The sequence below is a fragment of the Microtus pennsylvanicus genome, chromosome 8 (genome assembly GCF_037038515.1).
Source record: "Microtus pennsylvanicus isolate mMicPen1 chromosome 8, mMicPen1.hap1, whole genome shotgun sequence".
NCBI lineage: Eukaryota > Metazoa > Chordata > Mammalia > Rodentia > Cricetidae > Microtus > Microtus pennsylvanicus.
This window is the reverse complement of record NC_134586.1, coordinates 104212127-104356305: the sequence shown is the minus strand read 5'-3', so window position 1 is coordinate 104356305 and position 144179 is coordinate 104212127. Positions and strand designations below refer to the sequence as shown.

At 39.0% G+C, this 144179-nt stretch overlaps 2 protein-coding genes and 1 long non-coding RNA gene across 3 annotated transcripts in view; 2 read left to right on the top strand and 1 right to left on the bottom strand.

The window, feature by feature from the left end:
* Positions 1–45293: 45293 nt before the first annotated feature.
* On the top strand, positions 45294–98499 carry LOC142855380 (uncharacterized). Its single transcript, XM_075981883.1, has 9 exons — positions 45294–45545; positions 51326–51452; positions 51650–51707; positions 55296–56946; positions 82085–82307; positions 82362–82579; positions 93409–93535; positions 93748–93805; positions 95158–98499. The coding sequence occupies exons 1-9, from the start codon at positions 45543–45545 to the stop codon at positions 96566–96568; spliced, it is 3876 nt and encodes a 1291-aa protein (XP_075837998.1). The 5' UTR covers positions 45294–45542; the 3' UTR covers positions 96569–98499.
* On the top strand, positions 45558–46951 carry LOC142856578 (uncharacterized). Its single transcript, XR_012911659.1, has 3 exons — positions 45558–46157; positions 46262–46336; positions 46808–46951. It is a non-coding gene; the product is annotated as an uncharacterized LOC142856578 (long non-coding RNA).
* Positions 98500–134221: 35722 nt separating the features above from the next.
* Positions 134222–144179, bottom strand: part of LOC142856576 (uncharacterized) — a 14321-nt gene continuing 4363 nt past the window's right edge. The window contains exons 2-4 of the mRNA XM_075984196.1: positions 138130–138256; positions 137862–137910; positions 134222–136917 (exon numbers count right to left, since the gene is read on the bottom strand). Of these exons, the coding sequence (XP_075840311.1) occupies positions 135669–136917; positions 137862–137910; positions 138130–138256 (1425 nt within the window). The 3' untranslated portion in view covers positions 134222–135668. The remainder of the gene's footprint in view (positions 136918–137861; positions 137911–138129; positions 138257–144179) is intronic.

Sequence of the window (144179 nt, the reverse complement as noted above, 5' to 3'; positions counted from 1 at the left end):
GATTTTGCTGCACTGGCGGATTGGTGATGCTGAGTCCAGGCTGTACTGTGTAGGGTCGTGTGTTTTTTATAGGTTCGTTCTCCTCTCGTGCCTGGGTTTGGGCTGATTTAAGTTTTCGGGTTATCACACTGGAGTTCTTTCCTCTCTCCTTCACTCCCCTCCCTAGTCTGCCTCAGAATTGATCCCCATGCCTCCCCTTGTGAATGAAGTTTGCCATAAAGCTGTGTCTAACTCCCTATCACCATATCGGTGATTTTGCATGTTTCTTTTTTTTTCTGATAATATTGTAGGAGTGTTTTTTTTTCTTGTTTTTCAGTTTCTTCTGACTGCAATTTTTCAAAATTATTGGTCTGAAGGCAGAGAAATTTAAATTTTCTTCACGTTTTATTTGTTTGCAGCTTTTTTTTTTAGCCTCAAATTAGAATTTTGTAAAGCTGCAGAATGGAAAGGTCGGCGGGACTTGAGAGTTTCATGGTAGTGGCATGGTATTTTTGCTGCTGCTGCTTGTTTGGATGTAGGCTGATTTAGATAGAAGGGATTGGGAGTGTCAATCCTGTAACAAGTGACTTAGAGTGTTGCAGCCTTGGGGAAAATATTAGGATTCTCTTTCCTTTAGCCTTTAGTTAGCTGGGTTTGGTAGATACTGTAATATCTGTCTACTGGGGAAACTTTAGAATGTTCATCTCAGAGAGAAAGAGTGCTTTCTACCCAATGGAAAATTTTTTTTGAACATCTACTTTAGTAAGGAATGATTTATAATATATTTATTACTCTTGTGTGTGTAATTCCTTTTCTTTTCATTTTGCTAATTTATAGTTATCACTATTTCTTTTTTTGATTTTTGTTGTTGTTGTTCGTTTTTGGTGACAGGGTTTCTTTGTGTAATCCTGGAGCTCATATATATACTGTATAATTACATTTCCAGTAATATCCATTCACCTGCAAACGTCCTTTCAGTTTTTTTCATTCCTGCGTGGGATTCAAATGAGGACATGAGCCACACATCCATGGTCATGCTGATGGACATCCAGGCTGATTCCATCTTAACTATTGGCTCCAGAGCATTTTGCTCTCAATTCGTATTCTGTTTCTCTCTTGGTTTACCGAGACAAGGTTTCTCTGTGGCTTTAGAGCCTGTCCTGGAACTAACTCTTGTAGACCATGCTTGCCTCAAACTCACAGAGATCCACTTGCCTCTGCCTCTTGAGTGCAGAAATTAAAGGTGTGCACAACCCCGGCCTGACACAATTCCCATTTTCTAAGTGGGTATGTCCTTAAATATCTTCTGTATTGATAATAAATTTCATTTTGAAATATTTTGGTTCTTGAGTTTCTTTTTAGCTAAGGCTGGCCTTGAAGATGCCCCGTGCTTCAGCCTTTAGAGTGCAACTGTATAAGCAGTCAGGGTGCGATGATAATTCTCAGGATGTCTTAGAACTTTGTGTCTTGGGAAGTAAGTTCATGAGGACACTGCAGAAGGATGAACTTACCAAGAACATGAGTGTGGAGCTGGAAAACTAGTTCAGCAATTAAGAGCTCTTCTTATGTTCTTACAGAGAAACCAAGTTCTTTTCCCAGCACCCATGTTGGTATCTCTCAGTCACATCTCTACCTTAAGAGAATCACACACACACACACACACAGAATAATAATAATAATAATAATAATATATTAATATTATCAATATTACTATTTAAAAAGAATGGCAGCCTAATTCCTATGCCTTCTTTATGGTAGAAAGTTCCATTAGTACTTTTTGTTTTGTTTTGTTTTTGAGAGAAGTTTTTGCTGTAGTTTTAGAGCCTGGCCTAGAACTAGCTCTTGTAGACCAGGCCGGGTCTGCCTGCCTCTGCCTCCCAAGTGCTGGTATTAAAGGCATGCACCACCTTTATTGATATCCTTTGTGCTGCAGGGTTCACAGTAAAGGCAAGTGAACACGTGTGAGAGGAAATGACCAAGAGACTCTGGCTCTTGCAGACAACTGTAGGGATAATTCACTTCTTTCCTTCCATGTTGTGAGAGGTGAAGGAAGGGGAGGAGGAGGGCGAGAGGACAAGAATGCATGTCAATGTAATTTATGCCCGGGTGTCCCATAGCATGTATATGGAGATCACAGGACAACTGATTGTCACTCAGGAGACATGTACTTTAGTTCAGTCTCTGGCAGTGAAAGCATGGTGGAAATGAGTAGTAAACTTGTTAGCTTTATAAAGTGTTTTTTATAACTTGTCTTTAGGGTGTCAAAAGTAAATGGTTGCAAACTCTGATTTCAAAACTTAGACCAGAGAATAAATGGGTTTGGTGTCAGAGTGTACTGGTAAATTTTTATTGGCAACCTGACAAAATCTTGCATCATCTTGGAGAAGGGAGCTTCATTTTAGGCCTGTATTGATCAGAGGAACCTATGGCTAAGTCCATGAGGGCTCTTTTGATTGACGGGGGGAGGGGCTAGTACACAGTGGGCAGCACCATCCCTTTCCAGGTTGTCCTGGACTAAATAAGAAAGTTATCTGATCCAGTCAACGGGAGACCTCTACTCAGCCTCTTTCATAGTTTCTGCTTATCTTCCTGCCTTGGCTTTTCTAGTGTTGGATTGTGACCTGGAAGTGTAAGCCAAATTAACCATTTCTTAGACTGTTACTTTTGACCGTGACATTTATCACAGCAACCAGAAGCAAGCTGAATCCCATAGTAAATTCAGAAAACTCTACCACAGGACATAATCTTCAAAGATATTGTGCGACTATTTTATAAGTAACCAAATTTCAGTTGTTTGAAGTTGATAGAACCCATTAGTTTTGGTAGCTGTGGTATAAGAAGACAAATTTGCACAGCCTTCTGTCATTCTTTCCTTTTGCCTTTTGAAGAGAGGAGGATGTAGGTGTTTTATACTTTGTGTCCTTACAGTGATAGAATCAATGAATAAAGGTTGTATCTCCTCACCCTCAGTCTCAATTACTGCTCACCCCATGTTTTCTCCAGAACTCTTGGGTGAGGTCTTGCCAGTGAACCTGTGCTACACAGATTTTGCATGGCTGGCGGGTTGGTAATTCTGAGTCTAGAGGATTCTGTGTAGGGACTTGGGTGGGCTGTGCCGTTTTCCTTCTCTTGTGCTTCTCTTTGTGCTGACTTGGATTTTCCCTCCATCACCTTGGAGTTCTTTCTTCTCTTCTTCCCTCCCCTCCTTCACCTGATCATCCCAGAGTGTGTCCCCCATTCCCCCATGTTAGAGAAGGTTCCACAAAGAGGAGAATCTAGTCCTTTGAAGAAATTGTTCCAACAGTGGTTGCAATGTTAGGCATTTCCTTGGGATGGTCTGTTCTTGGATGGTGCTCAGGTACTCTTAGTTTATGGTCCTTCCAGCAACCAGGTACTGCTTCAGGGTAAACTGATGAGACTCTGGCCCCATTAAATTTATCAATTGCTGAGCCCTACTCCGGCAGGTGATAATGATTGGAAGGAAAGAACTTCCTTTGGGTGACTGTTCATGGCTTATCATGACTGGCTCCTACAGAAATCCTCTATGGTGTTTTCATTTTCCTTCCCCACCTTCTCCCTGCCTTTTTAAAACAATATTGTAGGAGATTTTTTTATTTTCTCGTGACTGCAGTTTTTCAAGTTTATGGGACTGAAGAAAGGGAGACATTTAAATCTACTTTACATTTTACTTGTTTGCAGTGAGACCCAAAATAGAATTTTCAAAATTTGCAATATGTCAAATGCCATGGACAATGGCCGAGAGTGGAATCAAATTGGCATTGCATTTCTGTAGCTGCTTCGTTGTTTTGTGCAGGCTGTTTTAAACAGAAGGGGTTGGGAGTGTCAATTCTATAAACAAGTCATTTACAGTTTTGCAGTACCTGCGAAAAGTACTAATATTCCCTCTCGTTCTGTTAACCTCAGAGAGTTGATTTTCGCAGAGAATGTAATTTCTATCCAGTCCGGAATATTTAGAATGTTCATCTGAGAGAAAGATAAGTGTGCTTTCTAAGTAATGAAAAAATGTTTTTTTTTCTTTGAAAGTTAACTTGAGTGTGGATTATATTTATAGTGTATTTATTACTTTTATGTGTGTAGTTATGTTGACTTTCATTATATTTTTAATTCATTATTTTTTTCCTTGTTTTCTTTGTTTTTCACACTGTAGTCCTGGAACTCTTTGTTTTGACCAGCCTAGCTTTAAACTCAGAACTCACCCTCCTCTGCCTCAGGCATTCTGGGAGTAAAGACTTTATTCTGCCTGTTTAGTGTTCTGTATATTATGTGGGGTGGGACTTTTCTTTTTTACTCACTCTGTTTGGTGTTCTGCAAGCTTCTTGTGTCTTCCTATGTGTATCTTTCTTAAGGTTGCCAAAGTTTCCTTTTATGATTTTGTTGAAAAAATTGTCTGTGCTTTTGAGTTGGACTTCTCCTATCCCTGTTATTCTGAAGTTTTTTTAATGCTATCCCATATTATCTGGATGTTTTGTGTTAAACTTTTGTTACATTTCATGTTTTCTTTGACCAATAAATCTGTTTCCTCTTTTGTATCTTCAGCCCTTGAAATTCTCTCTTCCATTCCCTGTGTTCTGCTATTTGTACTTGTATTTGTGGTTGCTGATCATTTTCTCATAGTTTTCATTTCCAGAATTCCCTTGGTTTGTGTTTCTTTATTGTCTCCATTTCTTTTTTCATGTCTTGAATTGTTTCTTTCACCAGTTTGGTTGCTTTTTCTTGGTTTTCCTTAAGGGTTTGCGGATTTCTTGTAATTTTTTGCTTGTCTTCTCCATTTCTTTGAGGGAATATTTCATTTTCTCTTTAAGGGCCTCAAACATTCTCCTAAAGTTATTTTTTAGGTCATTTTCTCCTTCTTCAACTATGTTTGGTGTTCAGGTCTTGCTGTTTGATAGCCACTAGTTTTTGTTTGTGTCGTGACGCTCTTTGTGTTGTGGAGTGTGTTCTTACCCTGTGTTCCCATCGTTTCCTCTGATTGTTGTAGCTGCAGCCGTGTATCTGGTGATCAATCTTCCAGGTGTCAGTGGATTCATCAGATGGTTGATCCTCATGGTGCAGTCAGGGCTACAGGTGCCAGTTGTTGGGTCCAGTGGGGTTGTTCAAAGATGAGAACACCAATAAGTCTAGGAAACCTAAAGCAAACTTTATTCCAGAAACCAGATTCCAGGAAAACCAGGAGCAAACTTAATAAAAATAAAAAATAAAAAAATAAAATACCGCAGGGCAAAGAAGCTTATCAGCTAGCTGAGAGCACAGACAGTTCAGGCTTCTGACACTGTGGCATAGACTAGTTTCTGAACCTACCGTTGTACTAAGGGCACCAAACATTAGGTCTGGACAAGGCATTTTTCAACCTTACCCTGACCAGTGAGTTATTCAAGGGAGACTCTAAAGAGGGGAGTGAATTCTTATGTCAATTGGTAACTAGGCAGCTATCATGAAATATGTTTCAGTTGAGATTACAGAGAAAGCACTAAATGCAGGAAAACAGATGTCTTTAGCAATTAGCCAGAAGCTTGGTGTTGGTGGCACACGCCTTTAATCCCAGCACTCGGGGAGGCAGAGGCAGGCGGATCTCTGTGAGTTTCATCCCGGCCTGGTCTGCAAGAGCTAGTTCCAGGATAGTCACCAAAGCTACAGAGAAACCTTGTCTCAGAAAAAAAACAAACAAACGAAAAACCAACAAATAAACAAACAAAAAAGGCAATTAGTCAGGAAAGGAACTGCTAGTAATATTAGAAGGTTAATAAATTAGGGTTAATTGGTTTTTTGGCTGAGAACTTAGAAGATAGCAGACAGTTTTTCACACTATCTCAAGGTTAAACTCAGATACTGACTGCCTTACTTTACAACCTCAATTATCAGAGCTCATTAATTAAACCAGTGTTTGTACTTGTCCACTTTCTGTCTGGGTACCTCCAGGCAGTGTGTACCGGAGTCCCATGCCTCCCCTTTGATGGCACCAGTTTCCCATAATAGAGACCATTCCTAACCCAGACATCATGTATCTCTGTCTCCTAAAATTTAACTCAGTTCACATCTGTAGTTTATCAAGGATGACCAGGACACGACTCATAGTTTGCAGGGAGAAGCTCTGGCCTTGTAAGTAGAACAGCTAGTTGGAAAATGAAATGACCTAAGGTGATGGAGGCTTCCCAAGCATCTGAGAAAATAGCTCCCTGTGAATGATTTATCCTTGATCTGCTGAGAAAGTTGTTGATCTGCTGAGAAAATTGTTGGTAGTTTACTTTGGTTTACAACTTTGTATGTCTTCCTACATTCTAAGCTTCTATATTATAATCTATATTTGTATTTCTTTATTTTCATTCTTGTGTCCAGACCCTTCACAGTCACCCAGAGATCATTTGGTGTTCCCAAAGATTGTTTAGGCCTGCTCCTATGGAGATTGCTTGCTTGGGGCTGCTCCCACTGAGGTAGCTGACTCAGGCCTGCTCTGGAGGTGGTTGCTGGCTCAGGCCTGGTCCTTTGCAGGTCCTTGCCTCTCACGTGGTCCTGCAAAGGTCTCTGGCATAAGTCTGTTTGCTTGGTGGTCCCTCCCTTTTACCTGCTCCTGTGGAGGTCATGCCTTAAGCCTGGTTAGGGGCACTCACTGGCTCAGTCCTGTTCCTGAAGATGTCCCTGGCTTGTTGGGAGTAAAGTCTTGAACCACCATGCCTTATATTGATTAAAGTGGCTCTTCATAGTTACATGTCTAGTTAAGTCAATTTGTCTGCAGATTTCATTTCAGGTTCTTCCTTACTAAGTGGGAATCTAATGTGTACATGAGCCACATCTTCATTAGCAACAGCAGCTGACAAACATCCAGGCTGATTTTCTTCTAGCTACTGGGACCAGAGCAGCAATGACCATGAGTGCATGTATCTGCTCTAGTGTGTGGACTCTTTTCCTTATATGCAGAGAAATGTATGACGAGTGAAGTAGTGTTTGTCTTTCCTACTTTTGAGGCAAGTTCACCCTGATTTTCTTCCTACTTGCAGCATGTTAAATTCCAAGCAATGGTGGGGAAGTATTCAGTTTTTCCACTCTTCTACCTTCAAGTATGAGATGGTCAGGCATGCCTCATAAATTTTCACCTGTTTACCTGCATCCTAGTCCTGTATACCTCTGTTTTATTGTTTTATCATTAGAAGGTCCAACAAAACTTCTTAAGTATATGTTTATTATGGGGAATTAAGTACAATGAACTTATTTTAATTTTATCTAGTCCTTACACTCCCAGCACACCTGACTCATAATTTCTTTTCCTTTGTTTCCTTCCTTCCTTCCTCCCTTCCTCTCTTCCTTCCTCCCTCCCTCCCTCCCTCCTTTCCTTCCTTCCTTCCTTCCTTCCTTCCTTCCTTCCTTCCTTCCTTCCTTCCTTCCTTCCTTTTGTTTTCCTTCTTCCTTCTTTCCTTCTTCCTTCTTTTCTTTTTACTTCTTTTCTTTTTTATAACTGAGTTCATTTAATGCTGTCTAAATGTGTGTGGCCATCCACAGGGGCATGGACATCCTACTTATGGCTGCCTTACTGAAGAAAAATGACTTTCTTTTCTTCTCCAGCCCCCACTTCCTAAGCCACCAGTTGCTAATATCTTCTTAACTAAGGGTGACTTTCTTGAGTCCAGTCCCGTTCTGCCTAAATTTTTGACTGACAGGACCTAACATGTTTGATGCATTTTAGAATTTGATATACAAATTTTAGAATATTTTGTGAAATTGAGCTCCTTCTCAATAAGGGCACTTATCCCTTTGTGTCTTTGTCCATTTACTTTCTACAAAACTACAATGATCTTATTTGTCATAGACAATTATTATTTTTGTAACTGATGGAGTATTCGGTCAGACAGAAATGTGATGTTTCCAACTGGATAAAATTAACTATGCTATTATGTATTAACATAACAACAATTAGTATTGCTATGATAAATTTCAACTAACCACATTAAAAAGTAAGAATAATTGCTCGTCTATGCATGCCAACCTCTTTATTAACAAGTTTTTCATAGTTCTGATCTTGTCCAATTTAAAATAAAAGGAAGAAGTCATTGAAATACCAAGCTTGTGATGTCTACTCAGCTTGCTTAATGTCTGCTCAATAATCAGATTAAGCTCTATGTCTTTGCTTCCACGATTTTCTTCTTAGATTAAATTCATATTTTCTAAAGGATAGGCTTTAGATTTATTTAGTATGGCAAATATTAGCAAAATATGATCTAAGAGCCTACTTTAAAATGGGAAACTGGTACAATGTCTTGGTCTTTAAAATGGTCTTCATTTTACCTAAGTAAATTTGTATTGTCTACATGTGCTTTTTTCTCATTGGTTCCATAGTACTTTTTGTCTGATAATTAAGTGATTATATTAAATTTAATTTAATTCAAATTTCTAGGTTGACCTTAATTTCTTCTAGATAATAGTGTAATTAAATCTTCTTTTTATGAAAGTTATATAAACCATTGATCATTATGTTTTTGATTAATCATCTCAGCTCTGAGTCTATAAAGAGTATTAGATCCCTATTTCTCTCAGGACACAACAACTTGATGCAAGGGTACAATTTCATTATGGTGAACAAGGCCCTCATCTCAGAGATGATCCTTTAATCTTTGCAATTGCTAAAATGCAAATATTGAGAAAATAAATTTGCCCTATTACTTCAGATTCCCTGTAGTAATTAATATCCTTAAAACATTCTGCCAAGTGTTATGTCTCATCAAATATTTCCTCCTAGTTTCCACTAAGTATGTCAGATTGCTAATTGACAAATTGAGTCTTAAATTAGGTTTATTTAAAAATCTTTCTAATTCAAGATTTTAAGAAGTTTTTATATTCAAGTTTATTTATTTCTCTCATATAAGACAGTATGAAATTATGTTCTTGATGATGAACATAACTAGAGTAAGAGTCATCCCCTTACTGACAGAGTTCTTATTCCCAATGAACCTCTTTGATCTATATCTGTAATATAGACTATAGCATTTCTGTTGTTGGAACATCTACTATCTTTTTCTCTCTTTCCCAAGCCTGTGCAAATATTTTAAACACACATTGTGTCTTGTTTAGAGGTCTTTTATGTCTGAGTCTGTCCTATTGTGTATCTGAATTCCTTTTCCGACTAGTAGCGTGTTGGCAGAAATCATATAATTCCACACTGGTTCAGAATTATGAATAATAAAGGGTTATTTATTTAGGGGTGACTTGCTGATCACTGTCCTAGATCCTAGTTCTGTGCACACATAGGAAACAGGAACAGAGTCTAGCAGCCAGAAGCTATATTTGGAAGCAAGAGGGCAAGCACAGGCTTTACAGCTGCATTTATAGTATAAGAGACCATGCCCAAGTTGGCTGGTATCTTAAAGGCTCTTGGCTGAAGGAGCTCACACAGAACCTCTCCCTTTTGTTTAAATAAGAGAGTTCCAAGCCCAATACAAAACTATATACACTAGGAAGAGATATCATGTATAATATTAGAATTACAACCAGCATAAACAATATTAAGCAAGGAATGTATGCTAAATGTTTTAATAAACATTGTATTCTAAGGAATCTAAGTCTTGTATTGGAAATTGCTTGGGTAGTCATAAGAGGGTAGTAACTATTACTATCTAATCTTCAACCTCATCAAAGACTTGAGAAGGGAGATTACATTACTGGAGTAGGCAGGAAGTGCAATCAAGCAGCTTGCAAAATGTGCAGTAGACAACTGGCTACCTTTACAAATTACCCAAAATCTCATTTGCAACGTTGAAGCCACCAACTTTGGCTAAGGCCTAGAGTAACTGACAGATCATTTTCAGAGGCAGGAAATTTATCAAAACTGTCTTACCCTGTCTTGACAAGATTTGACAGTCTTTTTTTCTTGTATCCTGGTTGTCCAGTCTGGACATCGTGCACTGTCAGTGGTCGAGGCATGGGCAGTTCCTTGCCCAAAGGCTAGTTGAGCCAAGAAAAAGACAAAATTCCAAGTAGAGTGTCTTTGTTGCTCAACACTCTCTTGGGGATAGATTGGTGCTGCCAGGAGCAATCATGCTTCATGTCAACAGAATCCTAAGTTATTTAAATGACATTCTACAGAACATTCAGGTGGTTGAAGGTTACCTGTATGCAGAATAGAATCTCTATATATCTTAAGAACCTAATTAGTCTGACTAAAAGAATAACAAATATGACCTAGGACCAATGATACTTACCAACTATAAAACTTAAATGTTAAGACTTCATATCAGAATATTAAAAATCTTTAAACTGTGCAGTAAGGGACGATAATGACATCATATGTAAATGATATATAAATATCTTAATCAGAGGTAGAAATACATAATGCAATATGATAAACATATCCTAAAATTGTATCAATATACAGAAAATCTCAGACAGGTAGAAACATGCATGCATACAATTACAATATGACAAAATAACTTTGTATAGTGTGCAAATATTGTAAACAGAACTAACAAATATAATTTGATGTTGTATCAATATACAAGAAACTATACCAGTGTAAACTTCACATAAATAATAGCTCACAAGTATTTATTACTCACTTTTTTACTATTATTAGTGTGAGTAAGTATACACTAAACTACCTATTACCATTATTTCTAGGCGTACATAATTTCCACTCCAACCTTAACCCTATATGAGTTATATTCAACGCCTTAATGGTGTCTTTACCCATGTGGACAAACTTTGTTGTGAGAAGGGTTGTTTCTTTATAGAATTGCTTCCTGCTGTCATGGGGGAGATTTTTTTTCTATGAGATCTTGTAAAAGTAAAATGATGTTTAAGTTTCAACATTGCTGTTTTGTATGATTACAGATGGTCTTTAGTAGATAGGTTGTTTTGTTTTCTTAAGACAAGGTTTCTCTGTAGCTTTGGAGCCTGTCCTGAAACTAGCTCTTGTAGACATGGCTGGCCACATACTTACAGAGATCTGCCTGCCCCTGCCTCCCAAGTGCTGGCATTAGGGGTGTGCACCACCACTGCCCAGTTACTCTCTTTTTTTTTTCTTATTTTATTTTAAAGACTTTTTCCTTTTCTCTCCCAAGACTACATATATTTTTAAACACACAGTAAATGGTTTTGTGGTTATCTTGGTCTTCAAATCTGTCTTTACTGTATACCTCTCTTTTTCTGAACACATTTGTCTTTAATTTGCTAAGCGATATGGCTAGGATGAAAGTCTGGGATTTGATGACTGGATCCAGGCCATTACTAAGGTTTCTGAGATTCAGCCTCCTGGAGGAGATCCCAGCACCAGTCATGTTTGTTGCCACAACTCTAGGACATTTCAAGGTCTTTGCCACCACCACAAAACATGTGGTCAGCTTTTCCTCAACACAATTTAAGTGTTTCCCGGCAGGACCTCTTAAAAGGGCTGCAAAGTTTTCAAGCTAAAGCTGAATCAAGAGGCTTCTATTAAATGGCACACATTTGCCTCTAGCAAACAGAGCCCACCTGAGCGATTGCTGCTACCAAGAAGCCATGCTTAACTCTATTCCCAAGCTCTCTCAGGTTTTCTGTGGATGCAGTTTCCCCATGTTCGGCACTGTTTGTTGGCAGAAGTCACAAAATAATCCCACACTAGTTCAGAATCTGAATAATAAAGAGTTATTTATTTAGGGGAGACTTACAGAACACTGTCCTAAGTCACTCTGCTTAAATGGGAAACAGATACATAGCCTTTCAGCTGGAAGCAATAGCTGGAAGTAAGAGAGCAAGCACAGGCTTTATGGCTGCATTTATAGTATGAGACCACGCCCATGTCTGCTGGTATCTTAAATGCTATTGGCTAAAGGAGTTCCCACAGCAGGAGTGTTTTGTATTGTTTTGTTTTCTTTTATGGTAAGGAGTGTGGTTGCTGAAGCCCTGGATGTTAACTCCCCTCTCTCAGCCTTTCAATATGGTGGAGACAAATTTACCACTATCTCTGCAAACCATGTTCACCACCACAGCTCCAGCAAGCACTTGCTGCAAGCTCCTCACAAACCCCATAATGCTCCACACTAGCACTTGCCAAAAGGGCCAGAGCCATTCCTGACATCAGCATGATCCAGGACGCCATATAGTAAAGGAGAAGTGTCTCTGATAGCCACCCGCAAGCAGAGGCTCTCTGAAACATCTTGCTTACCAAGAAGCTCCAGTTGACTCCTGAATTTGTGGCTCTAGAAGCCCTTTTTTAAAGCTTTCTTAGGCTTTACGTAGATGTATGTGGACAAAGATTGTGCATCATTATGTAGCTACAAATAATCTCCATTCCTCTGGTCCTCCTGGACCAGTTTCTCTCCACCCAACAGGTCCCACTCAGTAACTCCTACAACTGCTTAAGAAATAACCACTCTGAGGCTTAATGTTATTATGTACTCCTTGGCCTATTTGCTCAGACTTCTTATTAGATTACTCGGTATTTTAAACTAATCTATTTCTATTAATCTGTGTATCCCATGAAGGTGTGGTTTATTGGAAAAGTTTTGGCATCTTTCTCCTTCAGCAGCTTCATGGCACCTCCCTGATTCTGCCTTCTTTCCTCCTCTATCTCTGCTTGGATTTCCTGCCTTGCTATTCCTTATATCAGGCTTTTCCTCTGGCTGTCATAAATTATTATGAGAAAAGTTACTTAGGGAAGAAGCAGTATTTCATATCACAATTGAAGAGTCCAGTTCATAGAATTCAGAAGTGTGAAGCTGCTAGTGAGTGACACGCTAATAAATAGTAAATGAGACAGTGGGTCATCAAGTAATCAAGATAGCATCCCATGATATTCTTCAGTAAATCCTATTTATATAATAATTTAGAGGTTTCTTCAGAAACATACATGCAAGATGATTATGTATCCTGTTAGTCTGTCAGTGAAAATTAACCATCCTAATTAATGTGTGTACTCATAGGATCCAGTAAAATTTGAGGATGTGGCAGTGAACTTCACCTCAGAAGAGTGGGCGGTGCTGGATTCTAGTCAAAAGAAGCTCTACAGAGATGTGATGAAGGAAACATTTTTGAACCTGATCTCCATAGGTAAAAAGTACTGTAAACTCCCATTGCTTATTCGGTCATTGAACAACTGTGTCCTTGATGTGGGCGTCCCCTCTATGTGCTGTGATACCATTACTAAGTAAAGAAACTGCCTTCACCTATTGACCGGGCAGAACTTGGTAGGCAGTGAGGACTGGACTGCATACTGTGAGAAAGGAGGGCGGAGTCAGGGGGACTCCATAGATCTGCTGCTGTACATACACGTGCTAAAACTTTGCTGATAGGCCATGACCTCATGGTGATATACATATTAATAGAAATAGCTTAAATTAAGATGTAATAATTAGCCAATCAGAATCTAGAGCTAATGGGCTAAGCAGTGATTTAATTAGTATAGTTTGTGTATGATAATTTTGGTTCTTGGCGGTCTGGATGAACAAGCAGCTCACTGCATGCAACATGTTCTGCTTATGCATGTTATGTTTGTATTGAATTCTTAAATTAAAAATGTTGTTTTTTAGTGTGCATATTATAAGAACTAGGTTGCAATTTTGGTTGCAATAATTTTTATGTTGAATATGAATGTGTCTTAATGTATTCTCTGGATTTTGTTGTAGAAAAAGCACTAGAAGAAAATATTGAAGAGGACTATAAAAATCTCAGCAGGAATATGGGGTAATTTATATTCACTAGAAAATAAATCATATTATACATTTGGGACTCAGGGGACAACTGATAACATGCCAAGTGCGGCAAATATAACTAAGTGAAAAATGATCTTACACAAATTCCTCTAATGGAGCATTGAATTTTAATATTTAATATTTGAGTATTTTATGTTTGTTATCTATTATTATCGCAAATATGTCATGTGATAATGAGGCTGAAAAAAGATTTTCACTGGATTATTACACAAAACATCTTGTCATGTGCAAAAGGCTTTACTTTCTGTTCATACTTATGAGGCTTTGAGCATTAGTACTGTGCTTTGTTTGCTTACTTTTGCTGTGACAAAAAAAGAATTCAGGGGTAGAGGACATTTTCAAACTTCCTTGTCAGAATACCATCATATTGGGAAGCCAGGGCAGGAACCAAGTATGACAGGAATCTGGAAACAGGCACTGAATCAGAATTGATGGGGAAATCCTGTTTACTGGAGTGATCTTTATGCCTTAATCAGCTACCTGCCCTCTAAGGGATACCACCCATAGTGAACTGGGCCACTCCACCTCATACATTGATCAAGACAAAGCGGCCAGAGACATGTCCAAATGTCTATCTGATAAAGTCATTTTTTGCTGTCTATTTCATTCCCAAATGGGGGTTCTAGTTTGTGTCAAAACTAATTAGCAGATATATTTCATACACAGAGCCTGAAATCCTGCCCATTGGCACACTACACAACATCCTAAGCCCCCCTAAATTGGGAATGTGAAAATGGCTTCACAGACTTGTTTCCAGGCCAGTCTGATTGAGTCATTTATCAATTGACAGACGCTATGCCCCATGATCATTTCCCCTCCTGCTCACTCGTTTTGCACGATTATTTTATTTATCTTTGTATCTGAGTTGTGTTTTTATACAAAAACTTTTGTGGAAGGCAGAAAATGCAAGAAATTCTTTATATCAAGTATATCAGAATTTGTGAACTCTTCACATGAATCTGTGTCATTAAATCTGGTTTGCTGAAAGATTGAGAATTGTTCTTAACCTCTAAGCCTGTGATACAGCTCCTTTTAATTCTTACAGAAGTAACATTAGTCCTCTACTTCTTTACACAGAAAGAATTCTCACCATGAAATACATCTTGTCTTGACATTGATACCATTATTTTATTCCCTCTGAGATTCTATAGTTATGTTCCAGATAGGCTAACCTACAATATTTCTCTTGTCTAAAGTATTGCTTTTTTCATTCTTTGCAGAATTCAGAGGATTAAGAAATACCATGGAAATGAATGTCATAATGAGTGTGATAAAAACCAGCAAGCTAGTCCAGAGAGTATGATCAATAAAGATGTGCCTTCCAGAGTAAGAGCTCATAAGCCTCCATTGCTTGTAACAAATATCATTGGTGATTTATCCTTACATGGGTATCTCAGAGAAAAAGATAGAGGGAAACCAACACTGTATAAGGTAGCTGTGGCAATAGCTTTTAAACATCAGAAACATTAGAAAGTTGATGGAGGTAGGTCATTGGTTAATTATAATAAAGAAACTGCTTGGCTCTCATAGGTTAAAACATAGGTGGGTGGAGTAAACAGAACAGAATGCTGGGAGGAAAAGGAAGTGAGCTCAGACTCGACAGCTCTGCTCTCTGGAGCAGAGAGATGCCATGCTCCCCTCTCCTGGGCAGACGCATATCTCTGCTCTCTGAGGCACACGCGATGAAGCTCCGACCCAGGATGGACATAGGCTAGAATCCCCCTGGTAAGCCACCTCGTGGGCTACAAAATTATTAGAAATGGGCTAGTCCAGGTGCGAAAATTAGCCTAGAAGAGGCTAGATAGAAATGGGCCAAGCAGTGTTTAAAAGAATACAGTTTGTGTGTTGTTATTTCGGAGCATAAGCTAGCCAGGGGGCCAGAATGCTGGGGATGCAGCCCTGCAGCTCCTGTTACAACAGAATGGCACCCAACGTGGGGCGCCAATTGAAGCCGTAAGTCACAAACAATGCCTCACCAGTTTGGAATTATGATTAATAGGGTGGTATTTATTTAAAGGGGAAAAAACTTATAAGTCACCGTCCCAGACAACAGCCCTCTGCGCAACCAGGAAGGGAGTCTAGTCGCGGGCGGAGCAGGAAGTGAAGAGAGCGAGGAGAGGGAAGTGGCCGCTTTTTGAAAGGGAGAGAGACCACGCCCCAATGGGCTGGTATCTCAGCGGCTATAGGCTGGAGCGGAAGGACCTCCCACAACAGAAAGTAATCAGTTATTCTAAATCTTTTCAGGTACTTGAAACTTCTCCTGAAGAGAAACTCAGGAAAAAACAATGTAAAGAAGCCTGTAGAAGTCTGTGTTTAGATCAGCCTCAGGAGAGAACTTATACTGGAGATAAACTCAATGAGGATGTGTTCATGAGATACACACGTGGACAGAATGATGAACAAAACCATAAAGAAGTGGGACAATTTGTATGTAGTTTCTGTGAAGAATCCTTCATTGATTCCAGTGAGCTTTTCAACCATGAAAAAAGTCATATTGAAGAGGAAAGGTACATTTATAGGCAATGTGGCCAAACATTTAAATATAAAACATGTTTTGAGAAACAAAAAGTAACTCACAAAGGAGAGAAACCATATGCTTCTATACATTATGGAAAAGCCTTCACCCAATTCAATCATCATAACAGTCATGAAGGCAATTACACTGGACAAAAGCATTATGCCTGCAAGCATTGTGGAAAAAACTTCACCAGTTCTTCTTATCGAAACATTCATGAAAGAATTCACACTGGAGAAAAACTTTATACATGTAAGCATTGTGGAAAAGCCTTCAACAACCGCAGTACTCATAACATACATGAGAGGAGCCACACTGGAGAGAAACCTTATGCATGTAAGCATTGTGGAAAACACTTCACCAGTTCATCTTATCGAAACCTTCATGAAAGAATTCACACTGGAGAGAAACTTTATACATGTAAGCATTGTGGAAAAGCCTTCAACAACCGCAGTACTCATAATATACATGAGAGGAGCCACACTGGAGAGAAACCTTATGCATGTAAGCATTGTGGAAAAAATTTCACCAGTTCCTCTTATCGAAACCTTCATGAAAGAATTCACACTAGAGAGAAAACTTATGCATGTAAGCATTGTGGAAAAGCCTTCAACAACCGCAGTAGTCATAACACACATGAGAGGAGACACACTGCAGAGAAACCTTATGCATGTAAGCATTGTGGAAAAAACTTCACCAGTTCTTCTTATCTAAACATTCATGAAAGAATTCACACGGGAGAGAAACCTTATGCATGTAAGTATTGTGGAAAAGCATACAGCACTTCCAGTGCTTGTCATTTTCATGAAAGAATGCACACGGCAAAGAGAAATCATACATGCAAGCATTGCGGAAAAGCCTTTTTCTGCCTCAAGCATCTGAAAAGGCATGAAATAATTCACACTGGAAAAACGCCTTATGCATGTAAGCATTGTGGAAAAGCCTTCAACCACTCCAGTAATTGTAACAGACATGAGAGGAACCACACTGCAGAGAAACCTTATGCATGTAAGCATTGTGGAAAAAAGTTTGCCAGTTCTTTTTCTCGAAACATTCATGAAAATATTCACACTGGAGAGAAACCTTATGCATGTAAGCATTGTGGAAAAGCCTTCAACAGTCCCAATAGTCGTAAGAAACATGAACGTATGCACACTGCAGAGAAACCTTCTGCATGAGCATTGTGCAAAAGCCTTCAACCAATCCAGTAGGTGTAACAGACATTAAAGGAGCCACACTATAAAGAAACTGAAGACTTATACATGCAAACACTGTGGAAAAACTGTTTCTGGTGTAGACATCTGAACATTCATGAAATAATTCACACTGACAGAAGCCTTATTATGTAAGCATTGTGGAATATCATTCAACAACCCCAGTAGTTTTAATAGACGTGGAAGAAGTTACACTGCAGAGAAACCTTTTTCATGTAGGCATTGTGAAAACTCCTATACCAGTTTCAGTTCTTGTAAGACTCATGAAAAGAGTTCTCATTAAAGAGAATTTGTATACATTTAAGCAGTGTGAAAAAGTGTTTACCTGCTCCAATCACCTGAACATTCATGAAAAGATTCACATGGGGGGAAAAGTCTTGAGCATGTAAACATACAAGAAAAGCCTTCAGTGACATCAGTCGTCATAACATACATGAATGAAATCACACTTTAGAGAAGCCTTATTCATGTAAGTATTGTGCAAAACCCTTCACCAATTTCTATTCATGAAGGTTCAGGAAAGGGATCATACTGAAGAGAAGTGCTATGCATGTATGCATTGTGGAAAAGCATTTACTCACTCCAGTCAGCTTAAGATCCAGGAAAGGGTTCATACTGGAGAGATGGCTTTTGCATGTATACATTACAGGAAACCTTTTAACACTTCAATTTGTCCTGATTTCATGAAAAACAATCATACTGGAGAGGAACTCTTTATGTGTAAAAGATGTAGAAACTGTTCATTCTGTAGACTTAAACAGGCATAAAAGAGTTCACTTGATAGTAAAGCCTTATGCACATAAGAACTGTGGGAAAGCCTTCAGCTGCTCTTGGGATCATAACAGATCTGAAACTCTTCACACTAGTCAGTAGCCTAATGTGTGTAACCATTGTCAGAAAGCCTTTACAAGATTCACTTGCTCCAAGAGTGAAAACATTCACACCAGATAGAAACCTTTTGTATGTACATGGAAAAAAACTATTTCTTTGTTCTTGTGATTCTTTAACAAGCATAAAGTACTCACACAGTGTCTGTAATGTGGGAAAGTCTTCAGCACATCCAGTTTCTGTAATCCTCATGCACAGTTTGAAGATAGATTTACATGTACATCCATGTGGAAATTTTTTTTAGCAATCACAGTTCCTGCTATACTCAATTACTTTTTCAGTTTTGAGAATCTGTTTAGAATAAATGTGGGAAAATATCGAAAGTGTTTAAAATGAATAAAACGTAAAAGGTTTTTTTTGGTAGTGTTTTCTGTAATTTCTGTGTTTTACATCTCTGCTCAAGTCCATAGTGATCTCACAGTGCGAGGAAGTACAGTGTGTAGAACAAATACCAGTAATAACTCTGTAATGCTGTGTTGGTAAAATCGCTTCTGTTGTGAGTAATGGAAGAAGAATGTGGTAGGACCATGAGATGTATCAGCCAGTCATGATTCGTCCCAGTAAATGTGAAGATCTGCCTCCCTGGATCTTATGTGGTGGAAATAATGTCTCAGTTCCCGAAGCTGTCTTCTAAGAATCACATGTACACTTCCTAATGAACACAGAGATAGAAAGAGAAAAAGGATGAGAGAAAGGAGTCTGGAGTTAACTTTCTTTATGCCAAAAACATTGGGAAAAAACTGCCCTTAATTGCTGGCAATATACTGTCCAGACTGGATTAGTAGGATACAAATAAAAGCAACTGCCAAACTTTCCCAAGATATTACAGCCATTCAAAATGCCCTGCTTCACAAAAATTTCTGTCATTTATACTAGCCTATAGGCCAAAGATGGATGCCCCTTCATTACAGAAGAACTTTGAATGCCTGTTTTGGTAGCCTGATGTCCCTGTTTTTAGGCAGATTTTTACCCTTTTGGGATCTTAACTGAGTTAAAGTTTCATAATTAGAATTAATTTTTCCAATGGTAAAAGTAAATTAAATATAAAACTTTATACTCCCAAAGATAGATAATTAAATACATTCTCTAATTTTGTCAAATGCAAATGGAGTGGACATTGTAAATGTAATTTTTGCATAATAACTTTTTGTTGTATATGGTATTACTATGCTAACGTTAAAACCTTCCTTTTATATGAGACAAAAAAAAAAAGAGAGAGATGCTGTACACTGTGATGATTTTTCACTCAGATTGGTTTAGTAGAAACTTGATTGGCCAGTAGCCAGGTAGGAAATGTAGGCATAACAACCAAACTAAGGACACTGGGTAGAAAGGTGGAGACAAGCTGAAGGAGAGATAAAGCCACGCGCCATATGGCAATATGTAAATAAATAGAAATGTTTTGGAACCTAATGGAGTCCTGGCCTTCCTACTTACCTCGCCTATAGACGACCTTTCTTGCCCTTGTTCTTCTGGGTTTCTGAGAAACTTGCAAGTTTCCTGCTCTGAGAGTTGCTTAACAACTCTGCTTCCTGAGTACACATTTTCTTGGCCCTAATCAGAGGATCTGGCAATAAGTTCTCCATCCTGTTGGCCTATCTGTCTGGGTTAGGTATAACCCCCCTTTGGTGATGTACAATAAAGGCTTCTAGTTCTGCAATATCCAAAGTGTCTTTTCTTTAATCCTGACGTCCTTCCCTAGGATTTCGCACTAGCTGCACTGGTGCGGCAGAAATGGGTTGTAAGAGCTAGCTACTAATAAGCCTGAGCTATAAACCAAGAATTTAAAATTTAAACGTGTCTGTGGTTATTTAGGATTGGGCTTATTGGAAACAAAAACCCTGTCTACATTATAATCATGTAATGTGTACACACTTATAAATTTATACATACGTAGGTATGTGTGTATATGTATGAAGTTATGCCATTTGGCATGACAGTTCCTAAACCAAAGAACCCCACATTCATAAACAAACCACCAATATCAGGCAGAATAAATCTTCATTTGAGTTGTCCATGATAGTTATTTAATTCCCTCAGAAATTTAGGGTAATTTTTCTTCTTTTGGTCATCTCTCTGAGGCTGAATGTGAGACATATTAACTGAAACCATTGCACATTTTGAATCCAGGGTGGAACAATTGAACTCGAGATAAAACTAAATTCACCCTTATTCAAAGTTTCATAGAAAGTTTCTCAGTGAGAGAAGCAGTCAAAATCCCTTGTCAATTTTTAACTCTTTTTGTGGTTTGATTAAGAATGGCCCCGAAGGCTCATGGTGGCACATAAATCTCTTTGATTGAAGGTCAAAGGCATTCCGTGTTTCCTCTAGACTCCAGAAAACACAATCTGTTAGCTCTGATCATGTACTGATACATTTTTATTTTCAACTTGATTCAAAGTCATATCACCTTGGAAGAAGGAGCTTTAATTTAGGAACTATATTGCACAGATGGGCCTGTGGTCATGTCCATGAGGGATACTTTTAATTGATCTTGGAGTGCCTAGTCCAGAATGGTCAACACCATCACTACAAAGGTGGATCTGGCTTATATAAGAATATTAACGAACACTTCTATACTTCCTGCCCTGGCTTCCGTCAATGACAGTTTGTGACCTGAAACAATAAGTTAAATGAATACTTCCTTGCACTCAGTTGCTTTTATTCATGATACTTATTACAGGAACAAAAAACAAAAAAAGTAGTAATTTATAGACGTATACTACATCACAGAATATTCAACAATATTGTCGGAGCATTTAAAATCATCAAATACCAGTTTAATTGAGAAAAACCAAAATGAGAGGTTTGGTATAAGAAGGAACATTTGTAAAGCTCCTGTTCATTCTTTTTTTGCTTACAGTTTGAGGAGGGGGGATGTACATTCAGAGACTTTCTAAATTTAGAGTAATTTAATTGATGGATAAATGTATCTGTTCCTCCTCAATCTTTTTAAGTGTTTTTTTATGTTACACATTTCCAGTGCCCACTTCCTCCCTTTTTCCACCATCGACCTCTGCCCATCCCATTCCCCATCCACTCCTCAGAGTTTGTAAGCCTCCCTTTGGGAGAAAACAATGTCTGATATACCAATTTGAGACAGGACCAAGACCCACCCTCTATATAAGTCTGAGCAAGTTGTTCCACCATAGGGAATGGGTTACAAAGGCCCACTCATATACCCAGGGTCAGTCTTGGTCCCACAATCATGGGTTCCCCAAACAGAACAAGACACAACTGTCACACACATTTAGCAGATTTAGTTTAGTCCCGTGTAGAATCCCTAACTGTCAATCTTGGGCAAATGAGTTACGACTAGTTGGGTCACTTGTCTTTGTGCTTTTCTCAGTGATGATCTTGTTGTCCCTTGCTCAGATGACCCCTCCTCCTTCTCTTCAACTAATTTCCAGGAGCTCAGCCCAGTGCTCCACTCTGGGTCTGTGCTTCTGTTTCTATCGTTAGTGGATGCAGGTTCAATGATGACAATTATTGTAGTCACCAATTGGATTATAGGAGAAATTCAGTTCAAGTACACTCCACTAATTCTAGGAGTCTTAGCTGGGGTCATTTTTGTGAATTCCTGGCAATTTCCCTAACACCTGGTAGAGAGAGAACATGCAAATTAACAAGATCAGAAATGAAAAGGGGGACATAACCACAGACACAGAAGAAATTCAGAGAATCATTAGATCTTACTATAAAAGCCTGTATGCCACAAAAATGGAGAATGTGAAAGAAATGGACACTTTTAGATAAGTACCATATACCAAAATTAAATCAAGACCAGGTGAACAGTTTAAATAGACCTGTAAGTCACGGGGAATTAGAAGTTGTCATCAGAAACCTCCCTACCAAAAAAGCACAAAACCAGATGGTTTCAATGCAGAATTCTACCAGAACTTCCAAGAAGAGCTAATACCTATACTCCTTAATGTGTTTCACAAAATAAAAACAGAAGAGTCATTGCCAAACTCCTTTTATGAAGCTACAGTCGCCCTGATACCAAAACCACAGGAAGACTTTACCAGAAAAGAAAATTACAGATCAATCTCACTCATGAACATCGATGCAAAAATTCTCAATAAAATTCTGGCAAACTGAATCGAAGAACACATTAGAAAAATTATCCATTATGATCAAGTAGGCTTCTTCCCAGAGATGCAGGGCTGGTTCAACATATGACAATCTATCAATGTAATCCATCATATAAATAAAGTGAAGAAAAAAACATATGATCATTTCATTAGATGCTGAAAAAGCATTTGACAAAATTCAACACCCCTTTATGATAAAGGTCTTGGAGAGACTAGGGATACAAGGTTTCTTCTAAATATAATAAAAGCAATATACAGCAAGCTGACAGCTAACATTAAATTAAACGGAGAGAAACTCAAAGCCATCCCACTAAAATCAGGAACAAGACAAGGCTGTCCACTCTCTCCATACCTTTTCAATATAGTGCTTGAAGTTCTAGCAATAGCAATAAGACAGCATAAGGAGATCAAGGGGATTCGAATTGGAAACAAAGAAGTCAAACTTTCATTATTTGCAGATGATATGATACCGTACATAAGCGACCCCAAAAACTCTACACAAAGGATAAAGAAGCAGAGAAGGAAATCAGAGAAGCATCACCTTTTACAATAGCCACAAATAGCATAAAATATCTTGGGGTAACTCTAAACAAGGAAGTGAAAGATTTATTTGGCAAGAACTTTAAGTCTTTGAAGAAAGAAATGGAAGAGGATACCAGAAAATGGAAGGATCTCCCTTGCTCTTGGATTGGGAGGATCAACATAGTAAAAATGGCAATTTTACCAAAAGCAATCTATGGATGGATTCAATACAATCCCCATCAAAATCCCAACAAAAATTTTCACAGACATTGAGAGAACAATAATCAACTTTATATGGAAAAACAAAAAACCCAGGATAGCCAAAACAATCCTATACAATACAGGGAGGCATTATTATCCCTGACGTCAAATTCTATTACAGAGCTACAGTAATGAAAACAGCTTGGTATTGGCACAAAAACAGAGATGTTGACCAATGGAATAAAATAGAAGATCCGGATTTTAACCCACAAACCTATGAACACCTGATTTTCGACAAAGGAGCTAAAAGTATATAATGGAAGAAAGAATGCATCTTCAACAAATGTTGCTGGCATAACTGTATATGTCAACCTGTAAAAGAATGAAAATAGATCCATATCTATCACCAGGCACAAAACTCAAGTCCAAATGGATTAAAGACCTCAATACCAGTCTGAACACACTGAACCTGATAGAAGAGAAAGTGGGAAGTAATCTACAGCACATGGGCACAGGAGACCACTTCCTACATATAACCCCAGCAGCACAGACAATAAGGGCAACACTGAATAAATGGGACCTCCTAAAACTGAGAAGCTTCTGTAAAGCAAAGGACACTATCATTAAGACAAAAAGGCAACCTACTTACTGGGAGAAGATATTCACCAACCTTTCAACAGACAAAGGTCTGATTTCCGAAATATATGAAGAACTCAAAAAACTAGACATTAAAATGCTAACCAACCCAATTAAAAAAAATGGGGCACTGAACTGAACAGAGAATTCCCAACAGACAAACTTCAAATGGCCAAAAGACACTTAAGGTCATGCTCAACCTCCTTAGTGATCAGGGAAATGCAAATCAAACAACTTTGAGATACCATCTTACACCTGTCAGAATGGCTAAAATCAAAACCACCAATGATAGCCTTTGCTGGAGAGAATATGAAGTAAGGGGAACAGGGAAGAAGATATCTTAATTAAGGGAGCCAATTTAGGTTTGGCAAGACACTTGACTCTAGAGGTGTCCCCAGGTGTCCATAGAGATGTCCCCAGCTAGACCCTTAGGCAGCTGAGGAGAGGCAGCCTGAAATGGCCCTATCCTATAGCCATACTGTTGAATATCTTGCATATCACCATAGAACCTTCATCTGGCAATGGATAGACATAGCAACAGAGACCCACATTGGAGCACCGGACTGAGCTCCCAAGGTCCAAATGAGGAGCAGAAGGAGGGAGAACATGATCAAGGAAGTCAGGACTGCGAGGGGTGTGCCCACCCACTGAGACAGTGGAGCTGATCTAATGGGAACTCACCAAAATCAGCTGGACTGGGACTGATGGAGCATGTAATCAAACTGGACTCTCTGAATGTGTCGGACAAGGAGGGCTGACTGAGAAGCCAAGGACAATGGCACTGGGTTTTGATCCTACTCCATGTACTGGCTTTGTGGGAGCCTAGTCTGTTTGGATGCTCACCTTCCCAGACCTGGATGGAAGTGGGAGGACCTTGGACTTCCCACAGGGCAGGGAACCATGACTGCTCTTTGGACTAGAGAGGGAGGGGAAGGGGTAGGGGAAAGGAAATGGGAGGAGGGGAGAAGGTAGAAAATTTTAATTATAAATAAATATATAAATAAATAAGAGATAAATGGGTTAACCAAGTTGTGAGAATTAGCCAGTAAGAAGCTAGAGCTAATGGGCCAGGCAGTGTTTAAATGAATACAATTTGTGTGTTGTTATTTCGGGTGTAAAGCTAACCGTGCGGGAGCTGGGCAGGACAAAAAGCAGGCCTGCTCGCCTCATCACTACAAGGTTTCATGTCCTGGATAGTTTCTTTTATATGCTTGATTTCTTTTTCTTGGTTTTCTTGGTCTTATTTAAGTGATTTGTTGTTATCTGCCAATTTATTTTTTGTTTTTTCCTCCATTTCTTTAAGGGAATTTCTCATTTCATCTTTAAGAATTTCAAAAATTCTTTTGAGGTTATTTTTTAGATCATTTTCTTCTGGTTCATCCATATTTGGTTGTTCAGGTCTTGCTTTTGTAGGGTATCTAGATTTTACTGGTGTTGTGTTGTTCTTTGTGACCTTTTCGACTCATTTTTTCTTCTAATAGGTGTGGTTGGGGCTGTCTGAGATTCTGTTCAATAATCTTCTAGGTGCTAGTGAATCCAAAGCTAAGATGGTGTTCCTCATGGTACAGTCAGTGTCACAGTTCTAGTTACCTCGTTGGTTACTCCTGTTCCTGGAGATAGCTCAGTGCTTCTATGCTTTGGTCTGCTCCCTTGGAGTTTGCTGTCTCAGGGCTACTTTGGCATAGGTTGCTGGCTTTGCTGTTTCTGTAAATCTGGGTCTGAATCTTCTGCATAAGTCTAGCTTGGAGTTGGACCTGTTCTGGTGGAGATAGCTGACTCAATCCTGATCTTCCAGTGTTCCAGGACTGGGTTAGCTCCCAGTATCTGTTCCTGGCTTCTGCTCCTTCTGGAGCTTGTTTCCTCAGGTCCTCTTCGTCCTGGGTGTCTCTTTCAGTTCCACTCGCATGGAATTTGTTGCCCAAGGTGGAGTTTCTTGCCTCAGGGCAACTTTGGCCTAGGTTACCAGCTTTGACCTGTATCTGTAAATCCTTGTCTGGATTCCCTCCTACAGAAGTCCCTGGCTTGGAGTTGGACCTGGAAAGGTTTCTGGTTCCTGTCTACTGCCTTGGAGGTCCCAGGCTTGGGTGTGCCCGAAACTGCAGAGGATTTGCTAACTTCCTCAGAGGTCCCAGACCTGCAGGGGTTCCAGGTTTCTGCCTATTCCCTTTGATGTCTCAGACCAAAGTCCAAACCCACAGAGGTCCTGGCTCAGGCCTACTTTCTCTAAGGTCCCAGACTTACCCCTGGTCCTGCCGAGATCTCTGGTTCCTGCCTATTCTCTCTGAGGACCCAGGCTCATTCATGCACAAACTGGCAGAGGTCCTGGTTCAGGCCTAGTTGCTGAGAGGTCCTAGACTCTTGCCCAGACTCACTGGGTGTTGGCTTAGGTCTGCTCCCTTGAAGGTCCCGGATTCATGTTTGGACCTTCAGCAGCCTTTGGCTCTGGCTCACTTGCTCAGTGATTTACTCCCTTGTACCTGTTTCGGTGGAGATTGTTGACTCTGGATCTGGTCGGTGGCTCAATCCTGATCCACCCATGTCCTGGGACTGGGTTTGCTCCTGGCTTCTGCTCCTTGTGGAGCTTGTTCTCTCTCTGTCCTAGGTTTGGTCCCACTTCTAGAAAGCTGTTTCTTAAACAGGGCACTCTCTTTTGTTCTTTTGGCTTTGTGATACAGGGTTTCTCTGTAGCTTTGGAGCCTGTCCTGGAACTCATTCTTTAGACCAGGCTGGCCTCAAACTCACAGAGATCCACCTCCTTCTGTCTCGCGAGTGCTAGGATTAAAGGAATGCACCTAATTTCTGGGTTTTAAAACTTATCTTTATGCTCACAGAAAGATAGCCTATGCCTTTAAATAGGGCACATAGACAATTCCATTAACCCATATCTATTCATAATGTAGAGATTAACTGATAAACAGGATCTCTGTTCCACTTAACACATCTATAAGAAAATGCCTGTACCTGAGTCTCAGGCAATATCCTCAAACAGTGAAAGGATGGTAAGAATTAGACTACCAAGATGTCTTGTGTGAGGTTCTCTTAAATAAAACAGAGAAAGTACATGTGTAATATGGCTGCAAAAACAAGAAAGATGGCAATACTAACAGACAGGGAAGTAGGAGATCTCATGGGATACTATGCCAAGAAAAGAAGCATAGGCATCTAATAGAAGAGGGAGAAATAGCATCCTATTCTGATACACTCATCAGAGTTTGTAAGGCCTCCCTTTGTGAGAAAATAAAGTTTGGCATACCAATTTGAGGCAGGACCAATATCCTCCCCCTGTATAAGGCTGAGCAAGTTTTTCTGTTGAACTCTGAAGTCCAATCATTGAGGAGTCTCCCCAAGAGACCACTCTCACACCACAGTTGATATAAAAAACATGAGGATTTTAATTCTATCATGACAGGGTCATTCAGCATTCAAGCCAAGGACCCCGAATAGGTGGTATAGGCTACTTTTAAAGCAAAAAACCATAGAAACAAGGGGGAACTCAGAGGTTGTTGCTGTGGTGATTGCTGGGTTGGTTGAACAAGAAGAAACACCTGCAGGTCATCTACAGGTCATTTTGCCCTAGTTCCAGGGCCTGATTCTATTGAAGAAAAACTACAAAGGGGATGGAGAATTCCTGGGAAAGTACCCAAAGCTCCAGTGGAGGCATGGGTGATTATCAGGTTCCTGGTTCCCAGGGGAGGGGGAAGCAGTAATGCTGAGAGGCCTCAGAAATGGCTTCAAAGTTGTCCTAGAGTTTTTCAGTTCCACTATAGGAAATGGGCTCCAAAATCCCATTTATGTACCCAGGGTAAGTCTTGGTCCCACTGCTATGGGTTCCCCAAACAGAACAAGACACAACTGTTACACACCTTCAGAGGACTTAGTTTGGTCCCATGTAGAATCCCTAACAGTCAATCTTGGGTAAAGGAGCTACTGTAGTAATATGGGCGGCGGCTGGGCTGCGTCCCCAAATCCCCAGCCGCCTGGCTCGGCTAGCTTATGCCCCAAATAATTACACGGACACTGTATTCTTTTAAACACTGCTCTGGCCCATTTCTAATCATCTGTGTAGTGCCCCTAGGTGCGCTTACCGGGAAGATTCTAGCCTAAGTCCATCCTGGGTCGGAGCTGGGGCATGGTGTGCGTCTTCCCTGGAGCAGGTAGCATGGCGTCTCTCTGAAGGCGTCTGCTCCCGAGAGGAGAGCTGCGGAGTCTGACCTCACTTCCTCTTCCTCCTGGCATTTTGTTCTGTCTACTCCTCCCACCTATCTTCTAACCAATGAAATGGGCCGAGGCAGTTCCTTTATTGCTTAGCCAATAAAATCAACAGATTGATATATGACACTCCCACATCACTTCCCCTTTTTCTGTTTAAACAAAAAAAGGAAGGCTTTAACCTTAACATAGCAAAATTACATATAACAAAACAGTTATCAAGTAAAAGTTACATCAGAAACATTTATACATATAACAAAATTGACCGTAAATCTCTATCAATAAAGCAAAATCTATACTAATGCAAATTATTCATGTCTATATCATATCCCCCTTTAAATGTAAAAGAACATTTATAAACCATATTTGGGAACATGGGCGCAGTTTTTTCTCTCCAAACTGCTTCCTGCTGAATGGGGGCGTCGTTAATTAGGTCTTTCATGGTATAACCTGTGTGCTAGTTTCATCTCAGTTGGCAGTTGAGCAAAGCAATTTTCTGAAGATGTTCACAGCAACCCTTCAGGAGGACGTGGTCCATCATACCAAATCGGAATAGAAGAAATCCATAGAGTCTCATCCTCTGTGAAAACAAAAGAAGACTCTCTCCAAAGCATCATATCCTTAGGCCCAAATTCTGAAATCGTAATACCCTTATATCCATTCTGGTTTAGCTTGGCAGCCCATGTAATGAAATGTCTCTCTGTACTTAGCTCCTTCACAGTCAAAAATTTTAAAGAAAACACAATGTACATAATCCAGACTCTCTGTGAATTTTCCATCTTTACGCGGCTTATTTTTATTTATATCTATAACTATCTGTACTCTGTCTCTTTAAAGACTTTACTTTTACTTTTTTTTTTAAATCATCAACTTTATTCTCTATATTCTTTTTCTTCTCTCTCTCTCTCAAGCCTACGTACATTCATCCAACAGTGTGACTCATTTAGTGGTCTGAATCTGTCCTATTGTGAATCTGCAATTTTTTACTATCCAGGAGCACTTTTGATTTGCACCTTTAAATCACTAGGCGCTTAAGAATCTAAGCTGTGACATTCCTAGGTTAACTTTTTGCTTTTCGAGCGTGTATCTGTAGACCAGGCTGTCTTTGAACTCTCGGAGATCCGCCTGTCTCTGCCTCCCAGGCATTGGGATTAAAGGCGTACACTACTATACCTTGAACTCACAGAGATCTGTTTGTCTCTGCCTTCTAGGCACTGGGATTAAAGGCGTGTGCTACCACACCTTGAAGTCACAGAGGTTTACTTTAAGAATTTTAACTTTTAGTCTGCATATATTTTTAACACTGTAAATCATTTAAAATTTTTCTTTGTCTTTGAATCTCTCTTTACTGTGTATCTCTCTTTTTCTGACCACAAGAGCCTTTAATTTGCCAAGCAATATCAGTAGGACTAAAGGCGTGGCTTTGCCAGCTAGATCCAGTCCATTCCTTAGCTTTCCAGCCTCATGGCGGAAATACAGGCTGCAGCCATGTTTATAGCATTTCAAGGTCCCTGCCAGCCAGCGAGCTACAACAGACAACATTCAAGTCCTCTCTCGGTAGCCGGCCCTCCTGCCTCAAACAGTCAGAGTTTGCCCTGGCAGGATGGCCCAGAAAGCCGGCATTTTAAAACGGCGCAGCTTTTTTCCTGCTACGGCTGAAAACCGAAAAGCATGCGTTCAGCTTTTCGTCAACACCGTTTAAGTGTTTCGTGGCAGAACCTCTTAATGAGCTGCAGGGTTTTGCAGCTGAAGCTGAGTCAGGAAGCCTCTTGGGGCTACCAGGTAGGAGCGGCACTCAGCACTTTAATTCTGAGACTGAGCGTGCAGCACAGAAATTCTTTTCATCCAAGTAACATCCAAATCTGACAGGCAGAGCACTGCGCAGTCTAAAAACACGTCTCTGTATGGCAGCAGGAATCCGCCATGCTCTTCCGCCTGCCTAAGCCTGATTCTGCCTTCTGCCCAGGAGTAGGCGGGGAGCTCTGAGTCATCGTCAAGGACTCAGAGCACTCTCCTTCCGATCCCAAGCGGGAACACAAACATAAAGCCAGAGTTTGCACTGGCGGCACAGCCCCAGGAAGCCACGCTTTGAAATGACACAGCGTTTTTTCTGCTGCTGTTGCCGAATCAGGAAATCTCTCTACAGCACGCCACCAACAAACAGCAAAAATCTGTGTTAAACTCTCTCTCCCTTATTTTTAAGCCTTCTCAGGTTTTTTAAGTGGGTTTAGTTAGCCACACGTCTGGGCGTCATTTGTAGTAATATGGGCGGCGGCTGGGCTGCGTCCCCAAATCCCCAGCCGCCTGGCTCGGCTAGCTTATGCCCCAAATAATTACACGGACACTGTATTCTTTTAAACACTGCTCTGGCCCATTTCTAATCATCTGTGTAGTGCCCCTAGGTGCGCTTACCGGGAAGATTCTAGCCTAAGTCCATCCTGGGTCGGAGCTGGGGCATGGTGTGCGTCTTCCCTGGAGCAGGTAGCATGGCGTCTCTCTGAAGGCGTCTGCTCCCGAGAGGAGAGCTGCGGAGTCTGACCTCACTTCCTCTTCCTCCTGGCATTTTGTTCTGTCTACTCCTCCCACCTATCTTCTAACCAATGAAATGGGCCGAGGCAGTTCCTTTATTGCTTAGCCAATAAAATCAACAGATTGATATATGACACTCCCACATCAAGCTACCACTAGTTGGGTCACTTGTCTTTGTGGTTTGATCAGTGATGATCTTATTGTCCCTTGCTCAGATGATCTCTCCTCCTTCTCTTCAACTAATCTCCAAGAGCTAAAATCCATCCTCAGCTCTAGGTCTGTGCTTCTGCTTCCATCAATTACCGGATGCAGATTCAATGATAACAATTATGGTAGTCACCAATTGGATTATAGGAGAAGGTCAGTTCAGGTACCCTCTCTACTATTTCTAGGAGTCTTAGCTTGGGTCATCCTTGTGAATTCCTGGCAATTTCCCTAACACCTGGTTTCTCCCTCACCTCATAATGGCTTGCTCTATCAAGATAACTCTTTCATTGCTCCCTCTCTCCATTGCTCCCCCAACTCAGCCATCTCAAGTCTTCATATGGCCATCCCACATTTCTTCCCTTCTTCTCCCCTTCCATGTCCAGTAAGTAGATCTTAACTATTTTTCTTTCCTGGGAACCTCCATGTATATCCCTCTTTTGATTCTTTTTATCCAATTTCTTGGGGTTGTGAATTGTAGCCTGCTCATCCTTTACCTTATGTTTAATATCAACATACACCATGTTTGTCTTTATGAGGCTGGCTTACCTCACTCAGGATGGTTTTGTGTACCTCCATCCATTTGCCTGCAAATTGCAAGATGTCCTTTACTGCTGAGTATTACTACATTGTGTAAATGTGCCACATTTTCATTATTCATTCTTTTAGGGGCATCTAAGTTGTTTCTAGTTTTGGGTTATTACAAATAATACTTCTATGAACATAGTTGAGCAAATACCCTTGTGGTATGAATGTGCATCCTTTGGCTATATGCCCAAAAGTTATATTGTGGGAATCTTGAGGTATATTGATTTCCAATTTTCTGAAAAACCACCATACTGATTTCCAAAGTGCTGTACAAGTTTGCACTCTCATCAGCAGTGGAGGAGTGATCCTCTTACTTTACATTCTCTCCAGCGTGAACTGTTATCAGTGTTTATGATCTTAGCCATTCTGACAGATGTAAGATAGTATCTCAGATTCATTTTGATTTGCCTTTCTCTAATGGCAAAGGATGTTGAATAATTCCACAACTCTTTTGGTCATTTGGAATTCTTCTTTTGAAAATTCTCTGTTTAGATCTGCATCCTATATTTAATTGGATTATTTGGCATTTTGATGTATAGTGTCTTGAGTTCTTTACATATTTTTGAGATCAACCCTTTATCATGTACAGGGTTGGTAAAGATATTTTCTCATTCTGTACACTGTCCTTTTGTCTTATTCACCATGGCCTTTGCCTTACAGAAGCTTCCCAGTTCCAGGCAGTACCATTTATTAATTGTTGTTCTCAGTGTCTGTGCTAATAGTGTAACATTAAGGAAGGGAATCTCCTGTTTTCATGTATACAAGGCTACTCCTGACTTTCTCTTCTATCATGTTCAGTGTAAATGAATTTATGTTGATGTCTTTTACTAATTTGGATATTAGTTTTGTTCATGGGATTGATATGGATCTACTTGCATTCTGCTACATATTGATATCCAGTTATGCCAGTACCATTTGTTGAAGATGCTTTCTTTTATCTATTCTATACTTTTTTGGCCTCCATGTCAAATATCGGGTGTTTATAAAGCATAGTGATATTTTATTTCTGTTTTAATAAATAAAGCTTGCCTGAAGATCAGGGTGTAAAGCTATGTTGCTAGAGGCCAGAAAGTAGTGCCACACACCTTTAATCCAATGACTCAAGACCACCCTGGCTAAACAAGACTGAGTTAGTGTAAAAGAGAATTAAAATTCACATAATGGTGCTCCCAGCACTTGGGACTCACTTTTATTCCCAGCACTAGGGAGGCGGATACAGGAGTGGTGTGGCTGGATAGAGAGAGGCATATAAGGCTGGAGAAGACAAGAGCTCATTGCAGTCTGAGGTTTGGAGGGGAGCATTGCAGTCTACAGTCATGCTGAGAGTAGGTTCACCCCCTTGTTTGTCTGAGCCTTGATAGATGTAAAAACTCTTTAGTATCTTGACTGCTTTTCTGATCTTCAGCTTGAACCCCAATATTGTTTCTGGGTTTTTATTATTCATGTGACATCTGGTGTCCAACTTTTGAAGGTATGAATTAATGAAAAGCCCACTTGCCTGTGGCTTTGCACCACTGGTATAAGCCAGAGCTACATGTTGCTGGAGTCACCACACTATCGGTTAGCTTTTCCTTTCTTCTGTCCTGGTGGACTTTCCAGGAAGCTCCTTGTTGGGCTGCTGCCAAGCTAGGTAGCTGCCTTGAAGTTCTGTCAAGATATTACTGCTCTGTGGATCAACAATAAGCCTCACATCTTCATCATCATCAGTAGATTTAGTGAGAAAATTGGAAATTTTTAAGGGAGGAATTAGTTAAAAGGGAGAGTTTTTCCCATGTTAAAATATAAGAGGCAAAATTACAGCACAGAAAGTTATGTCTCTGTATGATTATGTAATATATGTTTTGAAAATGGAACAATTAAATAAAGGGATAATCAACTTAACTTGGATAGACATACTGCTATTTATCATTTTGATAATCCTTGATGTTGTTTTGATAAATCTTGGTTTTCTCTTAAAAAGTTGTTTGGTCTGACTGCCAAGATACAAGCATTGGAAAAACTTAATAAAACAGACCGTTGAGATATTCATGTACAGATGAGGAATTTAATGGAGAACCAATTTCACCGTTGAAATCTAAGGTTAGAGAATAACAGCCTAAGGTTCTCAAAACCCAATTTTAATATATCCAGTAACCTTACAGGAATTTCCAAATGATAGAGGCTCTAAAAGAGCTAATTGGATGCCTGTGCTAATGTTAGACTTAACGAGATTCAAGGAAGCGATATGGCATGATTTCACCTTTTGTGAAATCAATGTTAAACTCATGGTCAGTTTGTAATAGAATTATTCCTAAGGATGAGATAGACTTGGATAAAGCTGCTTTATACCTTGTCCACAAACCAACTGTTTGACTAACATTTCCCTAGTGGGGCCCAGGTCTACTCTCCACTCTACTTCCTCATTGACACGTGTGAGGAAATCAATAAAAAGTTCTACTGGCTTTTGAATAAGATTGCAGAAGTATGCTAAAGAGTCCCACAGCCTATATATGTTAAGACCTCTGAAGGCCAGGTTGAAAACCTGGTTGTAATAGACTTGAGGGCCAAGCCATGACTAATGGACAGGTCTTTTCTCAATGGATAATGCAACTGCAGACTATCTTTGGGTGCTATATTCTGCTCAATGCTTTGCAGGAACTAGTCACCTTTCTTAGTTTGCAATCAGCTTACAAGCATCAAGAGAAAGCTCATGTTCTTAATTAATGTTCCAGTGACCCTTGACATGCTCACTGGATGAGGACTTTGTTCATCCCATCCATCAGTCATGGTTTGGGAATGTCCAGCCCATAATGCAGTCACAGTGGTCTGCAATAAGGACTTTCACAAGTGGGTATTGCCACAAGAGATCTTGACTCCTGGAGTGTTCCGATCACTGCCCTCACCACTTCCCTGGATACCCTCCTTGCAGACAGTCAGCATTTCCACGACACATCCAAGGCTTTTCAAGTAGATTTATCTTGCTGGGGATGCAGCAAACCAGGCTATCTATGGCATGACTGCACCGGGGCAAAACCTAGCACCTGAAGCAATAGATACAATAAGGGTTTTCATTGGGCCAAGGATTGCACATCACAATCTGCTGGAGTACCTGCCCCTTTAAACTCTAGGCAGGGCACTCCTCAGCTGCACCAGTAAGAGGAGGAGCTGGTAATCTAAAAAAAAACTTGGACATTGCCCATTTTTCCATGATACCCAATGTTGATCGACTATCTTGTTGTACAAGCTCTTGGAGGCTTGGTGAACATGGGTGTGATGTCACCGTATTAACAGAAATGGAAGCACTCCACTTCCTCCATTGGAAATTTATACCTGTACCTCCCATTAGAGGAGTAGGAGGCCAACAAGATTCAACAGTTTCCACCCATTCCATCCATTGGAAAGACCTTGATGCCAACAAGGAAGCCATTCACTCTATTATTTCTGTGGTACCTAGAAACCTCTGGGGCAGAGACATCCTGGAGAATATGGGTGCTGTCCTAACTACTGATGACAAAGTTTTCTTTGATAACCTTGAGATCCATGATGGCCCTGCCTGTGACTCTCAATAATTCAATGACTTTCTGGGCTCTTGGAAGTTTTCCCATACCACTGGCATCACCTGCAATCCACATGGATAAGCCATTGTGCGTCTCTACCATCCGGCTTTTAATATGACTTTTCATGGTTGCTGGTTTCACTGCAATCAAGAAAGGCTCCTACAGGATGCTTACACACAAATGATTTGATTCTTGTATGGATTCCTACATCTAGCTGGCCATTTGTGAATCTTTATAAGATGGTCTCATTGAGTTTATCTCCAGTTGTAAGTTCTTTCATGAGGCTGATCAGAAAAATGATTCTACAGGCTTCATTCCATTATTGATTTTTTAATATGGTTTCTCTCTAGTAGATGTTTCAAGTATCTAATATGATTCAGAATGATTGATATCTTTCCAATGTTTCTGATGCTTAAAGGTTTTTGCACAGTGTCTCTGTATTCAGAGTTTTCCTCTAGCTTGATCTCTGAGGTACACATGTGAAAATGCATGTATGACTAATTATGTTTCTTATACACAATCTGCTTTCATATACTGTTATTTCAGCAGCACGGATTTCTTAGCTACATTCTCTGGAATCTGATGCTGATTTTCATCACACTGACAATCACATTCATATCCACAGTCTTTCTCAACTTTTGCTGGTAATTCACGCCTTCACTCTTATTAGAGCCTACTTTGGGATTCTGGCATGTATTGAAGACCAGCTGAGACACCAGTTCCATGAACTGGAGAACTACTAGATTCCTAGACTTTCCTAGACTTTCCACTGGTCGACAGGCATTGTTGAACTGGCAGGACTATAGCTTATAATTGGTGACTCTAATAAACCCTCTTCTCTCTCTCTCTCTCTCTCTCTCTCTCTCTCTCTCTCTCTCTCTCTCTCTCTCTCTCTCTCTCTCTCAGTTCTTTTCTAAAGAATGTTGGCTAGCACTAATAGTGAGTATTTTGCCCGTTTGTATGTATGTGCACCATGTTTCTGCTTGGTGCTGCTGAGTTCAGAGGAGGACATAAGATACCCTGGATCAAATTGTTATTTGTAACAGGAGGAGTGGGCTGCTTGTTGTCCCAGCCACCCAGCTAGATTATACACAGAAACTGTATTAATCAAAACACTGTTTGGCCATTAGCTCTAACTTCTTATATACTAATTCTTACATCTTAATTTAACCCATTTCTATTAATCTGTGTATCGCTGTGTGAGTGTGGCTAACCAGCAAGATTCTAACCAGTGTCCACATCAGGCAGGAGATCCATGGTGTCTCTCACCCTGCTTTCTTCCCCCCAGCATTCAGTTCTGTTCCCCCCCCACCTATGTAAGTTCTGCCCTATCAAAAGGCCAAGGAAGTTTCTTTATTAACCAATGAAAGCAACACAAAGAGAGAAGGACCTCCTATACCATTTCCCCTTTTCTGTTTAAACAAAAAGGAAGACTTTAACATAGTAAAATTACATATAACAGGTATCAAGCAAGAATTACAGTTGCAATATTTATATCTATTTTATCTTTTATCATAGCAAAGGAAAACTATAACTGTAACTATCTATCTATTCTTTAACTCCATTAAGGACTACAGCAGGATATGATATTACCTAAGTAAACAGGAAGTGCATTGTAAACAACTTCCAAAACTCTAGAAATGACAGAGACATCTCACTGCTTATACAGTTACCCAAAGTTCTTCTGTATCATTGGGGCATCCATGTTTATGTGGCTTTACTTTTTTTTTTTTTTAGTTTTTTGAGACAGGGTTTCTCTGTAGCTTTGGAGCCTGTTTTGACACTAGCTCTTGTAGACCAGGCTGGCCTCGAACTCACAGAGATCCACCTGCCTCTGCCTCCCAAGTGCTGGGATTAAAGGCGTGCGCCACCACTGCCTGGCTTATGTGGCTTTACTCTAACCTCTATTTCTTTTATTTTTACCTTTTGAGACAGGTTCTCTGTATATCTTTGGCTGTCCTGGAACTCCCTCTGTAGACCAGGCTGTCTTTGAACCTACAGAGATTCACCTGTCTTTGCCTCCCAAGTGCTGGTGTTAAAGGTGTGCACCACCACACCCTGAATTCACACAGGTCTGTTTGCTTCCATCTCCCAAGCTTTGGGATTAAAGGCATGTGCCATCACACCTTGAACTCACAAAGGTCTGTCTACTTCTGCCTTCCAAGTGTTGGGATTAAAGGTGTGTGCCACCACACCTTGAACACACAGAAGTCTGTCTGCCTCTGTCTTCCAAGTGTTGGGATTAAAGGTGTGTACCACCACACCACACTCAACTACTCTCTTTCCTTTTTATTTTAAGAACTTTAACCTTTACCCTGCATATATTCTTAACACAATGTGAACCATTTAGAGGTTTTCTTCATCTTTGAATCTCTCTTTACTCTATATATCTCCTTTTTAGACCACATGAGTCTTCAATTTGCTAAGCAATATGGGTAGGATTAAAGCAATGACTTTGATGGCTTGATCTAGCCCATTCCTTAGGTTTCTGAGATGCCAGCCTCATGGCCAAGGTACCATCTGTGTAGCCATGTGTTTATTGCCACAACTCTATGGTGTTTCAAGGGGGGAGTGGTGTGGGATAATTGTCTGTATTCTGTCAATTATATTTTAAATAAACAATGTTTGGTCAGTAGCCAGGCAGGAAGCATAGGCAGGGCAAACAAAGTGACCCTCTCCCTGCAACAGTTAAGTATTGTGAACCATCTGATGTGGGTGCTGGGAATTTAACCCAGGTCCTCTGCAAGAGCAACAAGTACTCTCAACCACTTAGCCAACTGTACAGCTCTAGTTCTATATATTTTAAATAGATCTCACATTGTATTTGTCTTCACCTTAGAAATTTGCACCATCATTGCAGAACAAGTCTCTGTTGAACGTCCACTCTGTGTTAGTATCTAAAGTCTAACTCCCTTCCTGGCCTTCATTCTGTCTATTTCTTTTACAGTTTTCTACAGTCAGTTTCTTTTCTTATAGGTCATGTGACCATTCTGGCTGATATTTATAATTTCTGCACTTATGAAAAAGAGGAAAGGAAATATGACTGCCATAAATTTATGTTTATCCTTGGCTAGACTGAGTCCATGTCTAAAAACACTAAACAAAAGAAGAATCAAAAACAGGAGTGGTATATTATTGTGGGTCATTGCACTACTACTAGCTAAGACATCAAGTACTACTTCCGGTTGTAGTGGGTCTTTGTAGTGAAACTCTATTTCTGATCCTAACAGAAGTGCTTTGCGATTTTTTTTAATTAGCAGAAAGTTTGTTATATTCTTGTCATATAGCTTTACCAAGTTAAAATATATTGAACTTGTTTCTATCCCTTGTCTCTCCAGGGCATTTTTCAGGAAGGGAAGCTGGAATTTTGTAGAAAAAAAAAGAAAATGAAAAGAAAAAGAAAATAAAACGCTTATATGCAGTTCTTGACAACTGTGTAACGTCTGTCTCTGACACACATGTTTAAGTGAGGAATTATACTTATTCCTTTATTACGTAGAGCCATCTCTGCAGCTTCTAATGAAGGCAACTTGAACAATGAGATTGATTGGTCTGATCAGTTCTTGAATTCTGTTAGGAAGTCAGGATTTTATAGAGGACTTTGGCATATATGTTGACCAAAGAGATTGGACTGCAATTCTTTTTCTTTCTGTGTCTGTGTTTGAAGTCAGGATAACAATGACTTCATACAAAAGTCTTCCTTTTCTATGTTCCAGAATAATTCACTAAGTATTGGGTTATTGCCTCTTTGAAGGCCTGCTAAAGTGCTTCACTGAATCCTTCGGGACATGTTTGCTTGTTTTTATACCATTACAGTTTGTGTGATACAGCTCTGTTGAAATTATTATTATTATTTAAAGAGTTATTTATTTTATACATATGAGTGCTCTATCTGCCAGAAGAGGGCATCAGACCCCACTACAGATGGTTGTGAGCCATCATGTGGTGGCTGGGGATTGAACTCAGGACCTCTGAAAGAACAGCCAGTGCTCTTAATTGCTGACCCATTTTTCTAGCTCTGTTGAAATTATTTATTTCAGTTGGTTTAACTCTGGTAGATCATATGTTTCTATAAATTCATACATTTCTTGTAGATTCTCCTGTGTCTCCTTTCCTGTAGGATTCTCTAAATTTCTTAGTTGTCTAGTGAAATCTCTCCCATTTCAGCTCTAATTTAAATTAATTTAAATCTGTTTTCCTGGAAAATTAGGCTAAGGTTTTGTAGTCATGTTCATCATTCAAAGAACCATCAGTTTCCCAGGTTTTTGCATAGTAGAAAATTTATATTTTGTTTCTTTATGTCTTATTCTTCTTTATTCCCCTCTGGTGAAAATGGTGTTGGAACTCTCAGAGCTGGAACTATATGGAACTATGGTCCACTAGACATGGGTTTTGGAACCAAACTTAGGTTCTCTGGAAGGACTCTTAACAACTGAGCCCTCTTCTATCCCCTGTTTATATTTTTACTATGGGCATATAAAGCTACAAATTTCTCTGTTAACTCTACCTTCATTGTAATTCATAGGGTTTTGAAGGTTGTGTGCTAATTTTCTTTCAGGTGACATAACCTCTTTGTTTCTTTGAAGTCCTATCCACCACTCAATAGTGTGTTATTTATCCCTCATTAGTGTGTATGTTTTCTGAAATTTACATTCTTCTTTTCAGTCTTTATCCACAAAGAACAATAGAATATAAAGATTTGTTTCAGTTTATGGTATTGTTGAGACTTTATTTGTGTCCTCATATATGACCTATTTTAGGCTAATTTCTACTGGCTACTGAAAAATAGGTGTATTCTGTGTTTGGGCAGAATGTTCTGAATATCTGATTATGTCCACTCAATCTCTGGTGTCACTTAATCCTCTCCCCCCCTCTCTCTTTGTGTGTGTGTGTGTGTGTGTGTGTGTGTGTGTGTGTAGTTATTCCATCTAAAGATAAGAGTGCCATATTGAATTCACTACTATTACTGCATTGAAAGAACAAGTTTGGCATCTAATAGTATCTGCTTTGTGAAATAGGGTGAGTTAGTGTTTGATGCATATATATTTAAGATGGTAATTATGTTTTGATGAATAGTTCTTATTAAAGTATGAAGTAACCTTTTATTTAAAAATTTCTTCTAACTATATTTTATTTTACAACTATTTTGTTGGACATTGGAAAAGTGAACCTTGCTTGATTTTTGTTCTGAGTTGCTTTAAAGATCTTTCTCCACTCTTTTACCCTAAAATTATCTAGATATGTCTTTAGGAGGTAGTAAAAGGAGGGATCTTATTTTCTAAACTAGTCTGCTAGTCTGTATCTTTTTAAAGGTGAATTGAGACAGTGCCAGAACATGGTCTAAGAATGGAGTGCTGTGAGGAGAATTCTGAGGGCTTGTGAGAAACCTTCAAGAAACCAAGATAAAACGTCTTGTTGTTGGAGGCTGCTTGTTCATTTCCTAGCCACCAACACTCAAAATAATCACACAGAAACTATATTATTTATGATACTGTTTGGCCAATAGCTTAAGCATATTGCTACCTAGCTCTTACATCTAGAATTAACCCTTTCCATTATTCTATTTTATCATGAGGCTCATGGCCTACCAGCAAGGTTCCAGCTGGCAGCTCACATCTTTCCCCTCTGGCAGCTAAATGGCATCTCACTACTCTGCCTTCTTTTCCCCAGCATTCAGTCTAGTTTTCCCCCCTAGCTCTACTCTGCCCTGTCATAGGCCAAGCTAACTTCTTTATTCATTAACCAATAAAAGCAACACATATACAGAAGGACTTCCCACACCATCTTGTGACCTCAGTTACTTCAAAAACACAGAATTGTTCTTGGAATATGTTTTCATGCCCCTTCCAGGTATAATGGGTAGAAGTGAATTTACTTCAGATTATTCATTGTAACTGCTTATAGTTGTTTCTATGTTTCTATAGGAAAACATTATCTTTCCATGTGATTGTATGGTTTTCTTGTGATTGTATACTTTACTAATGTGACTCTACTTAACCCTTAGGGTATAAATTGATGCTCTGAGTATTATTATAATTATGTTATATTATAATAATCTCTTGTATTAGAATTTAGTCTGCCTCATTTTTAGGCTCTATTCTCCCAGGTTCTACCACCAATTACAGTGATAAACAAGTGGCCCCATGAGAAGCTACCTGAAGTTGGCAAGAGATAAGAGAGTAGTGTGCTGGTTTGAATTGAGCTGGCCCTCACAAGCTCACAGGGAGTAGCATTATTGTAAGGTGTCGCCTTGTTGGAGTAGGTGTGGCCTTGTTGGTGGAAATGTGTCCCTGGGTGCACACTTTGAGGTCTCAGATTCTTTTTTTTTTTTTAGTTTTTCGAGACAGGGTTTCTCTGTAGCTTTGGAGCCTGTCCTGGCACTAGCTCTTGTAGACCAGGCTGGCCTCAAACTCCCAGAGATCCGCCTGCCTCTGCCTCCCGAGTGCTGGGATTAAAGGCGTGCGCCACCACCGCCCGGCCGAGGTCTCAGATTCTTAAGCCATAGCCAGTGTAGCATTCTCTTTCTTCTGCCTGCTGATCTGGGTTTCGAACTCTCATCTTTTTTTCTAGCACCATGTCTTGCTTGCACACTGTCATACTTCCCACCTGGATGATATGGTAAGCCGCCCCAATTAAATGTTTCTCCTTATAAGAGTTGCCATGGTTATGGTGTCTTTTCAAAGCAACAGAAAATCTAAGTAAGACAAGTTGCAATCCTCATTGAAAAGGTGATTGAGAATAATGGGGTAGAAACCAGAGATGGCTTTGCCTTATGTTGAGCTTATGCATTATTTCTTAAAGAAAAGGGGAGCTCAAGTATCAAAATCATAGGTATTAGATTGCTTGTGATTATTTTTCTTCATAATTCCTGGATTCTTGAAGAAAGAACTTTAGATAAAGAAATACGGGACTGAGTCCAAAAGAATATTGAAAAAACACATATAAACAAAGGGAAAATATCCTTGTTCAATTTGGGGTAACTTGGGCATTAATTGAGACTTATCAAAATACTTAAAGAAGATAAGGAAGATATTAATCATGTTGAAGAGATGGATTATTCTTTGAATGAATAGAAGCTAGATGATCAAATCTTAGAGTTGGTTAAAAAAAAGAAAAAGAGGGAATTAGAGGAGTGAAGGGAGGAGAAACTGCAGCCAGGATGTACAATAAATAAATACATCAAATAAAAAAATTATATCCCATTGAGGAAAATTGAAAAGAAATTGAGAAGTTTTGAAACGGATGTGACCTACAAAAGTTAAATCAAGACATAAAGTAAATAATTGAAGCAGACCCGACCCAAAACAATCAATGATATATAAGCAGTAATTAATAATTTCCCAATTAAAAGATTTCCCAGGGCCACATGAGTTTAGCAGAGAATTCTACAGATGCCCTGAAAGGTGGGATTGGAAAGATGGCTCAGATGTCAAGAGGACACTTGTGTGATTCCCAGGACCTCTGCAGCAGTTCACAGCTATTTGTAGTTCCAGTTCCAGAGATCTAAGGTCCTCTTGAAGCACTGCATGTGTACCTGGTGCATTCAAAGTTCACAAGAGGACACAAAATCTCTGGAGCTCTGCTCCCCCCCTTTTATTTAGACTGGGCTATACAATGCAGTATGAGGAATAAGTTCCCAAGAGCCAGCCTAACGTTAGAAAAAGCCTCTACTCCTATTGTTAAGAGTCCAACAAATAGAACTAACTCTTGTAGATCAGGGTAGCCTTGAACTCACAGAGATCCGCCTGCCTCTGCCTCCCAAGTGCTGGGATTAAAGGCATGTGCCACCACTGCCCAACTAGTACCACGTTTTTTGTTTTTAATTTTTTTATAATTTATTTAACTTTATTTTATGTCATTCCTTCTGGAACTGGAGTTACAGACGGTTGTTAGCTTTCATATGGGTGCTGGGATTTGAACCTGGGTCATCTGGAAGAGCAGTTAGTGCTCTTAACCATTGAGCCATCTCTCCAGCCCAAGTATCACATTTTTGTTTGTTTGGTTGTCTGTTTTGATTTGATTTTTTTCTTTGGTTTTTCGAGGCCGGGTTTCTCTATAGCTTTGGAGCCTGTCCTGGAACTAGCTCTTGTAGACCAGGCTGCCCTCGAACTCACAGAGATCTGCCTGCCTCTGCTTCCCGAGAGCTGGGATTAAAGGTGTGTGCCATCATTGCCCGGTTTAGTACCACATTTTCTTTATTCATTCTTCAGTTGAGGGGAAGTTAGGTTGTTCAGGTTCTGGCTATTACAAATAATACTGCTTTGAAAATAGCTGATCAAGTGTCCTTGTGGTACGATTGAGCGAACTTTGGATATATTTCTAAGAGTGGTGTCACTGAGTCTTGAGGCAAATCGATTCCCAATTTTCTGAGAAACTGCCATATTGATTTCTAAAATGGCTATACAAGTTTGCACTCCCTCCAGCAGTGGAGGAATGCTCCCTTTCTGCAGATCCTCTATTTTAGAGTTATGCTTTATGTTTCTCTGAGTGTTCTCAGTGATGTTCTATTGGAACATCTCCTTGGAACATCTCCTCTTTCACTAATTATATTCATTTGGCTCTTATCTCACTTTCCTTTGGTGAATTTGGATAAAGATTTGTGTCCTCATTTGTTTCTCATTGGGAGGAAAGGGTTTATTTCAGTTTACAACTTATATAGTTCATCATAAAGGAAAGAAAGGCAGTATCAACCATTTATCATAAATATGACACATATAATTACATACAGACCAATCTTTTGGAGGAATTTTCTCACTTGAGGTTTTCCATTTCCAGATAACTCTAGGTTGTATCAAGTAGACAAAAGAAAAAAATATTAAGCAGTTCAGCTGGACAGCCATGGCCCATACCAATAATTTCAGGACATGGGAGACAGAGGCAGATCATTCATTGTTTGAGGCCAACTTGTTCTACGGAGAGAGTTTCAGAATAACCAGTGCTACACAGAGAGACCCTGTCTTGAAAAAACACAAAGAAGCAAAACAAAACAAAACAAAAAAACCTAAGCAGTACAATTTGTCAACCTTGTTGATGATTTCAAAGACCGGAATCATCATTTTATTGATTCTTTGTGTTGTTTTTGGTATTGTGTGGTTCCTATGTCATTAATTTCAGCCTTGATTCTTATCATGCCTTCCAATCTGTCACTTTCAGGTGTTACTTGTGCTTGTTTTTCTTAGGCCTCAGGTCCATTATTAATTATTAATTTGAGATAGCTCAAATGTTTTGGTGTAGGTACTTAATTCTACAAATTTTTTTTCTTAGGACTATGTACATTATGTTCCATGGGTTCTTAGTTCAGTTTTTAGCACTGACATACATGTATGTACATCTGTGTGTGTATATATACACACACACATATTATATATATGTATAATATTTTTACTTCATGCAATTTTATTTTTCCAGTTTATTATTTTGTGTTATTATTATCACTCAGTAGTGTGTTGTTTAATATCAATGAGTTTATTTACTTTCTGTGGTTTCTATTTTTGAAGATATCGGAATTTAAGCCTTTGTGGTCAGATAGAACGTTGATTGTTACTACAATTTCTTTATATTTGTTGAGATTTATGTCTTAATATGTGGTTGATGTTATAAAAACATCCCATGAGCTACTGAGAAGAATATATATTGTTTTCGGTTTGAGTGGATTGTTTGGAAGATGTCTATTATGTCCATTTGGTTTGTGGTTTTATTTAACTACTATGTTTTTTTGTTTGTTTAGATTTTTTTTCAGATTCTCATTGCAATGCAAACCAATCATGTTTAATGACACACGTTAGAAAATAGAGCCCTAGGGAAATATTTGCGAATTTGATAGTTTACGTTGGTTAAAACTTTAATATGATTGCGGAAGCCCTTGCCCATCTTATGAATGTTAAAGTGCTGAAGGAGCGATTTCATGGTAGAAGGAACTTATAGGATGCTCCCTGGGTTAACAAATTTGGTATCTGTCCCTCATCACTAGGAAACGTTCCTGTTTGAGGCTTCCTGTACAACACAGTGTGCGGTCCTGAAGACTGAGAATACATTGACACTTGATACTGGGGTTATCTTCTTGCCCTGGGCAAAGTAAGGTCTCTGTCTCCCGTTCAAGATCTGTTCCCGCGCCTCACCCGCTATCCTTCGTGGACCATTGCTTCCGGGTAATTCTGTTTTCCTGCACTAGGTCAAGAAGTGCATTCGTGACAAATTCTTTAGTTGGTACATTTGGCCCTGTTCTTCGCACTCTGCTTCACTAACCCGGGGCCCTTCCTTGTTGGGTCCCGGGTTTTCTTTAAGGGCACTGAATCTGGGCTGTTCAGAGCCAATCTGTGCACTATTTTATGTGGAATAAATGTAGGATGTCACTGAGTACATGGGAAGCGAGTCTGTGCGCTAAAATCTCAAACGGTGTTCCCCTTAAGTGCAATTATCCCTCAGTCGTATTCCAGGGGGAAAGCCTGGGTTACCATTGGATGTTGATTTTATTCCCCGTATTGCGAAAGGATGTTGGCCCTGCTACTCATGAATAAGAAGGCGGGTCCATCAGCATTCGCCAATAGGAAACGCTGTTACTTCCTTGCTGGAAATGTCGAATGAGGAACAAGAATGTTCCGCGGTTTCCGCCCCTGGCTCCATTTTTGAATCCCATGTAGCTTTTGTGAGGTGTGTGACAGCTGGCTTCCGTCGGTGTCACCTATTCTGACGGCAGGCCCCTCCCAGAGGACCTCTGCACGCGTCCGGAGCAGGACATGGTGAGTGCGCGGTGGCTCCTGGAGTCGTTGGTGCAGCCTGGCGCCGCCGACCGGACGGTCCCTGGCGCTGTGCAGCAGACTCAGGGGTGGAGTCTGGCACAGGCGGAGCCGGCAGCCGGCTGTGCAGTCCGCTCCTGTCCTGTTGCTGCAGTGATGGCTTCATCCCAGTCCCCAGCCTGTCGTGGGGAATCCGCGGTGCGCCTCCGCCTCCGCCTCCGCAGACGAGGCAGCATGCAGGGCTGGAGACGGGAGTTCGGACTGTGCAGAGAAGGGACTGTGCAGAGAGGTGGTGAACGTTGCTGCCTGTCTGCCCTGGCACACTGGTTTCCGACCTGTTTTTATCATTTCCTGTAATCGCTTTGGTGTTGTATTGGTTTTGCTCGAGGGTACTTCTCCAAACAGAAGGGGCCTGTACTGCGAGCTTATTTTTATATTTTTCGGTTTTTCTGTCCTGGAGCTCCATAGTAGCTGTCGATGACCTTGAAGTTGTGACCCTCCGTTCATCTCCCAAGTTTTGGGGTTGCGAGGAAGGAGTCGCCACACTTGGTTTAATGCGGTGCAGGGGAGGAAACAGAAGGAGGGAGTCTCTGCATATTAAGCAAGAATTACCAAGTGAGCCCCATTCTCAGCCCTGCTGCACATTTTTAAAAGTAGAGGGGAGGGAGGGAATCCCTCTTGTGTAATTTTTTTTTTTTGTTTGCTTTGAATTTTCCGAGACATGGTTTCTCTGCCTACACCTGGCTGCCCTGGAACTCAACTCTGTGCCCTGGAACTCAGTGCTGAGATGAAAGGTGTGCACCACCACCCATCCTCTCTTGTATGACTTTTTTAAGATAGCAAAATGAGTTATAAATGATCCTTTTTTCATACTCTCTTTATTGCATTTTATCTGTTTTCTCACATCTTGCCTTTCTTCTTATTTAACTTAAAAAAATACTGGATCTCCTTTATTTCTACAGTGGCATTTATCATTCAATAATGTTTTATTTAATTTCTATGAGTTTGTAGATTTTCTGAAATTTCTGTTGCTATTGGCTTTCAGTGATTGAGCATTGTGATGAGCTAGAATATGAGACATGGTTTTAGGTTTCCTCTATTTGTGGAAACTTGCTTTGTATCCTCATATAGAGACTTTCCATTAGATGCGTAAAAGTGTGTGTATTCTCCTGTGTTTGAGTGGAATTCCTTTGTGTATTTAGCTGGTCAATCTGTTTTATGGTGTCACTCATTCTGTTTGCTTGTTTGTTTATTGTCCTTTTGAGACTCAGTCTCAATTATGTAGCTGCAGCTGGCCTCAAACTTGCTGTGTAGACCAGGGTGACCTGAGATTATGGAGATCTACCCGCATCTGGCTTCTGAGTGCTGGAGTTAAAGGCATACCAGACCACAGCTGACCTCATTGTGTCGTTAATTACAGATTTTCTCTGTTTTTTTCTTGCCTAGTTCATTAGTTGACTGGTGAGTTGGGTATTGAAGTCACTGAGTATAAACTGAATTTGAATTAATCTGTGACTTTATATGTAGTTGTTTTGTGATGACATTCTTTTGGAGGCGTGACCAGTCATCTGTTCAAGCCAGACAGGAAACCAACAATAGACTAAAGTATGGCTACTTCTAAGTCCAGCTTGGTGAACCAGTGAGGTTCATTGGGGTGATTACAGAAATATAAGTGAGGAATTACAGGGTCAGAAATGAATTGAAACAGCTGCATTACCAAAGCCAACTGTAGCATGGGCAACAGCTCAGGAATGCTGGTCAGCTAGAGAGCCTTGCAAGCCTGTGGGCAGTTCAGCAGGTTGGGCACTGCTCTTTGCTGATAGTTCAGCTGGTCTGACCCTTTACCCAGCAGGTTGGCTGGTCTCTGCTTTTTCCAGGCTGCTCTGCATGTAAGAAGGAACCAAACTGAAGCCAGTTTGAATAGAACTTCCATTTTGAATAAAGGTCCAATGAAGTTTAACTTTCCAAGACCTTCCTGGGTGACCCAGATCCTGGTTGGCAAGTTGAGGCATGAATGCTGGGCAAACTGCCCAGCCACAGGAGTAAGACAACCAATGAGAAGAAATATCCCTAAGAAAGCTCCTGTTCCCTGGATTCTGATTGGTGGAAAATGTAACTGTAACTTGGCACAGATGTTTGTGTGTTTAGTGCTTTCAAAGCTCTGTAACATTCTGCTTCAGGGTCACAGTTCTGCTCCCGAATCTGTTCTGCATCCCTGATGGATCAGAAGCAGCTTGATTATAATAAATGTTAGTTTTCTGTATTTACTTGGTGTTTGAATTATGTTGCATTCGATCAGACCGCATAACATGCTGTTCTGAACCTCTTCCAGGCAGCTCAGCTGGCCTGGTAATCTTTGTCTGGAAATATCTCTCTTTTTGAGACAGTGTCTCACTGTGTAGCTTTGACTGTTCTCCTAATCACTATGTTAACCAGAATGGACTCGATCTACCTGCCTCTGCCTCCTAATTGCTAGGATTAAAGACATGCACCATTATGTCTGATTATTAATAGCTCTTAATATTAATGTCTTAATTCCTGCTAGGTGGTAGTAGTACAGTTCTTTAATCCCAGCTCTTGGGAGGCAGAGACAAGCAGATCATTGGGTTTGAGGCCAGCCTCATCTACATAGTGAGTTCCAGCACAGTTAGGGCCACAAAGAAAAACGATGTCTTGTGGAGGGGAAAAAAATCTTAATTCCTACCTTACTGTCAACAATGGATACCATCTTAGGGTAAAAGAAATTTAAACTGGTCTTCCATGTAAATGAACCAAGAAGGCATAGCTATTGTGTATCTGATAAATTCAACTTCAAACCAAAACTAGTCAAAAGAGATATAGAGTGTCATTTCATACTCATAGGAACACTCCTAAGAGAAAACTGCAACACTAAACATGCATAACAATCACAGGTACCCAATTTTGTACTAGATCTAGACATACTACTAGATCTAAAATTACAGGTAATATATGACTTTTCTTATCAATTGATTGATTCATATGGATGAAAAACTAAACAAATCTGTGGACCTAATAGACATATATTAGAGCAGTCCAGCCAAACACTGAAGAATACACCATCTTCTCAGGAGCTGGTGGAACCTCCTCCAAACTCAACCACATTCGGACAAGAAGAGATCTCTACAAATATAGACAAATGGTTTTCTGTTTGTCCAGTTGGACTAAAGGTGGTTATTATCAGCAAAAGAAGCACAAAAAGTACAGACTCATGGAAACTGAGCAACATACTACTAAATCATAATTAGATCAAGGAACAAATCAAGAAAGAAAATTTTAAATTTCTAAAATTAATGAAAAACCACAGTGTAAACAAGTCCATGAGACAGAATGAAGACAGTTTTAGGTTTATAGCATTGGTAGCCAATATTTTTTTAAAAAAATGATACCTCACAAATTGGTAAATTAATGATGCACCCAAAGTTCTTTGAAAAATAAGAAAAAAAAAAGGATGTTTTCATGTTTTATATTTTTGGAGTCACCTTTTCTTTTTCGCTCTCCTTCTTGGTAATTCATTTTGAGACAAAATTTTGTAGCCCAGGCTGGCCTCAATCTAATGATCCCCTTGCTTTAGTCTCATGACTATCAAGATGGTAGGTATCAAGGCATCTCAGTGCTTGGCTTAACCACCTGTAATTATAGGGTTATTGGTAGCAAAGCTTAAAACTTAACAGACGACTGAGAGTTTTTCCCATGCTCATCAGTGTTTCACATAACAAAGCATTACTCCCTCCCTATTGAGGAGTGTTAGCTCACAGAATCATAGCCAATGTATACAGTGAGAGAAGGGAAAGGAACATTAGAGAGGGTCAGAAAGTGCATGAGTTGCAAGTATAGGATCAGCAGATATATCGGCAAGTTCCATCCTACAATATCAGAGCACAGCCCATTGAAAATGACCTGCTTTGCTGCTCCTGTTTTTAGTAATTTTAGTTCAAGGTCTTTCTCGATCCCTCTCTTCAATAACCTTCCTAAAGTATCCAAACTGTGGGTGTGAACAGGGTTGGGTCACCAATTATGGCTTGGGGCTTTGAAAGGAAGATTTGGTGGCTCAGCATGCACAGCCGCTTCTGCATTTTGACTGAAGGGGACATTTGGAAAGCCTTGCTCCTGCATATGCCCTTTCCCATCATTCCTCTGATTTTAATAATATGCCTCATTCATAGGCCAAGTGGTAAAAAGACTTTCCTGAGATGCTAATTTTGAAAACACAGTGTGACTAAGGTACATGAGCCCCAAAGTGACACATTACTTTTATGCCATTTTCCACTGTTAGCAGATGTGTTTCAATGCAATTGAAAACATATAAGGGAGTAATAAGGAGTCTGAGGGGCTAACGTATTGCCATTGTTTTAAAACCTGAAACCTGATAGCGGATGTGGTCCAAGGTTACGTACAGATGATTGTTCAAACAATACTCACAGGGTTTTGGGTGCAAAACCCAAGTAAAGTCTCAGGTTGTTTCTCTTGTTCTGTCTCACTATTCTCCCAGGGCCTAGAATTAATTTCATACCAATTACAGCTGCTTTCTCATCACCTCATGTCTTAAAATTTTAAGCTTGCTTATACTCTTTTCACTTAGTGAAGGACTTCATTGTTTTTAAACATGAGTTTTTTACGTTCCTGGTCCCAGAGCAGAATGAAGCTAGGTTCTTGAACAAAATAGCAAAGTAATGGGCTCCATCTTAGTTTGAAACTAAATCCTTCTTCTACTCTGAGTCTTCCTGATCTGTGCCTCTTCTGTAAGCTTTTCTTTCACCATTTTTGTATGTATAGCATCTACCAAAATGATCCACTCAGATTTGCTTTTTTCTAATATGTTAATCTCTCTGTCTTGCTCACTCTCTTTCTCTTTGCCTTAAGAAAAAACCAACACACACACACACACACACACACACACACACACACACACACCTTCAAAATATCCCGATAACCTGGTCCGGCTTATTTTCAACAGTGGCCCAACTTCTTTGTGTCTGTTCCTATATTAGGGTTTTCCTATTGCTGTAATAAACTATCTAATAAAATGAATTAAGGCAGAAAGAGTTTATTTCTTCTCATAGTTGAAGGGTTCAGTAAATTGTGATAGAAACCTTAAAGCAAGAGTGTGAAACAGATAGTCAAATCATGCTGTGGGATAATCCTTTTGTATACTGAAAAGATTTGTCACTCATTTGGTTTAATAAAATGCTGATTGGCCAGTAGCCCGGAAGGAAGTATAGGTGGGGCAACCAGACTAAGAGAATTCTGGGAAATGGGAAAGCAGAGAGGCAATCACTAGCTAGGCACAGAGGAAGCAAAATGAGAATGCCTCACTGAGAGAAGGTACCAAGCCACATGGTTTAACATAGACAAGAATTATGGTTAATTTGAGTTGTAAGAGCTAGGTAATAATAAGCCTGAGCTAATAGGCCAAGCAGTTTATAATTAATATAAGCCTCTGTGTGTTTCTTTGGGACTTAACACTACAGGACCAAGGTATAGAAACATCTGTCTACAAAATCATAACTATAATCAAGAATGTGTGGCTGTATGTTCCTCAGTTCCCTTCTTCCTCTAATATCCTAAATACAAGTCAGAGACTGCTTCCACACACTGTGAGTGGGTTTTCTCACATTAATTCATGTAATCTCTATAATTCCTCATGTTAACCTTTATCTGCATAACCACTTAGAAGTGTCTTCCAAAGCACATGTGCTCGATGGCTCTGCATTCTGTCAACCTGTCAGGTAAAACCTCCCATTCTAATATGTACACTGTTTTAGGAGCCCGTGACCTTTGAGGATGTGGCTGTGAACTTCACTTCGGGCGAATGGACTTTATTGGATTCTAGTCAAAGGAAGCTCTACAGAGATGTGATGAAGGAAACCTTTATGAATCTGATCTCCATAGGTAAAACACACACTATGATTTCTTAGCTTATTCACTCAGACTACTGTTTCCTGCGTATGTGTATAGTGGTTTGTGGTTTGAAATATTGAAAGGGAACTTGTAGTGAATTTAATGTGCCTGGTCATATCATAAAATTTAGAATGTAATAATTTTTTATAATGTTGACTAAGTCATGATTTCTTTGGGTTTACTTCTAGAGAAAACACATGAAGAAAATGTTGAAGAGGACTACCAGAGGCTCAGGAGAAATCTAGGGTAATTTATACTCAAGAGAGAGGAATTCACATCAAACATGTGGGGATGATAAGACAACTGAGAACCTAATATATTATCCAAATATACCTAAGTATAAATTAATTCTAACATAGATGTTTATAAAACTGCAATTGGATGTGATCATTCAGAATTTGAATATCCCATCTCTGTAATTTCTGAATGTCACCAAAGTGTGCTGCAATATTTAACTATGTAAGAGATTTTTCAGTGGTTCATTACATAAAAACTTGCCTCATACTCAGAAGTATTTGATGTATTTTTTATGATGTTTTCTGAGGGTTTTATGTATAAGGGATATTTGTGGTTGTTATCTTGGTTCTTAGAATTATTTGGTTTTTTGTGCATGCTTTGTTTCAAGTATGTCTGTGTTCCACATTAAGTAGTACATGAATACATTTTCACCTCTTGAAGGCCAAAAGAGGGTATAAGACCTCCCCCTCCAGCTACTGTTTATCTTGGCTACTGTTAAACTGCCTGCTGGGGCAAAAGCTCCCCCTGCACTGTTGAGCAAGATTACAGGATGTGGGATTTGTCTAAATGCTTGGGGCTACCCTTAGATCTCGAATATCTGAGTGTAGTCTCAGCTGACTGGAATAAATCCTTTTAGTTGGATATTAAAAAAAAAAGAATTTAAAAAAAAGAAAAAGAGTGTGTAAGATCCCCATCCCCTGGTGTTGCAGTTACAGACAGTTGGGAGCCACCTGTGGTGCTGGGAATCAAGCGTGGTCTCTCTGGAAGACCATCAGTCCTTTAAACTTCTGACTTACCTCATTAGCCTCAGAAGAGCTATTTTTAATTTCTTTTTATTGCTGAGATAAAGACCAGGAAAAAAGACAACTTTACACAATGTCCTGACTTCCGTATCACAGTCCCTCATGATGGGAAATAAGGCTGGAGCTCATGCTGGTCAGGAACCTGAAGACTAGGACTGAGACTGGAATTAGAGAAGGACACTGCTTACTGGGTTGCTCCTCAACACATACTCAGCTTCATTTCGTATAGAACTCAGGCCCATATGCTAATAATGGGTGGTACCCACAGCAGACTAGGTCCTCACACATCAATTACAAATCAAAAAAATGCCCCCACAGATTGCCGACAGGCAAATCTGATGGAACCATTTTCCTAGTTGATACTCCCTCTTCTCAGATGACTGTGGCTTGTGTCAAGTGGACAAAACCCTAACCAGCACAATTGATTCCTTGTGATCTTGACATACAGATTTACCACTATTACACCATAACTTTTCCTTTCCTGTTTGCCCCCATGATCTCATTTTATTATCACAATATAAATCAGAGCATAACTGTAGGAATCTCCACAGTCTTTAAAAATTTATACACTTTAAATATTTAGTGTCTCTTAAATCCAAAATGTCTCCTCCCTGGGCTCCTGTAAAATCAAGTATACGATATGCACTTCTTATTTCAAAAGGAAAGAAGCAAAGCACAGGTACCATTAGCTCAAAGCAAACCCATAATTCAACAATGTTAAGCACATTCTGTAGCTCAGTGTCCTTCATCTGGGCTTCACTCATGATAGTCTAGTCTCCAAAGGGCTTAGGGGACACAACTTTTCTGTCCTGCTAGCCACAGCACACATCTCTTGACTCCTAGACTCAGACTACCTCAAGTCCACAACTGCTTCTGTCCTTGGCAGTCATCCATGGTGTTGGTATCTCTCTTCTGCTAGGATCCATACAGGTCGCAGCTTCCCCTTCACTTTCTGATCTCTCTCCAGGAGCTCCAGCTCCTGTGACATTTGGTGCACAGTCTCATCTGTTCTCAATAAACGCTTCGTTCTTGGTGTTTCCACTGCACCTGGGGTTTCACCTTCATCAGTGACAGGAGATCCTGGCCTTTCACTAAACCCTGTCTCAACTTCTCTCCATGACCCCTTCATTCCTGTACTTCTCATGCTGCCAATGTCAATACTACCTGACAGAATCTTACACATTGCCATGGTTTACTTACAGTTTGAAGTGCAACCTTGGGACCCTGTCGTATTTGTGCTGACCGAAATCTCTGAAGATGTAACCTCAATGCTTGTTATCATAGCTGACTCTTCAGCCCCAGCTGACCAGAAAGCATAGATTATTAATATAAACTATTGCATGAACCACTCTGATCGAGTCTCCAGGGTACTTGTAAATGTCCCTTTGAGAGTTTGCTTGGCTGTTCTAGAGTGGGATCACAGCTGCTGTTCCTCTACTCAGGGAAGGTCCTCCTTGACAAAGCACACAGCTGCAAGAGGGATCGATCCACTTGGAGCTGTGAGGGTGGAAGGGGACACTCCTTCACCTTCCACATCAGCCATGGTGATCAAGTGTATGACATAAGTTACAGCCAAATCACTCTCAGACATCCTTCAGAAACTTGACATGGCCAGGCTTTCATTGTTTCCATTGCTCTTAACATTCTTACATTCCAATCTGCCAAAACCGATCGTTAAACTTTGAGCACTCTCTGGCTTTTCAAGTTGAAAGTGCTACGGACTATCATGGTCCTTCCAAAAACAGCATGGTCAGGTCTGTAACATACCCCATGGACTGGGTACCAATTTCTTTTTTAGTTTGTTTTATTAGCCTGTGATAAATATCATGACCAAAAGCAACTTGGGCAGGAAAGGGTTTATTTTGGCTTACACTTTGTGTCAATGTCTATCATCAAGAGAAGCCAGGCCAGAAGCTTAAGCTGCACAGGTACCTGGAAGCAGAAACCATGGAGGAACAGTACTTACTGGCTTGCTTGCTACCTTTTCTATTCAGCTCAGGCTCACTTTCCCAGGGGAGGCACCAATCACAGTAAGCTAGGCTCTCCCATGTAACTCATTAATCCAGAAAGCAAGCCTATAGAATTACCCTCAAGCCCATCTGATAGAGCCATTTTCTCAGTTGAGGTTCCATCTTCTCAAATGTCCCTATCGTGTGTCATATTGATAAAAGTCTAACCAGCAAGTTATGTATTTCAAATGCCTAAGTGGAGGCATATTTTCTAATGTCATGTGATTGTTATTCTTTTGTACTAACATCAGAAATTTGACTGTTCATAAATCTTTTATGTGTGTGTGTTGTTTCATGTGAGTTCATGCCACACGTGTGAGAAGGATTTATAGAGGCAGAAGAAGACTATAGGCCCCTTGAAGCTAAAGCCACTGTGAACCCATAGGTCTTCGGTTTTCTGGAAGAGGAAGAGGTGCTTTTAACACCTGAGGTGTCTCTCCAGATTCTTTATAATTCTTACGAAAATAAAGTTAATAAATTATTTTCTTATCACAGGATCTTTATATGTGGCCCTTATTGGTCTTAAATTTCGAGTCTTTCTGCTCTTGCCTCTGAAGTACTATAACTATAGTGGACCACTGGAATCAGTCACCAACACTTTCTTTGCCTAAATAAAAATATACCAGCACCAATACGTTCTTAGGCATCAAAGGATACATTTATTGGAAAATACCTTCTCACACACCAAAGAGTTTATGCTGGAAAGAAATCTTACTAACGTAAACATTATGAAAAGGCCTTCACTATTTCCAGTTCCAATAATTCTCTTCTTTTTTTTTTTTCAGAACTCAGGTGGTTGAGAAAGATGGTGAATATGAACATGATAGTCAGTGTGAAAAAAACCAGCAACAGATTTCAGAGCCTATTGTTAGTGAGGCCATGCCTCCTTCTATAACATTATATGAAAACAGTAGCAGTTTGTGTATAAGAAACATCATTGGTAATTTGCCCTCAAATGTGCACCTCAGTGATCAAACTGAAGATAAACTATTTGAGTATAAGGAGCCTGTGGAAAAGGCTTTTAAACATGAAAAATTTTGGGAAGATATGGGTCAATCTGAGCCATTTCAGGTACATGAATGTTCTAAAGAAAAATCCTCTGAAAGTCAGCAATGTAATACGGCTTGTGGGAGTCTCCATTGTGATCAGCATCAGGAGAGGACTGACACCGGAAACAAGAATGAAGAGAACGTTGTTACAAACTACACACATGGCCAGATAGACGAAAGTATCCATACTGAAGTAAAACCATTTGTATGTAAGCAATGTGGAGAAGCGTTTGTCAATTCCAGTCATCTTATCAGCCATGAACGAATTCATATTGTAGAGAAGTGTTATATTTGCAAACAATGTGGAAAAACATTTAGATATTTGTCATGCTTTCAAAAACATGAAAGAATTCACAGTGGAGAGAGACCTTATGCGTGTGAGCAGTGTGGGAAAGGATTTATCCAGATGAAATACCTTCTCATGCACCAAAGAAGTCACACTGGAGAAAATTCTTATGAATGCAAACATTGTGAAAAAGTCTTCACTATTTCCAGTGCTGATGATGTACCTGAAAGAATTCACTGTGGAGAGAAACCGTATTCATGTAAGCATTGTGGAAAAACTTTCACTAGTCCCAATGACTATAATAGTTGTGAAAGTATCCACACTGGAGAGAATCCCTTTGTATGTAAAAAATGTGGGAAAGCCTTCAAACGTTTGGGTCATTTTATGAATCATGAAAGGATTCACACTGGAGAGAAGCCTTATGCATGTAAGCATTGTGGGAAAGCCTTCACCAGTTCCAGTGACCGTAATAGCCATGAAAGAATACACACTGGAGAGAAACCCTTCATTTGTAAAACATGTGGGAAAGCATTCAGTCGTTCTGATTATCTTATCAATCATAGAAGGATACACACTGGAGAGAAGCCTTATGCATGTAAGTATTGTGGAAAAGCTTTTGCCACATCCAGTGACAGAAACAGCCATGAAAGAATTCACACTGGGGAGAGATCCTTTCTATGTAAAAAATGTGGAAAAGTATTCATTCTTTCTGGTGACCTAATCAAGCATGAAAGGATTCACACTGGAGAGAAGCCTTATGCATGCAAACATTGTGGAAAAGCTTTCACTACTTCGAGTGCTCGTAACAGTCACGAAAGAATTCACACTGGAGAGAAGCCTTATACATGTAAGCATTGCACAAAAACTTTCACCACTTCCAGTACCCGTAACAGTCATGAAAAAACCCACACCGCAGAGAAGCATTTTGCATGTGACCTTTGTAGGAAAACCTTCAACAGTCAGAGTTCCTATTACACTCATAAAAAAATTCATTCTATGCAAGAGAAACTTTATGTATGTAAACACTGTGGAAAAGAATTCACTTACTGTGGTAATTTCCTCAAGCATGAAAGAATTCACACTATGGAAACCTTGTCCACGTGAGCAATCTGTGGTTGTGTTCCACAAACCGTCACAAACCCACATATGGGTTCATAGTGAAGAACTTGTTCAACTATAAATGGCTTGCCAACTTATGAGTTTAGATGACCCTGAGACGGCTCAGTAAAGGATCTTTTGGGTAGCCTGATGATCTCAGTTTTAACTGTGGAAGTCAGATGGCAGAAATAGAGAGCCATTTCACAAAAGTTGACTTCTGAAGTCCACATGCGCACCATTGAATGTATGTGTGTGCAAACACAAATGAAGTAAATAAATATAGTGCTAAAGTAAGAAAAAAAATGAAAATTTTGATGTGGAAAGAAGCAGATATGACCAGAAATAGTGTAATTTTAGCTCTAGTATACAAACATATTCAGGATAAAATCCTGCTCTGATACACATTTTAATGCCTGCTTATTACGGCTATGATAGGAAGCTAGCAAAATAAAGTATCCAATACAGGACATTTGACTGCCACTTGGAAATTTTAAGGTGAACCTGTTCTAACCAAATGAAAATTTTAATGAAAAAAATTAAGAAAGCTATGATTTTCAGTTGAAATAAAGCTTATAAAACATTTTCATGTAGTTAAATCTTATAAAGAGAGTTTATGTTTGTGTAGAATATTTTACAAATAATCTGAAGAAAGTACAATAAAAATTTTAACATTTTGGTCTTTGGTCCATTTCTATACAAAACTTATATTTTTGCTTTTTTGTGTTAAGTTAATAATATTGGCGTAATTTTCTGGTCTGCCATTCCCATCACTGGGAAGACAGATTTCTTAGAAGTTGTGTCCAGCAATAGCTAGCCTTTAAAGAAACTATTTAAAGCGTGGAGAGATGGCTCAGTGATTAACGGCATTTGCACCTCTCCTGCGGGGCTTTCTTTGGAATCCAGCATGTGTATTGGGTGGCTTTCAGCTAATTTTAACTTTAATTCCAGAGTTTTCAAACACCTTCTGGTCCTCTCCAGGTACCTGTACAATTATGTACATACACAAATAAAAAATATGAAAAGAAAAAGAGAAGAAATTGGTGCCTCAGAGAGATGGCTCTGTAGCTAAGAGCACTGACTTCTCTTTCAGGTTTTCCTGTGTCTAGTAGAAGCAGAAATTTTTTTGCTTCCTATTTTAATATTTTCTGTGTCCCTTACATAGCAAATTATTTTTCAACATACCTATTAGCTCATTGGTAATTATGTTTATGTAAAAAAAATTCTAAATGACTTTTTCTTTTGGTCTTTCAAGAGAGAGTTTTTCTTTGTAGAACCTGGAACTCTCTCTGTAGACCAGGTTGAATTCACAGAGAACCACATGACTCTGCTTCCCATGTGCTGGGATTAAAGGTGTGTGCCATCACTGCCCAGCCCTGAGTGACATTTTTATAGATTATTATTTTTTAATTTATTATATTATTTGTGTGTGTGTGTGTGTGTGTGTGTGTGTGTGTGTGTGTATGTACATGCATTTGAGTGGGGTCTGAAGAGGGCGTAGGACTCCTGGAACTTGACTCAGCTTCAGTTTTAGCACCAGAAAGTGCTAGGAACCAAACTCTAGTCCCCCTTAAATACAGCAAGTGCCCTTAATCTTTGTGCTCTCTCTCCGGCCTCTAGAGTAACATAGATTCTATGTGTTTTATTAATGTTTCTCTGTACTTGAATGATTATATTTTTAAAAGCAGTTTTAATTGATCATCTTACTTTTTTTGATGGTTTCATGTATTTCTATAATAAATATTTGTATTTTATCTTCTCAGTTCCCTTCTTCTTTCATCTTCACTCTGTTACTTCAGTACTTTTCAGTAGATATACTCCTTAATTTATGAGTATGAACATGAGAATTTTCAAGGTATTTTAACATGACCATTTATCAGGACAATAGTATGTAACTGCTTAGCACTGGTGACCTGCCCAACCACAGGCTCTTAACGAGGTTTCAAGAAACCAGACTGGAGAAATAACTAAGAGTATTTAATTTTCCAAAGGCTTCTAATTCACTCAGTACCCATATTTGGTGACTTACAATGACTTGTATCTTCCAGGAAATGAAGACTCTCTCTGGACTCTGAAGATAACTACAAACACATAGTGTACACTCAAACACAAAATATGATTTATTTCTGCATGTGTAGCTGATCAAAAGGCCAAGAAACAAAGGGTGGGTCATCCTCATAACTTTCATGTTTGTTTCTGCTGTTCTCTACAGACATATAATGCAAATGGTCTTTTTGTAGTCCCACTACAATTAAAGATTAAAGCTGACTTTGGAGTCGGGGTGTTGCTCTCTCCTCTAAACCCAAGCATGCTTATTAAAGCTAAATTCAGAATCTCTATCTCATGTCAAAAGAGACAAGATAGGGGACAGAAGAAAAAAATTTAAGGATTATTTTTGTTACTAATCTCATAATCTTTTGGTGTTTTTTTTTAATCTTTCGGTTTTATATTGACCCTTTGGCAGCTTTTCATATATATATATATATATATATATATATATATATATATATATATATATATATATATATAATCACTTTTGTCATGGTCATATAGACTACTAATTCTAGAAAAAGGTTTCATCTAAGTTTGAGCATCATTTTTCTGCACTGATGAGCATGTCTAACAGTGACCTTTGAACTCTCCATAAGGAGGACGGCGCCTCATAACTGTGACACCTCCAGGACTGTAACACCACTAAGCTGAAAAATGCCACCTGAGGATCAGCTTTGGACTACAAAAATAATTTCCAGATGGCTAGCTGAGATGATCCAGACTGACAGACTTGCGACAAGCCCTGCACTTTTCCATTATGCATAGACTGAACAAAAAAATGATAGAGCTACCTCTCCTAGGACTTGACAGTTAACTGAAATTTTTCTTTTCAGGATTCCCTAAAGATGCCATCTCCCCAAGACAGCAGGAAGTAAATTTATGAATATGATTCCCACATTCTTAAGAGGTTTGGGTGGGTGTTTTTGTTGTTCAGTTGATTATGGATATTTGTCATTGTTTAGGGAGGCTATTTAACATTCCTTGTAAGAGATCTTCTACTGATGATTTTTAGCAGGCTGAAAATTTTAAGTAGGCATTGTGAAAGTAAATTTCTCTCTGTCTTTTTCTTCTAAAAGTATAGCGAAGAGACAGTCTTTTAAATCAATAAATAAAAGAGGCCATCCTTGTGGCAATAGAGACAGCAAAAGAATGCCAGACTGTAGAGAGCCCATTGACTGAATCACTGTTTTAACAGCTCTTAAATCTCTTCCACTCTCCATTTTCCAGATTTCTTTTTAAATACAAAAAATACAGAGGCTGGTTGTTTCTTCAATATGCTGAGTATCTGGTTGTTCCTGTGTTAGCTGTTCTAAAGCCTGAAGTTTCTCTATTGTTAAAGGCCATTGCTTAATCCATACAGGTTTGTCTGTCAACCATTTTAAAGGTAGGGCTGTTGGTGCCTTTGAAAGATCAGCAGCTGTTGCACCTTGTTCTTGTGGACCTTGGATGGTCAGGGACTGTTCTTTATAAAACCTTCTAATATTCTTCCCAGAAACATATGGATTGTTTCTAAGGCTTAGGGAATATTGCACTCGATATGCCATTGCTGTAACAAATCATATCCCCACAAATTCATTCCTATGTTAGCCTCATATGGCTTTAATGTTCTTCTCTGTCCTTCCAGCCCTATACATTTGACCCATCTTGCATTCTGTTTTATTTAAGATAAAGTTCCAATCCCTAAAAGCTGAATATGTACATTCTGAAGAGGCCAATTTAGATGCCAAGATTCTGATGAAATTATTGTCACAACTGCATCTGTGTACCAGACCTTCAATGATAATATCATTTACTCATAAATTTAATTTTGATCTTTGTTTGTTTATAGAAGTTTTGCAGGATACCTTTGTTTGTTTATAGAAGTTTTCCAGGATACTTGCTCTATTGTTTCTCCTGAATTTTTTTGTTCTTTCTTCTACAGCTATATGGTTTCTTACAATAGGTATTAGGTTCTTTAATTGCTCTGGGAAGGAATTTCTTCTACAATGGCATGAAAGGACTGAACCATATAGACAGGGACCATTCATTCATTCCTGACCACCCAGACCCAACTTAATAACAGAGAAACTATATTAATTTGCAACACTGATTTGCCTATTAGCTTAGGATTCTTATTGACAAACATATCTTAAATTAACCCATTCTTATTTTATATTTTACCATGAGGTTTGTTTTACTGTGAAGGTTTCCAGGTGTTTGTCTCCTTCAGTAGCTACATGGTATCTCTTTGACTCTGCCTTCTTTCTCCCAGCATTCAGTTTAGTTTTTCCTACCTAGCTCTATTCTTCCCTGCCACAGGCCCAAAATAGTTTAATTAATAACCAATGGTTTTAAAACATATTCATAGCATACAGAGGGCAATTTTATTTTACCTCCCCTTTTCTGTCTAAATAAAAAGAAAAATTTTAACTTCAACATAGTAAAATCACATATAGCAAAACAAGTATTAAATAATAATTACAGTTAAAATATTTATATTTACTTTATCTTACAACAACTAAGGAAAACTATACTTATAACTATCTATTCTTCAACTCCATCAAAGACCCTAGAAGGATATATTACCTAACTCAACAGGAAGTGCATTGTAAGCAGCTTTCAAAACAGTCCAGGCAAGAACCATTTCTTATCCAAAAAGCTAACCAATTTTATAAGGAGCTTTTTTGATGCCCATCTTCCTCTTGAAGTAGCTTGGTGCTGCCAGGAGCAGACGTGTCTCACTGTCCTGAAAAGTTCAAAGTTCTTTAACATTTTAAATGCCATATTCTGTTAGTCGTTGAAAGGTTTGTGTTAGGAATTTTCCTAATGCCAGCTCTCTGCTGACACAAAAATCCCAATCAAGCCAAATCACAACAAGCCATATTAAAAATATCCAGGTTTAATGATCCTGTGCTCTTAGGTGGCCTCGAGGGGTGCTGGGAAGCTGCAAATGCGACCACTGTGGGGAGATGAAAGAGACCACAAGGGAACTTTCTGGGGAAGCAGTTTAAATAGACTGGGGGAGTGTTCAGTATTTTGGCAGACTGTCTTGACCCTCCTTCGGGGAAGGGTCAAAGGCTTGGTGGGCACAGGAATGGGCCTCCAAAGATGAAGGCCAGAGACCAGGACTTGGGACTTACAGTTTGAAGAATAACTATTTATCTGAAATATATCTCCGTACATCTACAAAACCTAACTAACATGACTACAAGCTTGACTATTATGGATGACTATCTATTACCTGTATTTTTAATTATACATTACATTTTTAAATGAGCTGCACAAACACAATACCTTAAACAAAAGCAGAAATACATATAACAAAATTGACCTTAATTTTGTATCAACAGACCAAGATCCATACCAATTCAAAGTTTTGATCTCTATTTATATCCCCCTTTAAATGTATACAAACATTTATAAAAAATATTTGGGAATTTGGATGTAGTTCTCTCTAAACTGCTTCCTGCTTTTTGTTGGGCAAAGTATTTTTGGGTGTTCACAGAGACCTTTCAGGTGGTCTTTGTCTATCAAGCCACATTAGCCTGGAATTATTCCACAGGTTCTCATCCTCTCTAGAAACAAAAGCACAACCTCTTTTCCAAAGAACATATTCTTAGACCCAAATTTTGAAGTCAAGATACCTTTAAAATATATATGTTGCTTTAGCTTAGCAGCCCCCAGAATCAAATATCTCTCTATAGTCAAAAATTCAGAGAAAACACAATAATATACATAATCCAGACTCTGTGTATATTCCATCTTTATGTGACTGATTTTCTTTACTCCTTTAATATCTAACTGCCTGTACTCTGTCTCTTTAAAGACTGTGCTTTATATTTTTTAACAATTCACTTATTTTTATAGCTCTCTATATTCTTTTTCTTCTTTTTGCCAAGCCTACATACAGTTTTTAAACATACTGTGTCTCATTTACAGGTCTTTTATGTCTGAATCTATCCTATTATGTATCTGAAATCCTTTTCTGACAAAACATTTTAAAATGGTATGCATTGTGGTCACTGAGGCCTCCCTTGTCCTTTTAACATGGTAGAGGTAAATTACCACCAGCTCTAGGATTGCTAGGAGAGAGCCTTGCTCACCACCTCAAATCTGGTAAGCAGTTGGCCCATGCTGCTACCAAGTAACTTGCAGTGTGCTGCCCACAAACCCCATTCAGATGCTCAGCCTCCTTAAAGAGCCAGAGTTCATGTTGCAAACATGAAGCAGGAAACCACCGTTTCTTTGCTGAGTCAGTAAATCTCTTCTTAAAGGAGCGGCAGCACTCCTGTTTGCTCCCAGCAAACAGAGCCCATTGGTACCAAGAAGCTACACTAAGCTCTCTCTCTCTCTCTCTCTCTCTCTCTCTCTCTCTCTCTCTCTCTCTCTCTCTCTGTGTGTGTGTGTGTGTGTGTCTAGAATTACTTTTCAAGCTCTCTCAGGTTTTATGTGGATATAGTCAGCCCCTGTTGGCATGCTAATTTGTAGGCATATACCATACATTCTCAAGTGCCCAGACCTGAAATAATAACACATAAACTATATTAATTGTAACACTACTTGGCCTATGAGCTTAGCCTTCTTATTGACTAACTCTTGCATCTTAAATTGACCCATTCCTATTTTATATTTTACCATGAGACTCATGGTTTACCAGTAAGGTTCCTAGGTGTCTGTCTCCTTCAGTGGCTACATGGCATCTCTTTGACTCTGCCTTCTTTCTCCCAGCATTCAAGGTCATTTCTCCCCTTCTTCTGCATAGCTCTATTTTGCCCTGCAACTTTATTTTGCCCAAAGAAGCTTCTTTATAAATCAGTGGTAATAAAAAAAATATTCACAGCATACAGAGGGGAGTCCCACATCAGAACCAGATTTGGCATAGGGGCTGAATTTGGCATAGGGGCCTGAAAGACGCCCATTATAGAGTTTCCCAACAGCAAAGAATTCCCATGACTATTCTTCGTTGACCTATATTAGTTCAATAACTGCCTTTGCCACACCTTCCACATAATCAAGGTGGAAGGGTCATTCTGAATGATTATTCTTAGAAAAAACATTGTTTCTAATAATGCCCTGTCTACAATACCTTTTAAAAGTAACCTTGATTTCCACAATTATAACATTTGGCATTTTGAATTTTCTTCAAACATCTGGAAATCACTTCTCCTATCCATGTATCATCATGTTTATGAGATTCTATATTAATTATATCTCAGATCCATTCCTCCAGAGGTGCTGACCTTGCCTTTAATGGCTTAATTATCCTTTTTCATAGAGAATTAGAAATCTCAAAAGCTAGAGATTCAATTATTATTTGTCTAGCTTGTGAACTTGGTAGTATTCTATTTACTGCCGAAATTAATCTTTGTAAGAAATCTATAATGGCTTCCTTTGGCTCCTGCATAGCTGCAGTAATCAATTTTCTTTTCTATTTTTTCAATTCTGTTCCAAGAATTTAAAAGTGCTGCATGGCATAAATCCAGGGTATGGTCATTATATACAGCCTACTTTCCATAGTATCATAGCCTTTTCTAAGAATTTGATCTTAGGAAATTTCCCTCTCTCTAGCTTTAGTTTGTTGTTCAATAATATTAGCCTTTTCTTTTAACCAGGTACTCCATTGTAATTGTGTACTAATCTCTAAAAGTCTATTAACCAAATCTCTCCAGTTATTAGGGATAATTCTATTACAAACTGACCATAGATTTAACATTTGCTTCACAAAAGGTGAATGTATGTCATATGAGACTATTGCTTTCTTGAAACTTTAAATCTAACAATGTCACAGGAGTCCAGTTAACTGTAACAGAATCTCTGCCACTTGGAAATCCCTGTAAGGTTACAGGATATATTAAGGTTGGATAGCTGAAAACCTTAGACTATTCCTCTTTATTCTTATAATGTAATGCTGAAACTGGCCCCACATTAAATTCTATCTGGGTTTGAATATCTATGTGATCTGTTTTATTATATTTTTCCAAGGTTTGTATCTTAGCACTCAGAATATTGAATGCACAGCTAGTTCTTTCCCAGCAACCTGCACAGCAAGTTCTCATAATTTGAAAGCCATCTGGAGAAAGACAGCTTCCAGGTCATCTCTAGCTTGATTTCTTCATGTCCTCTGACCAATATGGTTACTGTTTTCAGGTACAGGATTTTACCATAAAGTTCTGTTTGACAGTCTTGAGCAATGACAATAGCATTTTAAGAGAGCCCCCGGGTTCTCCTTGAGCAACAAGTGCTCAGAAAGTATCCTAAACTTAGCACTGGGTTCTCATGTTCCGTGACTTTGCAAAGACACATTTTCCATCAATGGAGAATGTGTCCATTCAAGCTTTTTTTGGTTTAGGTTATATTTTTTGCTAACATTATAAAATATCTTTCTATACGTTCCCCCTGAATATCCTGTCTTATTTACCCCAGTTCTTTCTCTTCTGTATGCCTTCTTTTCCCCAATCTGCTTACATCTTTTCTACTCTTTAGTATTACCTCATCCCTATATTTATGTGTGAGGTGTTGTTCTCTCCACTTTCCTCTAATGATCCATTTCTACCTTTCTGTTCTTCATGAGCACTTGTTTTTATGTATGATACACTTAAACGTTTTATCCAGACACTGCAATAAGGGAGATTAAGATGGTGTATTGCTGTGTCTGTTTTCTCAATTGGTATGTTTTCCAAATGCATCACATTGCCTACATATTTTACAATTTCATTTCTCCCTGCCATGAAAGAAAATTACATTATGTAAATGCCACATTTTCAATATTTATTCCCTTGTTGGTGGGTATCTTAGGTAGTTCCATTTTGCTTTTGAGAATACAACCACAATGAACTTGGAAGTACGGTTTAATCTATTGTTTGGTATAGAGTCCTTTTGCTATATTGATTGGTATTGTTAGATCATATGGCAGTTCTATTATTTTAATGTTATCAAAGATTTATTAGATTAACATTATTTGGCAGGAAAGCTGAAACAGATGACCAAGTCCTATAGGGCATTATCATGCAACCCCAGGTTCTCATAATTAATCCCACAAGCAGAGGCACTGAAAAGTTATCAATGTTAAATTGTATTCTGCATATCCCATTTAATAAAGGAAAGCTCATTTTACATTTCATAAAATCTTCATTATTCTCTTGTCATGTTTAAGATGCCATAGCAAAGGACAAGACTTTATCCAGACTTCCTGTGATACTTTCACTTATGTCTGTTGTGATAATGGATAGACGCTGGAAATGCCATGCTAAAATCTGCATAAAAGAACACAAGTTCTATTTTTAATATTTTGATGAACTTTCTCATATAGTGCATGTTCCAGCCTACCCTACCACCAATATAAATGGAAGTGTAACATGTAGGAATTTTCGTTTTTACACATCAATGTCATCATTTCTATCCAAAAAATGTCCACGTGAATAGAGTAAGATGAAATCACATAGAATATCTAATTTGCATTTCCCTGTTGGGTAAATTTTTTGAACAAGTTCTGAGTACTTTATTAGCCATTTATCTTTTTATTTCTAAACACTCTGTTCAGTTCCATGGAACTGGAATCCCCTTCAGAAATGCCTTATCTATGCTTATATCATTAAATACCTTCCCTATTATCGTCTAGTAGTTGCAGAATTTTGAGTATAACATATAGAGTTGATTCTGTTGGAACTTACATTTTCCCAGTGTAGGAGATAAATGTCTTGTTCCTTCTACTAAAAGATAGCCACTTCTCTAACATGTTGAAGAGGATATCTTTTCTCCAATGTTTACATTTGGCTTTTTTTTAAAAAAAAATCTAATTGGTGTAGTTTGGTAGATTTAAAATTTGATTCTCTATATTTTTAGGAAACCTTTTAGTGTTATTAGTCTTCTACATCACCCAGACCGCAGAATCTTTACTCCTTTTGCTATAATCCAATATCTAGTTCACCTTTGTTAGCACCAATTTTAGTCTTTGTGTAGCCTGTAACCATTGTTCTGTTCTTGTGTTCCGTTCCTTTTGTTGTGTTTCAACATTGAGAAGCCAATTAACATGGTGACTCATTTATAATCCCAGTATATAGGAAGTTGAAGCAAGATGACTACCTCAACTTTGAGTCTATTCACCAGGCGTCGGTGGCACATACCTTTAATCCCAGCACTTGGGAGGCAGAGGCAGGTGGATCTCTATGAGTTTGAGACCAGCCTAGTCTACAAGAGCTAGTTCCAAGACAGGCTCCAAAGCTACAGAGAAACCCTGTTACGAAAAAAAGAGTTTGAATCTATTCATGGAAAGAGTGAGACATATCATTCAAAAAGAAGCAAGCCAAGAGTGGTGGCTTACTGCTGAAGCTAAGACATTATGTACTATTTTTAAATTGTACCGAGAATACAATTTAAAAATTCCTGACCTTAATTGGAATGCTTTGAGTTTTTTCTCTTACTAAGAATCAGCCACAATTTTTCATATAGCCTTTATCAAATTTTCTATCCTTTGTCTTTCCAAACATTTGGTCATGAAAGGAAATTGAAATTTTTACAAGTTTTTTTTTGTGTGTGTATGCAGTTATTGTTATGATTATGTAGTCTCTGTCCCTGATACAGTTTGCAGAATTTCTTTTATTCATCAATGTATATAGCACCATCTTTACATGCCTGGAATGAAACCAGCTTAAACAAGGTGGAAGGATTGTTATGATTTGTTTATGAATTCTCTTTAGAAGTAGGAGTTTTGTTTTGTTTTTGCTTTTGTTGTTTTTTGCTTTGTTTTGGTTTAAGAACTTTGGCATGTATGTTTAACAAGGAGATTAGATTATACTTTGATTTTCTTTTTTACAATGTCTTTGCTAGGTTTTAGAATCAGGACAATACTGGCTTTCTGGAGGAAAATATGTTTGGAACCCTTCCTTTTATATTTTCCATTCTTTCTAGAATAATTTAAGAAGTATTGTTATTAGTTTTTATTTGTATATGTACTAGATTCCTGAAGTTATTTTACTTTTTATTGATTTAACTCTTGTAGGTCCTATATGCCAACACATTTGTCTATTTCCTGTCATTTTTCCTGTTTAGTACAATATGAACTTTTGATATCTATTGTCCTGATTCTCAGAATTTCCTGCTGTTTATTGCAATGTCTTCATTTCCTTTAACTTTATTTACTTATGTCTGCTTTTTTCACTAATTTAGCTAATGGTTTGTTCAACTTGTTTATCTTTTAAACAACCAACTCTGTTTCCCCGATTCATTTTTTTCATTTCTTGTTTGGTTTCGTTCTGCCTTGTTTTCATAATTTCTTTCCATTTAGAGATTGGCAGTTTGAGATCTTCTTTTTCTATACCTCAAAGTGTACTGTTACATTGTTTGTCCTTGTATATGTATGTTTGTTTTGTGAACTTAGGTGCATATGTGTGAGTGGCTAAGGAGGCAAGAAGTAGCATTGGAACCATTTGATCTGGAGTTACATGGGTGCTGGGAATTAAACTCAGATTCCCTCAGTTCTTAACCACTAAGCCCTCTCCTGCCAATGTTTGGATGTTTAATGTTGTCTCTTAGGGCTATAAATTTTTCTGTTAGGTATGCCGTCATTGAAATTTATAGATTTTCATATGTTGAATGCTAATTTTATTTCAGTTGAATAATTTATTTATATCTTCAGTAAATTTACTCATCAAACAATAGTTTGTTATTTCATTGTAATTGAGTCCTGGCTGCAACTACAGTCTGTACAAAACAGTAATTTCACTGTGAAAATGAAGTGTCAGATGGCCACAAAATAGTCATTACTTAAGTACCAGTTTTTGAGGATAGTAAAGAGCCACCCAGTAGTGTTTGTATATTAGTGATTTAGTTATTGTGGAGAAAACAAAAAGAATAAAGAAACTTCAGTATGAGTAGTGGTCAATATTAGTTGCTATATACAAAATAAAAGAGAAGAATACAAGGAGGAATTGTAAGAGTGAAGAAAATAGGTTAAGGAAAGATGTGGGAACTTAGGTTAGAGTGAAAAGAATTGCATAAGGAGCCACTCAATGAAACAGAACAGTGTCATCTCTCACAAGATTTTAAACAAATCAAGATAACGGGACATGGATAAAAAGAAAATGTATGGGCAAAGTGAAGTACCAGTGTGGCCTGCTACATTGACCATAAAAATAAGAAGTTTCCATGGAAAGGTAAAATTGCCTAGACTAGCTCTGAGTGGAATATTCAGCTGAATCCTTTAACTACTTGGTCAACTTCAAGTGAGGGCTGAAGTCTGTTTGTTCTTTCTAAGCTCAGCTTGGTCATTGGGTTTGGCTGTAGATGCCTTTAACTGATGAACCATTTTTCCAGCCTGAACTTCTCTAACATTTTAAATTTCTCCTATTACACATTTACTTATTTAGATTTTATTTATTTATTCCCCTTTATTGAAATTGATTCTTTTCTCATAAATATATCCTCATTAGAGTCTCCTTTTCTTCTATTCCTCCCAGTTTCTCCTCACTTCAACTCCCTTCCAGAACCACTCCCTTTCTGTCTCTCATTAGACAAAAAAAGACTTCTAAGATACAACAAATAAACATAACAGTATAAAATATAAAATAGAAAACAAAAGCTATCACATTGAAGTTGATCAAGAAAAATTAACACAAGGAAAAGGGCCTCAAGAGAAGACACAAGAATCAGAGACCGAATTGTTCACATACTCAGGACTCCCATAAAACAAAGTTTTCCCCCATTTTGTAAGTTGCCTCATCACTCTACTACTAGCTTCCTTTGCAGAACAAAACTTTCACTTTATTTGTTTATTTATTTGTTTGTTTATTTTATTTTTTTAGTTGTTGCAAAAAAATTCCCATTTCCCTCCCCCTCCTCGCACACATCGCCTCCCCTCCACTCTCCTCTCCCTCTCCTCCTCCCCCCCACTCCATTCTCCCTCCCTCTCGAGAATGAAGAGAAGTCCAAGGTCCTCCCACTTCTATCCAGGACCAGGAAGGTGAGCATCCAAACAGGCTAGGCTCCCAAAAGGCCAGTTCATGTATTAGGATCGAAACCTAGTGCCATTGTCCTTGGCTTCTCATCAGCCTTCATTGTCCGCCACGTTCAGAAAATCCGGTTTCATCCCATGCTTATTCAGTCCCAGTCCCGCTGGCTTTGGTGAGCTCCCAATAGATCAGTTCCACTGTCACAGTGGGTGGGTGCACCCCTCGTGGTCCTGACTTCCTTGCTCATGTTTTCCCTCCTTCTGCTCCTCATTTGGATCTTAAGAGCTCAGTCCGGTGCTCCAATTTGGGTCTCTGTCTCTATCTTGATCCATCGCCAGATGAAGGTTCCGTCCAGATGGAGCTCCTCAGCCAAAACTTTCACTTTTTTTTATCAGATGTGGCTTATAAATTATTGATCTTATTTCCTGAATAACTAATCCTATTTAGAAAATAGATGTTAGATTGGTAGGTGGATAGATAGATTGATAGATAAGCTAGATAAACATTAGATAATAGATACATAATAGATACATAGAAATTATATAAATGTAGATGAAAATGTATTCCCCACTTTATCATTTAGAAGTTTTGAAATTTAATGTTTAATATTGCACAAACCCCTGCCCCACTGGATGCTGTCCCAAAAAGACCCACTCCACTGCCCATACACCTAAACATCATCCCTATGGTCAGCCTGTCCCGGCAAATGCATCAGACTGTATATGAACAGGTGTAAAACCACACCATTTGGAAAAGTAGCAGCATACATAGACACAGGTGCAAACCAAAACAGTTGGAAAAAGAGGCCCCAGGCACAAGCCACTCTGGTTGGAAAAAAGATGAGAAAACTCTGGTATAAGAATGCATTCAACAACTGAAAGAGTAATATGGCACCACCAGAACCCAGTGATCCTACAACAGCAAAACCTGTAGATTACAATGAAGTTGAAACACAAGAAAACAAACTCAATAATTACTCTCTGAAGATAATAAAAGCTCTTACAGAGGCAATGGAAATTCCCTTAAAGAAGTTGAGGAAAAGACAAACAAAAATGGGAAGAAATCAATCAATCACTTATAAAAAGCCAGGTGGTGGTGGCACACTCCTTTTATCCCAACACTCAGGAGGCAGAGGCAGGCAGATTTCTGTGAGTTCAAAACCAGTCTGGTCTACAAGAGCTAGTTCTAGGACAGCTCCAAAGTTACCTGTCTCAAAGGAAAAAAAAAGGAAAGAAAGCAAAGAATACCAACAAAAAAGCAATCAAACAGGTGAAGGAAATGGTTCAAGACTTGAAAATTGAAATAGAAACAATGAAGAAAAATCAAACAGGGATTTCTGAAAATAGAAAAGCTGGGGAAATGAACAAGAACTACAGATGAAAGCATCACCAACAGAATACAAGAGCTAGAGGAGAGAATTTCAGGTGTGTAAGATAGAGGATTCATCAGTCAAAGAAAATGTTAAATTCAATAAATTTTTAACACAAAACATCCAGGAAACCTGGGACACTATGAAAAGAGCAAACCTAAGAATAATAGGGAGATAAGAAGGAGAAGAATGCCAGCTCAAAGGCACAGAAAACATTTTCAACAAAATCATGGAAGAAAATTTCCCAGCATTGTTGTGGGAACTCCTTTAGCCAATAGCCTTTAAGATACCAGCCCACTTGGGCATGGTCTCATATTATAAATGGAGCTGTAAAGCTTGGGAGCTCTCTTGGCTACTGGATTAGTTTCTTGTTCTCCACCCATGCAGAGAAAGAACTGTGATCTGTGATTCTACCTTTATTTTTTTTTTTGTTATAAATGAAACATTCTATTTTTAATCTTAGTACCTTTTCAGGTTTTGGCGAACTCTCCAATATCAAATTCCCTCATGACTCAGACAAAGGAACAAAGGATTGGTGTGATTCTACCTTTAAATGAAGAACTTTTTATTATATTCAATTCTGAGCTAGTGTGGGACTACATTATAGTGTCCATCTTCAAAACATAAAGAAGGACATGCCTATAAAGGTACAAGAAGCTTACAGAACTCCAATAGTCTAGACAAAATAAGAAAAACTCTTGTCTCCACATAATAATCAAAACACTAAACAAACAAAAAAGAAACAAACTTAAGAGCAGTAAAGGAAAAAGGCCAAGTAACATATAAAAACTGACCCATCAAAATTACACCCAACTTCTCAATGGAAATTCTGAGAACCAGAAGGTTCTGGCCAGATATTTTATAGACACTAAGGGATCATGAATGCCAGCCCAGACAACTGCACCAGCAAAACTTTCAATCAACATAGACAGGGAAAACAAGATATTTCATGAAAAAAAAAACCAGGTTTAAACAATGTCTATCCATAAATCTGGCACTACCAAAAGTACTAGAAGGAAAACTTCAACAAAAGGAACTCAGTTACATCCATGAAGACACAGCAATAGATAATCTCACAATAGCAAAACTCAAAGAAGTGACACACACACACACACACACACACACCATTACCATCAAAATCAAAAAAATAACAGAAACTACCAATCAGTGGTCAATAACATCTCTTAGTAACAACAGACTCAATTCATCAATAAAAGGACCCAGGCTAAGAGAACGGATAGAAAAATAGAATCTAACCTTCTGCTGCATGCAAGAAACACATATGAACCTCAAGGACAGACATTATCTCAAAGTAAAGTGTTGGGAAATGGTTTTCCAATCAAATAGACCTAAGAAGCAAGTCAGTGTAGCTATCCTAATATTTAATAAAATAGACTTCAAACTAAAACTAATCAAAAGAGACAGAGAAGGTCATTTCATAGTCATCACAGGAAAAATCCATCATACTGAAATCTCAATTCTGAATATTTATGCCCCAAATACAAGGGTACCCACATTTGTAAAAGAAACATTAATAATGCTTAAATCACACATCAACACCCATACACAAATGGGAGACTGCAACACCTGGCTCTCACCGATGGACAGGTACCCGACTCTCACCGAAGGACAGGTCTGTCAGACAAAAACTTAACAGAGAAACAAGGGACTTAACAGATGTTATGTTTCAAATGGACTTAATAGAAATCTACAGAAGATTTTACCCAGACACAAAAGAATATCCTTTCTTTTCAGCAGCTCATGGAATCTTCTCTAAAGCTGAACATATAAATCACATCTCGACAGATACAAAAAATGGAATAACCCCTTGTGTCTTGTCAGACCACCATGGATTAAAGATAGAGTTTAACAACAACAAAAATATAGAAAGTCTACAAACTAAGGAAAATTGAATGACTCTCAACTGAACCACCACTTGGTAAAGGAAGAAATAAAGAAAGAAATCGAAGACTTCCTAGAATTAAATGAAAATGAATCCACAGCATACTCAAACTTAAGGGACACTATGAAAGCAGTGATAAGAAGAAAGTTCATAGAACTAAGTGCCTACATAAAGAATTTGGAGAAAATTCATACAAAGTACCTAATAGCCCACCTGGAAGCTCTATAACAAAAAGAAGCAAACTTTCACAGGAGAAGTAGATGTCAGGAAGTAATCAATCTTGGGACTGAAATCAGTAAATAGAAACAAAGAGAACAAGACAAAGAATCAGTGAAAAAAAAAGAGTTGGTTCTTTGAGAAAAATCAACAGGATAGGCAAACCCTTATCCCAACTAACCCCAAAGCAGAGAGAGGATATCCAAATTAACAAAATCAGAAAAGAAAAGGGTGTCATAGCAGTAGACACCAGGGAAAAAGACAGAATTGTTGGACCTTACATAAAAATTTCATACTCCACAAAGCAGAAAAATGTAAAAGAAACAGATAGACAATTTTTCTTATTGTTACCACATACTAAGATTAAATCAAGATCAGGTAAACAACTTAAACACCTAAGGAAATAGAAACAGTCATTAAAATCCCCCCAAATAAAAGCCCAGGGTCAGATTTTGTTAGCATAGAATTCTATCAGAATTTCAAAAAAGAGCTAATTCCAATAACTCTCAAATTGTTCCACACAATAGAAATAGAAGCTGTAGTAATATGAGTGGGGCTGCATCCCCAGCACCCCGGTCGCCTGCTCGGCTAGCTTATGCTCTGAAATAACAACACACAAACTGTATTCATTTAATCACTGCTTGGCCCTTTAGCTCTAGCCCTTACTGGCTAATTCTGATATCCCAATCGACCCATCTCTAATAATCTGTGAGCACTGGTCTTACCGGGAAAGATTCAGCATGTCTGACCTGGTGGCTTGCTTCATCGCGTGCATCTGCCTGGGAGCTGGGCATGGCGTCTCTGCTGAGGCGTCTGCTCCTGAGAGGAGAGCTGTCATGTCTGAGCTCACTTCCTCTTCCTCCCGGCTTTCTGTTCTGTTTACTCCACCTACCTATGTCCTAACCAATAAAATGGGCCAAGGCAGTTCCTTTATTAGCCAATGACCTTCCTCCATCAGAAGCAATATTGCCAAATTTGTTTTATGAGGCTAGAGTTAGACTGATACTCAAATCAAAGATGCAACAAAGAAAGAGAATTACAGACCAATGTCTCTCATGAACACTGATGCAAAAATATTAAACAAAACACTGGCAAATAAAATGCAAGAATATATCAAAAAATCATCCACATGATCAAATAGGCTTTATTCCAGAGATACGGGGATGGTTCAACATACAAAAATAGGTAAATAAAATCCACCATAAAAACAAATTGAAAGAAAAAGACAACATGATCATTTCATTAGATGTTGAAAAAGCCTTTGATAAAATTCAGCACTCCTTCATGATAAAGATCTTGGAGAAATTAAAAAAAAACATATCTAAACATAATAAAGGCAGTATGCAGCAAACCAACAGCCAATATCAAATTAAATGCAGACAAAACCAAAGCTACTCCATTAAAATCAGGGGCAAGATAAGGCTGTCCATTTTCTCCATACCTATTCAATATAGTACTTGAGGTTCTAGCTAGAGCAATAAGGCAACAAAAGATCAAGGGGGCATAATTCGGAAGGGAAGAAGTAAAACTTTTACTATTTGCAGATGATATATTATATATAAGTGACCCCAAAAATTCTAACAGAAAACTCCTACGGCTGATAAACACCTTCAGTCACGGGGTAGAATGCAAGATTAACTAAAAAATATCAGTAGCTCTCTTATACACAAACACTAAAGAACTAGAGAAAGAATTCGGAGAAACATCTCCCTTCACAACAGCCACAAATAATATAAGCTATCTTGGGGTAACACTAAACAAAAAAGTGAAAGAATTTTAAGTCTTTGAAGAAGAAACCAGAAAATAGAAAGTTCTCTCATGTTTATTCATTGGTAGGATTAACACAGTAAAAATGGCAATCGTACCAAAAGCAATCTACAGATTCAATGCAATCCCCATCAAAATCCCCAACACAATTCTTCACAGGCCTTGAATGAACGATCCTGAAATTCATATTTTTTAAATATTTATTTATTATGTATACAATGTTCTGTCTGTGTGTATGCCTGCAGACCAGAAGAGGGTGCCAGACCTCACTATAGATGGGTGTGAGCCACCATGTGGTTGCTGGGAATTGAACTCAGGACCTTTGGAAGAGCAAGCAATGCTCTTAACTGCTGAGCCATCTCTCCAGCCCTGAAATTCATATTTTTTTTAAAAAAAAACAAGATAGCTAAAACAATCCTGTATAGTGAAGGAACTTCTGGAGGTATCACCATCGCTGAGTTCAATCTCTATTATAGAATTATAGTAATAAAAACAATTTGGTGTTGGCATAAAAAACAGACACATGGGTCAATGGACTCGCTTTGAAGACCCTGACATAAACTCACACACTTATGACCACCTGATTTATGACAAAGAAGGCAAAACTGTACAATGGAAAAAAGAAAGCATCTTCAACAAACGGTGTTGTCATAAATGGATGGTGACATGTAGAATTGAAATAGACCCATATCTATCACCCTGCAGAAGACTGAAATCCAAGTGGATCAAAGACCTCAACACAAATCCAATTACAGTGAAATTGATAGAAGGAAAAGTGGGAAGTAGCGTGGAATGCATTGGCACAGGAGACCACTTTCTAACTATAACACCAGTAGCAGACACTGAGATCGACAATAAAGGGGACTACCTGAAACAGAACAGGGATGTAAGGCAAAAAATACTCTCATCAAGACAAAAGAGCAGCCTCATGCTTCTGTGGCAAGCTCTTTACCACTGAGCAACCTCACTAGTTCCAATAGCTCAAAAGCAACTGTAACTCCAGCTCCAGGGAATCTGACACCATCATCTAGCCTCCATAATTGCAAAGATTTTGCTTTTGATATTTTCTCTCTGTGTCTTTCTCTCTTTGTGTGTGCATGTGTGTGTGTGTGTGTGTGTGAGAGAGAGAGAGAGAGAGAGAGAGAGACAGAGAGAGACAGAGAGAGACAGAGAGAGAAAGCACATGTGCACACGTGCACGTATGTGTTCCATTCGTCAGTTCATTCTTCTTACCATGTAAATTCCAGTTTGGATGGTTTGATGGCAATTACCTTTAGTGGAAGAAGCATCCTACCCAATCCAAAGCTGTAAAGTTTTAAGATGTTTTTTATTTGCAATTACAATATGAAAACATATCCTGCGCCACTGTAAGGGTTGGAGACTGAGCTAATCTAATCATCAAGAGCCTCTTTAATCATGGGAACACAACAGAAGCATACATGAACATGACTATTGATGGAGTGTAGAAATTAAGTCTTTGAAGAAAGAAATTAAGCGGACACCAGAAAATGGAAGGATCTCCCCTGCTCTTGGATTGGGAGGATCAACATAGTAAAAATGGCAATTCTACCAAAAGCAATCTATAGATTCAATGCAATCCCCATCGAACTCCCATCAAAATTCTTCACAGATCTGGAGAAAACAATAATCAACTTTATATGGAAAAACAAAAAACCCAGGATAGCCAAAACAATCTTATACAATAAAGGATCATCTGGAGGCATTACCATCCCTGACTTCAAACTCTATTACAGAGCTACACTATTGAAAACAGCTTGGTATTGGCATAAAAACAGAGAACTCAACCAATGGAATCAAATAGAAGACCCTGACATTAACCCACAAACATATGAACACCTCATTTTTGATAAAGGAGCTAAAAGTATACAATGGAAAAAAGAGAGCATCTTCAACAAATTGTGCTGGCAAAACTGGATGTCAACCTGTAGAAGAATGAAAATAGATCCAGATCTATCGCCATGCACAAAACTCAAGTCCAAATGGATTAAAGACCTCAATATCAGTCCGAACACACTGAACCTGATAGAAGAGAAAGTGGGAAGTACTCTACAACACGTGGGCACAGGAGACCCCTTCCTACGTATAACCCCAGCAGCACAGACATTAGGGAAACATTGAATAAATGGGACCTACTAAAACTGAGAAGCTTCTGTAAAGCAAAGGACACTGTCACTAAGACAAAAAGGCAACCCACCGACTGGGAGAAGATCTTCACCAACCCCGCAACTGACAAAGGTCTGATCTCCAAAATATATAAAGAACTCAAGAAACTAGACCGTAAAAATCTAATCAACCCAATTATAAAATGGGGCACTGAGCTGAGAACAGAGAATTCTCAACAGAAGAAGTTCAAATGGCCAAAAGACACCTAAGGTCATGCTCAACTTCCTTAGCGATCAGGGAAATGCAAATCAAGACAACTTTAAGATACCATCTTACACCTGTCAGAATGGCTAAAATAAAAAACACCAATGATAGCCTTTGCTGGAGAGGTTGTGGAGAAAAGGGTACACTCATCCATTGCTGGTGGGAATGCAAACTTGTGCAACCACTTTGGAAATCAGTGTTTCGGTTTCTCAGGAAATTCGGGATCAACCTACCCCTGGACCCAGCAATACCACTCTTGGGAATATACCCAAGAGAGGCCTTATCATACAACAAAAGTATATGCTCTACTATGTTCATAGCAGCATTGTTTGTAATAGCCAGAACCTGGAAACAACCTAGATGCCCTTCAATGGAAGAATGGATGAAGAAAGCATGGAATGTATACATATTAGAGTACTACTCAGCAGTACAAAACAAGGAAGGACTTCTTGAATTTTGCATACAAATGGATGGAAATAGAAAACACTATCCTGAGTGAGGTAAGCCAGACCCAAAAAGAGGAACATGGAATGTACTCACTCATATTTGGTTTCTAGCCATAAACAAAGGACATTGAGTCTATAATTAGTGATCCTAGAGAAGCTAAATAAGGAGAACCCAAAGAAAAACATATAGGCATCCTCCTGAATATTAACCTTCAGCAGGCGATGAAAGGAGACAGAGACAGAGACCCACTTTGGAGCACCGGACAGAAATCTCAAGGTCCAAATCAGGAGCAGAAAGAGAGAGAGTACTGAGCATGGAACTCAGGACCGCGAGGGGTGCACCCACACACTGAGACAATGGGGATGTTCTATCAGGAACTCACCAAGGCCAGCTGGCCTGGGTCTGAAAAAATCTGGGATAAAACCTAACTCGCTGAACATAGCGGACAATGAGGACTCCTAAGAACTCAAGAACAATGGCAATGGATTTTTGATCCTACTGCATGTACTGGCTTTGTGGGAGCCTAGGCAGTTTGGATGCTCACCCTACTAGACCTGAATGGAGGTGGGTGGTCCTTGAACTTCCCACAGGGCAGGGAACCCTGATAGCTCTATGGGCTGACAAGGGAGGGGAACTTGACTGGGGAACGGGGAGGGAAATGGGAGGCGGTGGCGGAGAAGAGACAGAAATCTTTAATAAATAAATAAACAAGAAAAAAAATAAAAAAAAGAAAAAAATTTTGGTTTGCTGAATACATACACATGCTAGGAGTTTGTGTGTTCTGGACAGCTCATTGAGAAGCCATGGTTCCCTTTCCTTATACCTAAACCTGTGCCTCTTACATTTTGAATTTTGTTATTTGTACCATTTGTTATAAACTATGATATAAGCAAAGTTTTTTTAAGACCTTTGAGTCATATCTGCTTACGAGCAAACAGGAAATAGAGTGATTAGATGAACTTCGCATTGTTTATGTATCGTATACATCATTTGTTATTATTAGTGAACATTTAAAAATCTATACTTGCAAGAAATATTTACCTAAATACTTTCTTCATTGTTTAATTTTGATATCTTTAATACATATTCCTTTATTTATATTCCCTATGTCTGTGCTTAAAAGTTACATTCATAATTATGCAATTTTTGCAACTAGAACATTCTCTAATCATTTTTAAAATCTCTGTGGGTTGAATAGGGTTACTATCTTTCTTCTTTCTTTCTCTCCTTCCTTCTTTTTTATTTTATTAAACAAAAATTTGGAGTTTACATTCTTTCTTTCCTTTTTGTTAGTTTGGCATCTAAAAATCACCAATTTAGTATCTTTTCAAGCAAAAAGGACTTGATTTTTTGATATTTTCTTCTGATGACACTGTATGTATTTTTGTTGGTATCTTTTATAATTATTATTATTATGACTTAGAATTATCTTGTTCTTGTTTCCTTGCCTTGTGATTTTAAAGCTTAGACTACTGAGATTTTTTTGTTTGGATTTCAGTTCTACTTTAAAACATTTAATAAAATTACCCACACATTGTGGCACGTGCTTATAATTCCAACCCTGAGGGTTTGAAGCAGGAGAATTCTAACAAATTTGAGGTCAGTTTAATCTCCCTAGCAACTTCTAGGCCAGACAGAACAAAAATAAGAAACTAACAAGAAAACATTCAAAATATATTTAGTAAAATTAACAATATTTATTGTACATATTAATGGGTTTCATTATGATATATTGTGCTATCATCATCTACCCTTGCAGCTACTGTTTTTTTCAGTCATCTTTTCTTACTCCACGAGACATCCCATGTTCTCTAACAGTCTCTCTAACAATGTCGTGGAATTTTGTTGTTGTTTTGTTCCTGTATTGTATTTTCCACATATGAATAAAAGAACATGATAGTTGCCTTTGTGTGGATGATTTCACTTAGAGACATCATAGTATCATCTATTTTTAAAAGAATTTGCCATTCTTCTTTGCAAATAATAGTCAGTACAATTGTATTACATATATATAATTGTATGTATGCATGCATGCATACATACATGTCTATATCTCTCTATATACATATAGTATAGTAATGCACCATATTCTCTTTATTTGCTTATATGTTGATGAGATCAAGAATGATTCCTCACCTTAGGTATTTTTGAACAGTGTTACAATAAACACGAATGCATACATTTCTTATGTATGTTTAAATTCTCTCCCTTACATAACAAAGAGGACTATTTCTTGTTACGGGAGGTTCTCCCACTCCTCCAGCCTATCACCGCTGAGATACCAGCCCATTGGGGTGTGGTCTCTCTCCCTTTAAAAAAGCGGCCACTTCCCTCTCCTCTCTCTCTTCACTTCCTGCTCCGCTGGCGACTAGACTTCCTTCCTGGTTGTGCAGAGGGCTGACAGTGATCTGTAAGTTTTTTCCCCTTTAAATAAATACCACCCTATTAATCATAATTCCAAACTGGTGTGACATTGTTTATGACTTACGTCTTCAATTTCTGATTTGAAGGATGGTTTAATTTTGAATATTTTTTTATTGAGCAACTGCCCTACTTTATTTGCAAAATGCCTATATTACTTTACATTTTCACTAACTACATATAATTGCTCTTTTCCCCTATATCTTAGTTAGCATTTCTTATTATTACATTTTAAAATAATAGCCATTGTAACAAGGATAAAATGGTATCTCAATATAGCTTTGGCTTGAATTTCATTTTGGTAAATAATGTTGACTATTTTCCCCAACATATTTCCAACATTAAGTATCTATAATTAAAAAAATTTGTTTATTGAGTGTGTGTGTGTATAAGCATACATTCATGTGCTATAGTACACATATAGATGTTGGAAGACAATTAGAAGTCAGTTCTTTCTTTTCACCACATAAGTATAGGTGATTAGATTCAACCTGTCAGTATTGGTGGCAATTTTACACATTGAGCCATGCAACTAACACTCCTTTCATACATAAATAATTTTGTTATATTGGTTTTAAGAAGTAAACTGGACAGGCAGTAGTCCACAATTATTATAAGTGAAGGCATTAGTTATAAAAGGACATATAGAAATTTATCAAATGTACTTTCTGTTATTTTATTGAGACATAGTTTCAACATGTTGTTCAGGTTGGTTTCAAACTTGGGGTCCACTCAGTCTCCCTGACTCAGTTTCTTAAGCCGTTAAGTGCAGGTGCATGTAACCATACTGGCTTCAAATGTACTTAGATTATTTTGTTATATGTGTGTGAACATTTTCCCCACATGTATATATGTGTGAGTATCTGGTGCCCATGATATTAAGGTGATGGAAATCCTGGCTAAAATGGTTGTGAACCATCATGCGGATGTGTGGAGTCAATGCCAGTGTTCTAAATTTCTAAGTGTAGTAAGGAGGAGCGGGTCCTCTGTTTCATCCCATCCTGCTCCCGGCTCCCGGCTAGCTTACATCTGAAATAATTACATGAAAACTGTATTCATTTAAACACTGCCTGGCCCATTAGTTCTAGCTTCTTATTGGCTAACTCTCACATCTTGATTCAACCCAAGATTCTCTAATCTTGGCCACCACAGAAATTCTTCACTTGAAGGTAAATCTTGAATTCAGCATTCCCTGTGTGTTAAAACCCAAACACTGCAGAAGCATCATGCTGAAAACAAATACTGCAAGCTTAAAGAAGAGCTGGGCTGATAAAAAAAAAAAAAGTCTGTTCATCCTTCATGAGGTCCTGCGTTTGTATCTCCAGAATCCACCTAAAAGGTTGGGCAAGCCTCTATCTCTAAAGCTGCCTGTAGGGTGTCATTGTCTTTGTCCTTGTAACATTGAGCCCTGAATATTCAGAACAAAGTAGTGTGTGTGTGTGTGTGTGTGTGTGTGTGTGTGTGTGTAAAAGGCAAAAGGAATTTTCTGAGTACACGAGCAAGCAAGTGCATGTGTAAAAATTCTCGGAACACAGGCTCTTTAAATAGAATGTATACTCCGGGTTTACTCCAGGGGAAAGAAGTCAGAGTTAGGTTGGTTGGTCAGTTGAGCTCCTTTTGAACAGAAAAAAAACCCGATGTGCTGTCCGATTTAAGGAGGCGGGTCGCTATCATTCACGAATCACAGACGCTGTTACTCTCTTGCACGATCTGTCCAATGAAGAGCACGGACAGTCAGAGGGTGTCGCCATTGCCGCCCTGTTTGAGTCCTGTGTAGCTGCAGGGAGGCCAGTGGTGGATTGTCTTGGGCGGTGGCGCCTTCTGCTACTCTGCAGGCCCTTTAGAAAGGACACCTGCTCACGCCCCAAAGCAGGAAATGGTGAGTTTACCCTGGACTCCTGGAGTCGTGCTTGACGGTTTTGTGACACTGCAGAGGCTTTGTCAATAAGTAGCGCTGCCGCCCTGACGTTCCCCTTGCGCCGTGCTGCAGAGTCCGAGGTGGGAGTGTGTCACCACCGCCCTCAAACCCAGGTGCATTTTAATGAGTATGCAGCGGGTAGCGGGGAGCCTGCGATGAGGTCCCTCGGTCCGGCCCTCCCCTGCCCTGCCTGCCCTACTGAAGCTGCGTCTTCCAGTCCCCAGTGCTCCCGGGTGAGACCCCGCCTTTCCAAACACTGCATCACTGGCGAGTTGGTGCTGATGCTCTCTGGAATTCAGACTGCTGGGAAGGAACTTTAGTGACAGCGCTGTTACCCTTTTAAAAGTATTGGGCATTGAACCTCAGGTCTTCCTCATTCTAGGCAAACCTTTTACCTCTCTAAACTTTAACCCTGTCCCGCATCCTGTTTTTTGCTGTTTGTTAATGCAAAAGGATTTGTTTGGTCCCTCTGGTTGAGAGTGGGAGAAAATGCCCATGCTTTCAAGGAAGAGGAAAATTTCAGTTTGTTTCACAATTGTTTGTTTTCACCCGTCAATTTGGAGAAATTGTTAATTGTCTAAGCAAAAGTAAAATTTTTGGAAAATGTTTCCAGCATTACTGACTGTGGAGGAAAAAAAAAAGCATGAAATGGAGGCAAATAACTTGAATGTACAAGAAAAAAATGTCGTTTCTTTTCGCTAGTTTTGAATAAGCAGAAGGAATTGTGAGTTGGGAGGTTTTGCTATGTATTTTCCAGCCTCATTGTTCATTATTAATGTGCTTAACTTGTTTATATCCTCTTGATTTAATTTTAGCATGTTGTATTTACTCAGAGTTTAACCACTTAGTTTCACATATAATGCTTTTTCTTTTCTTTCTCTGTTTTAGTTGTGTTCAGATATTATCAGTTGGTCCTCTGCATTCCACTGGACTGTCTTGTAACCTTCTCTAATATATGACTTATTTTTGTAGCTTGCCTGTCTTACTTTTTTTTTTCTTACAAGAGCCACCTGTGACGTAGAGTTTGACTGTATTGTCCCTGAGTTTCTCTTTCATTAATTTCTCACCGTATCGTTTCCATGTCTTGCTGTCTTTGGTTTTGGATCTGACTTGTTCTTTTCCTAGGACCTTGTATTTGCATCATTAAGTTGAATTCTTTATTTCACATGTCTCTGGATTCTCAATGTGTCTCCCTGGAAACTGAGGTTACTTCTTTTTGGCTCTTTGGTCTCTTTAATTTAAAAAATAAAGATGGACTTAGAAGGAAACCAGAGGACAATTTAATAGAGTTTGAGGGGAAAAGAAAACCCAACAGGTCAGGCAAGCTTCCATTACTAAGGCATTTGTCGTGACCTAGTAAAAAGGACAAAAAAAAAAAATCTTGCCTTTTAATTTGACGTGGAGATCAGAGAAACATTGAGGAAGCCCAGGGTGTCAAGGAAAGCATACTTGTTAAATGCTGAGATTTGATTCCGAGTTCAGAAGAGACCCAATTCCAGGATCTTGTTTCCTAGAGCGGAGGACTGCACTGGAAACACATGATTAGAAACAGAATCTAGACAGCTTACTGAGAAAGGAAAGCCATCCCCAAAAGTGAGAGTTAACTGGTGAGCCGAAGAGGGAGTTCCAAGGCTTAGGCAGTGCAGTCCATGACACTCTGTAAAATATCTGCAGAATGACAAGCTCTCCCTAATGTGTATACCAGGTGCTTTCCTTGTGTGTGCTCTGTTCCTGAGTGAAAGTCCCAGTAACAAAGGGCTTCTGATCGTCCTTTGCAGACTGACTCTTCCATATAATAATCTTCACATAGCTTTTTTTTCAGCCCCTATTTTGCACATAAACGTTTGTAGCTAAAAACATACCTTTTGCTACTGTCTTTTTCCCCAATTGCATTAACAATAGATCCCCCCCCCAGGCACAATATATCCTGATTATGGTTTCCTCTCCCTCTACCCTCTTCCAGATCCTCCCCCCTCTCCCTTCCATCTGCATCTGCTCCCTTTTTGTCTCTCATTAGAAAACAAACAGGTGTCTAAGGGATAACAATAAGGTAAGATAAAACAAAAATGAATGCATCTGAATTGGACAAAACAGAAGAAAAAGAGCCCAAGAGAAAGCACAAGAATCATAGTCCCACTCATTCACACTCAGGAGTAGCATTTTAAGAAAACACTGGGTGGTTTTGGTGCATGCCTTTAATCCCAATACTCCAGAAGCTGAGGCGGATGGATTTCTGTGTGTTTGAGACCAGCGTGGTCTACAGAGCTAGTTCTAAGACAATTAAGGCAACGAAATAAACCCTATCTTGGGGTGGAGGGAACTGAACTGAAGCCATAATATATGCACAGATGACCTAGTGCAGACCTGTTCTGGCCCTGTTCAGAGACTGCTGCTTCAGTCTCTGAGCTCATATGATTGGGTTGATTTTAGAGGCTCTTGTTTCCTTGGGATTCTTTATTCCCACTGGGTTCTATACTCTTTCTGCCTCCTCTTCAAAGGAGTTCTCTCAATTCTGGGGGAGGGATTTTATGCAAACATTCCATTTAGGGCTGAGTGTTCCAAGGTTGCATTCTCTTGAGTAATATGTGGCTGTGGGTCTATTTGTTCCCACGTGCTGCAGGAGGAAACTATTCCAGTGATGGCTAAGCAAGGTACTGATCAGATATCTCTTTCTAGGTCTGGGGTAACTCACTCAGAATAGTTTTTGTTTTTCTAGTTCCATCCATTTGCCTGTGAATTTCATTGTTTCTTTTTTTTCTTAACCATTGAATAATACTCCATTTTGTCAAAGTACCACAATTCATTTTATCCATTCTTTTGTTGATGGATGTTTAAGTTGTTGAGAATTTCTGACTGTTATGAATGGAGCAGCAATAAACATGGTTGAGCAAGTAACCTTTGTACTTGTGTACAGCATCCATTGAGTATATGCCCACAAGAGGAACTGCCACACTGTTTCCATAGTGACTGTACAAGTTTGCCCTCCCACCAGCAATGGGTGAGTGTTCCCTTTACTCCACATTTTCTCCAACATGAGCTGTCACTTCTATTGATTTTAGTCTTTTTGAGAAGAGTAAGATAGAATATCAAATTAGTTTTGATTTACAGTTATGCAATGGCTATAGATGTTGAACATTTCTTTAAATGTTTCTCCACTTTTTGGGTTTTCTCTGTTTTGACCTGTACCCCGTTTTTAGTTGGGTTGTTTTCTTGATATCTAGTTTTTTGAGTACTTTATGTATTTTGGTTATCAGATGTGGAGTTGGTAAAAATCTTTTCTGATACCCAACAATAGAGATTTGTCGGAATGATGGTATTAAAAGCTTCTCGGTTTCATGAAATTCCATATATTAATTGTGCCTGTGCTAATGGTGTCCAGAAAGTTTTTTTTTCCTATGTCAATGACTTCAAAGTTATTTCTCACTTTTTCTTCTATCAGGTTCAGTGTATCTGATTGTTTTTTTAAAAAAGATTTATTTATTATGTATACAACATTCCTTCCATGTATGCTTGCATGCCAGAAGAGGGCACCAGACCTCATTATAGATAGCTGTGAGCCACCATGTGGTTGCTGGAAATTGAACTCAGGACCTCAGGAAGAGCAGTCAGTGCTCTTAACCTCTGAGCCATCTCTCAAGCCCCCAGTGTATCTGATTTTAAGTTGAGATCTTTGATTCATTGGGAATTGAATTTTCTGCAGTGTGATAACTAAGAGTATATTTGGATTCTTCTGCATGTAGCCTTCCATCTTGAACAGCATTATTTGTTGAAGATGCTATCTTTTTTTCCAATGTGTATTTCTGGCTTATTTATATATAAAAAAACCCAAAACCAAATAAACAAACAAAAAACCATAACATGTCCATTAGTGTGGGTTTATTATGAGGCTATCAATGTAATTTTATTGATCAGCAAGTCTGTCGTATTATCTTGTTGTTTTTTTTTACTGCAGCTTTGTAGTACAACTTGAAATTGGGAGTAGTGATACCTCCTGCAGTTTTTTTTTTAATTGTTCAGGATTATTTTAGCTACCCTGGGATTTTTTGTGTTTCCATATGAAGTTGAGAATTGTCCTTTGAAGGTCTGTAAATAATTGTGTTGAACTTGTGATGGGGATTCCATTGAATCTGTAGATTTCTTTTAGTATGATGACCATCTTGAATTCTACTGATCCATGAGCATGGGAGACCATTCCAATGTCTATAATCTTCTTCAATTACAGTTTTTTTTTTATCATATAAGTCTTTCACTTATTTGGTTAGAGTTACCTGGAGATACTTTATATTATTTGAGGCTTTTATGAAGGGTGTTGTTTCCTTGATTTCTTTCTTAGTCAATTTTTCATTTGTATATAGGAGGGCTACTGATTTTTGTGAGTTGATTTTGTATCCAACTACTTTACTGAAAGTGTTTATCAGCTGTAGGAGTTCCCTGGTGGAACTTTTAGAGTTACTTATATATACTATCATACTTTCTGCAAATAGATACTTGGATTTCTTCTTCTCCTATGTGTATCCGCTTGGACGCCTGTACTTATTGCTCTAGCTGAGCCTTCAAGTACTATATTGAATAGGTCAGGAGATAGTGGACAACTTCATCTTGTTTCTGATTTTAGTGGAATTCCTTTGAGTTCCATGCTATTTAAGTTGAAGTTGGCCTTGGGCTTGCTGTAAACTACCTTATTATTTTTTCTTTCTTTTACATGACAGCCCCACTTCCCCCATCCACTCCTCTGAAAGGGTAAGGCCTTCCACTGGGAATCAGCAAAGTCTGTCACATTAAGTTGAGGCAGGACCAAGCCCCTCCTCCCTGCATCAAGGTTGTGCAAGACATCCCACCATAGGCTATGGGTCCCCCAAAGCCAGCTCATACACCAGGATAGATCCTGATCCCATTGCCAGGGGTGCCTCAAATGGACCAAGCTATACAACTGTCGCCTGCATGGAGAGGGCGTAGTTAGGACCCATATAGTCCAGACATTGTGAGTTTCCACAAACTTGGTAACTGCCTCTGTAGATTGCCACATAGCGGCCTTGTCCCTCCTTGCTCATATATTCCCCCCTCTCTTCAAAGGGACTCTTGGATCTCGGTCCAGTGCTTGGTTGTGGATCTCTGCATCTGTTTCCATCAGATACTGGATGAAGGTTCTATGATAACAGTTATGGTAGTTACCAATCTGATTACAGGGGAAGGCCAGTTCAGGCACCCTCTCTCCACTATTGCTAGGAGTCTTAGCTGGGGTTGACCTTATGGATTCCTGGGAATTTGCCTAGCACCGGTTTCTTCCTAACCCAATAATAGCTCCCTCTATCAAGATATCTCTTTCATTGTTCTTCCACTCCATCTCTTCCCCAACTTGACCATCCATTTCCTTATATTCTCATCCCTAATCTCCTCCCTCTAATGCCACCCACCACACCCCTAGTTTTCCCAGGAGATCTCATCTATTTCCCATTCCCAGAGTGATTCATGTGTCCCTCTTTAGGGTCCTTGTTACCTAGCTTCTCTGGAGCTGTATATTGTAGTTTGGTTATCCTTTGATTTACATCTAATATCCATTTATGAGTGTTTGTCTTTCTGAGTTTGGGTTATCTCACTCAGGATGATTTTTTTCTAGTTCCAGCCATTTGCCTGCAAGTTTAATGATGGCATTGTTTGTTTTTACAGCTAAGTAATATTCCATTGTGTAAATGTACCACATTTTCCTTACCAATTCTTCAGTTATGAGGGGTATCTAGGTTGTTTCCAGGTTCTATTATGAATAATGCTATGGATATAGCTGAGCAAGTGTCCTTGTAGCATGATTGAGCATCCTTTGGGTACATGATCAAGAGTGGGTATCACTGGGTCTTGAGGTAGATTGATTCCCAATTTTCTAAGAAACTGCCATACTGATTTCCAAAGTGACTGTACTAGTTCTCCAAACTCCACATCCTCTTTAGCATGAGCTTTTATTAGTGTTTTTGATCTTAGCCATTATGACAGGTGTATGATGGTATCTCAGAGACATTTTGATTTGCTTTTCCCTGATGATTAAGAATGTTGAACAGTTCCTTAAATGTCTATTGGCCATTTGGGATTCTTCTGCTGACAATTCTGTTTAGATTTGTATTTAATTTTTTAATTGGATTATTTGGTATTTTGAAGTCTATTTTTTTTGTTTTTTTTTTTATATGTTTTAGAGATCAGCCTTCTATCAGATGTGGGGTTGGTGAAGATCTTTCCCCATTCTGTAGGCTGTCGTTTTATCTTATTTACCATGTACTTTGCCTTACAGAAGCTTTCCAGTTTCAGGAGGTCACATTTATTAATTGTTGCTCTCAGTGTCTGTGCTGCTGGTGTTATATTTAGGAAGTGGTCTCCTGTGCCAATGAGTTCAAGGCTACTTCTCACTGGACAGAGTGAGGCTTGTAGATTACAGGGTCAAATTGGGAGTGGGTGGAGTGGCCTTCTTATGGGAGCCTTGCCTGCTGGTTGGGAGAGGGGCACGAGTTGTGCCCTCTGGCTTAGGGCCTAAAGGCTGGGCTCTCCAGCTGGGAGACCAGTCACTTACCTCTTAGTCCAATCTATACAAGTGTGTCTATGTCTCAGGGAGTTGCTGAGGTCACAGAGGATGGGTAGGTTTGGGGGTCAGAGAATGACTTGTAGATTATAGGGTCTGATGGGGGGGTGATGGTGGGATGATCTGCCTGCAGGAACCTGGCCTGCTGGCTGGCTAATATGGCCGCAGTGGTGGAGGGCGGGGCTGCCTTTATTATCTTGAAAGATTTTTCTTTAATCCCTAATCTCTAGTAATTTCATCATGAAGGGGTATTGGATTTTGTCAGAGTCCATTTCTGCATCTAATGAGATGATCATGGGGTTTTTGTCTTTCAGTTTGTTTATATTGATTTATATATGTTGATGTATCCTGCATCTCTGGGATGAAGACCACATGATCATGGTGGATGATTTTTTAAATGTGTTCTTGGATTTGGTTTGCAAGTACTTTTTTGAGAATTTTTACACCTATTTTCATAAGGGAAATTGGTCTGTAATTCTCTTTCTTTATTGGGACTTTATAAGGTTTAGGTATCAGGGTAACTGTCACATATTAAAAAGAATTAGGCAGTGTTCCTTTTGTCTCTGTTTTGTGGAGTAATTGGAGGATCATTGGCTTTAATTCTGCTTTTAAGGTCTAATAGAATTCTTTATCAAACACCAGGGCCTGGCTGTTTCTTTGTTTATTTGTTTGGGAGACTTTTAATGATGGCTTCTATTTCAATAAGGGTTATTTGCCTTTTTAAACTGCTTATCTAATCTTGATTTCATTTTGGTAAGTTAAATTCTGGTATATATCGAGAAAAGTATCCACTTTCAGATGTTCCAATTCAGTGGAGTACAGGTTTCTTAAAGTATGTTCTTATGATTTTCTGGATTTCTTCAATGTCTGTTGATATGTCCTCATTTCCGTATCTCATTTTGTTTATTTGGATCCTCTCTCTGCTTTTTACTTAATTTGGATGAGGATTTGTCAATCGTATTGATTTTTCTCAAAGAACCAACTGTATGAAGATGTATTGTTGTGATTGATTCAATTTTTTATAAAGCTGAATGACCAATAGTGAGACAGGAGAGTGATTATAGGCGGGACTTCCAGGCAGAGAGAGAACTCTGGGAAGCAAAAAGGCAGAGTCACAAATGAGATGTGGAAGGAAGCGGGATGGGCAGCGCAGAGACGAGGTAACAACCCACGTGGAGAACATAGACTTAAAATGTGGGTTAATTTAAGTTGTAAAACTAGTTAAGAACAGCCTAAGCTAAGGTCAAGCTTTCATAATTAAATTTATTTCTATGTCACTATTTGTGGGCTGGCATTCCCAATGAAAAAGTACTGTTACAACTAACTCTCAGATTTATTGAAGCTTTTTAATTTTTTTCAAGGAGATTGTTGTTTGTTTATTGTTTTCAGCACTGAGTTTGATTATCTCCAAGTATATATATATATATGTGTGTGTGTGTGTGTGTGTGTGTGTGTGTATGTTGGTGTGCTGATAAGTTACTAGTTTGAGATCTATTCAAGGGGTTTATGTAGGCACTTAGCACATGAACTTGCCTCTTTGATCCACCTCTAATGTGTCCCATAACTTCAGGTATGTTGTGTGTCCATTTTCACTCAATTCTAGAAGGTCTTTAATTTATTTTTCTGTTTTAACTCATTTTTCTATCAGTAAAGAGCTGTTGAATTTTTGTAAGTTAATAACATTTCAATTGTTTCTGTTGTTGATATGGTTAGATAGGGTTGCAAGGAGTTATTTCAACTTTGTTGTACCTGTTGAGATGTGCTTTGTGTCCAAGATATGGCTATTTTTGGAGAATATTCAATGAAAAAATGAAAAAAAAAAACCTTAAGAACAGAAAGAAGCCTTCTAGACCCACAAAAATGGGAGCCAAGCGCAGCTTCTAGATAGCAGCATCTTTTTTTTTTTTTTTTTCAGATAGGCTCTGTTTGCTGGGCACAAACAGAGATGCAGCTCCTTTAACAAGGCTTCCTGGTTCATGCTAGTTGCACAAACAGCTCTGGTTCTTTCAAGGAGGTTCAGCTACATAACACTTAAATGGGGTTTGTGAGCTGAGTACTGCAAGTTGCTTAATGGCAACATAGACCCGCTTGTATCCCTGGAGCTAGGGCAGTGAGCACGGCTCTCAGAAGCGGTGAACGTACCTCCACCGTATTAAAAGGCCAAGAGAAGCAGAGCCAGCATCCCGGCAGACCACACTGCTAACCATTTTAAAATACTACTTGTCAGAAAAGTGTTTCAGATACACAATAGGATAGATTCAGACATCAAAGACCTCTTAAATGAGACACAATGTGTTTAAAAAAATATATGTAGCTTGGGAGACAGAAGGAAAAAAGTACAGATAAAACAAAGTCTTTAAAGGGACAGTAAAAGTAATGTAAAAGACTACAGTCTCTCCTCTCTCTTCCTGTCCTCCACCGCTCCTTTTTTCAGACAGGTCTCCTCTCCCCTCCCCTCTTTCCCGTTCCCTTCCCCCAATTAAAAAAAAACTCTCCACATGAGCCCTGTTGCTTGATGGTGTTGTCCCCCCACCCATTTTTAAAGTTATAACAGACTATTCTCCAACTTGCTTTTTATTGCCCACAAGTGATACTGCCTACCGTGGATTGGGTCCTCTGATATCAAACATGAATCGAGAAAATGTCTCATATATTTGCCTACAGACCAGTATTATGAAGACATTTTCCAGTTGTGATTTCTTATTCTCAGATGACTCTAGCTTGTATCAAGTTTACAAAAACAAAACAAAGAAATCCGCAAACTAACCAGTGTAGTGGGTGTGTGTGTGGGATACCTGCAGAGGCCAGAAGAGTGGGTCAGATCCCTTGGAGCTGAAATTACAGGTGACTTTGAGCTGCCTTTTGTGAGTGCCCGGGACTCCTTTGTAAGAACAACAAGCACTCCTACCCACTGAGCTGACTCTCCAATCCCCTCTGCTCTTATCTTCTGGGAGAGATTGCCATTGTTGTCACATAGTTCACTAAATGTCCCAGAAAACACATCAGAAAGAGCCTGAGCTTGTTTTTTCTCTTTCATAAAGTTATGCCTTGCTTTGATTTGTTTTCATTGTATTTATTTGTAGGGCTGGCTGTGATGTGCTTGGACCACAACAGAGAGTGGGGGTCAGGGACAGCTTTCAGAAGTTGGTTCTCTTCTTTTATCATATAGGCCAGTGATGCAACCCATGCTACCAAGTTTGGCAGCACTCTTCCTTATCTGGCCTTGGTGTAACACATTTTGACAGAAGATCTTTCATGTTATTTATCAGACCAATGATGAGATTTTTTTTTACATTTTTATTCTATGAGAATTTTATATGTGTGCATAATAAAATATGATTATATCTATTTCCACCTGAAGCTTCCTGTATATCCTCCCTAAATGACTATTGCCCAACTTCATGTCTTTTTTTTCCTTATAAACCATTAAGTTTAATCAGTACTGCCAATATGTGCACGGTATGGTACCATTCCCTGGAGCATAGGAAACTCCCAGTGGCTACACAGTAAACGAAGAGTGATTCTCCCTCCCCAGCAGCAACCATCTGCCACTAGCTCCTTAGTAAGGATTGAGGCATAGAGAGTATCTCTCTGTTTATGCCAAGATTTTGTCTGACTTGATCTCGTGTAGGCTAACATAGATACCATGACTTCACAGGCACAGTAGTCACGTGATGCCCAGAAGTCAGCATTTTGTAGCACCCCTCTCCACTTCTGGCTCTGAAATTCTTTCTACCTCTTCTATGATGTTCCCTTAGCCTTGGGCATGGGGGAACTGATTAAAATGTTCTGTGTAGGGCTGACATCCACAGTCTTTTTCTTTGTTTGAGTCAGGGTCTCACTATATGTGTAGCTCTGTTTGTCCTTGAATTTGCCACATAGGCTACACTGGCCTTGAATTCACAGAGATCCATCTGCCCCTGCTCCTCTTTGTTGGAATAATATGTGCACCACCATACCTGGACACATTCGTCATCTTGATAAGAGAGAATTCATCCAAGTTTAATTGGGGTTTCGGTTTCTTAGTATGTCAGAAATAGGTAAAAAGTTGGAAAGATACTAAGAGTATATAGAATACTATAAAGCATTGCATGGCGGTGATTCCCCCTTTACCATTAAGCTAATTGTTTCTGTTCCAGTGGGTGTCCTCAGGCTTCATAATTCGCTTCTATTGACAAGTAGACGTTTCTAAATCTGGTGGGTTCCAAATTACTAAAGATGCACTGTACAAAGAGTATCAAGGCAAACATCACAAGAGGTGTTGGTGTTGTGTTGTTCATTTATCATGCAGTTCCTTACTGGCCTGAGAATTGTGCAACAGTGCACAAGTTAGAATGAATACTAAATGTGTATTCACTATTTGTAACTAGTGAAAAGTAGTGCTAATCATGATATATAAGAAACAGATGAAGAACAGGCACGAAGTGAAGGGATCAACGCACTCTGCATCTCCCGTGCTTTCTCACCATTCGTCTTATAAGTGTCTGTGGATTCTTTCAGGAGCCAGTGACCTTTGAGGACGTGGCTGTGAACTTCACTCTAGGAGAGTGGGCTTTGTTGGATTCTTATCAAAAGGAGCTCTACAGAGATGTGATGAAGGAAACCTTTAGCAACCTGATCTCCATAGGTAAAAAAATACAGCATAATTATTTTCCTTGTTCATTCACAAAAGTAACTGTCTCTTGCTCTTCTGTATAGTTGCCTAATTTGAAATATTAAAAGGAAAGATATTATTGACTATTTGTATGCTTTTTTACATTTTACCATGGGATGAGAGACAAGAATGTAATGGTTTTTAATGTAATATGTAATAAAACTTTCCTTGGGTTTACCTTTCAGGGAAAACAGAGGAAGAAAATATTGGAGAGGACTACCAAAGTATTAGGAGAAATCTGAGGTAATTTACAGTCAACAAAAAAAAGAATTTACAGTAAATACTTGAAAGTAGTAGAAAATCTGATACCCAAGTAAATAATCCATGTACAGCTAAAGGTAAATTAATTTAATCTGAAACTTCATCGAACTTGAGCATTCAGAATTGTAGGATCCCAACTTTGTGATGTAATATTGCACAATACCACATAACCTAAGCTATATGAGACTTTTTTCCAATTCTTTCATTATACGAAAACTTTACTGTGTGCACAAAATTATTTAATATAGTTTTTCGGGTTACCTTTAGACTTTGAATGCAAAACATATGTGAATAAAAGTGTGTTTGGGATATATTGTAACGTAGCTTCAATAACTATGTTAAAAATACTCAGCTATTGGTCTGGAGAGATGGTTTAGTGGTTAAGAGCATTGCCTACTCTTCGAAAGGTCCTGAGTTCAATTCCAAGCAACCACATGGTGGCTCACAACCATCTGCAATGAGATCTGGTGCCCTCTTCTGGCCTGCAGACATGCATGCAGGCAGTATATTGTATACACATTAAATAAATAAATATTTAAAAAAAAATACTCAGCTATCCCAATTCCATAAAGCCTGACCCACACCATTTTGCATCAGGACTAGTCAACGTTAGTAACTTTGGCAAAGACCCTGTTTGTTACATAGCCAAATATGAAATAGGAATAGTTAAAGAATAAAATATAACATGGGCTGAACAAATTACTGTGTATCTGCAGTGTTTTTACACCATTCTTTTTGTAATCAAATTGTAAAGATTACAATTTGTGGATTGTTTTAGGAGACAAAATGTTATCAGAGAAACTAAGAAAATTGTGTGTTTTTCCCAGGGCCTGTGGCTCAATGTTCAATTTTCTTTCTTTCTTTCTTTCTTTCTTTCTTTCTTTCTTTCTTTCTTTCTTTCTTTCTTTCTTTCTTTCCTTTTTTTAAAGATTTATTTATTTATTATGTATATGACATTCCTTCCATGTGCACCTGCATACCAGAAGGGGGCACCAGATCTCAGTACAGATGGCAGTGAGCCACCATGTGGTTATTGGGAATTGAACTCAGGTCCTCTGGAAGAGCAGTCAGTGCTCTTAACTGCTGAGCCATCTCACCAGCCCCTGTTCAATTTTTTTTAGGCATAAATTCTTGTGGCAATAGTCACAACTCTTTTTCCCCTAGGGTGAGCTCTTTCTATGTGGTTTATGTTAGCTTTAAACTTGTAGTCCCTTTGCCCTTGCCTTCTAAATACTGCAGTAACAAGTGTGCACCTCAATACCCAACCTCTAGTATCTCTCTTGGCTAGCCATAAAACTATAGTAATATTCTTTTCATTTTTTTTTTTTTTGCAGCACTCATGTGGTTAAAGGATTATATGAATCTGAGTGTGGTATTCAGTATGGAGAAACCCACCGGCAGATTCGAGAGCCTGTTGGTAATGAGGACATGCCTCCTGGAGTAGCAGTCTGTGACAGCAGTGTGTGTGCAAATGATGCCATTGGTCTTTCACAGCCGGATGTGCATCGCAGCGATCCAACTGGAGAGAAACCATATGAGGATCAGGAAGATATGGACAAGTCTTTTAAACATAAGAAATATTGGAAAGAATTTACATATTCCGAGTCCTCTCTTACCCTTGAGAATCCTTCCAGAGAGAAACCCTGTGAAAATAAACTCTCTAATGAGCACTGGAGGAATCTTGCTTCTGCTCAGGATTCTCAAGCAACGCGTAGTGGAGATAACGTTCTTGAATATAAGCAGTTTGAAGCCGCTCTCATGGCGTGCAGTTATGTTCAGTCTTATGAAAAACTCCAAACTGGAGAAAAGACATTTGTGTGTAAGCAGTGTGGCGAAGCCTTCATTAATTCTAGTCATCTTATCAAACATCATAAAACTCATACTAGAGAGAAGACTTTTGCATGTAAGTACTGTAGAAAAGCTTTCATCCATCCCAGGGCCTGTTACAATCATGAACGAACTCACACTGGAGACAGACCTTATGTGTGTAAACAGTGTGGGAAAGCATGTATTCATTCTTACCACCTTCTCCAACATGAAAGGAGTCACACCCGGGAAAAACTTTATGCATGTAAGCAGTGTGGGAAAGTGTTTGGACGTTCTTCATACCTTCGTAAACATGAGAGAATTCACACTGGAGAGAAGCCTTATTTATGTAAGCATTGTGGAAAAGCATTCAGTGATCCCACAACCCGTAACAATCATGAAAGAACTCACACTGGAGAGAAACACTACGTTTGCAAGCAGTGTGGGAAAGCCTTCATTCGTTCTTCTCAGCTTCTGATCCATGAAAGAATTCACACCGGAGAGAAACCGTACTCATGTAAACATTGTGGGAAAGCTTTCACCTATTCCAGTGCCTGTTACATCCATGAAAGGATTCACACTGGAGAGAAACCCTATGTTTGTAAGCAGTGTGGGAAAGCATTTACCTGTTCCACATACCTTCACAAACATGAAAGAATTCACACTGGAGAGAAACCTTATTCATGTAAGCAGTGTGGGAAAGCCTTCATCCAGCATAGAGCTTGTTACAATCATGAAAGAATTCACACCGGAGAGAAACCATATGTATGTGTGCAATGTGGGCATGCATTCACTTTTTCAAAATCCCTTCAAATCCATGAAAGAAACCACACTGGAGAGAAGCCATATGTGTGTGAACAATGCGGGAAAGCCTTCACATGTTCCACATACCTTCACCAACATGAAAGAATTCACAATGAGAAGAAATCCAGTGGATAGAATGTATACCAGTGTAAATCCTGAGTGTATTCATAGCCAGCTTGCAAGGAATAAAGGAAGTATGGAGAAAAAGTGAGAGGATATGAGACCAGTAGCTGTATAATTTTTTCTTACATAGCAAGCGTACATAGGATACAATCTGTTGTTGTACCAGGCATGTTGATACATGCCTTTTATTCCAGCAGTAGGGCAGTGGAGGTTTAGAGGATGGCAACATTGAGTAAAGTTTGTTTCAGATAAGAATCATTAAATTTTCTCCTGTAGATGATCATTGTATAAGCAAGAAATGTGAAGGGCTGGAAGCAATATTTGGTAGAATATTACTGAAAACCTGAAATACACTAAAAAATTAAATATTGTAATTTTTGTTCCTTTCTTATGTACATACAAGACTGCTTGACTTAATTTAAAAAAAAAACTTTTAAAGTACGGTTTGGCAAGTAAAATAACTTTGACATTATTCTACCTGCCTGTTTTCCTCGTGGTTGCAAAGCTGGGGCACAACAGGAACTTTAACCCACAGTGGAAAGCCACCGGGATGCTGCAAGGAATAACAATAACCTCTATGAAGGAATAACACTATCACCTGAATAAAGAAACTATTTGAGTTTTGGTGATAAAATCTGTTTGGTAAATCAATTGAATTTCAATTTAATAGCAGTTTTTAAATCAAGTAATAATACAGTTTCCTTTGGTAGAAAGCTGTATTGGATTTGTCAAATTCAGATGGCATTTGTAACCATCCGAGTATGCTTAATTTTTAGGTATATTTTGAGTTTTCGTGTTTCATGTGAAGTTGAAAAAATATATTTGTCCATTGTTAGTATTTTCTGGCTGTCATTTTCTGGCATGTACTTTTTTAAGCTATTATTGTTTGTCAGTTTCCTAAATTTAGGTGCGTACTTAGATTTTTTCTCAGAGTGACATTTTTACATAGATTTTATATTTTGTAATTTTAGTGTATATTTTCTTTTAAAGTTTTTGATGTTTTATTATTTATTTATGTGTGTGTGTTTGTGTGTGTGCCGTAGTAGAGATGTGCAGCTCAGTGGACGATATTCAAGATTTTATTCCCTGCCAGGCTTGCTCAGCAAGCAGTTTTACTCATTGGGTCTCATCACCAGCCCAATTGCCATTTTTGAACTGTTCTTTCTTTTATTTACAGATACATTATCTCTCTACCTAGGTCTGTCTCTCTGGGAACTCACTATGGAGACCAGGCTGACCTCAAACTCAGACAGATGTGCCACACCGTGCTTGAAACTGTGTATCTTTAAAAGTTAAAACCTATTGCCATGTTCATCAGTTTGAAACTGGTTTTTAAGATGTAAAATTTCTTTTATGCTTATATTGTTCAACTTTTATTATAAGTGTTTCTTTGCTCATCGAAACATAAAATATATTAGGCTGATGTGTTTCTGTGGACAAAAGATGAACACGACCATACCATGTATTTCAATAAAATGTAATGGATTTTAGTGAATCTTTTCAATTGTGATTAATGATAGTGTTAGTCCTCATTAGGTGTAATTTCTAACCTGCTTAATAATTGTTTTAAATGACTTGAATACACTTTAATGGTTTGTGGTTCCTATTTATTAAAAGTACTTTGTGGTTGAATATAGTTCTGTCTTTTGTGTTGTAATAATGGTCTCACCTGGAAGGTTGTGATATAGTGAGAGGAAGTAGTCATTTATGAGTACGAGTTAATCTCACTTTTAAAGGGTGGCAATTTTGTTCGTTTTCGTGATTCAGATTATTTTTGAATGTTCAGGTAGATGTCCAGGATGTTACTGTTTTTCCTTGTTTCTGTTTCATCCTAGTTACTGAGGAGAATTTCCTACTTTTGCAAGTATTATTTTTTAAGGCCTTGCTTTTTCCTATTTTACTTGTTATCTACTAAGTATTTCATTAAAATATATTGAACTCTATTTTCCACTAATACCAGTGCTTCTTAGATTTCATAAGATTGCGTCCTTTTAAATCATGGCAAGTGGGAAAGATGAAGATGATTTATGTTAAATACATCCAAACTGATGAACATTAACCCTAGCCTATAATGTTACTTTGCCATAGTTACTTAGTGTAAAGTTTGTTAAAGTCATCAAACCATGTGTATTTCTTTTGGGTATAATAGGCTGTGGCGTGCTTGCTAGTTTTATATATTTGTATACATGATCATCACAGTGCATCTCTACTGCTGCCCCTAATTATGATTCCAGAAAATATCATTCAACATAGGGCTACCAGTGTGAGGTTAGGCTTTAAGAGCATATGCCATTTATCTTTGCTCGTTTGCTTTCCCCTTGTCATGTTATTTAAAATATAAAAGCTCATGCCAGTTATCTTTCTTATGTCGATGGAAATACCTAAGTCCATTCAGTCAGATGTCTTAAAAATCTCCTAATTTCCTTGCTCACTGTAAGCCAGGAGCATGTATGTATGAGTTTTCCCAATAGATGCCTAGTAATGGACAGAGAAAGCACCATCGTTTCAAACAAGTTTGTGGTTCTCAGAAAATATGTATTAGGCTATACTTTTCAAATATATCTCACATGTCAGCATGATTGATTAGGAACTCTAAGAATTAAGAATGCAATATGGAGATACCTTTGTTCTCTATACCGTTGTTATGGAAACACTGTTGCAATGCCTGGTGTTGATAATTTAAAAAGAGTTAAGGGGTATGCAGATATTAAATACTTACGAGGTGGAAAGAAAGCTAGGGTTAGAATCCAGTTTCAGACACTTATGCAACTTTTTTACCTTAGTTTTGATCCCCACCACTGCCAAACAAGAAGAGAAAATAAAGGTTGTTAATGAAATTAATCTTTGTAAATATGATTTACTCAGAGCAGATTTACTTCATTTCATCGTATAACTTTTTCATTTACAACAACACAAGGTAATTTACAAGGTAATGGGATACATTCTCTCATTTCATTTCTGTTCTTTAATTTTTCTAGGCTTTTCGAAACCTCTTTATGTGTAATAAACTGGGTAAAATAATTACAGAAAACTGTGTCTATAAATGTTGAACTTCACATTAAAAAGTAACTTTAGTTTTTGAGAGTTGGAATGAGAAAGCAACTTTCATACATTACTATTAGTTGGAGCTCTTTGCTTAGAATTCTATTCATTTTATCAGAACCTCTTTTGTTTTAGGGGTTCTTTGAAATCTTTACCCATTGTCCATGTAAAGAAGCAGAAAAATTTCTTACAAATTTTTTAAAAAGTATTTACTAACCTTCTTACAGTTTCTTCAGTGTGATATTTTTATTTATGTATTTTATGTATACATGGGTACCATTTGCATATACATCTGCATGCCAAAAGAAGGCCTCAAATGCCTATAGATGGTCAGGAGCCACCATGTGTTTTCTGGAAGTTGAACTCATGACCTCTGCTCTTAATCTCTGAGCCATCTCAGCCTCCACAAAACTTTTTTTAAAAATATAACTTCTTTATTGACTCTTTGCAAGTTTCACATCATGCACCCCAATTCTATTCACTTCCTTGTCCTCCCTATGCCCCCCTCATCCCTGCCACACACACCCCACATAAGGAAACGATTCAAAGTAAGCAATCAAGAGAACAAAAGTAGAAGCAAAACAACCCCCAAACAAAAACGAAACAAACAAAAGACCCACAACAAAAACAAAACAAGAGCCACAACAGAAAAATCGCTTCATTTCTCCTTCGTTCCTGCTCCAACACCTTTTCATCCATCCCGGTGGCAATGGAGGTTTCAGCGCGCATACCTCTTCGTTCATCGGCTTTACTGTCAAATGTTCATTGCAGCGAGTCACTGGTCTGGTCAAGGCCTCTGGTTTCTGGTGCAGCATCACTAGATCCTCACCGGAACTCCTCTGGGACATCCTGTGGCTGCCACTGGTTTTGGAGATTTTGCGGGTGTCATTCCACAGGACCAGTCCCTTCACCAACTCCAGTCTGTCCTAGATGGGGTAGGTGCTAGGCTAGATTATCCCACGGCCAAGCTATAGGCCTGGATAGTAGCCAAGCTGGTCAGTTCAGGCCCCTGGGGTCACCCACCTTGGGCAAGTGAACAGAGTCTGCTTTCCTACATGCATGCCTTCGGATGGTTCACCCTGGCCTGTGATGTGATGGGGGCCATCTTCTCCAGCATGCAGGGTCCAGCTCTCGCTGTGGTGTCTAGCGAGAGGCAAGGCCAGCTCTCACAGAGCCAGCAAAGAGTGTGGCCAGCTCAGCATAGCCCTCTGATTTCATCTTGCATGGTTCCCAGGGCCATGAGGTGACACAGGCCACAGACATCCACATATGCCCCAGCTATAGCCGGACCACAGACTCAGACATGGCCGTTGGCAGCAGCTTGGGCCTAGTAGACATCCTGGTATTTGTAATACCGTTTGGCCAATAACTTAAGCATATTTTGAGCTAGCGCTTACATCTTAAGTTAACCCATTCCTATTAATCTGTATATTGCCACGTGGCTGTGGCTTATCGGGTGAAGTTCTGTCCGGCACCTGTCTCCAGCGGGACTACAGGGCTCCTTACTGACTTTGCCTACTCTCTCCCAGCACTCATTTAGTTTTCCCCGCCTAGCTCTATTCTGCCCTATCACAGGCCAAAGCAGCTTCCTTATTCATTAACCAAGGACTTCCCACATCACCTGGCTCTGGGTGGAAGGATTGGCCACTCAGGTAGGAATGGTTGTGGCTCTAACCTTGAGCCTCTATGTGACTTTTGGTGGCAGTGCAGGACCTGGACTTCAGCACAGACCCCAGTCATGGTAGAACCATGATGCTCGACAGTGCCTGGGTCTGCATATCACCACTGCCCCAGCAGCAGTATGGCTCTGAGACACCAACATGGCCTCAAGCTGTGGTATTTCCACAACCGTCCATGGTAGCAGGTGCACTGGGCATCATCACGGACCCTGTTGTCAATAGGGCCATGGACTCTGACAGGGCCTCAGCTGTTGCTCTGGCCCAGACGTCACCAGGACTTTGTGTGTAGCAGTGCAGTATACTCAGATCCGGAAGCTTCCTGGCCCTTAGACACCACCCTGGGCTCAGGTGACTGATCTGACCCTGGGCACTCTCATAGCTCATGGTGGGAACAGGGGCCCCATGCGTCAGTCCAGCCCCCAGCTGCTAAAGGGCCACAAACCCTGGCATGGCCTTCAGCAGCAGCCCGGGCCCAGATGACACCATGACCCCATGTAGCAGCACAGTCCACTCATATCTGAATGTCCCCTGCTGTGATGTGGCCCTCAGACTCAAACCAAGTCAGTCTTTTGTCCAGACCTCTGTATTGGCCCTAGTAGCAACCTGGGCCACAGACTTCATCACAGACCTGTAGAGGTATTTTATTTGTATTTTAGCAAATAAAGCTTGCCTGAAGTTTAGAGTGAAAAATAGCCACACTGATCAGCCAGGCGGTGGTGACACACCTTTAATCCCAGTAGACATGCTAATTTGTCATAGAAACTGGGTGATAGTACATGCCTTTAATTCCAGAACTAGAGGAGAATATAAAAGGGGAGGAGACAGCTCTCACACACAGTCTCATTCTGAGATTCCTGCAGGCAGGATCGTCATTTCAGACTAAGAGCCAGGGGCTGGATGCTTTGCTTTTTCTGACCTTCAAGTTGAACAAGGTCAGTTTCTATCTCTGGCTTTTTTATTAATCCTGCTATACAGACCCTGACTGCAGCTAGGCCACAGACCCAGACATGCCCTCAGGCAGCAGTTCAGCCTGGTTGACATCCTAACTCCATGTGGTAGCCCCGGAACTTGGATCAGGCTGAATCTGGTAGAAGTATGGCTCCATCATACAGGTCACAGGTCACAGGTTGTGGTCTGAACCACAGGCTCCCTGTGACATGGGAGTCAACATTGACCTCAGCTGTGGTAGGACCATGGACCCAGATATGGTCTTTGGCAGCAGCCCAGGCCTGCTTAGCTCCATAGTCTCAGGTAGCACCAAAGGCTACCCCGATCAGTATGGTCCCAGCAGCAGCATGGAGTTTGGTCCAAAACACAGACCGAGGCCCAGGTCACTGGAATCAGCAAACACTCTACAGTACCAGGAGCAATGGATATCAACACAGACCATGGCTACTGTAGGAACCAGGAAGCCCATATGGGCCTTGGCATCAGCCCAGCTGATATCATCATCCTGGCACCAGGTGGCAAGCAGATCTGCTCCTCAGCCTACTTCTCACCACCATCACCATGAATCCAGGTAGCAAACAGGCCTCCAACTCCTCATTCAACTCCTTACTGTAATCGTGTCTTCCCTTCTGCATCTTCCCATATCTATTCCCATGAACTATTCCATTTCTTTATTACTTCCAAATCTCCACTAAATATTTCCTTGTGGCGCCATTTGTGCCCCATCATCCGGGGCAAGGAAGACCCCGGTGACTATCTTCCTGCCAGCCAGGTACCCAGCTAACCCCCATCTGTGCAGTTGAGCATCAGGTGGGGGGTGTTTGTCTTCCCACCATCCAGAGCCTGAAGGATGTAACAGTTTTTAACACACACACACACAAAAATCAATACTTCTGAGATAGTATAACAGGAATCTGATGTTCTCTGAAAGAGCAATGGTACTTTCTTCTTGATCAGAGAGAAAAGGTGGAATTAATGTTCTGTGGGATTATCTTGTTTCAGATGCCTGGGTTCTTCTTCAGCATATCAGATCTTGTACAAACCTGCTTCTGTAATGATGTGACCTTGTGGCTACTTTTGGTGTAAATTTTATTAGCAGACACTCTCCTCATGAGAACCTAAGTTTAAGGGATTAATAATTATATATTTCTGAAGGTGTAAGTCATAAACAATGCCACACCAGTTTGGAATTATGATTCATAGGGTGGTATTTATTTAAAGGGGAAAAAACTTACAAATCACCATCAGCCCTCTGCGCAACCAGGAAGGGAGTCTAGTCGCCGGCGGAGCAGGAAGTGAAGAGAGAGAGGAGAGGGAAGTGGCCGCTTTTTCAAAGGGAGAGAGACCACGCCCCAATGGGCTGGTATCTCAGTGCCGATAGGCTGGAGGAGTGGGATGACCTCCTGTAACACCTCCCCCTTTTGTTTAAATAAGAGAGTTCTAAACCTACTATGAAATTATATACAATAAGTACAAATATCCTATTCTAACTAGCTTAGGTCTTGTATAATAAATAACTTGGCCAAGTCATGAGAGAAAAGTAACTACATCTATATAGTCTTCAACCCCATCGAAGATCTGAGAAGGGAAATAATGTTACCTGGTTAATTAGGAAGTTCAGTAAAACAACTTCCAAAACATGCAACAAATCACAGAGACAACTAGCTACTTAGGCAATCACCCAAAGTCACATTAGCAGCATTGAAGCAACCAACTTTGGCTAAGACCTAACATAACTGACATACCATTTTCAAAGGCAAGCAACTTTTCAAAACTATCTTACCCTGTCTTGGCAGGATAAGACAGCCCTGTTTTATCCATTGATGCACGCTCTGTATCTTTGTCAGTGGTTGAGGTATGGGCATTTCTTTGCCCCAAGGCCAGTTCTGTCAAAAAGAAAGGCTCCAGGTGGAGTGTCTTTGGTGCTCAACATTCTCTCGGGAATAGAGTGGTATTGCCAGGAGCAATTGTGTCTCACTACCACAAAACTCTGAGTTAGATTAAAGGCCATTTTCTACAGCTCTTTGAAGAAGTTGAAGATTATCTATCTATACTGAGTATAATCTCTATATATCTAAAGAACCTGATTAGTCTAATTATAAATGACAAACTTAGATGACTATTAGTCTATATAATTCTCAATATCTATCTAACTTAAAGACTAAGACAATAAACAACTGTGAAACAAATGAGGACAATGACCTCCAAATATAAACAATGTTCAAATATACATTGCAGTAGGTAAATATATATCAATACACAAACATTATATAAGTATCTTAATCAGAGGTAGAAATGTACACTGCAATATGGTAAATATATACAATATATATCAATACAATATATGTCAATACATAAAAATGTTTTAAACAGAGGTAGAAACATGCATGCATACAATAGTCAATATAATTTAACTTTGTATCAATATACAAGAATCTATACCAATATATTTGTCTAAAAACAGTAACTCACAATTACAAATCTATTATCCCATAATCCCTCTTTTTTTTTTCCAAAATGATCCCTGAGCTTATAAAATTCCTCCCCAACCCTCAATCGTATACTAATTATAATCAACCCCTAAATGATGTCCCTAAACCCAAGGGCAAACTTTACTGGGAGAGGGGACGTCGTCCTCTAGAATTACTTCCAGCTGTCATGGGGGCGACATTCTTTCTGGGGGATCCTGTGAAAGTAAAATGATGGTTAAATTTCAAGATCAATGTCTTTTAAAATTGCCAATAGTCTCTGAGTATTTTGTGCAGGTCTGGCCAAAATGTTGTATAAGATGTGCACCATTTCAGCTAACCAAGTTGGAACTGTCTTGTGCAGCTGGTACCCAAAGCAGGTCTTGTAGTAGCGCTATCAGTATCATGACGTCATATCAACCAGGTGGAGTTGTTGTTATGGGGCCCCATCTTCTTCCTGGAAACTTCAAATGCCACTTCAGGAAAAACTCATTGTTGATTATGAAAAACTTAAACATTAATCATATATACATATATATACATATATATATATATTCAATGAAAGACATGATAGATATATTCAATGAAAAGTATGATAGATATGAAGAAAAGCAAAGATGTTTTCTAAACTCATATTTCTTTCTGTCCCACATCATGGCTCTTGACATGAGACAGAAACTCCAGAAATTCTGGGTTTTTCTCTTACTAACAGGCTTGGAATTGGAGAGGGTCTGAGCCAGAGTCCAACTTCAAAACCAGCTTTATAAATTTAGAAATATGGTTTAATATTACTTACACGACCCATTCAGTTTTCTTGATATTTCCTATTGGGCAGGTATTTTTCCATCTGTCAGTATCCAAACATCCAGGGCCCCTTGAATTTCTCAAAGATGAGTGTTTTCCTGTGGAGATAAGAACAGAACCCTGCCCCCATTCTATATGTTTTTCTTACCACCTGTATGAATATCATCATTGTGGATGAGTTGTCATTTCTCCTTTCCAAGAGATTTCTCCTCTTCAAATTGAAACTTTATTAATTTTGATGGTATCCACAATTTTTCTTCTCCTGTGGAAACAAGAGCAAAACCCCTTCCCCAACGTAGCACATCTCCTGGCTTCCACTGAGAGGTCAGCACATCTTTGAAATAAATTGGTTGATTTAGTTCAGCAGACTTTTCCATTAGCCAATGTCTTTCTGCTGCTGTCATTCCTTTCTCATTAGCGTTAAGAAAATTCAAGGTTAATAAAGCATTATGTAATTTATTTCTGGGGGTATTTTCGGTCCCTTTCTGTTTGTTCAGCATATCCTTTATAGTACGATTTGATCTTTCTATAACTGCCTGACCTGTAGGATTATTTGGTATACCTGTAATGTGTTTTATATTATAATAATCAAAGAAGCATTTCATTTTCTTAGATACATATGCTGGACCATTATCTGTCTTTATTTGCGCAGGTATACCCATGATGGCCATAACTTCCAATAAATGTGTGATTACTGAATCAGCCTTTTCTGAGCTCAGGGCAGTAGCCCATTGAAAACCTGAATACGTGTCTATGGTGTGGTGTACATATTTTAATTTACCAAATTCCATAAAGTGGAACACATCCATCTGCCAGATTTCATTTCTCTTAGTGCCCTTTGGGTTACTCCCTGCAGGCAACAGTGTTTGATTATAGAAAGAACAAGTAGGATATCTTTTTATAATGTCCTTAGCTTGTTGCCAAGTAATGGAAAATTCTTTCTTTAGGCCTTTACTATTGACATGATGCTTCTTATGAAATTCTGAGGCCTGCAACACACTTCCAATCAATAATTGATCAATCTCAGCGTTGCCTTGGGCTAGAGGACCAGGCAGACCTGTATGGGACCGGATGTGTGTTATGTACATCGGACAAAGCCTGTTCCTGATTATGTCTTGTACCTGGATAAACAATGAAGTCAACTCTGTGTCATCTGGTATAAATTCAGCATTTTCAATATGCAAGATAACTCTTTCTGTATATTGTGAATCTGTAACTATATTAAGAGGTTCTTTAAAATCCCTTAGCACCATAAGAATGGCATATAATTCTGCCTTCTGGACAGAATTATAAGGGCTTTGTTCCACCTTACTCAATTCATCTAACTTGTAACCTGCTTTCCCTGATTTATTTGCATCAGTATAGAACGTACGGCCTCCAGTTATTGGAGCATCACGTACAATTCTAGGAAGAATCCAAGAAGTTCTTTTTATAAGGTTAAGTCTACCACTTTTGGGATAGTTGCTATTAATTTCTCCCAAAAAATTAGCACAAGCTCTTTGCCACGGTTCATTGTCTTCCCATAACTTTTTTATTTCTTCAGTAGTAAAAGGCACTATAATTTCTGCTGGGTCTATACCTGCTAGTTGACGAAGTCTCAGCTTACCTTTTATAATTAATTCAGAGACCTTTTCCACATAAGTTTTTAATTTTTTACTTGGTTTATTAGGTATAAATATCCACTCTAAAATAATATCTTCCCTCTGCATTAGAATCCCTGTAGGAGAAATTCTGGAAGGCAATATGACTAGGATGCAGCTAAGATTTGGGTTCACCCTATCCACATGTGCCTCCTGTAATTTTTCCTCAATCATTGTCAGTTCCTTTTCTGCTTCAGCTGTCAGTTTTCTTGGACTATTCAAATCTTTATCACCATCTAAGGTTTTGTTTAAATGAACTATTAGATCAGGTGTTATCCCAACAGCTGGTCGTAGACTGGAAATGTCTCCTAATAATCTTTGGAAGTCATTAAGAGTCTTTAACCGGTCTCTCCTAATTTGTGCCTTTTGCATTTTAATTTTCTCTAACCCTATTCTGTAACCTAGGTAATTAATAGAATTTCCTCTTTGAATCTTTTCAGGGGCAATTTGTAATCCCCACCTAGGCAAGACTTTCTTTACTTCTTCAAACATCTTTTCTAAAGTATCTTTATTTGAATCAGATAACAAGATGTCATCCATGTAATGATAAATTATGGACTTGGGGAATTGTTTACGAATTATTTCCAATGGCTTACTTACAAAATATTGGCACAATGTAGGACTATTGAGCATACCCTGTGGGAGGATAGTCCATTGATATCTCCTATTAGGCTGAGAATTATTATAAGTAGGCACTGTGAAGGCAAATTTTTCTCTATCCTTTTCTTGTAACGGTATAGTGAAAAAACAATCTTTCAAATCAATAACTATAAGAGGCCATCCTTTTGGTAATAGAGAAGGCAAAGGAATTCCAGATTGTAGTGGGCCCATAGGTTGAATTACTTTGTTGACAGATCTTAGATCTGTCACCATTCTCCATTTACCAGATTTCCTTTTTACAACAAACACAGGAGAATTCCAAGAGCTGGTTGATTCTTCAATGTGGTGAGCATCTAGTTGCTCCTGCACCAGCTGTTCCAATGTCTGTAGTTTATTTTCAGCTAGAGGCCACTGTTTGATCCATATTGGCTTCTCAGTTAGCCATTTTAAAGGTAGGGCTGTTGGTACCTCTAAAGGTTTGGTATTTGCTGTATGTTCTTGTACAGCCTGAAAGGCTGGTGACCTTTTTCTATAATACCTCATCATATCCCTCCCAGAATTATGAGTTCCTGGAACTACAGGAATGTTAATCTGGGTATTCCATTGCTGTAGCAGGTCACGCCCCATAAATTTATGGCAATATTGGCTATATATGGCCTTAGTCTTCCTATTTGCCCTTCGGGCACTATGCATTCAACCCATCTTGTGCTTTGTTTTACACGAGATAGGGTTCCAATTCCCAGGAACTGAACATCTACCTCTTGAAGAGGCCAATTTGGATGCCAAGATTCTGGGGTAATGATACTTACATCTGCACCTGTGTCTAATAAGCCTTCAATAAAAGTGCCATTTATACAGACTCTTAGCTTTGGTCTTTGTTCATTAATAGAAGTCTGCCAAAATATATGTTTACTCTGTCCAACTGGGTTTTTTGACTCATTCTCCACACGGATTTCATCATTTAGACCAGTATTACTTTTTACAGCAGAAATTGGAGCTTTTAATTTTCTTGGTGAGGCATGTTCTCCACTGTGACTGGGAATGACTGGGCCACTGTTGGCTTGGGGGCCTGCGAGAGGCCCCTCAAGGAGTTTCCCGACGGTATCGGGTTGCCTTGTTTGTCTGTTGTTGACCTGCATTTGTTGGACCAATGTCTGCCTTTACCGCATCTCCTACATATACCTGAAGGCCTAGGTCTCCTATTTTTGTCATTCCCAGAGGAGATATTATTCCTAGAAATTCTGTGCCTGCAATCCCTTTTCAGATGTCCTAATTTACCACAATTAAAACACCTGGCAGTTTGATGTCTCCTCATTGCTGTGGAAATCGCTTCTCCTACCCAAGATTCATCGTTATAGCTAAATGTCTCAACATTCATCGTATGCTGAATCCATTCATACATAGGTGCTGATCTAGACTTTAAAGGCCCAATTATCTTTTTGCATTCTATGCTTGCATTCTCAAAAGCTAGAGATTCAAGAAGTATTTGCCTAGCTTCTGTGTCTGTTACCCCTATGTCCAGAGCCTTAATTAATCTTTGCAAAAAGTCAATAAAGGGTTCTCTCTGTCCCTGCCTAATTCTGGTATATGATTCAACCCTTTTTGCTGGATCTTGTATCCTATTCCAAGCATTTAAAGCTGCGTGGTGACATAGACACAGTACTTCATCATCATAAAGAGCTTGGACCTGTAGATCAGCATATTCTCCTGCACCAAGAATTTGATCTTGGGAAACCTCGATACCTTTTGCTCTTCCTTGCTGTTCCATATGTTTGGATTCTTCTCTGAAATAAATTCCAAACATCAAGGAAGGCCCATTATCTAAAACTGCAGACACTAACTGATGGAAATCATGGGGGGTAGCTCTAGCATTAGAAGCCCAAGTCCTTATCATTTCTTTTACATATGCAGAGTGCAAGCCAAAATTAACAATAGCTTGCTTAATTTCTTTTAGATCATTCATTGCTATTGGCGTCCATCTAGCTTCTCTGACTCCCTTTGAGCCTTTGGAAGTTGACGCTTTGTCAGAATTAAGTATAGGGTATGCCGCTAAAACCTTGGGTAAGCCAGTTCTAATAGCAGGTGTTGGCATTGTATCCTGTCCTTGTGCCTTATTACTCTGTTCCCAAGCTCCAATCATTTCTTCAATCATTTCAAGTCTCTTTATTATTGTCTCTTTTGAATCCTGAATCTCCTGACCTGCATGAGTTTCTAGTAAAGATTGTATGGTTCTTAGGAGTGCCATGATCTTCCTAAATGATAGAATATGCAAAAGAATACTGAAACCTAGTAACCAGTAAATTAAGTTATCCCCATAGTCATATAAACCTTCCATGATATAACCCATTGTATTGGTAACCAGAACAGTAAAATTCGTGTTGGAAACGAAAACTGCCATATTACGTATTATCCAGCAGGTGGCGCTGTTGCCAAGTCACGATGAAAACAGGGTCCTGTTTCAGAGTCCGCCTAGTATTTGTTAAAAACTGGAAAATGTAAGTTGCTCAACAAAGTAAATGTAATTAAATCAATTCCAGAGACGGAACCAGAAACCCAGAATCCAGGGGTAGAGAAGAGCAACCTGGAAGCCGCTTATGCCTCCACGTGACAGAGTCACCCTGAGGGGTTGCAGCTTTCAGCAACCGCGTGCTCTGGTTCGCGCCACTTAAGAGCTGTGCTTGCAAGGGAGATTTAAAAGTGACTCAGAAAAGAGCAAACCATGCGGGCAGAGACTACGCTGGCCTGTGGAGTTTAAATCCACGTGGGGAGGCCAAGGCCGCCACTGCAAGGCACAGGCAGTGGCTGAGGAAGGGAGGGCTCCCACCAAGCCAAACTCGTGGCCGGCAGCCGAGCAGGGAAAGGAATTATGATTAATAGGGTGGTATTTATTTAAAGGGGAAAAAACTTACAGATCACCGTCAGCCCTCTGCACAACCAGGAAGGGAGTCTAGTTGCCAGCGGAGCAGGAAGTGAAGAGAGAGAGGAGAGGGAAGTGGCCGCTTTTTTAAAGGGAGAGAGACCACGCCCCAATGGGCTGGTATCTCAGCGGCGATAGGCTGGAGGAGTGGGAGGACCTCCCGTAACACATTTCTACATAAGCTATTTCACTAAAGAGATTTTCAAAGATTGAATTAAATTCCAGTTTTAAGGGAAATTATATATGATTTCTACATTAATTCCCATTATTTTACCATGAGAAACAAAACTCTAATCTCTACTTAAAACTTAAAACTATTCTTTAACTTTTTGAAGATTTGACATGTTTTCCTAGATATTGTGAAACAGAAGTTCCCAAAGTTCTAATCAGTGGTTCTCAACTTCTCTAATGCTTCAGCTGTTTAATACAGTTCTTCATGTTGTGGTAACCCAACCATAAAATTATTTTGTTGCTACTTCATAACTATAATTCTGTTTAGAAAATTTACCTCAATTTCTGACTCCATGTTTTTATTATACTAGAACAAATTAGGTGATCATTTCATCTGTTAGCTACATATGTCTGTGTCTGCTCATATATCCATATCAATGACATGCTTGTAGAAGTCAATGGAATAGAATTCCTCCTTCTACTATGTTGGTTCTGGATATCAAATTTAAATTCAGGTTTCAGGCTTGAAAGTAAGAACCTTTACCAACTCATTATCACTCTGGACTCCCTTTCAAAGATTTGTCTACTATCTATAAAAAAATGGATAACTTTTAAAGGAAGATGCCTTCACTTACTGAGCCATCTCAATAACCCTATGTTTTTTCAATTAAAACATTTTAAGGTGGATGCAAGCTAGCTTAGGTCGGGCAGGGAGGACATCTTCAAACAGGAAGTAGAAAAGTTTGTTACAAACAACACTGCATTTTAGATATGATAGCATAAACTACTGATTAGCAAATGAGGAACTAAAATGCACAGATTCATTTTACAGAAAAGATTCCAAATACTATAAAGTTCACAGTGATCAGAAGCCCTGGATTGATGAGGTAGTAGCAGATGGATACAGCATTTGCTAACAAGTGGGAACAATGTCAATGTATTCGATAACTCACACCAGTTAGGAAAAATCCCTTAGAGCTACAGAAATATCTAGCAGATCCACCAGACAATGAAGATATGACTGGGAGCCTGACACACCTAGGGCATCTAAGACAGGAATAGCACAGACAGCAAAGATGAAGACTGATGTGTGAGTATGATCCTACAGCAAGTAATGTCTACCACTGCGGGACTGTTGCTACAGTCTGTAAAACACAAACAGTGTTTTCCTCCTCTGTGACATGGATACCTCAGGAACAGCTAACTAGAAAATAAAAGACTGGCCTATAGATTAAACCAAGTCTTGGATATACCGTGGACAGGAATATAAGATCTGCAAGTGTTATGGACAAAGACATTTAAATTTGGCAAGAAAGCCACAGTGTGAAAATGGAGAAAGCTGATTTTGGCACAGTTGTGCAAGAGACAAATCTGCACTGGGACACTGCATACTCACAGGTCGGATTTTGTGGCTTGCAACTGCACTGTTCACTTCTCTTCCAACAGTAGTTGAAATGTAGTTTCATCATAGTTTCTATGATGGCACCAGGAGGAAAAGGATTGAAAATCTACCCCAGCAAAGAAGACATACTGAATGTAAAAATGAAATATTTAACCTTGAATAAATATCTCTCATTAGTCTTGCAGTAGTTTTTGTTGCTAAACTAGGTTTTTTAAAAAACGTTATGTATGTTTCTACAACCATGCCCAGGTGTACTCTATTCTTTCAGTGCAAAAACCAAATACCTTCCCTCTAATTTTCTCTTCCTCTGTGTGCTTTTAATACATCTCTTTTTTTTTTCAAGACAAGGTTTCTTTTTGTAGCCACAGCTATACTGGGACTTTCTGTATAGACCAGACTGGACTGGAACTCAGGGATCCACATTTTTTTGCCTGCTGGGTGCTCAAATTAAAGGTGTGTGCCACCACCATATAGCAACTTAGAAACTCTTAGCTCATACACATCACATGCTACTTAGCTGATACCCCAATATTAAAAGATAATAAAAGTTGAAGAACACCTTGTTTTTAACTATTTTACTTAGCCTTTGTATTAGAGGAAGAACACAACCTAAAACTTTCTACAGACTAGCTCCCTTTGAATACTGCAAATATCTTAACTGAAAGAAAGGCAACCTACTGACTGGGAGAAGATCTTCACCAACCCCGCAACAGACAAAGGTCTGATTTCCAAAATATATAAAGAACTCAAGAAACTACACTTTAAAATGCATATTAACCCAATTAAAAAATGGGGCACTGAACTGAACAGAGAATTCTCAACAGAAGAAGTTCAAATGGCCTAAAGACACTTAAGGTCATGCTCAACCTCCTTAGCGATCAGGGAAATGCAAATCAAAACAACTTTGAGATATCATCTTACACCTGTCAGAATAGCTAAAATCCAAAACAACAATGATAGCCTTTCCTGGAGAGGTTGTGGAGGGAGGGGTACCCTCATCCACTGTTGATAGGAATGCAAACTTGTGCAACCACATTGGAAATCAGTGTAGCGTTTTCACAGGAAACTGGGAGTCAACCTACCTCAGGATCCAGCAATACCACTCTTGGGAATATACCCAAGAGATGCCCAATAATACTACAAAAGCATTTGTTCAATTATGTTCATAGCAGCATTGTTTGTAATAGCCAGAACCTGGAAACAACCTAGATGCCCCTCAATGAAAAAATGGATAAACAAAGTGTGGAATATGTACGCATTAGAGTACTACTCAGCGGTAAAAACAATGACATCTTGACTTTTGCATGCAAATGGATGGAAATAGAAAACACTATCCTGAGTGAGGTAACCCAGACCCAAAAAGATGAATATGGTATGTACTCACTCATAAGTGGATTCTAGCCATAAATAAAGGACACTGAGCCTATAATTCGTGATCCTAGAGAAGCTAAATAAAAAGATGAACCCAAAGAAAAACATAGTTATCCCCCTGGATATTGGAAGTAGGCAAGATTGCCAGGCAAAAATTAGAAACTTGGGGGTGAGGGTGGGGTGGGAGTAAGGGGAGATGGGGAGAAAAAAGTGAGAAGGGGAGGATGGGGAGAGCTTGGGGGAATGGGACGGTTGGGATGGAGGAAGGGTGGATATGGGAACAGGGAAGTATATATCTTAATTTAGGGAGCCATTTTAGGGTTGGCAAGAGACTTGACTCTAGAGGTGTTCCCAGGTGTCCTTGGAGATGTCCCCAGCTAGATCCTTGGGCAGCTGAGGAGAGGGAGCCTGAAATGGCGCTATCCTACAGCCATACTGATGCATATCTTGCATATCACCTTCATCTGGCGATGGATGAAGCTAGAGACAGAGACCCACATTGGAGCACTGGAAGGAACTCCCAAGGTCCAAATGAGGAGCAGAAGGAGGGAGAACATGAATAAGGAAGTCAGGACAGCGAGGGGTGCGCCCATCCACTGAGACGGTGGGGCTGATCTAATGGAGCTCAACAGGCCTGCTGGACTGGGACTGATGGAGCATGTGATCAAACCAGACTCTCTGAATGTGGCTGACAAGGAAGGCTGATTGAGAAGCCAAGGACAATGGCACTGGGTTTTGATCCTACTACATGTACTGGCTTTGTGGGAGCCTAGTCTGTTTGGATGCTAGCTTTGTGGGAGCCTAGTCTGTTTGGATGCTCACTGGCCTTCCTAAACCTGGATGGAGGGGGCAGGACTTGGACTTCCCACAGGGCAGGGAACCCTGACTGCTCTTTGGACTGGAGAGGGAGGGGGAGGGGCTGGGAGAAGGGGGAGAAAAATGGGAGGAGGGGAGGAGGTGGAAATTTTTAATTAAAAATAAATAAATAAATGGAAAAAAGATTAGTGAAGAAGACACTTGATATCAGGTAGAACTAAGAAAGCATTAATGAGGCTGAATCATGAAAGAAGTAGTTTTTAGTATGAAATATCATCCTAGACTCCCTTTAAGCCATAAAAAGGAAAGAATGAAACAAAACAGTAGCGGTAAGAACAAAAGTGAATCATAATGTTTATGAATAAAATATTTAGACTTCTAGAATTAAATTTAAAGCAAAATTTGCCAGTTTAATCTTAATGTACTACAATATAAAAGATGTATCTTTAAGCCTAAGCCTGTAAATAAATATTAAAATAAAAAAAAAGAATACAACAGGTATGGGAAGAAAAATCCAACCAAGAAAATAACTTGAGATATGGAAGCTCCAATGAATAAATAAAAGAAACATGAAAATCTGAGGCAGAATCACTACTATGTGAAGTATCAAATCCAAAGTAAATGATTTCAATGCGAGTTGATAGAGCAGCCTCCATATCCTAAGATTAGAAGCTATCTTGTTACAAGGTCAATGTAAGTTCATTTTTATTTACTGCAAAACTCAAGTTGATGGGGGCTTGAACCTATTCCTGGAATTTGGTTCCACACTCTACAGTTAACTCTGCCCTGATAAGGTAAGGTATTCTGCCAAGGTCTTGAGATGTTCTGCCAAGATGATCTGTCAAATAATCTTAACTGCTGCTTGCTCTGTGATTCACGTGCCAAGTCCATACATTGCCAAATTCCTCTGGAAACATCCAGTCTGTGCAATTCTCCTCCATTGGGAGGCCTGAAAAGTTCATACACACTGTTCTCCCAAATCCTGCTTTGGAAAGCCAGTCCTGTGTACAGTAAAATAAAGCTAACTTAACTGACTTTAAATTTGGTCTTTACACTCACTCAGTGAAATTAACAGAATGAATTAGATAAAATCTTAAAAAAAATAATCCAAGACCGCCGGGCGGTGGTGGCGCACGCCTTTAATTCCAGCACTCGGCAGGCAGGCGGATCTCCGTGAGTTTGAGGCCAGCCTGGTCTAGAAGAGCTAGTTCCAGAACAGGAACCAAAAAGCTATGGAGAAACCCTGTCTCGAATATCAAAAAAAAAATAATCCAAGAATGCAGGAAATGCCATAAAAACCTATATACAGCATGCTATAGTTCAAACAATAGACTTTCAGCCCTGTGGTATGTGGGTACTCACACACACATGCACATAAACACTCTCTCTCTCTCTCTCTCTCTCTCTCTCTCTCTCTCTCTCTCTCTCTCTGACACACACACAGTGGAGGAGAGAGGGTTAGGGAAAGAGATAAAATAATATTTTTTGCAAGTAAATCATAGAAAAAAGAGGGAACAAATAATCTAGACACCAAGGACTCATTCAACAGAGTTGGTGTTGTCAGGACTTAAACCAGTTCAACAAACTCTTAGTCAAACTAATCAACATAGAAAGTTCTCTAGAGGTAAAAAGAAAAAAGAATAGACACCAACAAAGTTCAGAAAATCATTATGAACTACCTTGAAAGCATATGCTCTACTGAATTGGAAACTCTTAAAAGAATATGTTAATTTCTAGATACATATGATCCACCAAATTCAACAGAGAGATAAACAACTTGTACACACACACACACACATACACACACAAACATTGTAGTGCAGAGGCTGCCTGTTCATTTTCAGACACCCAGACCCGAGATACCAACACAGAAACTGTATTAATTAAATCACTGTTTGCCCTATTAGCTCTACCTTCTTATTGGCTAGCTCTTACATACTAAACTAGCACATCTGCATTAATCTGTGTATCGCCATGTGACTGTGGCATACTGGGTAAAGTTCCGTCCCCAGCGTCTGTCTGTGGTGGGACTACATGGTGATTTGCAACTCTGCCCCCCCCAGCATTCAGTTTAGTTTTCCCTGCCTACCTCCATTCTGCTCTGCCAGGCCCAAGACAGCTTCTTTATTAACCAATAGTATTCAGAGCATACAGAGGGAAATCCTACATCACACACTGAGATTGTGACATAAAAACTTCCAAAAGTGGGGTTAGTACAGACTCTCTCTCATTCTGAATTCTATCAGATCTTTAAAGAAGTATTAACTAAATGCTACACAAATGATTCCATAAAATAAAAATGGTAGGTTGCTACAAATCCTATTTATAAACCCTGTATTGCTTTGATTTGGAACTGGATTAAAAACTTAAGAAAAAATTATAGGACTGTTTTGTCGTGGGTATTTCCTCTGCCCATGACCTTGGGCTAGCTGACCGGATAAAGGCAGAGCTTCTTATCTGCTGATGTAACCCCTTTAAAAGAAAAAGTAGTTGGTAGCTTGCTCATTTGTTTGATGTTCAGACATCAGACTGCTGGTTCTATTCATCTATGGGCAGAACGGGAGACTACAGTGGCTATTTACCTTGTCATGCATCTGTAAGTATATCCTAATAAATTCTTGTTACCTCAAAATACTGGCAAACCGAATCCAAGAACACATTAGAAAAATAATCCATTATGATCAAGTAGGCTTCATCCCAGAGATGCAGGGCTGGTTCAACATATGAAAATCTATCAATGTAATCCATCATATAAATAAACTGAAAGAAAAAATTTATATGATCGTTTCATTAGATGGTGAACAATCTTTTGACAAAATTCAACATCCCTTTATGATAAAAGTCTTGGAGAGATTAGGGATACAAGGGTCATACCTAAATATAATTAAAGCTATTTACAGCAAGCCGACAGCTAACCTCAAATTAAACGGAGAGAAACTCAAAGCCATCCCACTAAAATCAGGAACACGACAAGGCTGTCCACTCTCTCCATACCTTTTCAATATAGTGCTTGAAGTTTTAGCAATAGCAATAAGACAACATAAGAGGATCAAGGGGATTCGAATCGGAAAGGAAGAAGTTAAACTTTCGTTATTTGCAGATGATATGATAGTGTACATAAGCGACCCCAAAAACTCCACCAAAGAACTCCTACAGCTGATAAACAGCTTTAGTAATGTGGCAGGATACAAGATCAACTCCAAAAAATCAGTCGCCCTCTTATACACAAATGATATGGAAGCAGAGAATCATCACCTTTCACGATAGCCACAAACAGCATAAAATATCTTGGGATAACTCTGACCAAGGAAGTGAAAGAGCTATTTGACAAGAACTTTAAGGCATTGAAGAAAGAAATTGAAGAGGACACCAGAAAATGGAAGGATCTCCCTTGCTCTTGGATTGGGAGGATCAACATAGTAAAAATGGCAATTCTACCAAAGGTTATTTATAGATTCAATGCAATCCCCATCAAACTCCCATCAAAATTCTTCACAGATCTTGAGAGGACAATAATCAACTTTATATGGAAAAACAAAAAACCCAGGATAGCCAAAACAATCTTATACAATAAAGGATCTTCTGGAGGCATTACCATCCCTGACTTCAAACTCTATTACAGAACTACAGTAATGAAAACAGCGTGGTACTGGCATAAAAACAGAGAAGTCGACCAATGGAATCGTATAGAAGACCCGCTTTTTAGCCCACAAACCTATGAACACCTGATTTTCTATAAAGGAGCTAAAAGTATACAATGGAAGAAAGAAAGAATCTTCAACAAATGGTGCTAGCACAACTGGATGTAAACCTGTAGAAGAATGAAAATAGACCCATATCTATCACCTTGCACAAAACTCAAGTCCAAATGGATCAAAGATCTCAATATCAATCTGAACACTCTGAACCTGATAGAAGAGAAAGTGGGAAGTACCCTACAACAGATGGGCACAGGAGATCACTTCCTATGTATAACCCCAGCAGCACAGACATTAAGGGCAACATTGAATAAATGGGACCTCCTGAGACTGAGAAGCTTCTGTAAAGCAAAGGACACTGTCACTAAAACAAAAAGGCAATCTACTGACTGGGAGAATATCTTCACCAAACCTGCAAGAGACAAAGGTCTGATCTCCAAAATATATAAATAACTCAAGAAACTAGACTTTAAAATGCTAATAAAACCAATTAAAAAATGGGGCACTGAACTGAACAGAGAATTCTTAACAGAAGAAGTTCAAATGGCCAAAAGATACTTAAGGTCATGCTCAACCTCCTTAGCGATCAGGGAAATGCAAATCAAAACAACTTTGAGATATCATCTTACACCTGTCAGAATGGCTAAAATAAAAAACACCAATGATAGCCTTTCCTGGAGAGGTTGTGGAGGGAGGGGTACCCTCATCCATTGCTGATGGGAATGCAAACTTGTGCAACCACTTTGGAAATCAGTGTGGCGGTTTCTCGGGAAATTTGGGATCAACCTATCCCTGGATCTAGCAACACCACTCTTGGGAATATACCCAAGAGAGGCCCTATCATACAACAAAAGTATATGCTCAACTATGTTCATAGCAGCATTGTTTGTAATAGCCAGAACCTGGAAACAACCTAGATGTCCTTCAATGGAAGAATGGATGAAGAAAGTATGGAATATATACAAATTAAAGTACTACTCAGCAGTAAAAAACAAGGACTTCTTGAATTTTGCATACAAATGGATGGAAATAGAAAACAGTATCCTGAGTGAGGTAAGCCAGACCCAAAAAGAGGAACATGGGATGTACTCACTCATAACTGGTTTCTAGCCATAAATAAAGGTCACTGAGTCTATAATTTGTGATCCTAAAGAAGCTAAATAAGAAGGTGAACCCAAAGAAAAACATATAGTTATTATCCCTGCTATGGGAAATAGACAAGATTGCTGGGCAAAAAATTGGGATCTTGGGGGTGGGGTGGGATGGGGGTAAGGGGAGAGAAAAGTGAGAAGGGGAGCATGGGGGAAACTTGGGGAAACGGGATGATTAGGGATAAAACAAGGTTGGATAGAGGAGCAGGGAATCACATAATTAAGGGAACCACCTTAGGGTTGGTAAGAGACTTGAACCTAGAGTGGCTCCCAGGTGCCCAGGGCAATGTCCCCAGTTAGTTCCTTGGGCAGCTGAGGATAGGGAACCTGAAATGACCCTATGCTATAGCCATACTGATGAATATCTTGCATATCACCATAGAACTTTCATCTAGCGATGGATGGAGATAGAGACAGAGACCCACACTGGAGCATCGGACTAAGCTCCCAAATTCCCAATGAGGAGCAGAAGGAGGGAGAACATGAGTATGGAAGTCAGGACCACGAGAAGTCCACCCACCCACTGAGACAGTGGGGCTGATCCTTTGGGAGCTCAACAAGGCCAGCTGGACTGTGACTGAAAAAGCATGGGATAAAACTGGACTCTCTGAACATGGCGGACAATGAGGGCTGATGAGAAGCCAAGGACAATGGCATGGGGTTTTGTTCCTACTTCATGTTCTGGCTTTGTGGGAGCCTAGCCAGTTTGGATGTTCACCTTCCTAGACCTGGATGGAGGGGGGAGGACCTTGGACTTTCCACAGGGCAGGGAACCCTGACTGCTCTTTGGACTGGAGAGGGAGGGGGAGAAGGGTGGAGGAGGGGGAGAGGGGCGGGAGGAGGGGGAGGGAAATGGGAGGCTGGGAGGAGGCAGAATTTTTTTTTTCAATAAAAAAAATTTCTTGTTACCTATCTAAATGGGCTTTCATGGATTTACCAACATTTTGCATCCTGTGTGGGGCTAAACCAACAGCCACTTGAATCCAGCTCGCAGTCAGCCCGTGTGATCTGCCAGTTGGTTTGAGTACAGGTGTACATTCCCAAACACCATCTTTTGAAATTCCCACTCTGCCAGACTCTCTGTGACTACAGGCATATCCAGCTTCCAGGCTCATGCTAGTGCCACCATGCCCATCCCAGGGAAAAAGCTATCCATAAAAAATTATCAAACCAAAAAAAAATCTGATCTATGGGTCCCTCCCAACAGATTTTGTTTTCTCGGGGTTATGAATTATTGCTGCTGTTGGGGATTGGTTATAAGTTACAGTAGGGCTGTGGTGGAACAATGAAGTTTAGACTCAGGAATCTCTTTTGAAATAGAAAAAGGGGAAATAGATAGTATAGGATAATAAGGTAGATTAGTATATATACTTGTAAACTATTTTAGCAATTATTAGTTTTAGACAATTTATTTTGGTATAGATTTTTATATATTAATACATATGTAAAAGTATTTTTGCATTCCTGTCTAATATTATTTGTATATTGATACAAATTTAAAATTATATTGGTCATATTTGTATATTCCTATTTCTGTTTACAATGTTTTTGTACAGAAATGAAAAATAATTTTTGTCATACTGTATGTATGTTTCTACTTCTGCTTAAGATATTTTATATATTGATACAAATTAATGATATTTTTGACATATTGCACTATACATTTCTACCTCTGATCAAGATATTTCTATATATTGTTACAATTTCAAGGTCATTGTCTTCATGCTGCATATATGTTTAAAGACTGTTTACTTTTATAATATGAAGCTTTAGTTTTAAGCTATATAAGTTAATAATAATTACAGGCTGATATTTGCCCATATTAATCCTACTTATAGTTACGTTAGTTAGGTTCTCTAGAGGCACAGAGATGTACTCCATATTGACAGGTAATCTTCAAACATCTCAAAGACCTACAGAATATGGCATTTAATGTTTCAATAATTTAGAATTCTGTTAATGTTAGACTTAGTTAGTGATTCTGATAGCACTGATTTGTGAGAGAATGATGGGTACCAAAGACACCTCATATGGAGCTTGTTTTCTTCTTGGCAAAACTAGCCTACTGGGCAAAGAACTGCCTTTGCATTGACTGCTGACAGTAAGTATGCTGTCTGATCTGGACAAGCAGGATACAAGGAAATGTTGATGTTAGCCACAAGTATGATACAGTAAAAGTACAGCTGACAGATCTATGGACAGATCCACAGGAGTGTGATCTTGTGGAGAACCCAATTTGCAAGGCTTCAGAAACACTTGTCTTTTGGTAGTCATTGTCAATTCTGTAGAAATCTTGCGAAATCATGATAATTCTCCCTTCCATAATGGGATTCATCCCAAAATATGCCAGCAGAGTATAAATCATTCTTTAAATCTGACTTTTCTTGTACTGGCAGCTAGATAACTTTCCCCACTGGGGCCCTGGTATGAAAGCATTCACTCAGCCAAAATTTTGTTTTCATAGTCAAATATACATAAAGCTAGTTTCCCACAATTATCCTATTAACAGGACTTAATGACAAGAAAGGAGCCATAAGTAGGAAACACTGAGCAGAGAGACAGTATGTCTGCTCTTACTGATAAACAGGTCTCGGTGACCCTGAATTCTCTAACAGCCAAACTCAGGAGAAAATAATCTTCTGGACTTTGCTCTACCTTAACAAGCTATTAATATTCTGTACTTACCTTCACCTTTCATTTGACAGAAGCTCCTAGTCTAGGAAATTAACTGTTTGTACCTTTACCTCTAAAATATATAAGAAAAATATGTGGGTCATTAAACCAACCCCAGAGAAAGAAATTCCTTCTCACCTGAGTGCCAGTGGATACAGTTCCAGGATGCTTGGCCCGGGGGGCAAGCTCCATCCTAATTCTCACAGTATCTTCCAGGGAGCTTTGCTACCATGCCCTTTCTGAGACATAAGGCACCTACCTTCTCAGTCACTTGTCCATCCTGTTAACCCTAAAAAATAAATGCTTGTTATGTCTGTAGGTATATACACTAAAAACTGTGAGATGGGCAGAAACAGTGATGAGGAGCAACAAGAAACAATGAAGAATATCAAGGAAAAACATCAAAAGGGAAACATCACGAGAGCATTAGAGAGAGCATGGAAAAAATAAATAGGATGTAATAAAAAATTGTGAGTTAATTTATTTTGTTTATGCTCAGATATCTTAGCCAGTTTTCACCTGCTGTATTCCTCCTGAATTCTGAGAGGTTTAGTGGAGTTTAACCCCGACATAAACCTTGATAAAAAGTGACTGCTGAACCTCACCAAGATAGGACAGGACACTCTTTCAAATTTTTCCTCTACTGAAAATGGTCTCTCAGATTTTTAGGCCTACAGCCAAATCTGGTTGCCTCAATGTTACAGAGAGACTTTGAGTGACTATCTAATTAGCTAGCTGTTTCTGTCATTTCTTGAATCTTTTGGCAGTCACTTGCTTGCACTTCCTGCTTCCTCAGGTAATATAATTTTCCTTAGCAGGTCTTTGATGGGGTTAAAGGCTAGATAGTCAGAGTTACTATCCTATCATATCTTAGCTAAGACATTTTAGGTACAAGACTTAGACTCCTCAGATATGACAATTAAGAACTAGAGTTCAACAACACAAACTACAAAAACGTCTAAAAACTGGTGAACACTGAACAATTCTCAGCTGAACCACCTCTGAGTAAGAGAAGAAATAAAGAAATTTAAGACTTTCTGTAATTAAATGAAGATGAATCCACAACATACCCAAACTTAAGGGACACAATAAAAGCAGTGCTAAGAGGAAATTTCACAGCATTAAGTGTCCACTTCAAGAATTTGGAGAACTTTCACACTAACGACTTAATAGCACACCTGAAAGCTCTAGAACAAAAAGAAGCAAACTCACCCAGGAGGAGTAAATGACAGGAAATAATCAAACTCAGGGCTGAAATCAATAAAATTGAAGCAAAGAGAACAATATAAAGAATCAATGAAACAGAGTTAGTTCTTTGAGAAAATCAACAAGATAGACAAACCCTTATCCAAATTAACCAAAAGGCAGAGAAAGAAAGTAATCCCAATGAACAAAATCAAAAACAAAAACGGGAAATGACAACAGACTCTGAGGAAATATAGAGAACCTTTAGGTCATATTTCAAAACCCTACACTCTACAAAATTAGAAAATCTAAAAGCAATGGACAAATTTCTTGATAGGTTCCACATATGAAATTTAAATCAACACAAGAAAGGCAATTTAAATGGACCCATAATATCTAGAAGGTACTTGCCAAGTACGTATGAGGACTAGGCATGTGTTTGAATGGATTTCTTAAACTTATATTTTTAATTTGTGAGTTAATGGAAATAAAATGAATTTATTGATAAAAAGTCTCCCCCGCCCCGCAAAAACAGCCCAGAGCCAGATGGTTTCAGAATTTCAAAGAAGATCTAATATCAAAACTTCTCAAATTGCTCTGTACAATAGAAACAAAAAGAATATTGCCAATTTTTTTAATGAGGTCACTATTAATCTGATATTGAAGACATACAAAGATGCAACAAATAAAGAGAACTACAGAGTAATCTCCCTCATTAACATTGATGCAAAAATACTCAGTAAAGTAATGGCAAACCAAATCCAAGAACACACACACACAATCATCTACCACGATCAAGTAGGCTTCATCCCAGAGATACAGGCATGATTCATCATATGAAACTCTGTCAATATAATTCACAATTTAAACAAACTGAAAGAAAAAAACACATACTCATCTTATTAGATGCTGAAAAGGCCTTTGACAAAATCCAACAGCACTTTATGATAAAGGTTCTGGAGAGAACAGGGATACAAGGAACATACCAAAATTTAACAGAAGCAATATACACCAAGACAACAGCCAACATCAAGTTTAATGGAGAGAAACTCAAAATGATACCATGAAAATCAGGGACAAGACAAGGATGTTCACTCTTTCCATACCTATTCTATATTGTACTTGAGGTTCTAGCTAACGTGATAAGGCAACAAAAGAAGATCAAGGGGATACAAATTGGAAAGGAAGAAATCAAACATTCCCTATTTGCAGATAATATGATAGTATATATAAATGACCCAAAAATTCTTACCAGGGAACTCCTACAAATGATAAACACCTTCAGTAATATGTCAGTGGATACAAATTAACTGAAAAAAATGTAACTCTATTATATACAAATGATAAATGGGCTGAGAAATAAATCAGAGAAACAACAGCCTTTACAATAGCCATAAGAAATATAAAATATCTTGGGGTAACTCTAACCAAACAAGTGAAAGACTTACATGACAATAATTTTAAGTCTGTCAAAAAAGAAATTAGGGAAGAAATCAGAAAATGGAAAGATCTTCCATGTTCATGAATTTGTAGGATCAACATAGTAAAAATGGAAAGATCACCAAAAAACCACTACAGATTCAATGCAATCCCCATCAAAATCCTAAAACTATTCTTCACAGATATCATAATAACAGTAATCAATTTCATATGGAAACAAAAACCCAGATTAGCTAAAACAATCATGTCTAATAAAGGAACTTCTGGAGGTATCACTATCCTTGACGTCAAAGTCTATTATAAAGCTATAATAATAAAAGCAGCTTGATATTGGCATAAAATAGTCATGTGGATCAACGGAATTGACTTCAAGACCCTGACATAAATCCACACCCCTATGAATGCCTGATTTTTGCAAAGAAGCCAAATATACAATGGAAAAAAAGCATCTTCAAGAAATCATAATTAATTTTGACATATAGAGAAATGCAAATAGATTCATAGCTATCCCCATGCAAAAACTCAAGTCCAAGTGGATCAAAGACCTAAGCATGAATCCAGTTACACTGAACCTGATAGAAGTGTAAATAGGAAGCAGCCTTGAATGCATTGGCACAGAAGACCACTTCCTGAATATAAACCCAGTAGCACAGACACTGAGATTGAGAGTTAGTAAATGGGACCTCCTGAAACTGAAAAATTTCTGTAAGGCAGAAGACTAAATAAGTTTGTCAATAAGAAACATGGCAGCTTACAGAATGGGAAAAGATGTCACCACCCTTCATATGCAGAGGACTGACAACCAAAATAAAGAACTCAAGGAGCTAGATATCAAAATACCAAATAATTCCATTAACAATGGGGTACAGATTTAAACAGAGATTTCTCAACAGAAGAGTCTTGAATGGTCAATATACACTTTTAAAAGTGTTCAACATCCTTAGTTATCAGGAAAATGCAAATCAAAACAACTCTGAAACACTTTACTATATTACACCTCTAAGAATGGCCAAGATTGAAAGTGCTAATGACCGAATATGTTGGAGAGAATGTGGATTTAGGGGAACACTCCTTCATTGCTGGTGGGGATGCAAACTTGTACAGCCACTTTGGAAATCAGTATGGTAGGAAAAAACAGAAAATTGGCAATCAATCTACCTCAAGACCCAGTGATACTGCTCTTGGGCATATACTCAAAGGATGTTAACCATATTCATACCACAAAGATACTTGCTCAACTATGTTCATATAACCATTATTCATAATAGTCAGAACCTGGAAAAAAACGATACCCCACAACTGAAAATGGATAAAAAGTGTGATATAGCTACAGAATTGAGTATTACTCAGTGGAATAAAAGCAGTGACACCATGAAATTTGCAGGTAAATGGAATTAGAATAAAATCATTCTGAGTGAGGTAACCCAGACCCAGAAAGACAAACATGGTATGTATTCATTCATAAATGGGTATTAGATGTAAAACAAAGGATAACCAGGCTACAGACCTCAGGCCCAGAGAAGCTATGTAACAAGGAGGATCCTAAGAGGGACATATGAATTTTTTTGGGAAAAAGAAATAGATGGATGCCATTGGTAAATAGGGGGCAATAGAGTAGAGTGGAGTGGTAGGGGGATAGGAACATTGATATAGGTATGAATAATTTGCATTGGTATGGATTTTAAGGTCAATTTTGTTATATGTATATGTATTTCTGATCTTTATTAAGGTATTGTGATTGTGTAGTTTATTTAAAAAAGTAATGTATAATTAGGAAATATAGGTTGTTAATGGATAATCATCAATAATAGTCAAGTTTGTAGTCATGTTAGTTAGATTTTCTATATATATATATAGATATATTTCAGTTAGATAGGCATTCTTCATATCTTTCAAAGACTGCAGAATATGGCATTTAAAATATTTTAATAACTTAGGGTTTTTCATGGCAATGAGACATGTCTGCTCCTGGCAGCACCAATCTACTTCAAGAGGAAGATGGGTATCAAAGAGGCTCCTTATGGAGTTTGATAGCCATTTGGGCAAGAAACTGCTCTTGCCTGGACTGTTGCATAAACTGGACACAGAGAACCCACAGAGAGAGGACTGCTGAACTTGCCTGAAGGTAAGATGGTCTTTTGGGGTTCCTGATTCATGAAAGAGTCTGCGAGACATTCTGCAGGACACAGCAGAAAGTGACTGAACTGTCTTTGGAATTTCCTGCTTCATGGAAATGTCTGCTGGATACTATGGGCCTATAGGCCGAAGATGGGTGTCCCAACGGTACAGAGGAACTTTGGGTGACTGTCCAGGCAGCGAGTTGTCTCTGTCATTTCTAGAGTTTTGGAAGTTGCTTACTTCTTGTTTGCTTAGGAAATATTATATTCTTCTGGAGTCTTTGATGGAGTTGAAGAATGGTTAATTATAGTTATAGTTTTCCTTAGTTATGATAAAAGATAAAAGATATAAATATTGTAACTGTAATTCTTGCTTTATAACTGTTTTTGTTATATGTAATTTTACTTTGTTAAAGTTAAAGCCTTCCTTTTTTGTTTAAACAGAAAAAGGGGAAATAATGGAGGTGGGTCTTATATCTTATCTGTTGCTTTCATTGGTTAACTAATAAAGAAAATTGCTTGGCCCTCTGATAGGGTAGAATTTAGATAGGCGGAGTAGACAGAACAGAATGCTTGGGAGAAATGATGGAGGTGGGTCTTGTATCATATCTGTTGCTTTCATTGGTTAACTAATAAAGAAAACTGCTTGGCCCTCTGATAGGGTAGAATTTAGATAGGCGGAGTAGACAGAACAGAACGCTGGGAGAAAGAAGCTGAGCCAAGCAGTCGCCATGATTCTCCCACTCCAGACAGACACAGGTTAAGATCTTTCCTGGTAAGCCAGCTCATGGGCTACACAGATTATGAGAAATGGGTTAGATCAATATGTAAGAGCTAGCCAATAAGAGGCTAGAGCTAATGGGCCAAGCAGCGTTTAAAAGAATACAGTTTCCATGTAATTATTTCGGGTATAAAGCTAGCCGTGCGGGCGGCCAGGTGCCAGGGACACAGCCCCACCACTCTTATTACTACAGAACATGAGGGATCGGGATGGTCAAGATGGGGGTAGGGCAGAGGGGGAGAGTAATGAAAGAAATGTCTTGATAGGGGGGGCATTATGGGGTTTGGGAGAATCCTGGTACCAGGGAAACTCTCAGGAATACACAAGGATGAACCCAGCTAAGACTCCTAGCAATAGTGGAAAGGGTGCCTGAACTGACCTTCCCCTGTAGTCAGATTTATAACTACCCTAACTGTCATCATAGAGCCTTCATCCAGTATCTGATGGATGCAGATGCAGAGATCCACAGCCAAGCACTGGGCTGAGCTCTGGGAGTCCAGCTAAAGAGAGAGTGGCGGGATTATATGAGCAAGGGGGAGAGTCAAGATCATGACAGAAAACCCAGAGACAGCTGACCTCTACTTGACGGAGCTCATGGACTCTGGCTGGACAGCTAGGGAGCCAGCATGGGAGCAACCTAGCCCTCTGTATTTGGGTGGCAGTTGTATACCTTGATCTTTTGTGGGGCCCCTAGCAGAACCAGGACCTGCTCCTGATGTATGAGCTGACTTTGGAACCTATTCCCTATGTTGTTCAGCCTTTATGCAGTGTGGAAGAGCTTGGTCCTGCCTCAACTTGACATTCCATGCTTTGTAATTCCCAAGGGAGACCTTACCTCATCTGAATGGAGATGGAGGAGTTGATGGGTGTGAGTAGAAGTGAGGTTGGGAGTGAGAGTGAGAGAAGAAGAGGGAGGGAAAATTATGGTTTGTATGTAAAATAAAATAAAGGAAAAACATAATGGTAATAAACCTTTGCTCAACACACAAGTGACAAAGAATTAATATGCAGAATATACAAAAAACTAAAGAAACCACCAAAAAAAAAGACACCTTAAACATGAGCTAATAAAATGAACATAGTTCTCTAAGATAAACTGCAAATGGTCAATTAATGTATGGTTATCCTTCTTCCTCATAGCAATCCTCAAGAATTAAAACTCCTGTGATTTTCAAATTATTTTGAAAACATTTTTTATAATTTTTTATACACAATATGGGAAGGTTTCTAAAGAAGAATTTAAGAAGACTTCCAAAACCAAATGAGGAGACAATTTATACAATTTGATACTACCTTTTTGCAATACATTTATACTATCAAATAGGAAGTTATCTGGAGACAAATGAAGAGCAATTTGCCTCTGAGGAAATCATATTTGCAAAATTTACTTTATTAATAACTTTTAGTTTGGTCTTTTCTTTTTATTCTTTTGGAAGTAAAGGAGATTAAAGCCAAGGCTCAGTTTATTGGGATTGTTTTGAAAAGTTTCCTTCATTCAAATCTCATAAATATTTACTGTTTACTCACAACCTCATTTTTTTCACCAAACTGTCAACATTAGGATTATAACCATTAGTTTTTCAGAACTATATACACAGAGAATGAAGGCCTCTATTGTGTATGTGTAATTCAGAATGTTCCTTATCTACCATGTTGACACATGTGGGATGATTGAAAACTAGTACCTAATACAAATGCTTTTTTCTCTGGCCATCACTCAGCTTCCACAAGCAAACTCAAACTTTTTAATTTAGTCATAAATGAGACCAAGATTGTATATTATAGCTTCTAGATCAGTATTTTTATGAGACTCCCGAGTGTGTAAACAAGTGAGCCTTTGATTTATGTGCTTGCTCTTGGGGCTCTTTCCATTTTGTTGGATCGCCATGTCCAGCCTCGATGTGGTTGTTTGATTTATATCTCTGAGAAAAACATTCTTTTCTAATAAAAAGGTGGATCTTGAGAGGGGAGGTGGGAAGGAAATGGGAGGAGAGGGAAGGGAAACTGCAATCAGGATACAGTGTATGAGAAAAGAATTTATTTTTAATAAAAGGAGGTAAAAAAGTATAAAAAGGAGAGGAAAGCTGGATTTTTTTTTTTGACAGCAATGATAGACTGAACTGACTTTCTGATGAGTATGGATAGCATTTGTGATCTGTAGTGAGGCTATCATGTGTTCAAATGCACAAAACTGGTACTATACAGATTATGCACAATGAATAGTTTATTTAAAAAAAAAACCCAACTTTTTAAAAACTAACTTTACATCAAGTGATAGAAGCATTATTACCAGTGTAGGCCAGGGGTTAGTGATCAGCAGTTTGTGTGTATTAAACACACCTCATTGACATTTTTTCCTTTACCATAATTTATTTGAAAGCTACCTTGTAAATCTTGTAATGCTAAGAGGTATTGATAGTGATGGGAAACAAAGTCCAGTATACTTTCTGAAACACTAGATGAAGGCGAAAAACAAGTCCACACAACTAGGACTGCACTCCTATAAGCCAACTTTCTGGAACTTCTTATGTAGACTAGGCAGGACTTGAATTCAGAGATCCTTCGAGTGTTGGGATTAAAGGTGTGTGTCATTGTGTCCTGAAACTGGCATCTTTAAAATGGGATTAACTTGTACATATTAATTACTTCCTCTTGCTACATTACTACAGACAGGTGAGATAATTATTTAAAAGATTGGAATTTTATTCAACCTCTTACTTGAATAAACAATACAATACTGTTCAACAATAAGAAAACCAAACGATACTGAATTGTAAATCAGTTTATTTATGTGCATGTGTGCGCTTGTATGGGCGCAGGTGTCCTGGGAGGTCAGATGTGTCGGATATGACTGTGAGCTGCTGGACACAGGTTCTAGGATTAATGTTGACTCCAATGAAGTATCAACACAGGATCCTTTAACAGCTGAGCCATTGTAGTGCACAACATTCCTTAATACTAGTAATAGTTACAGCGCTTAAGTATACTTATAATGAGTTATGGCATGTAAAAAGCACTAAAAAATCTTATTTGGGATTGGTGCAGGGCTCAGGGGGTAAATCTCTTGACCCTTAGCCTGCCAATATACAAACTCTTGAAGGCTGTCTTCTACTCTTGTACATCGGCAATAAACACAAACATCGCCTCTCTCTCTCTCTCTCTCTCTCTCTCTCTCTCTCTCTCTCTCTCTCTCTCTCTCTCTCTCATACACACACACACACACACACACCAAAATGCAAAAAAAAAAAAACTTATTTGGAGAAAATAGACATCACAAAATACAACCATAGTATCTACGTTTGAGAAAACTGGAGTGCCCATTCAAATACGTGGAAATTGCCAAGGAATTAACAATGAGAAGTTTTTTTTTTATTTTTTTTTAATTTATTTATTTATTAAGGATTTCTGCCTCCTCCCCGCCACCGCCTCCCATTTCCCTCCCCCTACCTCATCTACTCGAAGAGCAATCAGGCTTCCCTGACCTGTGGGAAGTTCAAGGACCGCCCACCTCTATCCAGGTCTAGTAAGGTGAGCATCCAAACTGCCTAGGCTCCCCCAAAGGCAGTAAGTGCAGTAGAATCAAAAACCCACTGCCATTGTTCTTGAGTTCTCAGTATTCCTCATTGTCCGCTATGTTCAGCTAGTCCGGATTTGTCCCATGATTTTTCAGACCCAGGCCAGCTGGCCTTGGTGAATTCCCGATAGAACATTCCCATTGTCTCAGTGTGTGGGTGCACCCCTCGCGGTCCTGAGTTCCTTGCTCGTGCTCCCTCTCCTTCTGCTCCTGATTTGGACCTTGAGATTTCTGTCCGGTGCTCCAATGTGGGTCTCTGTCTTTGTCTCCTTTCATCACCTGATGAAGGTTAATATTCAGGAGGATGCCTATGTGTTTGTCTTTGGATTCACCTTCTTATTTAGCTTCTCTAGGAACATGAATTATAAGCTCAATGTCCTTTATTTACGGCTAGAAACCAAATATGAGTGAGTACATCCCATGTTGCTCTTTTTGGGTCTGGCTTACCTCACTCAGGATAGTGTTTTCTATTTCCATCCATTTGTATGCAAAATTCAAGAAGTCCTTGTTTTTTACTGCTGAGTAGAACTCTAATATGTATATATTCCATACTTTCTTCATCCATTCTGCCGTTGAAGGGCATCTAGGTTGTTTCCAGGTTCTGGCTATTACAAACAATGCTGCTATGAACATAGTTGAGCATATACTTTTGCTGTATGATAGGGCCTCTCTTGGGTATATTCCCAAGAGTGGTATTGCTGGATCCAGGGGTAGGTTGATCCCAAATTTCCTGAGAAACCGCCACACTGATTTCCAGAGTGGTTGCACAAGTTTGCATTCACACCAGCAATGGGTGAGTGTACCCCTTTCTCCACAACCTCTCCAGCAAAGGCTATCATTGGTGTTTTTTATTTTAGCCATTCTGACAGGTGTAAGATGGTATCTTAAAGTTGCCTTGATTTGCATTTCCCTGATCGCTAAGGAAGTTGAGCATGACCTTAAGTGTCTTTTGGCCATTTGAACTTCTGTTGAGAATTCTCTGTTCAGATCAGTGCCACATTTTATAATTGGGTTGATTAGATTTTTACGGTCTAGTTTCTTGAGTTATTTATATATTTTGGAGATCAGACCTTTGTCTCTTGCAGGTTTGGTGAAGATATTCTCCCAGTCAGTAGATTGCCTTTTTGTCTTAGTGACAGTGTACTTTGCTTTACAGAAGCTTCTCAGTCTCAGGAGGTCCCATTTATTCAATGTTGCCCTAGTGTCTGTGCTGCTGGGGTTATACATAGGAAGTGGTCTCCTGTGCCCATCTGTTGTAGGGTACTTCCCACTTTCTCTTCTGTCAGGTTCAGTGTGTTCGGACTGATATTGAGGTCTTTAATCCATTTGGACTTGAGTTTTGTGCATGGTGATAGATATGGGTCTATTTTCATTCTTCTACAGGTTTACATCCAGTTTTGCCAGCACCATTTGTTGAAGATCCTCTCTTTTTTCCATTGTATACTTTTAGCTCCTTTATCGAAAATCAGGTGTTCGTAGGTTTGTGGGCTAAAAAGCGGGTCTTCTATACGATTCCATTGGTTGACTTCTCTGTTTTTATGCCAGTACCACGCTGTTTTCATTACTGTAGCTCTGTAATAGAGTTTGAAGTCAGGGATGGTAATGCCTCCAGAAGATCCTTTATTGTATAAGATTGTTTTGGCTATGCTGGGTTTTTTTGTTTTTCCATATAAAGTTGATTATTGTCCTCTCAAGATCTGTGAAGAATTTTGATGGGAGTTTGATGGGGATTGCATTGAATCTATAAATAGCCTTTGGTAGAATTGCCATTTTTACTATGTTGATCCTCCCAATCCAAGAGCAAGGGAGATCCTTCCATTTTCTGGTATCCTCTTCAATTTCTTTCTTCAATGCCTTAAAGTTCTTGTCAAATAGCTCTTTCACGTCCTTGGTTAGAGTTACCCCAAGATATTTTATGCTGTTTGTGGCTATCGTGAAAGGTGATGATTCTCTGCTTTCCCTCTCTGCTTCCATATCATTTGTGTATAAGAGGGCGACTGATTTTTTTGGATCCTGCCACATTACTAGAGCTGTTTATCAGCTGTAGGAGTTCTTTGGTGGAGTTTTTGGGGTCGCTTATGTACACTATCATATCATCTGCGAATAACGAAAGTTTAACTTCTTCCTTTCCGATTCGAATCCCCTTGATCCCCTTATGCTGTCTTATTGCTATTGCTAAAACTTCAAGCACTATATTGAAAAGGTATGGAGAGAGTGGACAGCCTTGTCGTGTTCCCGATTTTAGTGGGATGGCTTTGAATTTTTCTCCGTTTAATTTAATGTTGGCTGTCGGCTTGCTGTAAATAGCTTTTATTATATTTAGGTATGACCCTTGTATCGCTAATCTCTCCAAGACCTTTATCATAAAGGGGTGTTGAATTTTTTCGAATCTACTATGTAATGACACCCAAAAAAATACTAACACTGATACATTTTCAATTTCATATCGAATACAACTATTCAAAAACTACCCAGCGGCTAGTGAGATGGTTCAGCAGCAAGCCCATAAGCCTGAAGACCTAAATCCATCTTCAGGACTCGCATGGTAAAGAGAGTTGTCCCCTGACATCCAAATGTGCACCCGAAACACTTATGCCCAAACACATACATGCCAACACATAACTGCAATTTTAAGAAGCATTTACTAGTATAGTCTACCAGAAACACATTTCAATCCAACAAATCCAATATAACTCTACTGTAAAGGGTAAAGCATTACCTCATGATTTAAAAAACAACAACCATAAAAATACTCTTTAAACTGATGGAAATGCAATTGACTTGCCCAAGTCCATCTCCACAATTCAGTTTATGTTCTTGCTCCTTAGGGTGGTGTCTTCATGGCCTTCAAATGTGAGCTCAGTTTTACTCAGCTCTTTGAGCAGCAGGGCCAACAGGCATGTGCAATCATACTAAAATTATTCACTAACTTATACTTTCAATGAAAAAGAAAGTAAAGTCAAAAAAGTCTTGAGTAAGAATAGGCAAATGTTGTAAACACGCATAACTTTTACTTAATTTCTTTCAGGTTTTATTTAGGGATATTTATTTACATAAACTAATTTGCTCAAGATATCCACATTTCTTTTATAAGATTCAATTACATAAGAAAATCACAACATTCTTTCTTTTTCTAAGACTCCTGTAGCTCAAGATGACCTTGAAATAGTTTTGTGAAAGAGTCTCACTTTCTCTTTTTTTTTTTTTTGAGTTGGGGTCTGAGTATCCCTGGCTGATCTGGACTGCAGAGAGATCTGCTTGCCTCTGCCTCCCACCTAATGGGATTAAAGATGTGTGCCACCACACATGGGTCTCTCCTATGACAATTTAATTTGTTTGGAACTGGTTTTCTAAAGTTTCATGCATTGTATCCATGCCCTCTGTATTCAGTGTTGCGGTTTTCTATAATCTATCCCCTGTACCAAGTGTTGGAATAAAAGGCATACATTATGATGTCTGGTGCAAGAGTAGGTGCTCATCCTATGTTCACTTGCACAGATGGGGAAAATTATACTTATGCTGATTTTATATTATCGCCAGTATATTTTCATGTTTTTATTTAAAGATATATGTGTATATTTTTCCTGTATGTATGTGTGTGCAACATTCAGAAGGCATTGGACCAACTGCAGCTGAAGTTACATAACTGTGATCCACCATGTGGTTGTTGTAAATTATACTCAGGTCATCTAAAAGCACAGCAAGTACCCAACCACTGAGCTATCTCTCAAGCCCAATCTTGCTGTGGGACAATGGTCTGTACCCTGTCACTTGTGTTTTAAATAAATGCTGAATGGCCAGTAGCCAGGCAGGAAGTATAGGCAGGGCAACCAGACAGGAAGTATAGGCGGGGTGAGAACAGGAGAATTTGGGGAAGAGGAAAGGTTCAGTCTGCAGTCCTCACCCAGACACAGAGGAAACCAGACGCAGAGCAAGCAAGATGTGTGACTGCCTCGCTGAAAAAGGTACCAAGCCAAGTGGCTAACACAGACAAGAATTATTGGCTAATATAAGTTATAAGAGTTAATAAGAAGCCTGAGCTAATAGGCCAATCAGTTTGTAATTAATGTAGACCTCTGTGTGATTCTCTTGGACCTAACGGCTGCAGGCCCGGGCGAGACAGAACCCTCCATCAACACATTCTCTCCATTTGTTTTTGGAGAAAGTATACACAGAAAAGTACAAAATGTAAAACTTACATAAGAAACCTCACTCACAAGCAAAGCAAGACAGAGGCTGGTGGGGTAGCTTAGAAGGGAAAGGAACTTGTTGCCAAGCTTGAGGACCTGAGCTCCATCCCTGGGATTCACACAATGGAAAGAGAACTGATTCCAGCAAGCTGTCTGCTGAGCTCCAGATTTACACCAGAGCATTGGTGAATCCTTGTCCAACACTTCATGCAAATAGATAAATAAGCAAACAAATAAATAAAATTTACACCAGAGCATTGCTGTATTCTTGTCCAACACTTCATGCAAATAAATAAATAAGTAAACAAATAAATAAAATTTACACCAGAGCATTGCTGTCTTCTTATCCAACACTTCATGCAAATAAACAAACAAATAAGTAAATGATAAATATTTTAAAAAGCAGGTTGATTACTGTTACACATTGTTTACACAAGTATAAGCTCTACCCACTGGGTTTCTTTTCACTGTGAGATCTTTCATGTCTTTGAAGGTATGAGAAATACACAAACTCTTTCCCACATGGATTACACTTGTAGAATTTCTCTCTAGTAGTGTGAGTTCTTTCATGTATTTGGAGGGATGTGGAAAAAGGGAATGCTTGCCCACACTCCACACATACATATGGCTTCTCTTTAGTGTGTGTTTTCTCATGCCTGTAATTAGCACTGGAATGAGTGAAGGTTTTTCCACAATATTTACATGTATAGGGTTTCTCTCCAGTGTGAATTCTTTCATGTTTTCGAAGGTATGAGGAAAACATAAACGCTTTCCCACACTCTTGGCAAACATAGGTTTTCTCTGCAGTGTGAATTCTTTCATGGTTGTAACAGTTGCCCGCACTGATGAAGGATTTTCCACATTGTTTACATGCATAGAGTTTCTCTCTGTTGTGAATTCTTTCATGTTTGTGAAGGTTTGAGGATCGTCTGAATGCTTTGCCACATTGATTACATGCATAGCGTTTCTCACGAGTGTGGCGTCTTTCATGCTGGAGAAGATGGTAAGCATGAATACATGCTTTCCCACAGTGTTTACATATATAATGTTGCTCTTTTTTGTGAGTTTTTTCATGATTTTGACGGGCCAGGGAATACATGAACGTTTCACCACAATGTCTACAAGAGTAAGTTTTCTCTCTTGAGTGAATTCTCTGATGTCTTGTCAAGTGACTGGAATGAATGAAGGTTTCACCACATTTCTTACACGCCAATGGTTTTTCTCCAGTATGGATCCTTTCCAATATTTGAACACAACTTTTTTCCTTCAAGGTCTTCTCAAATTGCTTACATTCACGTTGCTCATCTCCAGTGCAAGTTCCCCCATAATCTTGATGAGAACTGGGATTACTAAAAGATTCATTAGATTGCTTACTTTCACATACGTTCTCTCTAGCAGGAGCACTCTCAAGTGTTTGAAAGGACTCAGAATAAAGAAAATCTTCCTGACTCGACTCCTGTTTAATAGCCTTCTCCACATGTTCCTGACACACATATGGTTTCTCTTCAGTTTGACTTTGAATGGTCATATGGGAGGATGAGTGATCATTGATGTCTTTTGCATAGATGCTGCTTTCATGAACTATGAATGCAGGATGACCGTGTGCGTTAACAACATTCTTGTGTATCTGTTGGTGGGTCTTTGCACATTTGCTACTGTGTTCATAGTCACAGAATCGCTCAATGACCTGAATTCTGAAAAAACAAAAATGGGGGAAAAATTATTCCTCTTTTATCACTAATAGTAGATGATGGATTTTGTGGTCTCCGCCTGTGTAGTATTCAGAAGGCACTGGCAGGAAGTGAACAAACTGAGGGCAAACTAGACCACAGTGAAAGACCCTGTCCTCAGAAGGAAAAGAAATGTACTGAGTTTGTTTCCATTAGAACTACTAAACAAGAAGTACTGAACATTCAGCAAGGGCTGAGGACAGTATACAACCATAAAAGGTTCTGGAGTAATAGTTTGATAAACACTGTCTATGACATAGTTAACAAAGCTTATTCCTTATGCACTATGAGTCAGACATTCTCAAATTTTAAATAGCTGAATATCCTTCAGGCAATTCATTGAAGATGGGTCTCAATCGAAATGCCAAACTCACCTTTTCTTCCCACATAAACCTTATAAGGTCCAAAGGTAACTTGCTAAAAATACATGAAATAAATTTGTAGACAACAGGCAGTTTTATATAAGGACCCACCGGTAAATGTTTCAGCTAAAGGGTGCACTGCATTTTGTTACTGCTCTCTCAAAACAGTGCAGAAAGAGGTGCAGTTCAAAAATTCCATGCAAGTACTACATTAGATTTAGGATTATCCACTTTTGAGTTCTCAAGCTCAGTGAAGTTTTACAGAAAATTTGAGATTAGGTCAATTTACATTTTTTGCTTCTTTTTCAAGATGGGGTTTCTTTGTGTAACAGTCCTAGCTGTCCTGGCATTAGCTCTTGTAGACCAGGCTGGCCTTGAACTCACAGAGATCCACCTGCCTCTGCCTCCCAAGTGCTAGGATTAAAGGCGTGCGCAGCCACTGCCCGGCTTGCATTTTGATCTACTGGGATGGTTTCCTTATTTCTCAGATTGGCTCTCCCTCTCAAATATCTGATGCAGATTCCCTTTGCTGTAGGTGTGAATTACCTCAGGTTTCTCTGGAGTTCTTGGCAGTCCACATCAATATTTTCTTCCTCTGTTTTCCGCAGAAATTAAAAGCAAGAAATCATTAGGTTACTCAACCTTATACACAAGCTATTACTTTCCAGCCTCTTCTCTAGTATAACATGACCAGGCAGGCTACATTTACCACCACATCCCTTTCAATATTTCAAGCCATATAATTACACAGATGACTAAGAAAGAGTTTTTCTCCAAATGATCACGAAAAGAAATGACACTGATTTGTTGTTACCTATGGAGATCAGGTTCATACATGTTTCCTTCATCACATCTCTGTAGAGCTCCCTTTGACAAGAATCCAACAGAACCCACTCTCCTAGGGTGAACTTCACAGCCACATCGTCAAAGCTCACTGGCTCCTAAAATAATTCACAGCATTATTAAAATGCAGTTATTAGAAGAAAGATTAAAAACACAGGAGATACATTAGTCACCTGATAAGTTCCCTCCATGCGTTCTTAATACATTCACTTTATATCAGGGCTAGCACAAACTTATTAATTATCCTTTCATCTTCTCACACAATTCTAAGAGTTGTATATGCCTATCTAATGAAGGAAATATGGATTGCTCTGCTCTGGTTTCAACTATTCTTTGTACCTTAGACTACAAGTTCCTCCAACTGAGAACCCACAGTGAACAGCAGCTCTGCTGAGTATGCATAGTTATAAGTGTCTGTTAGCAAACTTCATCTACCTCTAGAGACTGGGGATTTCACATAAATGGGTGTAAACAGCTTAACTATAGAGAGGTGCTTAAGATATGGCTCAGAGGTTAAGAGCCCTGCCTGCTCTTCCAGAGGTCCTGAGTTCAATTCACAGCAACCACATGGTAGCTCAAAACCATTTGTAATGAGATCTGGTGCCCTCTTCTGGCATGTAGGCATACATGCAGGCAGAAAACTGTATTCATAATAATTTTTTTTTAAAAAAAAGAGGTGCTCACTGCTATGCAGTAGTTTATGACAACATAAAATAGTATTTCACAAACTATCATCGCTGTCATTCTCAGCATACTTCTTAAATAGTGAAACATGGTTTTATAATATCAAAACCTGAAAGAAAGTTTACATGAAAAATCTCTTATCATTGATCTCAAAGATAATAGGAAACACGGCTGACAAATTTTGCTACTTAGATCACTGAGCACATCTTTTTATGATGTGCTCATTATGAGTAACATCGTTAGGAAGACTGCTTTTATAAAAGTTTCTTATAAAAGAGTATTAGTTCAAAACAAGTAGTTTCTCATCAATCAACCTTGACTTAATACTAACTACAGCAAAGGGTAATTCTCTATGCTCCAATATGAACACTACATACTATAATACTACATACTATAATAATGTCAGTGGCTAGTGACATCACAGGAACAATGGCACTGTTCTGAGAAAGCGATCAATGTCACAAAACATATGCTATCACAGCTGCATCAAATTCTGTAAATCTCAGAAAACTTTTAGATTGTTAAAAAGAATTGTTTATTGAATTCTGTATGCAATAATAAATGTTTGGTACCATAAATACATTAGGAATAAGAAAATGATAGTTTGATCCAGACATGAAGTCACATATGAATATTACCAGACTCACAAAGAGGAGATAGAGGGACCTTGAATTCAAAGCCTGACTGGGCTGAATAGCAAGAACAAGAAATTGAAAAAGAGTATGATAGACTTTGGAAATACATTACTCAGGGAACTCAGCCATAAAGACAAGATGGAACAGGACAGAGGAAAGAACAGCAGACTTCAGCGACATGAGATACAAACAGAAAACTCATTGACAGGAGAGGAGATCTTGATCAGCAACGAACCTGTTGGGGAACTTAGTTTGATTTTTCTATCACTATATACACTTTTAAAAATCCTTAGAGTAAGTATCTTCACATCATCTTTGATGACAAACCTTGTAAGTTTGGTTGCGCATAACAGATATCTTGAAAGGCATAGTTTCAATTTCTTCATTTTCATTTCCTTTATTTTTCTGGACACCAACCTTGTTTAACAGGATTTGAAATACATATTCCCCATGGTGTAGCCTACGGGTGACATTATTGACTGCCCTTCTAGTTGATACATTGTGTGTTTCATTTTCAAAATTTCTGTAATTCCTGAAGGGCCAGAGAAGTGGTTTATTGGGTAACAGCATTTGTTACCATGCATGAGAAAATGAGGTTAATCCCCTGAACCCACATAGTGGAAGGATACAACTCATTCCCAGATGTTGTATTTTGAATTTCTCACACGGTGTACATGCATGGGTGTATTCACATGTGCATACAGAGAGAGACACTAAAAATAATAAGTGTAACATTCTATGGTAGTAACCACTTAAGTTTGGGATTGTTCTGAAGTATTGCATAAAATTATTTTAAGGGAGACAAAAAACTGGCTCAGTGTGTAAGGGCATTTGCACCCAAACCTGAATTCAATTAGTGCAAGTAAAACACCTGACTCCTGTAAGTTGTCCTCTGACATCCAGAGATGGGCACACCACACACACCTCATAAATGTATAAAAGAATTTAAATACAGTTGAGTGTTCTATTAAAACACTCTGTATCCTCCTGCAAGCTCAGTGGACCGCTGAAACACAGCCTGCTACAATACAAGAGGACCAAGAGGTGAGTGACCAACCACTCAGCTGGACACCCCACTCTCTAAGCCCTCCACACAGGGGCAAAACCCGGGGCCCCTCCCCCCCTGCCTCAGCTTCTCTAACCAGCCAGCAGGAGAGTTTCCTGCAGGTAGGCTACCCCAGTACTCCCATCCCATCCACCAGACCCTGAAAGCTACAAGTTCCACCCCACCCAAACTCGCATATACTTCAGCAACCTCAGTGGAACTCTGAAACACAGCCTGCCACTACACAGAGAAGACCAAGAGGTGAGTGATCAGCCACCCAGGAAGACACCCCATGCTCTAGGCCCTCCCTCCGTAGTGGAGCAAAAAAAAAAAAATCCCTGGCCCCTCCCCCACCTGCTATATCCAGACAGCAGGTGAGTTTCCTGCAAGTAGGCTCTCTGAAAGCTAAAAGTCCAGCTCCACCCCCAAACTCTCCAACCCCTCCGGCCCCCCTCCCCCCGCAGCCTCAGAGAAACCTGCAAAACAAGCTGCAACTATGTAAAGAGGACCAAGAGAGCAAACCAGGAGAGCAGGCCAAGAGAGATCTCAGTGGCTCCCTGAGACACAGACACCGACAGTACAGAGCAGACCAAAAACAGTTTCCAAAGATGCAGACAGCCACTGCAAGTCTTGAACCTAGATGCAAAGACACTGCCAGCATCAATTGAAGGAAGAGATGGGTAGGCACCAATGGGAGAATTCATCCAACAACCTAAAAAGCAACACCAGAACCCAGTGATCATATAACAGGAAGACTTCATTATCCTGACCTAAAAGAAGCAGGAGGGGGACTTGATCGGGGGAGGGGGAGGGAAACGGGAGGCAGTGGCGGGGAGGAGGCAGAAATCTTTAATAAATAAATAAATTAAAAAAATGAAAGAAAAGGCAAAAAATTGGAAGAAATTAATGAATCCCTCAAAGAAACCCAAGAAAAAACAATCAAACAGGTGAAGCAAACAGTTCAAGACTTGAAGACTGAAATAGAGGCAATAAAGAAAACACAAACCAAGGGAATTCTAGATATGGGAAATCTGGGTAAACAAAGGAACTACAGGTGCAACCACAGCCAACAGAATATAAGAGATGAAAGAGAAAATCTTAGATGTTGAAGATACTATAAAGGAAATTGATTCACTGGTCAAAGAAAACAAAATCCAACAAATTCTTAACACGAATCATCCAGGAAATCCGGGACACCATGAAAAGACCAAACCTAATAATAATAGGGATAGAAGAAAAAGAACTCCAGCTCTAAGGCACAGAAAATATATTCAACAGATCATAGAAGAAAACTTTCCCAACCTAAAGAATGATATCCCTATAAAGGTACAAGAAGCTTACAGAACACCAAATAGACTGGATCAAAAAAATGTTCCCTCGCCATATAATAATCAAAACACAAAACATACAGAATAAAGACTGATAAGAGCTTCAATGGAAAGAGATCAAGTAACATATAAAGGTAGACCTATCAGAACTACACCCGACTTCTCAGTGGAAACCATGAAAGCCAGAAGGTCCTGAACAGATGTGCTGCAGACACTAAGAGACCATGGATGCAAGCCCATACTACTATACCCAGCAAAGCTTTTAATCACAATTGATGGAGAAAAGAAGACATTCCATGACAAAACCAGATTGAAACAATACATATCCACAAACCCAGACCTATAGAAAGTACTAGAAAGAAAACCCCAACCCAAGGAAGCTAAATGCTCCCATAAAAACGCAGGCAACAGATAATCTCCCACCAGTAAATCCCAAAGAAGGGAAACACACACACACACTACCACCAAAAAATAACAGGAATTAACAACCACTGGTCATTAATCTCTCTTAAGATCAATGAACTCAATTCACCTATAAAAAGTTACTGGCTAAGAGAATGGATACAAAAACAGGATCCATATTTCTGCTGTTTACAAGAAACACACCTTAACCTCAAAGATAGATATTAACTCAGAATAAAAAATTGGGAAAAGATTTTCTAATCAAATGAACCCAAGAGGCAGGTGTAGCTATCCTAATATCTAACAAAATAGTCTTCAAATTAAAATAAATCAGAAAAGATGGAGAAGGATACTCATTTCAGGAACAATCCATGAGGATGAAGTCTCAATCGTGAACATTTATGCCCCTAATACAAGAGCACCCACATATGTAAAAGAAACATTACTAAAGCCTAAATTGCACATCATACTCCACACACTAATAGTGGGAGATTTAAACACTCCACTCTCGCCAATGGAGGGGTCAACAAAACAGAATCTTAACAGAGGAATGAGAACTAACAGAAGTCATGACTCAAACAGAATTAACAGCATCTACAGAACATTCCACCCAAACTCAAAAGAATATACCTTCTTCTTAGCACCTCATGGAACCTTCTCTAAAATTGACCATATACTCAGTAACAAAGCAAGCCTCCACAGATACCAAAAAAAAAAAAAAAAAAAAATGGAGTAATCCCCTGTATCTTATTAGATGACCATGGTTTAAAGTTAGAACTTAACAACACTATTCTCAGAAAGTCTACAAACTCATGGAAATTGAACAGTGAATTGAACCACTCCTGGGTCAAAAAGAAATAAAGAAAGGAAGTAAAGACTTCCTAGAATTCAACAAAAATGAAGGCACAACGTATCCAAACTTATAGGATACTATGAAAGCCGTGCTAAGAGGAAAGTTCATAGCACTAAGTGCCTACATAAAGAACGTGGAGAAAGCTCACACTACTGACTTAACAGCATACCTGAAAGCTCTGGAACAAAAAAAGCAGACTCACCCAGGAGGAGTAGAAAACAAAAAAATAATCAAGCTGAGGGCTAAAATCAACAAAATACAAACAAAACAATCCTGTACAATAAAGGAACTTCTGGAGACATCAGCATCCCTGACATCAAACTCTATTACAGAGCTATGGTAACGAAAACAGCTTGGTATTGGTATAAAAATGGAGAGGTTTACCAATGGAATGGAATTGAAGACCCGGATATTAAACCACACACTTTTGAACACCTTTTTGACAAAGAAGCTAAAATTATACAATAGAAAAAAGAAAGCATCTTCAACAAATGGTGCTGGCATAACTGAATGTCAATACATAGAAGAATGAAAATAGATTCATATCTATCCCCATGTAAAAACTCAGGTCCAAATAAATTAAAGAGCTCAATATAAATCTGACCACACTGAACCTGATAAAAGATAAGTGGGAAGTAAGTTTTAATGCATGGGCACAAGAGACCACCTCCTAAATATGACACCAGTAGTACAGACACTGAGATTAACAATAAAGAAAAAGGACCTCCTGAAACTGAGAAGTTTCTGTAAAGCAAAGAACACAGTCAATAAGACAAACTGGTAGCCTACTGGATGGGAGAAGATCTTCACCAATCCCACATCAGACAGAGGATTGAACTCCAAAATTTTTAAAGAACTCAAGAAATTGGACATCAAAGTTCTAAATAACCCAATTAAAAATGAGGTACAGAACTAAACAAAGAATTCTCAACAGAAGAATTTCAATTGACCAAAAGATACTTAAGGAAATGTTCAGCATCCTTAGTCATCAGGGAAATACAAATCCAAACAACTCTGAGATACCAGAAAGGCTAAAATCAAAACCACCAATGATATCTTATGCTGCAGAGGATA

Bases quoted from the DNA above. Each gene is read 5' to 3' on its own strand.
- LOC142855380 (XM_075981883.1), top strand. The intron at 51,453-51,649 runs GTAAAACACACA...GTTTACTTCTAG, and splicing joins TATGAATCTGATCTCCATAG to AGAAAACACATGAAGAAAAT. The intron at 93,806-95,157 runs GTAATTTACAGT...TTTTTTTTGCAG, and splicing joins AGTATTAGGAGAAATCTGAG to CACTCATGTGGTTAAAGGAT.